The sequence below is a fragment of the Lithobates pipiens genome, unplaced genomic scaffold, assembly GCF_037356315.1.
Source record: "Lithobates pipiens isolate NorthernLeopardFrog02 unplaced genomic scaffold, aLitPip1_a1.2 Scaffold_1, whole genome shotgun sequence".
Lineage (NCBI taxonomy): Eukaryota > Metazoa > Chordata > Amphibia > Anura > Ranidae > Lithobates > Lithobates pipiens.
Genome location: NW_027507685.1, coordinates 90,964,577 through 91,094,002, shown reverse-complemented (window position 1 = coordinate 91,094,002; position 129,426 = coordinate 90,964,577). Strand labels below are relative to the sequence as shown.

The window sequence follows — 129,426 nt, the reverse complement described above, 5'->3', positions numbered from 1 at the left end:
GTATGTCAGCCAGCTTGTAACACTCAGTTTACTAAAATAAATACCAGGCTTTGGCCGCAACAACCCCGCCCTACATTTGGATACCCCAGAGAAATTGTCACAGACAATGGTGCACAATTCACCAGCCAAGAGCATAGGCGTCCGCAGAAGTTTTTTCAGGGGGGGGCATAATTTTAGGGTCACCCATGCACCGCCCCTTTTCGACAATGTCATGATCACATTATCATGGTCAGAGACTGCAGACATAGTACAGTCCCTAGGATAAGTAATGGATAATGGCCAACAGTCCCTCTTACCAGATCCAGCAAAACTACAGCAGTGAGCCCTCCGGCTGGATGATTGCTCACTCTGGGTTCCCCTGGGGCGACTCTGGTCAGTAGTGTAGCATGTCTGTACCCTGGTAGTGGCTCATTTTTTCTCTCTGGTGGCACTGGGCAGCGTTTCTCTCTCTGGTGGCACTGGGCAGTGTGTCTCTCGGGCAGGAAGCTGGGCGGGGAACCTGGTGAGAGCCGCCGTCTCTTGTCCCTGACAGGAGAAAGGGGGGGGGCAAGTGGGGGAAATATTTGATAGCCCGCAGCACGCCTTTCTCCTGTCACAGTGACACTGATTTCTCTGCTGGACTGAGCAAGGAAAAGAGCCCGAAGTCACACTACACTGATGGGGGGCTTGACAGCATCTTGATGGTGTTACCCCACTGGTGGATGGCACCCTGATAGCGATGCAACTGTGCTGAATTTAAGATCTGATCCCTGATTCTGGGGGGGGCACTTGACCCCCTTGCCCCTACCTGCGGACGCCCATGGCCAGGAGTTTCAGCGTTTCTTGACTGCCCACAACATTAAGTACAAGTTGACCGCACCTTACCGCCCAGCTACAAATGGTCAAGCAGAGCGGTTTGTGCAGACTTTTAAATGCTATTTCAAAGCTACAGTGGCTACAAGTAAACAACAGCCCCTGTCACCCCAGCAGCTGGACTCCTTCCTTTCTGCTTACAGAAACACACCATATGCAACCACCGGGAAAACTCCAGCAGAACTCCTTCTGGGTCGGCAGACATGGACTGTTTTGGACATGCTCCGCCCTCAAACAGTCCAGGAACATGTACTGCAGTCCCAAGACAAGATGGTCAAACACCATGAGATCCCCCAATTCACAGCCCAGCAAAAGGTATGGGCCCGATCTTATGGGGCTTCCAACACCCGTTGGCTTCCTGCTGTCATTGCAGAGACTTTGGGACCCAAGATGTATAGGGTCTGCCTGGAAGATGGTTCCATTTGCAGAAGGCATGAGGACCAACTGCGTCCTAGTTTTCAACTGCATGAATTCCTGACACCGGCTGAACCACCAGTGTTGCAAGGAACTGCTCCCAGCGGATCAGAATGCATGGGAACTGATGATTGGGGGGACTCTGAAATTTTGAACTCAGCTGAACAGAGCCCTCCAACCCTGGTCCGGAGGTTGGTTCACCCACTGAGCTGGGGGATCCCTTCCGATCCTGAGTCGATGGGTGCCCGCCCTCAGCGACACTGTCGCCCTCCTGACCGGTTTCAGCTTCAAGACCGGTTACGAGACTTTCGACGGGGCCGCCGAAAGTGATCTAATGACATTGTATCGCCGCAACTGTCCCTGGATGCAGGAAAAGTCCTGTGCATCTCCTGTGTTTGGAGGACTGTTATTGGACAGTTATTAGTTAATGTTTTGTGCCTTTTCTCGTTTTGTTGTTGTTGTTTTTTTATTTGTTTTTTAGGGATGGATGGAAGGTGTTATACCTGAAGGGTTCCACATGTACTGCCACTTTAAGGCTGGCTCCACCCAGGAGTGATGCCAAGGGTCAAGGGGTATAGTAGCCATCTTAGAGAACATGTAAGCAGCATAATAAGATGTACTGTCCTGAGATGCATGTTGCAGTGTACAGTGAGTACTGAAATAAACATCCATTGTTCCAGACCAGAGTCTTGTGTCTCTCACAACTCATAGGATATAACAAATATAAGGGGGCCATTCTCCACTGACCACCTATATAAGGGGTCACTTTTCCACTGGTCACCTTTATGGGGGGGGCCTTCTCCACTGACCTCCAATATACGGGATCACTTCTCCACTGCCCACCAATAAAGGGCTTGAAGTTTTTGCAAGAACCTACATGAACTCAAAAGGCAAAGCTACAAGAAACCAGGGCTCAAGTCTTACGGGAACGCATGGGAACGGAGTTCCTGTATTTTTCCACAACAGGAACTCAGTTCCCATTAGCAGCCGTGTCCTGCAAGACTTTGAAGTATGCGAGCTGTGTGGCAGGTGCTACACCAGCAGCTGCCGACACAGCTCGCAATGCCAGTAGGGGGCCACATGACAGCTTCCACTTCGATCTACCTGTCAATCACAGCTAGCTGATGGGTAGATCAGGTCCCTGCTGCTAAGAGATTGTATGTAGTCAGACCTCTCGTGATGTGCTCCTCCCGCCGGCCCCTCCTGATTTTCTGTCTCCTCATTTCCCCCCCAGTCTCCTGAATATTTGCTCTGTGTGTCCCGCTGGATCCCCCCCTCCTCTATCTTCAGTGCCATATGATGAGAGAACCAGAGGAGGAGCACAGCTATTCTGCTCACAGGACATGCAGGGAGAGAGGTGAGCTGAGGGAGGAACATCAGTTTGGGGTGGTAAGCTGAGCACAATACCTGGCAAAGTTTAATGCCAGGAGGGAAGTTTATGTGTAAATATGTGAAGGGTTGGAATAGTAACGAGTGTGTGTTGGAGCCCTGCAGAGTTTGCAGCCCCCCAAACTAACATACATCCCTAAGCAGGAACACTGTCTCCCCAAGCATTCTTTCTAGATAATGCGCAGTTCATTTATCATTTATCATTTATGTGGTGTAAACTCACCACATAAACACTCTATATACAAAATAACATTCCCCAATAAAGATCAGAACATGATGTTCACATTTGCATGGAAGCACAACTGAATGAATGCTGATTATTCAGAGAATTACCGTATTTATGTTTATTGAGGATTGTTTTTTTAACCACTTTCAGACCAGACCACTTTTTGCGATTCGGCACTGTGTCGCTTTAACTGACAATTGCGCGGTCGTGCGACGTGGCTCCCAAACAAAATTGATGTCCTTTTTTTCCCACAAATAGAGCTTTCTTTTGGTGGTATTTGATCACCCCTGCAGTTTTTATTTTTTGCGCTATAAACAAAAATAGAGCGACAATTTTGAAAAAAACACATTATTTTTTACTTTTTGTTATAATAAATATCCCCCAAAAATATATAAAAAAACATTTTTTCCCTCAGTTTAGGCCGATACGTATTCTTCTACATATTTTTGGTAAAAAAATCGCAATAAGCGATTATTGATTGGTTTGCGCAAAAGTTATAGCGTTTACAAAATAGGGATAGTTTTATAGCATTTTTATTAATAATTTTTTATTATTTTTTTTTTACTAGTAACGGCGGCGATCTGCGATTTTTATTGTGACTGCAACATTGTGGGGGACCCATCGGACATTTTTGACACATTTTTGGGACCATTGTCATTTATACAGTAATCACTGCTATATAAATGCAGTGATTCCTGTGTAAATGACACTGGCAGTGAAAGGGTTAACCAGTGGGTGGCAGTGTAGGGGTTAAGTGTTCCTAGGGGTGTGTTACTAACTGTGGGGGGGTTGGGCTTTCATTTAGTGTACACTGATCTCTGCTCCAATCACATGACAGCAGACAATTCGATCATCTAAAGTTTCTATTAGGATGAACCTGGAGCACACCTCTGGCAGGCTTTCCATTTGGACACAAAATGCTGCTTAAATCAGCAGAATACAAGAGGAAGAATCAGGTTCACCTCCCTGGGAGGGGCCCCTGAGAAGTATACGTGACCCAGAAATCCATATGTTATACTGTGCAGTGACAGGACACACAGCAGTCTCTATACAGTGCCTTGAAAAAGTATTCATACCCCACTGGCAAGAGGATGTGCAGAATTTTTTAATTGTTTTAAGGGAAACAAATGAAAAATAAAATCATACTCCTTGACATTTTCCACAGTTTGTCATGTTACAACCAAAAAACATAAATGTATTTTATTGGGATTTTATGTGATAGATCAACACAAAGTGGTACATAATTGTGAAGTGGAAGGAAAATGATAAATGTTTTTTTTTTTTTTAACAAATAAATATGTGAAAAAGTGTGTGTGTGTGTGTGTCGCATTTGTATTCAGCCCCCTTTACTCTGATACCCCAAACTAAAATCTAGAGGAACCAATTGCCTTCAGAAGTCACCTAATTAGTAAACAGAGTCCACCTGTGTGTAATTTAATCTCAGTATAAATGCAGCTGTTCTGTGAAGCCCTCAGAGGTTTATTAGAGAACCTTACATAGTTACATAATAGGTGAGGTTGAAAAAAGACACAAGTCCATCAAGTCCAACCTATGTGTGTGATTATATGTCAGTATTACATCGTATATCCCTGTATGTTGCGGTCGTTAAGGTGCTTATCTGATAGTTTCTTGAAACTATCAATACCCCTCACTGAGACCACCGCCTGCAGAAGGGAATTCCACATCCTTGTCACTCTTACAGTAAAGAACCCTCTACGTAGTTTAAGGTTAAACCTCTTTTCTTCTAATTTTAATGAGTGGCCACAAGTCTTGTTAAACTCCCTTTTGCGAAAAAGTTTAATGCCGCATACTGACGACCGGACTTTTCGACAGCAAAGGTCTGACGGAACTAATCCGTCAGACAATTCGATCATGTGTGGGCTTCATCGGACCTTTTCTGATGAAAAATCTGACGGAATTTAGAACTAGAACATGTTTCAAATCTTTCCGCCGAAACTCCGCCGGAACCAGTTCCTATTGAGCAAACCGTTCGTCTGTTTGCAGGTCCTATGGACCAACAATGACGCAAGGGCATCTATTGGCTACTGGCTATTGAACTTCCTTTTTCTAGTCCCGTCGTATGTCATCACGTTAAACGATCAGACTCTGGTGTGATCATGTGTAGGCAAGTCCGTTTCAGCTGAACTCTGTCGGAACTCCGTCGAAAAGTCAATCAAAAAGTCTGTCATTCCGACGGAAAGTCCGGTCGTGTGTACGTGGCATTAGTCGTGCACTCCACAAATCTGGCCTTTATGGAAGAGTGGCAAGAAGAAAGCCATTGCTAAAAGAAAGGCATAAGAAGTCCCCTTTGCAGCTTGTGAGAAGCCATGTGGGAGACACAGCAAACATGTGGAAGAAGGTGCTCTGTTCAGATGAGACCAAAATTTAACTTTTTGGCCTAAAAGCAAAACACCGTGTATGGCGGAAAACTAACACTGCACATCACACAGGCAATCAGGTAAATTTTTTACTGACACCTCAAAAAAGTACATACATTTACAGTTTTCAGTGCAAAAATAAATATTTAGGTATAACAAAAGGCATTTACATGAAGGTCAGGTTAATATAACCCAACACAGAGTTCCCCCTTACATCAGAGTTTGCAGGATTCCCCCTTACCCACTGGGCACTTTTACCCCCTTCCTGCCCATATATTTTTAATCAGGTAATTTTTCTCCTTCACTGATGTGCACTGATAATAAACATATAAACAGGACTATGGAGTTTTTAGGCACTGTAACAAACAATTTTTTCATATAAAAATTTAATTTATTAGTAAAAAAGGATTTTTCATACAATGCTTTAAAATGTTTTTTCACAACAGATAGTCGTATCCAACTGTAATACGTATAAATAAACACCCCTGTATCCTAACCAGATTCCATATACAAACTAAAGATATTTATTGATGTAAATACTCCATAGTTGAGTCAGGAGATCCAGCATAGAGGTAGGTCTACAGTAGGGATCCTCAAACTACGGCCCTCCAGCTGTTGCAAAACTACACATCCCATGAGGCATTGTAAAGCTCTGACATTCACAGACATGCCTAGGCATGATAGGAATTGTAGTTCCTGAACAACTGGAGGGCCGTAGTTTGAAGAGCCATGGTCTACAGGATTGGCGGAAGAGTCACAATATTCAAACAGATTGGCTCTAATTTGCACTGATGGGCATTGATAGGCTGCATTGATGGGCACCGATGAGGCAGCACTGAGGATGCACTGATGGACCCTGATGAGGCAGTACTGGTGGGCACTGATAGGAGGCACTAATGGAAACTGATAGGCACTGGTGGGCGGCACTGATAGGTGACACTGATCAGGACACTTTTTAGATTGTAAGCTCTAACGAGCAGGGCCCTCTGATTCCTCTTGTACCAAATTGTAATGTAACTGTAATGTCTGCCCTCATGTTGTAAAGCGCTGCGCAAACTGTTGGCGCTATATAAAACCTGTATAATAATAACAATAATAATAATATCAATGCCCACCTTTCCTTACTGTATTCACTCCCCCCATGCATCAGTGACGCCCCCCCTCTCAGACTGGCTTGGTGGTGCTGTGACTGACCTCCTCTCAGGTTCACTGTGCAGGGCTCAGTCAGACGGTCCTCTCCGGGCTCCAGCTTGGTGATACAGGTATCGTCCACACAAGTCTTCCTCCTCCTCTGACCCCCGTCCTGGTGGCGCTCCCTCTCTTAACTTCTCTCCAGGATCCCGCTCAGAGACTACAGACACAATACAAGAGATGGTAAGAAACTGCAGACATGATACAAAAGATGGTTAGAGACTGAAGACATGATACAAGAGATGGTCAGAGACTGAGGACATGATACAATAGATGGCCAGAAACTGCAGATGTGATACAAAAGATGGTTAGAGACTGGGGACATGATACAAGAGATGGTCATAGACTGAGGACATCATACAAGAGATGGTCAGAGACTGCAGACATGATACAGGGGATGGTCAGAGACTGAGGACATGATACAAGAGATGGTCAGAGAGTGGGGGCATGATACAAGAGATGGTCAGAGACTGCAGACATGATACAGGAGATGGTCAGAGACTGCGGACATGATACAAGAGATGGTCAGAGACTGCAGACATGATACATAAGATGGTCAGAGACTGCAGACATGATACAAGAGATGGTTAGAGAGTGTGGACATGATACAAGATATGGTTAGAGAGTGTGGACATGATACAAGAGATAGTCAGAGACTACAGACATGATACAAGAGATGGTCAGGGATTGCGGACATGATACAAGAGATGGTCAGAGACTGGGGACATGATACAAGAGATGGTTAGAGACTGCGTACATGATACAAGAGATAGTCAGAGACTGGGGACATGATACAAGAGATAGTTAGAGACTGCATACATGATACAAGAGATAGTCAGAGACTGCAGACATAAAACAAGAGATGCTCAGAGACTGGGGACATGATACTAGAGATGGTCAGAGACTGGGGACATGATACATGAGATGGTCAGAGACTGCATACATGATACAAGAGATAGTCAGAGACTGGGGACATGATACAAGAGATAGTTAGAGACTGCATACATAATAGAAGAGATGGTCAGAGACTGGGGACATGATACCAGAGATAGTCAGAGACTGTGGACACGATACAAGAGATGTTTAGAGAATGTGGACATGATAAAAATGATGATCAGAGACTGCAGACATGATACAAGAGATGGTCAGAGAGGACATTTTGGAGGCTGTGTATATAGAAATATTCAGCGAGAGGACATTTTAAAGGCTGTGTATATATTATATTCAGCGAGAGGACATTTTGGAGGCTGTGTATGTATTAATATTCGGTGAGAGGACAATTTAGAGGCTATGGGAGCTATTTACTAAGGCAAATCCACTTTGCACTACAAGTACAAAGTGCACTTGGAAGTACAGTCGCTGTAGATCCGAGGGGGACATGCAAGGAAAATTAAAAAAACTGTATTTTAGCTTGCACATGATTGGATGATAAAATCAGCAGAGCTTCCCCTCATTTCAGATCTACCCCTTGGATCTACAGCGACTGCATTTCCAAGCACACTTTCAGTGCAATTTCAAGTGCACTTTGCACTTGTAGTTTGCACTTGTAGTGCAAAGTGGATTTGCCTTTTGGGAATAATCCCCTTTGCATATAGAAATATTAGGTGAGAGGACATTTTGGAGGCTTTGTATATAGAAATACTCAGTGAGAGGACAATTTGGAGACTGTGTATAGAGAAATATTTAGTGAGAGGACATTTTGGAGGCTGTGTATTTATTATATTCAGTGAGATGACATTTTAGAGGCTGTGTATATATTATATTTGGTGAGAGGACATTTTGAAGGCTCTGTATGTAGAAATATTTGGTGAGAGGACATTTTGGAGGCATTGTATGTAGAAACATTCAGTGATAGGACATTTTGGAGGCTGTGTATATTTTAATATTCGGTGAGAGGACATTTTAGAGGCTGTGTATATAGAAATATTTGGTGAGAGGAAATTCTGGAGGCTGTGTATATAGAAATATTTGGTAAGAGGACATTGTGGAGGCTGTGTATATATTATGTTCAGTGAGAGGACATTTTGAAGGCTGTGTATGTATTAATATTTGGTGAGAGGACATTTTGGAGGCTCTGTATGTAGAAACATTCAGTGAGAGGACATTTTGGAGGCTCTGTATATATTTTAATATTCGGTGAGAGGACATTTTAGAGGCTGTGTATATATTACATTCTGTGAGAGGACATTTTGGAGGATGTGTATGTAGAAACATTCTGTGAGAGGACATTTTGTAGGCTCTGTATTTAGAAACATTCAGTGAGAGGACATTTTGGAGGCTGTGTATGTATGAATGTTCGGTGGGAGGACATTTTAGAGGCAGTGTATATATGTGGGGACAGGACATTTTGGAGGCTCTGTATGTAAAAATATTGAGTGATAGGACATTTTGGAGGATGTGTATGTAGAAATATTCAGTGACAGGACATTTTGGAGGCTCTGTATGTAGAAATATTCAGTGATAGGACATTTTGGAGGCTCTGTATGTAGAAACATTCGGTAAGAGGACATTTTGGAGGCTGTATATGTATGAATGTTCGTGGCAGGACATTTTAGAGGCAGTGTATATATTATATTCGGTGACAGGACATTTTGGAGGATGTGTATGTAGAAACATTCTGTGAGAGGACATTTTTGAGGCTCTGTATTTAGAAACATTCGGTGAGAGGACATTTTGGAGGCTGTGTATGTATGAATGTTCGGTGGGAGAACATTTTAGAGGCAGTGTATATATTATATTTGGTGACAGGACATTTTGGAGGATGTGTATGTAGAAACATTCTGTGAGAGGACATTTTTGAGGCTCTGTGTTTAGAAACATTCGGTGAGAGGACATTTTGGAGACTGTGTATGTATGAATGTTCGGTGGGAGGACATTTTAGAGACAGTGTATATATTTGGTGAAAGGACATTTTGGAGGCTCTGTATGTGTGAATATTTGGTGACAGGACATTTTGGAGGCTGTGTATGTATGAATATTTGGTGACAGGACATTTTGGAGGCTGTGTATGTATGAATATTTGGTAACAGGACATTTTGGAGACTGTGTATGTATGAATGTTCGGTGGGAGGACATTTTAGAGACAGTGTATATATTTGGTGAAAGGACATTTTGGAGGCTCTGAATGTATGAATATTTGGCGACAAGACATTTTGGAGGCTGTGTATGTATGCATATTTGGTGACAGGACATTTTGGAGGCTGTGTATGTACGAATATTTGGTGACAGGACATTTTGGAGGCTGTGTATGTATGAATATTTGGTAACAGGATATTTTGGAGGCTGTATATGTTTGACTATTTGGTAACAGGACATTTTGGAGGCTGTGTATGTATGAATATTGGGTAACAGGACATTTTGGAGGCTGTGTATGTGGTAATGACATAGCAGGAGTTCCTGTGTTACATAAAGGCACCTCGGAGAATGTTGCTGTCAGTGGAGGACACACACACCTCAAAGATGGGGAGGACATTGTGAGGAGGACACTCCGCCCTATATAAGCTCTGTCACCTCAGAGTGAGACTTCATATCTCCTCGGAGTAGTCTGTATCTCCTTACACACAGTCTGTGTCCCCTCATTTCACCTCACAGCACCGGCCTCAGTCATCTCAGGCACGTCGTCCTTTCCTCTCTCGCCTGACACTCAGCCTGACAGAACTTTCCCTCCCTTATTCTCCCGCCATGTCTGAGGCGGATTGCCGCTCTCCTATCGGCCTGGATTGCTGCAGCTGCTGCCTGGACCTCGCCAACCAGGTAGAGCCGGAGGACAACAACAACCCGGCCAGCCCGACCTCCCCCGCCGGCCATTTGCGAGCCCTGAGGGAGCGGCTGGAGGTGCTGGAGGACCCGGACCGGCTGAACCGGATGATGAGGCAGGACTCCCTGGAGCCGGTCCTCCGGGACCCCAACTACCTGCTGGACCAGGGACTGTGCGACGGGACCATCGACCACACCATGCTGTCCATCCTCCTCTTCTTCCACAGGTGGGTCCATCTTCTCCTCCTTCTCCATCTTCTCCTCCTTCATCAACTCCAAACTTTTTTTCTGCCATTTTCAGTGTAGTGTAGACAGGTCCTCTTTACTCACATAGCAATGGCCGAAAGGCCTGGTATCCAATCTGCGGACCCAGGGCCATTTGATGACCCCCACCGCAGTCCAGAAAAGCGAACCAAAAATTGAGTCGGTAAACTAACTGCTTTTATTTTTTATAGTACAGTCACTTTCCGTTTTGTAAGCTGTAAACCTTAAACATCTTAAACACCTGTAAACATCAACGTTTGTGTCAATACGATTTTTCGAAAAGTTTGTTTGGAAAAAAAAATAAAAAATAAAAAAATGTGTGTGTGTGTGTGTGTGTGTGTGTGTGTGTGTGTTTTAAGTGAAATTGATCTGGGGAAAAAAAAAAAAAGACGATGTTTGATGTTGAAGAAGACTATCGGAGGAAAGTTGGGGGGATTCGGAGGAACTTTTCCAATACAACGATTGAGTCATCAAATGTTGAGTTTTATTTTTATTGAATTTTGATGTATGGCTGGGGATACGGTAAGAGGGTGTTCAACCAACATCCCCGTATTAACGTTCTTAGAACAATTCTTAAGCCCCCCTACACACTATCAGATTTTCTGATGAGTTTTTCCTTCATGTTTACCAAAACCATGTAGAGCAGTGATTCTCAATCAGGGTTCCGTGGAAGCCTAGGGTTCCTCCAGAGGTTGCTAGGGGTTACTTCAGCATTGGGCAATTTCTGCCTCTCAGATAAGTTCCCACTGACACCATTAATCTTTTTAGCTATCTGTAAGGAGGTAATTCCTCCCAATGACCACAAGTGTAAGGGCCATTCCTCTCACTGACCATCTAACTAATGTATCATGAGTTGTAGAGTTCTAATTTTTAGCAGTGGTTCCTCGAGACCGGAGAACTATTTCAAGGGTTCCTCTGTGTTGAAAAGGTCGAGAAAGGCTGATGTAGAGGAAGGGCCTGCCTGATTGCATACAAATTGAAACTCCTAAGGTTTGACCTCGTATTATATGGTTTTGGTAAATCTGAAGGGAAAAACTCAGCAGAAAAACGGATAGTGTGTATGGGGCTTTAGAATAGTCGAATGTTGTTCGAAAAGTACTTCAAGATTTTCAGCCGGCCACAGACACTTGGAAAAAATCGAAATGATCTTCACCATATCAGAGAATTTCCACCCTAGTGATTCTCAACCAGGGTTCCTCCAGAGGTTGTTAGGGGTTCCTTCAACATTGGCCCATTTCTGCCTCTCGAATAAGTTCCCACTTACACCATTGATCCTTTTTAGCTATCTGTAAGGAGGTAATTCTTCCCAATGACCACAAATGTAAGGACCATTCTTCCCACTGACCATCATGCTAATGTATCATGAGTTGTAGATTTCTAATTTTTAGCAGGGTTTCCTCCGAGACCTATTTCAAGGGTTCCTCTGTGTTGAAAGGGTTGAGAAAGGCTGTTTTCCTGTGTTTTTAGCTTTAAATAATCTTTTTTTTTTTTTTTTGATCCAGGTAAAACTTTATGCACGTTATACTTTTAACAATTTTGTTGTTTTTTTGTCAATTGACTTGCCTACTCATGTTTAGAACATTGTTCATTCCAATAAGATTTTCCAAGATGACCATTCCTTTTTCTTTCCCATGGAGAATTGGCTACCGATAGTTGAATTGAGCACTCTAACCATTATAAAATCGATTGATTTGTTCGGTTCTCTCAAATTTTTGTTCGATATTCTAAGGAACCGATCTGTGAATTCCCAGTCGGGGGCCTATCAATCATGTATAGTCAATGGCTACACATTCTGCCCATCTAATAAGTGATATGTAAATACCAGCAATGGACAGTCAGCAGCGCCTGCCGCCACCGATTACACAGTGGTTACATGTCAGCCTTGAATGGCCACTGGCATCCTAGCACCTAAGGCACTTGGCAGTCGGGGCCTATCAATCGTGTATAGCACCTATCAATGAGCGCCTAGAGGTGATTAAGTTCGCATTGTGTGCTATACAAGTATTTCATTCATTCATTCATTCATTCATAGTCAGCGGCTACACATTCTGCCCATGTAAGGAGTGATATGTAAATACCAGCGATGTGCAGTCATAATCGCCTGCCGCCACCGATTACACAGGATTGATGTTTACAGGTCAGCCTAAATGCCCGCCGGCATCCTAGAACCTAAAGCGCTTGGTGGTCTGGGCCTAGCAGTCATGTATAGTCAGCAGCTACATATTGTTGATACATAGGTTTGTTCCGAGGGGTGCTGAGACCTGTCCTTCATGCAGGTTCTCTTTGTGCCGATGAAGGTGGATGCAGGAGCATCGGCTACGCGGACACAGATGCATGTAACCGCATATCAAAATGCGATAGGTGGGTAGGATCGAGTGCATGGATCCGAATGTTCGCTGTCTGCTTGCAGATCTGTGTACCCACTCCTGCCTGCAGTCAAATTGTGACATTATTATTAATAATAATAATTTACTATTAATAATAATAATCATGATAATAACAATAAAAATAATGAATAATAATTAAATACTAATAATATTAATAATAATGTTATTATTAATTCCATGCGACCATTGTTGTTGTTGTTATTATTATTAATAATAATAATAATATTTAATTTATTTATTATTATTAGTTTCTTATTCATTATTTTATGATTATTATGATTATTTTTATTGTTGTTGTTATTATTCATTATAATTATTCATTCATCATTAATAATGAATAAAGAATAATAACAATATTAATAATAAAATATTATTATTATTATTATTCATGGTTTGTTGTTGTTATTATCATTATTATTATTATTATTATTATTCTTTTATTGTTGTGGTTTATCAATGAATAATAGTATTTGTAATAATATGAATTATAATAATCATAATAAAATAATGAATATTCAAGTGGTTGTAAAGGCTGAATTTTTTTTTTTTTTTACCTTCATGCAAAACCTGTGACTGTGTTGCTCTCCCCACAGTCCCCCCAATACTCACCTGAGCCAACCTCTCGATCCTGCGATGTGCACTAGAGTCTCGGCTGTCTTTGGCTGCCGTTGGCTACCACTTGCTGTTAATCACATCCAGTGGGCCAACGGGGAGAGAGGGGTGGCAGGGCCTATGTCTTATGGATGCATAGAGCAGGGCTCGGAAGCGAGCACGCACCAGTGCCCACATAGCAAGCGGCTTGCTATTGGGGCCACTGATCAAGGGGAAGGAACCAGGAGTGCCAGTGGGGGGCCCCGAAAAGAAGAGAAACGGGGCTGCTCTGTGCAAAAGCATTACACAGAGCAGGTATCACATGAAACCTTAACCCCCTTGGAGCCGACCGCACACAAATATGCAGCCCCTCGGTGCCTGGTCCTTGGCGCAGAGGGGGCGCATATTTGCGCAAATTGCTGTCCAAACAGCCGTGCCGAGAGCAGGTGCACTGCTCCCGACACAGTTACCGGCGCCTAACCAAAAGTTTTAGGATCGTGACAGTCAATCCTGGCTAAACCATGACAGCCAATCCCGGCCATCACATGCTCTTAAGCCCCACCCTGCCTCCTGGTGTAATAAACCTCCTAAGGGGCCGGGAGGTTGAAAAGGTTAATATCACTTTAATAAAAAATAATGGTATTAATTGTTATTATTATTCATGATTTATTATTATTAGTTACTTATTATACTTTTATTACTATTATTTATTATTATTATCATTAGTAGTAGAAATATTCATTATTTAATAATATTATTATTATTATTCATTACTTACTATTATTATTATACATAGTTGCATAGTAAGGTTGAATAAAGACACCAGTCCATCCAGTTCAACCTGAGTGAGTGTCTACAATTGTCCCTATCCCTGTACATTGCACACTCACATCGGTCCCTACCCTCAAGGATCCAACAAAACACGGTCCCCATTTATATACTAGGGCCAATTTGGGACAGAAGCCAATTAACCTACCTGCATGTCTTTGGAGTGTTGGAGGAAACCGAAGTACCCGGAGGAAACCCACGCAGGCACAGGGAGAACATGCAAACTCCAGTCATGTAGGGATTCAAACCAGGGACCCTTTTTACTGCTAGGTGAGGGTGCTAACCACTACACCACTGTGCCGCCCTAATTATCATTAATATCATTCATTACTTATTGTTATTCAATACTTACTATTATTTATTATTATTATGATTATCATTAGTAGTAGAAATATTCATTATTTATTAATAATAATAATAATAATAATAATATTATTATTATTATTCCTTGCTTATTATTTATTACTTACTATTATTATTATCATCATTAATATTATTCATTACTTATTATTTATTATTATTATGATTATCATTTGTAGTAGAAATATTCATTATTTAATATTATTATTCATTACTTACTATTATCATTATTAAAATTCATTACTTATTGTTATTCAATACTTATTATTATTATGATTATTATTATTATTAGTAGAAGTATAAATTATTAATATTTATTATTAGTAGTATAAGTATTTATTTTATTATTCAGGATTTATATAGCGCCAACAGTTTGTGCAGCTCTTTACAATGTACAGGGAGACACTACATAAGAGGGCCTTGCTCATAAGAGCTTACAATCTAAAAGTCTGTGCAGCCGCTTACGTTTGCATTCACCTGGGACAGACACAATAACAAAGAAAGTCCATGCACAGGATGGGTGTTACGGCCTGTCTGAACGCAGCTTTACGTGTCCGCCAATAGGATCCATGTACGCTGTACCACTTGTATTGCATGTAAACGCACACAAACGTTACATACGTACAGAGAACTAATAGCACAGAATTTTGCTGCCAGTGTTGTCAAATATTCCCCCAGCTTTATATATCTCTATCTTTATCTCTATCAGCAGCTGGTCAGCTTTTATATGTTAGCAAATATAACAAACGATCATGACAACTGATGTCTGCCGGTTCTGACCCTTCGAAGAAGAAAACGTCTACAGCTGTTAGGCGCATCCCCCCCCGCCTGCGAATGGCTGTTCGGATAAGAACAGTGTCTTCGGGACATGTTTTAGAAACAGAGCGACAGTGTGATATAGGATAAGACTGCGTTCATGTTAAGCAATCGATCAAAAAAAAGTAATCTATGTTGTGGAGAGGACACGCTGTCTCCATACGTGTCGTGTAGAGGAGGTAATCCTCCGTGTGTGATGAGGGATCATAAGATCAAAGCGGGATTAACAGACGACGGCGACTTTGTCAGGTTGTGCCGATCCTTCCTATCGCAGGTTCACTATGCAGGAGCCAGAACATCCAGAAGCTAAAGTGCAACTGCTGAGGGTCCCTTAACCTGGGGTCCATGGGAGGGTTTCAGGAGGGGTCCCTGAGGGTCAGCTAAAAATCAAATAAATAAATAAACATTTACAATCACTATACAGACCCCACTCTGGAGGAGGGGGTCCATAGCTTTCATCAGAGGCGGTCCATGACTCAAAAAGGTGAAGGACCACTGTGCTAACGATTTTTTCCTCATAGGTGGAGTTTGGTAGGTGGAGTCACCCTCTGGTTTCTAACATCACCCCGGGGGGGGGGGGGGGGGGGTGGTTGTGGCAATGAGCCGGTGTTGTAAAATTTCCTGCGACTCATGAAAACGGCTCACCCCGTCACTTCCGGTGTGGCTCCGTCACTGAAACAGCTGACGGCGGGCCTTTACCGCGCATGCGCCAATTCCCTGATATTAACAGCGCATGCGCAGGATATTTTATTTTAGCGGTGGAGAATTTTTTTTGACTCAAGTGGGTGGAGACTTGCGGGTGGGCGAAAACTTGTTCACTGGTCAACAAAAATTATGGCTTCAAGCTGTCATTAGCGCATGCGCGGGATATTTGTTCCCCGGTCGACAAAAATTATGGACTCAAGCGGGCGAAGACTTACTTGGAGGGAGAGATAGAGCGGAGCTTGGAGAGGGGGCAGGGCCCCGTACATAGCACTGACTACATATACAGTACATTGTTCTGTTAAAAATATGCCTCACTGTGCCAAAAAAAAGCCACCTCACTGTGCCCCACAAACACCGCCTCACTGTGCCCAGAAATCACTGCCTCACTGTGCCCCGCAAACGCTGCCTCATTGTGCCCAGAAATCGCCACCTCACTGCACCCAAAAAATGCAGTCTCACTGCGCCCAGAAATCGCCGCCTCACTGCGCCCAAAAAATGCAGTCTCACTGCGCCCAGAAATCGCCGCCTCACTGCGCCCAGAAATCGCCGCCCCCACTGCGCCCAAAAATGCCACCTCACTGTGCCCAGCAAACGCCGCCTCACTGCGCCCAAAAAAAATGCCGCCTCACCGTGCCCAGCGAACACCGCCTCACCGTGCCCAGCGAACACCGCCTCACCGTGCCCAGCGAACACCGCCTCACCGCGCCCAGCGAACACCGCCTCACCGCGCCCAGCGAACGCCGCCTCACCGTGCCCAGCAAACGCTGGCTTACCGTGCCCATCAAACGCAACCACTGTGCCCATAAATTGCCGCCACTGTGCTATCAAACACAGCCACTGTACCCATCAATTGCTGCCAGATTGTCAAGCTGTAGCTGTGCTCCCTGGGAAAATGCTGATCACCCATCTGTGCTGCTGGAGGGAGCCCAGACGGGCATAAATGAGGGACCTGCATGTCATGGTAAGTGAGACCATCCCATATCCCACTCCATCTTTCCCGAGAACAGGGACCCCCTTCCAACCCCCCCCCCCCCCCCCCCCCCAGGAGAGGGAACCCCTTCCCCCCCTCTGAGGACAGGGAAACCTTCTCCCCCTGGGGACAGGGGCCCCCTTCTCTCCTGGGGACAGGGGCCCCTTTCTCTCCTGGGGACAGGGATCCCATCTCCCCTGGGAACGGGGACTTCATTTCACCTAGGGACCCCATCTGCCCTAGGGATCAGGACCTCACCTCCCCTAAAGAACAGGAACCTGATCACCCTGTGTGTGCCAACCTCACTGCCCTGCCTGCCATGTGTCCTGTGTGAGGGCCCTCCTGTGACAGTTCTTATAAGGACTTCACCCCACTGTGTGATTCCCCCCCCCCTACATGACTGATCCCTCTGTGTCCAAAACTTACACGGGGAACCCCTCTGTTTGCTCCCCCTACATGTCTGCATACTCTGACCACCACCTGTACCATTTCCACATCCACTGACTGCCTCCTGTATCCTGTGCACCTGTTCCAACCACCTCTTGTACCACGTCTGCAGCCTCTAGCCACCTCCTGTGTCCTGTCTGCAATCTCGATCTCTTGTCTTTTAACGTGTCTGCAGTCTCTTAGGGGGAGTCTGGAGAGGAATCAAGAGTGAGAGCACCGCCAGGATTGGGATTACGCGAGGAGTCAGATGTGTATGGACTGTGGAGAAGAGACTATAGAATAAAAACCAGAACCACCAACCTGGAGCCGTCTAACTGAGCCCTACACGCTGCACTAGAGAGGAGGTCAGTGACAAGAGGGCACTGATATAAAGGTTTCCCATCATCTCAGTAACACCCCCCCCCCCCCCCCCCCCCCCCTAGTGTATTCACTCTGCGGAAGGTGGTCTCTGGTCACCAGAGTTCCCCCCCCCCCCCCCCCCCCACATAACATTTCCCGGCATTCCCCTTTACATCAGAGTCCGCAGGATTCTTCCCCAAGGCATAGGAAAATGCTACAGAGCATGATCTAAGGAGCAACTCTGATGTAAGGAGTGCTCTGGTCACCAGAGACCACCTTATATCAGAGTCCACTGCATTCCCATTTACATCAGAGTTCCCACTTACATCAGGGTCTGCAGCATTGCCCTTTGCATCAGGGTTCGCAGAGTTCCCCCCTGTTAGATTAGAAGGGATGGAGGCCCAGAGACATGTCCAGAGTACACAGAGGATACATGGGATAGTACATGGGATAGATTAGAAGGGATGGAGGCCCAGGGACATGTCTAGAGTACACAGAGGATACAGGGGATAGATTAGAAGGGATGTGGGGTGAAGTCCTTATAAGAGCTGTCACAGGAGGGCCCTCACACAGAACACATGGCAGGCAGGGCAGTGAGGTTGGCGCACACAGGGTGATCAGGTTCCTGTTCTTAGGGGAGGTGGGGTCCTGATCCCCAGGGCAGATGGGGTCCCTAGGTGAAATGAAGTCCCCGTTCCCAGGGGAGATGGAGTTCCTGTCCCCAAGAGAGAAGGGGGCCCCTGTCCCCAAGAGAGAAGGGGGCCCCTGTCCCCAAGAGAGAAGGGGGCCCCTGTCCCCAGGAGAGAAGGGTTTCCTGTTCTCAGTGAGGCGGTGTTCGCTGGGCACAGTGAGGCGTTTGGGCACAGTGAGGCGTTTGGGCACAGTGAGGCGTTTGTTGGGCACAGTGAGGTGGCGTTTGCTGGGCACAGTGAGGCGTTTGCTGGGCACAGTGAGGCGTTTGTTGGGCACAGTGAGGTGGCGTTTGCTGGGCACAGTGAGGGGCATTTTTTGGGCACAGTGAGGCGTTTGCTGGGCACAGTGAGGCGGCATTTTTTGGGCACAGTGAGGCGTTTGCTGGGCACAGTGAGGCGGCATTTTTTGGGCACAGTGAGGCGCTTGCTGGGAGCAGTGGGGCGGCATTTTTGGGCGCAGTGAGGCGTTTGCTGGGCGCAGTGAGGTGGCAATTTTTGGGCGCAGTGAGGTGACGTTTGCTGGGCGCAGTGAGGCGGCGATTTCTGGGCGCAGTGAGGCGGCATTTGCTGGGCACAGTGAGACTGCATCTTTTGGGCGCAGTGAGGCGGCGATTTCTGGGCATAGTGAGGCGGTATTTTTTGGGCGCAGTGAGGTGGCGATTTCTGGGCACGAGGCGGCGTTTGCGGGGCACAGTGAGGTGGCATTATCTGGGCGCAGTGAGGTGGCGATTTCTGGGCACAGTGAGGCGGCATTTGTGGGGCACAGTGAGGTGGCATTTTTTTGGCACAGTGGGCGTATTTATTGGCAGGTCAATGTACTGTAAATGTAGTCAGTGCTATGCACGGGGCCCCGCCCCCTCTCCAAGCTCCGCCCCCCTCTCCAAGCTCCGCTCTATCTCTCCCTCCCAGCCAGTCTCCGCCCGCTTGAGTCCATAATTTTTGTCGACCGGTAAACAAATATCCCGCGCATGCGCTAATAACAGCTTGAAGCCATAATTTTTCTTGACCAGTGAACAAAATCGTGGGGTGGGCGGGGCTGCTGCTGACGTTCTAACCATCTGTTCAGCTCCGCCCGCTCACCCGCAAGTCTCCGCCCACTTGAGTCTAAAATTTTTCTCCACCACTAAAATAAATATCCTGCGCATGCGCTGTTAATATCAGAGAATTGGCGCATGTGCGGTAAAGGCCCGCCGTCAGCTGTTTCAGTGACGGAGCCGCACCGGAAGTGACGGGGTGAGCTGTTTTCATGAATCGCAGGAAATTTTACAACACCGGCCCTGCTGAAATTCCTGGCTTTTTTTCCTAGCCACTGTGAAATGTTGGGTTTTTGTCAACCGAGTTTTGCAGCTACAGTCTGAACTTTTTAGGAAAGGAGCCATGAGGTGGAACTTTCACACAGAAGTCTATCTCGTCTGCTCCATCCATCCTAGCAGAGTTGGAACATTCTAGGAAAAGTTTTTGTTGTGGGGCCCTCTTAGGCGAGAGTGCGATAAAGAGACTGCCACTTCTGCTGCCTCCCGGGAAGTCCATATCATACGTCTCAGGATGCAGTCTTATTAACCACGTCCAGACTGGCGCACGCCGATATACGTTGGCAAAGTATCACGGCTGCGCAAAACACCATACACGTGCGTCGCTGCATCATCTGCAGGCTAGCGGGTGCACGCACGTGCCCACTGGTCCGATGTCCGCCGGTGGTCCGCGATCCTGGCACGGAGCGGCAAAACGGAAAGATGCCTATGTAAACAAGGCATTTCACTGTTCTGCCTAGCAACATGACAGGGATCTACTGCTCCCAGTGATCTGTCATGTTCTAGTGAGCCCACCCCCCCCCCACAGTTAGAACACGCTGAGGGAACACATTTAACCCCTTGATCGCCCCCTAGTGTTTAACCCCTTCCCTGCCAGTGACATTTACGCAGTAATCAGTGTATTTTTATAGCACGGTATAAATGTCAATGGTCCCAAAATAGTGTCAAGTGTTCCAATCTATCCGCCGCAATGTCGCAGTCGTGATAAAAATCGCCACCATTACTAATAAAAAAACAATTAATAATAAAAATGGCAAAAATCTATCCCCTATTTTGTAGACACTATAACTTTTGCGCAAACAAATCAATATATATACTTAATGCGATTTTTTTTTTTTTTTTTTTTTTTTTTTTTTTTTACCAAAAATATGTAGAAGAATACGTATCGGCCTAAACTGGAAGAATTTTTTTTTTTTTTAAATAAATACTGCTTTTTTTTTTTTTTTTTAAATGTCACTCCTTTTTTTTTGTTTTTTGTTTTTGTATATAGTGCAAAAAAAAAACGCACAGGTAATCAAAAATCACCAAAACAAAGCTCTATTTGTGGGGAAAAAGGGACGTCCATTTTGTTTGGGTACAGCGTCGTACGACCGCGCAATTGTCAGTTAAAGCGACGCAGTGCCTTATCACAAAAAATTGCTCTGGTCAGGAAACTGGTAAATCCTTCTGGGGCTGAAGTGGTTAAGAGAAGCAAGAGTGTTGCAAGACTTACATTGGTGATCAGTGGGAAGAATGCCCCTTACATTGGAGGTCAGTGGGAAGAATGCCCCTTACATTGGAGGTCAGTGGGAAGAATGCCCCTTACATTGGAGGCCAGTGGGAAGAATGCCCCTTACATTGGAGGCCAGTGGGAAGAATGCCCCTTACATTGGAGGCCAGTGGGAAGAATGCCCCTTACATTGGAGGCCAGTGGGAAGAATGCCCCTTACATTGGAGGCCAGTGGGAAGAATGCCCCTTACATTGGAGGTCAGTGGGAAGGAGGAGGAGGACACACCCAAAGAGCTCTCTGTGAGAACCAACCATTTTTCAAGCCTGGGCCTTGCCTGTTAGCTCGGCCCAGGAATAATGCCTGATCCTGGGGGAGGCCCTGAGAGGGATCCCCCTGATGACACGGGGCCCAGTGAGGAGGTGGAGGATCTGTCTGTAGGTCTGGGCCCTGGTGTGGATGCCAGTGTCTTCAGCCAGAAGGTTGTCAATCGCTTTAAGGCGATTGGAAGAGCAGAGGAGAAGCTTAATGTTTTGAAAGCGGAGCATAAAAACTTCAAAGCCAATTACTTCCAGGCCTGGAGTAAAAATCGCACAGCCATGAAGTCTGAGTTACAGGATTTGGAGGAAAAAGTAAAGCAGCAAACTTTATTGTTGGAAAAACTAAAAGAAAAAAGTGGAGCATTTAAAGAAAAATTTAACAATGAGAGGAGATTTGTCAGCCAGTCCTCAGCGTGTTCTGTGGATCAGCCTCAGGATATGGATGACCCGGGTCCATCTGCCTCTGCTCCTCTCCCCCCATGTAAGGCCTTGGAATCTCCAGCGGCAACCAGCCAGGGGGTTGAGAGTGAGCATGGCACCCTGACCTTCATCCAGCGGATGGAGTCACCCCTGAGAGGAGACACGTTTACCATTTCTGATGATCCATCAGAGGTTCCTGAGCATGTGCAGAAAAATCAACCAGGGAATGAAGATGGACCTGCACCAAACACCCTGAACAGGGATGTTGCTGCACCTGCATGTGCTGAGACCTGTAGTTCCTCTATCAAATTTGCTGCGTGTGTTTCACACAGTATGGCCGGCACCTGCAATGTCATTTCCTCACCTGAGCCTCTCTATGTTCCAGCAGAGCTGATTGATACTGGTGGGGGAGGGGGTCAGAATACTGCACCATGTGCAGTGTAAGCCATGGATGTGTCAGTCCAGCCTGCACTGTCCTTTGCAGAAAGTCCTGTCCTGATGGAAGAGAACAGGCCAGCTGAAGATTCCACCTGCACAGCAGTGGGAATTGACACTGTTGGGAAGACTGCAGGACATGTGAATATACCAGTATTAACAATGACAGTCATGATAAAACAATGAATGTGGTGGGTGGAGATGAAGGGGTTAATACTGCTGGGAAAAATAAAAATGAAATTTCTCTCTCTGCTCAGAGGAAAGACTAATTGATTGTGCAGACCAAATCTGTACAATCTATATCTGCTAGAAATGTGTCAGATGGTTCAAAACAAACAAATGTCTCTTCTGCTGGGAGGAATATGGGGAGTTATGCGTCAGTTTTGGGGGGGTCACACCAAGGAGGGTGGAGGGAATTTTGTAAATATTAGTGGTCACAATTTGGGGAGGTTTGGTGGTGGAATGGGTAGTTTCATAGTTTCATAGTTTCATAGTTAGTTAGGTTGAATAAAGACACCAGTCCATCCAGTTCAACCTGAGTGAGTGTCTACAATTGTCCCTTTCCCTGTACATTGCTACACCCAAATTGGTCCCTATCCTCAAGGAATCCAAGGTCCCCGTTCATACACTAGGGCCAATTTTGGACAGAATCCAGAAGCCAATTAACCTACTTGCATGTCTTTGGATTGTGGGTACAGGAGGAGGAATGTGGTTCAGTTAAAGTGGGAGGGGGAGGGGACCCCACCAGTGAGGGGGAGGGTGTCTGAGTTGGTTTTGGAAATGGGGTTTAAAGCCTTGGATATATTTGCTTTGATTTGCCCAGTGGGCAGTTATGAGTTTGATTTGTCCTTTGTAAAACCTGAGGGTCTGGATTTATTCTGGGAACGATATAGGAGGTGCAAGGGCCTTCCGCAGTGGAGTGGTTTGGTGCCAAAGGTGATTTCCAGGCAGCTTGTGATAAAATCGGTGACGATCCTGGTGCGCAATGAATCCATACCAGAGGCTGATTTAATAGTATGGCTACGCCGTTATGGTGAGGTCCTCCCTCCTCTGCTGAAGGTCCTGGATGAACATGGGATATGGACAGGGGCCTAGACTGTGTCACTAAAACTGGGGGTGCTGGGCAATGTAGTTCAACACCTTCCCTGTTCAGCCTTTCTGGGGGGGAGATCGGCTGACTATATTCTGCCAGGGTCAGCCCAAAGTCTGTAATAAATGTGGTGAAAAAGGCCATTTTGCATCTACCTGCACCCGTAAGAAGTGTTCGCTATGCCAGGATCTGGACCATTTGGCTAAAGATTGTACCGAAATTCGGTGCAATTTGTGCCAAAAGCTTGGTCATCCTTCTAGCCAGTGCCCAGAGGCATTACATAACTTGCCAGGATTGGAGGCTGAGCTGCAGAGGCTAGATAAGGAGGATGAGGCCGCTGAAACTGTTGTTGTCCCTCCTGTGTCTGTTCCATCTGTCGCTTCGGATTCTGTTTCCCCTGGTAATGTGGTCCCTGAGTCTGTCCCTCCTGTGTCTGTTCCATCTGTTTCAGATTCTGTGTCCTCTAGTAATGTGGTCCCTAAGTCTGTCCCTCCTGTGGTGGTCCCTGGCCCTGCTGTACGTAGATCCTCCAGACTAGCGGAGGCTGCTGGGGGGGGGGGGGCAGGTTTAGTGGATCTTCCACTCAGCCTCCAGTCCCTGTCCCTCAGCAGCGCAAACATGGTCAGGGGAATGTGGGGGTGCTGGATGGGGGTGGGGCTGATGGAAGGGTGTCCATATCCCATGTCTCACCCTCTGTTGAGGGGGATTCAGATGATGAGGGGTGGGAGAAGTTTAGGAGGAAGAAAAAGAAGAGGAAGACAAAGTGGTAATTTCTTCCCCAGAGTCGGACCCAGGAGGGGTTCCTCTTGGTAATACTTTTTCAGTTTTGTCAGGTGATGGGATGTCTGATATATCCTTCTCTTTATCATCCATGGATGAGGGGGAGTCGCATAGTTTGAAGAGAGCTGTTTCTGGTGATGAGTGTGGCAAAGGTTAAGAAACGACTACCCCAATCACCCTGATGGCAGTTCCCACTCCGATAAAGGTGGTGACCATTAATGTCGCCAGCATTAAATCTGCAAGAGCTCGTGATATTGCCTTATTTTTGCTCAGCGAGTTTGATGCCGAGATTTTATTTTTGCAAGAGACCTGGCTCAATACTTTGGCCGATGTCCATCTAGCAAAAAGGGAGTGGAGATGCGGTCCCTCCTTTTGCTCTCTTGTGGCTGAGCCCTGCAGCGGAGTTGCGGTCCTTTTTAAAACTGATATGGTAACGTGCTGGCGGGTAATTGAGGTAGAGATTGGGAGATGCGTGGTCTTGGATGTCTCTGTTAGGGGACAGGACCTGCGTCTGATTAATATCTATGGATTGCAGTCAAAATGGGGCAGGAAATGCCTCCTCACAGAGATCAAGCCCTTCCTTTTTACGTCCCAGCAGGTTGTCTTTGGAGGTGATTTTAACACCATAATTAGGCCTGAAGACAGGAGAGGCTCCATAGACAGGCTGGGTTACGATAGCGTTTTTCTTAGAGATATGGTGAGACAAGCAGGCCTGGTAGATGTGCATATTAAGCACTGCCCTGGCAGCATGGGAATCACATTTCAGAGAGGGAATAATCAGAGTAGGATAGATATTATTATTATTTTTTTTTTAAAGGAGAACTCTGCTTTCTTGGCTCCTGAGTTGAGGGCGGTGGAGTTCTCTGACCACTGTATGCTGTCTGTGACTCTGAATGCCTCGGACACTCCACCCAGGGGAAGGGGTACCTGGAAACTGAATTTGGGTCTCCTGGAAGATGTAGAGGTAAGACAATCCTTTGAGGATTTTTTTTCAGGCACAGGTTTCTATTCTCGACTTTTGCAGCAGTAAGTCAGAGTGGTGGGAACTTGTGAAACAAAGGGCGATTGGACTTTTCAAGGCCATAAGTAAGAAGAAGCAGCTTGGTATGTACATTGCCTACCAGCATTTGCGGAGGAAGCTTGATCGTCTTGTCTCAAATAGAGGAGATCCAGGGGAGATCTCTGAGGGGAAGTTTCTTCTTAGAAAGTGTCAATACGACCGGCATGCCTCCTTGGTTCTGGAGAGGGTTTATGGAAAATATCACTCGCCTGATCCTTAACAGAACTGTAAGCAAGGCATAGCAGTTAAGACGGTCATAGGCCTTAGGGATAGTACGGGTTCCCTGGTGAAGTCCAGATCAGGGATCCTGGAGATCTTCAGATCATATTACGCAGACCTTCTGGGAAGAAAGGACCTTTGTCGGGACAAGATGGAAAGCTTTCTGGATTCTACTCCAGGATTGGGAAGTGGTACATTGTATTTGCTGGATTTGACAGAACCAATTTCAGTGGATGAGGTAGTTCATGCTATAGAGAAGCTGGCTACCAAAAAATTGCCTGGGCCAGATGGGTTGAATTCTACAAGTGTTTTAAGTCCATTCCGGCTCCCTTTTTAGCAGAGGTTTATAACAGCGGTCTAGAAGAGGGTTCGCTCCCTCCCTCCATGAGGCAATCCACTGTGATTCTTCTGTCAAAAGGTAAAGACCCCTCAATGATTGAGAACTGGCGCCCCATCAGTCTTCTCAATGTTGATAGAAAGATCTTGGCGGAGATTCTTTTTTGGCGCTTGTCGTCAGTGGCAGGCGATTTGTTGTCCAGTCATTAGCACTGTTCGGTCCAAGGTAGAAGTACCTTTTCAGTGGTTTTAGCTGTCCGGGAGGCTTTGGAGCGATGCAGGGCTGCTGGATGGAGAAAGTACTTGCTGGCATTGGATCAGGCTAAGGCTTTTGATAGTCAATCACGAGTACCTGTTTTTGCTACTTGGTAGATACGGCCTGCAGGGGAAGTTTATAGATTGTCTGAAGACATTATATAGAGGGGCTGAGAGCTTCCCACTGGTTAATGGTTGGATTGGACGGCCTTTTGAGGTTGGCTCTGGCGTGCGCCAGGGATGTCCTCTGAGCCCCCTGTTATATGCATTCGCAATTGACCCCTTAATAAGAAGGCTAGAGAGTGGATCTTTGTGCGGGGTGCCTTTGGGCATTGCTGATGTGCCGCCTTTGGAGGTCGTGGCCTATGCCGATGATGTGTCTGTTATTGTCTCTGGAACGGTGGAGGCGCAGGAGGTGGTCTCTATGATAGTAGTACACGGAGGCTTCTGGTTCTAAAGTCAACCATGAAAAGAGTGACGTTTTCTGGATGGGTGAGGAGGGTGAAAAGCTTCGAACTTCCGGATTCCTTCCCAGAGCCCCAGCAGGAAATTAAAGTGTTGGGCATAAAATTTGGTCCTGGTGACTATGGTCATCGAAATTGGGAAAGCAGGTTGGTGTGTGCCAATGCCAAAGTAGCAAGCTGGAAGAAATGGAAGCTTTCCTTGAGGGAGAGGGTTGACTTGATCAAAACGTAACTGGTCCCAATTTTTTTTTATGTCAGCTTCGTCTGTATCTTGCCAGTATCTCTCTATGCAAGGGTGTACAACTGTTTTTTCCAACTGTTATGGGGAAGTAGGCTGAACCTGATCAAATGCAATGTAACTTACCTGTCTAGGCGGGAGGGTGGCCTAGGAATGGTCAACCCAATAGTTTTCTTTTCTCTGCTGTTTTTAAAGTACAATCTTGGTAACATGCTAGCAGAGAACCCACCGGGATGGGTGGGTATTTTTCAATCTTGTTTTAGGCCTTTTCTGCGATGCTGGGAAGATGGCGGGCCAGTGAAAAGTCTGAGAGTCCGACATGGCAAGCTCTCGGCTTATGTTGCCCCGTGTCTGAAAATACTTTGGCAGTGGCAGGTGACAGTGGAGGATATCAAGTCCCTCCCTAGGAAGCTTCTGGAGAAGAGGATTTTGGGCTCTGCTTTCAGTGTGCCTTAAGGGATTGCCCAGGCTCTGTAATGAGGGAAGGGTTGCGTTTAATCAATTTAGAAAGAATCCCCTTGAAGTTTAGGGATCAAGTCTGGCTCGCTTTCCATGGAAGGCTCTATGGGAGAGGGAACTTGAAGCATCGCCCTGTGGATGATCGGGATTGTCCTAGAGTGGAGTGTGTTGGTAAAGTGGAGTCTATGGACCACTTTTTGCTCCAGTGTCCCTTTAACATAGAGGTGTATAAAAGGGTGGGGAGGGCTCTAGGAATCTCCTTTTTCTATCGCATGAGTTATGCGGAGTGGGTGTATGGGGCATTCCCGACTCACTGGGATTTTGATTTGGATACACTGTTTTTAGTTAGTATAGTTGTCCGTTACTTCACATGGAATGCACGGTGCCAGATGACCCTGCGGAAGAAAGTCCTCTCTGTTGAGGTGGTGGTGCACCATATTCTTGGTGAGGTTGGGAAAATTTGCGGTCTTGAGAAGGGCAGGGAGCCTCGGGCAGTCTGGATAAGGGCGTGGAGGAATATCAGACCTGCCTTTGGTGAACTGCCCATCTCTGAGTGAGGAGCTCTTTTCTTTTTCTGTTTCTTACACTCCCTTAGCTTTTGTTGGCTAGTATCTTCTTCTTTTTAAAGAAGGGCTGCATGCATGATGGGTGCGGGATTGTTTCTTAACCTCACAAGTTTGATGTCTGGTCTAATGGTGTGAGTTGTAATAGGATTTTATGTTTTTGCTGTAAAGTATTTTTTTGTTTTGAGAGCAGATTTGCTATATTTTCATTTATGTAAATATGTATATTTATATATAGTGATTTTATGCTTATTGATTGCAAGACTTTTAATAAAGAAAAATTGGGAAGAATGTTCCTTACATTGGAGGTCAGTGGGAAGAATGTTCCTTACATTGGTGATCAGTGGGAAGAATGTTCCTTACATTGGTGATCAGTGGGAAGAATGTTCCTTACATTGGTGATCAGTGGGAAGAATGTTCCTTACATTGGTGATCAGTGGGAAGAATGTTCCTTACATTGGTGATCAGTGGGAAGAATGTTCCTTACATTGGTGATCAGTGGGAAGAATGTTCCTTACATTGGTGATCAGTGGGAAGAATGTTCCTTACATTGGTAATGAATGGGAAGAATGCATTTTACATTGGTGGTCAGTGGGAAGAATGCTCCTTACTTACCATTCAAGGAACCTTGGTTGATAAGGTGGTGTTAGAACATTGGATCAGAGCTTTCAATAAACCTTCTGTCTGAAGTACTTTAATGAATATAATGAGGTCCGCCCTTCCTGAACATGAACTCTACATGACGTAGTCACTGGACATAACCATTGTTACCACTGATAACATGCTGTTACTGATTCCTTCCAGGATAATAATTACTGACATTTGTATGTGACTAGCAAACTAGTAAAATGACTACAAATGCTGTTATTTTTTTAAATGAAATATGCAATAGAGAAAAAAAATTGTGAGTGCACCCTGAACAAATCATAAAAGTAGCACATTTTTACCCTAAAATGAACACAATTTTTTATTTATTTGTTTTACGAGGGGTTCGCTTGTTGAGGAATTGAATATATTCATTAAAAGAGGAACTCCCACTTTTGTTGAGAAAAACAATTCCTCTGTTGGGTGATCTTTGTACATTGCAAGGATATTGACAAACCTTGCAGATTCCAAACTTTTGTTATCCTGAAGAAATAGCGTTTTTTTTACTGAACACTCCTCCAGAAATGTCACGTCCTGCTTGTGTAGTAATGCAATGTACAGAGATCACCCAGAGGGGGATGTTTTTTTTTTTTTTTCATTTTATTCATACATACCTAGCTGGATGCAGCATCATTGGTCGGGTGCTGCATCTGTTCCCCAGCCCCTCTGGGGACACTGAGAACCGAGAGACATAATTGTTAGTTATATATATATATATATATATGTCAGCAGCCAGTAAGAAAAAGAACTAGATAAAGATAAATAAAAAATATAAAGTGGATTTTTACAGTTTTCACAGCTGCTATCTAAGAATTGATTGATTTATATTATTATTATTATTATTTTTTTTTTTTTAAACAGACCTCAGGCTAAAAGAAAAATAAGTGGAGTTACTTGTTAACCACTACAATACAGGGCACATTCGCCTCCTTCCTTCCCAGCCCAATTTTCAGCTTTCATCACTCTCGCACTTTCAATGATAATTGCGCAGTCATGCTACACTGTACCCAAATTAAATTTTTATAATTTTGTTCGCACAAATAGAGCTGTATTTTGGTGGTATTTATTCACGACTTTTTTATTTTGTGCGATATAAGCGCAAAAAAAGCAGAAATTTGGAAAAAACAATATTTTCTTTTTTCCATTTTAAAAGAAATCCAATAAAATCAATTTTTGTCATAAATTTAAGCCAAAATTCTGCTACATGTTTTTGGTAAAAAAAAAAATTCCGTTAAGTGTATAATAATTGGTTTGTGTGATCATGGACATATGTACGCAAATGATCATGTACATATGTGTGCAGATAATCATTGGAACATGTGATTTTAGTGGGACATACAGTGCCTTGCGAAAGTATTCGGCCCCCTTGAACTTTTCAACCTTTTGCCACATTTTAGGCTTCAAACATAAAGATATAAAATTTAAATTTTTTGTGAAGAATCACCAATAAGTGGGACACAATTGTGAAGTGGAACGAAATCTATTGGATTTTTGAAACTTTTTTTTAACTAATAAAAAAATGAAAAGTGGGGCGTGCAAAATTATTCGGCCCCCTTGCGTTAATACTTTGTAGAGCCACCTTTTGCTGCAATTACAGCTGCAAGTCGCTTGGGGTATGTCTCTATCAGTTTTGCACATCGAGAGACTGAAATTCTTGCCCATTTTTCCTTGCAAAACCGCTCGAGCTCAGTGAGGTTGGATGGAGAGCGTTTGTGAACAGCAGTTTTCAGCTCTTTCCACAGATTCTCGATTTGGATTTAGGTCTGGACTTTGACTTGGCCATTCAAACACCTGGATACGTTTATTTGTGAAACATTCCTTTGTAGATTTTGCTGTATGTTTGGGATCATTGTCTTGTTGGAAGATAAATCTCCGCCCCAGTTTCAGGTCTTTTGCAGACTCCAACAGGTTTTCATCCAGAATGGTCCTGTATTTGGCTGCATCCATCTTCCCCTCAATTTTAACCATCTTCCCTGTCCCTGCTGAGGAAAAGCATGCCCAAACCATGATGCTGCCACCACCATGTTTGACAGTGGGGATGGTGTGTTGAGGGTGATGAGCTGTGTTGCTTTTACGCCAAACATATCGTTTTGCATTGTGGGCAAAAAGTTTGATTTTGGTTTCATCTGACCAGAGCACCTTCTTCCACATGTTTGGTGTGTCTCCCAGGTGGCTTGTGGCAAACTTTAGACAAGACTTTTTATGGATATCTTTGAGAAATAGCTTTCTTCTTGCCACTCTTCCATAAAGGCCAGATTTGTGCAGTGTACGATTGATTGTTGTCCTATGGACAGACTCTCCCACCTCAGCTGTAGTTCTCTGCAGTTCATCCAGAGTGATCATGGGCCTCTTGGCTGCATCTCTGATCAGTCTTCTCCTTGTCTGAGCTGAAAGTTTAGAGGGACGGCCAGGTCTTGGTAGATTTGCAGTGGTCTGATACTCTTTCCATTTCAAAATGATCGCTTGCACAGTGCTCCTTGGGATGTTTAAAGCTTGGGAAATCTTTTTGTATCCAAATCCGGCTTTAAACTTCTCCAACAGTATTACGGACCTGCCTGGTGTGTTCCTTGGTCTTCATGATGCTCTCTGCACTTTCAACAGAACCTTGAGACTATCACAGAGCAGGTGCATTTATACAGAGACTTGATTACACAAAGGTGGATTCTATTTATCACCATCAGTCATTTAGGACAACATTGGATCATTCAGAGATCCTCGCTGAACTTCTGGAGTGAGTTTGCTGCACTAAAAAGTAAAGGGGCTGAATAATTTTGCACGCACCACTTTTCAGTTTTTTTATTTGCTAAAAAAGTTTAAAATATCCAATAGATTTTGTTCCACTTCACAATTGTGTCCCACTTGTTGGTGATTCTTCACAAAAAATTAAAATTTTATATCTTTATGTTTGAAGCCTGAAATGTGGCAAAAGGTTGAAAAGTTCAAGGGGGCCGAATACTTTCGCAAGACACTGTATGTGGGGGACATGTATTTTTATTATTTGGGGACATGTGTTTTGGGGACATATGTGGGGACGTGTGTATTACACTAGACTAGTGATCAGTGAGTAAAAAGCTGTAAAAACAGCTCCTACTCACTGATCACTAGCCGGCTGCAGCGATCTGCTCTTCTCTCCTCAGCGATGACTTCCGTGTGAGGAGAAGAGAGCCGATTGCCTAGCAACCGGCTGTTTGTTTACATCACATGACGGCCGTGATTGGACATGGCCGTCATGTGATCAGGAGGGCCAATCACAGAGCCCTCCTGCCGATCCGAGATGCGCCGTGTCCGGGTGACACGAGCGCATCGGGATAGCGCCGCTGCGCGGGCATGATCCCCCTCCTTCTGAAGGACGTTCCTGAACGTCCAGTCAGAAGGAAGCGGCTCCCACCCGGCCGTATATGTACATTGGCCGGGTGGGAAGTGGTTAATAACAGTGATTAGGTTTATATCTCATCATGTCTTCGTGTGTGTAAGTAATAATGTAGTAGTGTATTTATAATACAGAGTAATTGTTTTAATCCTCCTATATAACTGTTTATATAACAATTTCTAGCTATTAAAAATAACCTCAGCGTTTAGTTTGGAGTTGCTGTTATCGCCGTGTTTATTAGTTCACGCAGTGAGGGACTGGCCTAATCAAGACGCTTAATAGCCAATGTGTAAATACTTGCTATACAAGGCTGCATTGTGACCTACCTTGGCTCGGCCACCCCTGCGCTAATCTCTGGGTTTGAGAAAACAAGCCATCTCCGATAGGCTTGGAATGCACACTGCGTGTTCCAGCCTCTTAAACCTCGGCACAATAATAATACTGGAATAAGGGACAATAACGGTACGACTCCTTGTTTTGGGTGTTGGTGTGATGTCTGAAAAGCAGTCAGTACATCGCCGATGTCTTTGCGGTTAGAAGTTAGCATTTTATGGCAGAAGATGTATGGCCTGTATATACTAATACCAAATACACCATGTTAATGATACATTTAATTTCATTCAATTTCAAGTATATTTATAGTTCTGTATGGGGTTTTTTTTTTTTTCCAAGAATAGAGGTGACTCTCCCCTGAGTCAACCCCTTGCCGGGCTGGACTAGGACAAAAATTTGGTCCTGGACTTCCTCCAGATCGGCCCACTTTACAGTATATGAACTATATGCAAAGTAAAAACATTCCACTGTAAGTATAAACCACTTTTTTTTTTTTTTTTTTAACTATTTAGAGAAAAATATGCATTTCAACATTACAGACACCTTTAGAATGACATATGTAAGTTGTATAAAAGGTATTGGGCATAGGACAGAACATATATATGTCCTCCTCCCAAGTTTTACAACATTTATTTTTCTGTATGAAAATGTGTTAACTGAAAATATACTTTAACTCCATCCTCACTCACCTCTTTTATCATTTCACTTATTCTCCTCCTGTATTTTTCTCCTCTTTCCTTCTCCCATCACTGCGTGAGGGGGCGCTAACGTCATGCAAGAATGTTGCCACAGCCTCATTGGCTGGAATTTCATAAATCAACATTGCTAGACAGCCATTGGCTTTAGAAAGTTTGGAGTCCTCGGTTTATACAAGTAGATCCAACAAATGAGATTCTAATATACCTATACATGAGGTAATTTGATTTCTCAAAAGAGAAGTGGGGGTGGTAACTTATCTACTTGATGTAGCATTGGTCCGACGCTGCAGCTATCCCCCCGCGACCAGCAAGCCCGAGAACTGAGCGATCACATGACTGCTGATTGCTCAGTTCTCGGGTCCGCTCTGACTGTCAGTCACCGCTGTCTGCTCTGCCCTCCAAGCGGGCAATGGAGCGCTGGGCAGGAGTAACGGTGGGGGCGGCTGGCTCAGGCTCTCAGCCAGTTGCTGATCAGGAAGCAGGGGCTTATCCTGACATTATTGTCAGGATGTTCTCAGAGGCTGGAGCAGGTCTAGAATGCCAGCTGACAGTGGACTTTAGCCCGCTGTCAGCCGATTCTGGGTCACAGGGGTGCAGAAATAAGTGCACTCCTGTGACCCACGTGAGAAGTACGGAAAAACAAACTTTGGCAATACTTCTCTTTTAATATAACTAAATGGCTACATTTAATATGAAAAAATAAATAAAAATTTGGAAATATAAATGCTTGAAATCTCCTGATCCAGCAAAGGACAACAGAAGCATTTAGCTGAGTAGACTGTGGGATGTGTTCACCTCCTTATCAACAATACTTGCTGTTTGAGAGATCACAGATGCTTATCAGTGTTTTCAATAGACAAGTTCCCAAATTCACATGTTGACGGATCCTCTCCTCCATCATCAATAGAAACTACTGTGCATATTCTGGACCCTGCGGAAGTTAAAGTTGTTACAGTTGGGCAGAAGTTTTTTTTTTTTTATTTTATTTTTTTTATCTATTTTTTTTGGAAACCCCGCATTTAAAGGGGTTGTCTTTTTGTCATCCTCACTTTCTTGGGAACATCTTGTGAATTATTCATTTTCCCAGTAACTGTCATAAATGGCATTATCCTCAGTCATTCAATCATGCCGATGCCATAAAAAGCATTTGTTTATTTATACTACGAAAAAAGCTGTCAATAAGACCCCTTTCACACCACACCGCCCATTGCATTGGCGGTAAAACGCCGCTATTATTAGCGGCGTTTTACCGCCGGATTTGCGGCGCATTTCAGCCGCTAGCGCGAAAGGGTTAAAACCGCCGGCAATACGCCGCAATAGCGGTGTTTTGCCGGCGGCATTACAGCGCTGCCCCATTGATTTCAATGGGGAGCAGCGGTGGAGGAGCGGTAAACACACCGCTCCTTCACCGCTCCAAAGAAGCTGCTGGCAGGACTTTTTTCTGACGTCCTGCCAGCAGACTACACACAATGGTGCAGCTTCTTTAGGGCGGATTGCAAAACACCCTGGTGTGAAAGGGGTGTAATTGTTCAGTTATACTTCTATCCCACCCCCCCCATTTTTTTTTATTTTTTTTTTATTTATTTTTTATATTTAACCCTTTTGCTACCAGAGCTGTTTTGTTTTTTGTTTTTTTTGTATTTTTTTTTACACACGTTTAAAAAATAATTTTAGGCCTGAAGACCCCCAAACATCATACATTTTCTGAAGGCAGACACCCCAGAGCAGGGATAATGCAATTAGTGGACCTCCCGCTGTTGCAAAACTACAAGTCCCATCATGTTTTTGCCTCTGGGTGCCATGCTTGTGGCTGTCAGTCTTGCTATGCCTCATGGGACTTGTAGTTCTGCAACAGAGGGAGGTCCGCTAATTGCATATCCCTGCTAGAGAATAAAATGGTGGTAGTTCCTATTTTTAACATCACTTGATACTGCCGCAAAGGTCTAGGAAACACAAAATATCAGTAAAAAAAAAAAAACACACTGAAGTGAATCTTAGGGCAAACAAACACAATGAATTACCCAAAAAAAAAAAAAAAAAAAAAAAAATAATATATATATATATATATATATATATATATATATATATATATATATATATATATATATATATATATATATATATATATATATATAAAGATGAGGTTGCGCCGACCAGGGGCGGACTGACAACCCATGGGGCCCCTGGGCAATAGGAGATTAGGGGGCCCCCAGGCAATCAGAGATTTTGGGGCTACACAGTATACAAACACACAGTATACAATCACACAGTATACACAGACATGTTCTATTGGCTGAGAAGGTACTGGAGAGGTGGGGCATTTTTAGACCAATCTCGGGATTTTTAGACCAAAAGGATGTCGGTAAGGGAGATTTCAGAGACAGATGTAAAAAAAAAAAAAACACAGATTTTTACATACTGTCCTGGTTTTACTGAAGTTGGCAACCCTGATGGGGCCCCTTAGTGGCCCCGAGCCCTCAAGCAGTGGCCGAATGGTCAGTCCGCCCCTGGCGCTGACTAAATAGATACCCAACATGTCAAACCTTAACCTCTTGGCACCGAGCGCATGGAGATATGCAGCCTCTCGGGGTCCAGGCCTGGGGGCCCAGCGGCCGCATATTTGCATGCATCAGCGTCGACAGTGCTGTGCCGAGAGTGCGCACCCTGCAGACTTTTCCGATCATGTGACCGCTGCGTTAGCTGCAACTTGGACTGGAGTGAAAGTCGCTTTCCTGGCCAAATAACTCCGGTCCAATCACTGCCCATGTTAGGCCTGAGGAAGGAGCGTGCCTATTCGTCCATCCGCTTCAGCACCCGGAAGTGATGTCATTCCCCTGGTTGTTGGCGTGCGGTCCACCAACCGGAAGTGTCAGCAGTGTATGTTCCAGCTTCCTCTACTGAATACCACCATCCTCCAGTTCACAGAATGAATCCATTCCGTGGATGTTTGGCAGTTTCTTGTTTACAAGCCTATTGCTAGTGTACTTTTGTGAGTACCAAATTTTAAGTTTTTATAAGCACTCTTTTAATAGTGCACTTAGTGACGCCTCTGTTTGCATTTTCAAGCTATTGGCTACTGGCTATTGAACTTACTTTTTCTAGTCCTGTCGTACGTGTTGTACATCACTGCGTTCTTGACGGTCGGACTTTGATGTGACCACGTGTATGCAAGACAGTTTCAGTAGAACTCTGTCGGAATTCCGTTGGAGAAATCTTCAGAGTTTATTCTGACGGAATAACCGCTCGAGTGTACACTGGATTAGAAGAAAACCTGTTAGAGTCTGCAAGAGACTTGAGACTGGGGCGGAGGTTCACCTTCCAGCAGGACAACGACCCTAAACATACAGCCAGAGCTACAATGGAGTGGTTTAGATCAAAGCATATTCATGTGTTAGAATGGACCAGTCACAGTCCAGACCTAAATCCAACTGAGAATCTGTGGCAAGACTTGAAACTTACTGTTCACAGAGGCTCTCCATCCAATCTGACAGAGCTTGAGATGTTTTGCAAAGAAGAATGGACAAAAATGTCTAGATGTGCAAAGCTGGTAGAGACGCCCCCAAAAAGACTTGCAGCTGTAAGTGCATAGAATGGCGGTTCTACAAAGTATTGACTCAGGGGGGCTCCATACAAATGCATGCCACACTTTTCACATGTTTATTTGTAAAAAAAATTTGAAAACCATTTATAATTTTCCTTCCACTTCACAATTATGTGTCACTTTGTGTTGGTCTATCACAGGGGTCTCCAAACTACGGTCCTCCAGTTGTTCAGGAACTACAATTCCCATCATGCCTAGTCATGTCTGTAAGGGCCAGTTCACACCATAGAAACACAGTCCAGATGCTTTTTTGCATGCGCCTTTTTGATGCGTTACAGTTAGTTTTTGATGCAGTCCAGTGCATTCCCCCCTCCCCTTTTTTTTTTTTTTCTTAACCTTAAGTGCTAGTTCACACCAGACGCAGTTCTGTGTGCTTTTTTACTGCACAAACTGTGCCTGCAGTTTTAGGCTGGATTCACACCTGTGCATTTTTAGTGCTTTTTGCATTCTGCAGATTTGCACTACAGAATGCGTTCCATAAGAAACCATGGTAAATGGACTGCAGTGCAAATCTGCAAAATGCAAAAAATACTAAGATGTGAATCCAGCCTTAATAAGAACATGGGTGTTCCAGTGCGTTTTTGGTGCATTTCAGTGTTTTCCGGTGTGTTCCCCTGAGATTTTGATGCTTTTTACAGTGTTCCAGTGCAGGAAAAATGCAGCATGTTCTACTTTTTTTTTTTTTTTTTTTTTCTGGAACTGTAACGCACTGGAACTGCAAGCACTGGTGTGAACTATGCAATTGAAAACCTTTATAACCTACTTTCTATGCATTTTTGGTGCAGAAAAAAAATGCACTGGACTGCATGTGGTGTGAACTGGCCCTAAGGGCCAGTTCACACCAGATGCAGTTCCGTGCAGTTCTGTTTTTTGTGCACCAATACCGTCAGTTCCGGTCAGTTTCTGCACCAGAAACTGACTGGTGTGAACTAGAGCCATTGGAATACATGGAAAACACTGTGCATGCATTTTTAGTGCAGAAAAAAAGCGCACGGAACTGAACGGAAATGCATCTGGTGTGAACTGGCCCTAAATGTCAGTTTTACAATGCCTCATGGGGCGTGTAGTTCCGCAACAGCTGGAGGGCCGTAGTTTGGAGATCCCTGGTCTAGCACATAAAATACATTATTTATTTTTTTGGTTGTAACGTGACAATGTGGAAAATTTCAAGAGGTATGAATACTTTTTCAAGGCATTGTATAAGAGTATTAAAATCAAACCGATTTTAGATTTTTCATGTTTCCCTTAAAACAATTGAAAATCCTGCACATCCTCTTTTAAAGAGGAAGGAAAGGCTATTTATTCTTTTTATTTTATTTTTTATTTTATTTTATTTTAGTTTCCACATCAAGAAGGATTTTTTTTCTATGAAGATAGATTAAAAGCAATGTTAGTGAACAAGATTTTAATATTTAAATTTTGGAAAACTTGAGTATAGAAGGAATTTAAAAATAAAATAATTTATGGGAAAAAAAATAGCACAATGATGCGAAAGCGAGAAGGAGACAGCTATGCCGCGTACAAATGATCGGAAATTTTGGTTGGAAAAAGCTGGTTTTCCTGAATGAATTCCGACGGTATTTCGCTCAAGCTGTCTTGCATACACACGGTCACACCAAATTTGCAGCGATGTACAGCACGTACGACGGGACTAGAAAAGGGAAGTTCAGTACCCAGTAGCCAATAGCTTCCGTCTCGTAGTTGAATCTGAGCATGCTTGAGTTTTTGCGTGTCGGGATTGCATACACACAAGCGCATTTTCGGATAGGAACTTTTTCCGACCAAAAAATTGAGAACCTGCTCTCAATCTTTTGCTGGCCGAAAAGTCTGATGGAGCATACACGCAATCGCATTTTCTGACCAAAAGCTCTAATCGGTCTTTGGCAGAATTTCCGATCGTGTGTTAATGAATTAACATTAATGAATGTAAAGTTGAATAAGTCTCTCAAACAGTATTAGCTGTTGTATCTGAAGCCCTAAAGTGACTCTGTTGCCCAAAACATTTGCCCCCTACAAAAGAAGACACTGGTCTACCCTTGTCACTTCTTTACTTTGTTCAAGTTTCATAGTTAGGTTGAAAAAAGACACCAGTCCATCCAGTTTAACCTGAGTGAGTGTCTACAATTGTCACTATCCCTGTACATTGCACACTCACATTGGTCCCTACCCTCAAGAAGTCCACAATCCAAAGTCCCCATTCATATACTAGGGCCAATTTTGGACAGAAGCCAATTAACCTACCTGCATGTCTTTGTATTGTGGAAGGAAACCAGAGTACCCGGAGGAAACCCATGCAGGCACAGGGAGAACATGCAAACTCCAGGCAGGTAGTGTCGTGGTTGGGATTTGAATCAGCGACCTTCTTACTGCTAGGTGAGAGTGCTAACCACTACACCGATGTGCTGCCCAAATGTGATGTGATGTCTCTGTCAGAATCTTTACCATTATGCCCTGTACACACGGTCGGAAATTCAGATGGAAAAAGTCTGATCGGATTATGTTGTCGGAAAATCCGATCGTGTGTGGGCTCTATCTGACTTTTTCCATCAGAATTTCCAACGTAAAAAGTTTGAGAGCAGAATATAAAATATAAAATTTTCCAACATCAAAATCCAATCTGACTTTTTCCGATTGTGTGCAGAGAATTCCGACGTGCCACACATGCTCAGAAAAATTTGGAGACAAAAGCTACTGGCCTCTACGCAGTCCCGTCGTACGTTTTGTACGTCACCTCGTTCCATGCAATCGGATTTTCCAACAACTTTGTGCGCCTGTGTGTATGCAACACAAGTTTCAGCCAAAATCTGTCGAAAAAAATCAGACAGATTTTGTGGTCGGAATGTCCAACCGTGTGTATGGGGCATTAGACTCTTCTGTAACTATTGAATACCTGAGTCCTCTTTTGCAGGCTGTGGTTCCATCCTCCCACCCTGTGTCCAGAAGTGATGTAGGGGGTTGGGGGATGAAACTATTGTGTGCGGCTGGGGGACACCAGCATCTGACACTCCCGGAACTGTCAAATGCTAAAGATTCTATGGGGATTGCAGCACTGAAGCAGAGTAAAGCCCTCCATAGATGGACTTGGCCAGTTCAGGAGGGGACTGGCTGAGATTTGATCCATCTATGGGCAGGCTGATTGCACCCAAGTTGATCCATTGGTCGACTTGGGTACAACCAACCTGTTGGATTTTTAGCATGCGATAACTGCTGGCGGCAATGGATGGCTAGCAGCAATCATTTTATCCTGCCAGCCTGGAAGGCTGCCCCCCCCTAAAATGGCAATGCGGGAGGCATCCTACCATCAACACTGACTGTGTTGCTGAGGGAATAGAGCAATTTTCTTTCCTTCCACCCTGAGGTGACAGGTTGCACCCCCAACCAAACTGGCCAAGGTGACAGGCTGCACCCACCAACATAAACCCCCACCAGGTGACAGGCTGCACTGACCTAACACCCACTTACCTCCCCCCCTGGTCTGTGGAGGGGTTTGTCTTCCGTGGTCCCTGGTGCCAGGGATGTTGGGGACTACTGCTTTAGACCACGAGTTTGCTCATAAGCTGCAAAGTTTGGACCAAGCCAATTCAGCTCAGTGCATACAGTACCTTTTTAGCGCTGATCAGGGGCGAAAGCACCCGCACCCCCATGAAACCCCCCCCCCCCCCCATTCAGAATTGCTATGTGGACAAGCCTTAAAAAGGGCACAGAGTTTGTATTTTTAGAGCTGGGGTTGCTATTCAGAAGATCTTGTTTTGTGTTATTAGGCACCCAGATAATCTGTGGTTTATTACTGCACATTTTTTTACACTTTGACCTGAACAAGCTTTATTATCAAGATCGTTTGTCCTTGACCTTGGCAGTAATGTGTTGTTGATTATCAGGCTTGTCTCATTCTAATATTCATATTACTCCCATGTTTTATTTAAATGCATGGTTATGTGTACATATTATATGTAGTGCACCCCCTAAGGAGCCGCTGGTGGAAGTGCTTCCTTTTCCCCAGTAGCCAGGCACACTGCATTTTATCCACTGTCTCTGGCTCAAATAGAACAGTCTAGGGGTGCCTTTTTTATGATTTATTGAAAAATTGAACTTGGAGGGGATAGAGAGAGCATGGGATATGCCAAATTGTGTCACTAAACTCTTTGAGGACTCTTCTCTGTCTTGAAGCTGCACAACAAAAGTCCCACATGACTCTGCTGCTAAGAGGTGACTATTGCCGCGTACACACGACAGGACTTAAGTCCGGCAGACTTTTGACGGAGTTCTGACGGAGTTCCGACAGAATTCTGACGGACTTTTCGAATGAGCGGACTTGGCCACACACAATCACACCAAACTCTGATAGATTCGAACGTGATGACGTACGACTGGACTCGAATAAGGAAGTTCATAGCCAGTAGCCAATAGCTGCCCTAGCGTCGGTTTTAGTACGTCGGAATAGCACACACACGAGTGAATTTTTCGGTAGGAACTGGGTCCGGCAGAGTTCTGGCGGAAAAATTTGAAGCATGTTCCATTTCTAAAGTCTGTCAGACTTTTGCGAATCAAAAGTCCGTTGCAGCCCACACACGATCGAATAGTCTGCCGGAATCATTCCGTCAGACTTTGGATGTTGAAAAGTCCGCTCGTGTGTACGGGGCTTATGTCTTCCTTCAGGAAATTAAGAGCTTCATATAGTTACTATGGTCGTTTACTGAGGATGCCACAGGTTTAGCGTTTTCCTCCTTCCGATATCCACTGGGTACTATTCAGTGATGGAGACTCTCACTACCACAGTACAGCTGGACACTTTCCCTCCCCCAACTTCCTCCTGGTATTTTCCAGTGAGCTTCTCCAGACGCAGACTGAATCCAGGACCAGATTTGGCAAATAGACCCCCAGCTTAAGCACCAGCTGGGACCTTGATGTCTTGAATGGCACCTCCAACAATCCTGCACAGGGATCCCTTCTAGAAGGTCTGGACGCATGAACTCCTCCATCCTGCTTTAAGCTTCAGAATATTTATTGGCTCCAAAATAAACTGAAAATAAGGTGTTACAACCCAATGGAAAAAGGAGAGCTGCTGGGTGCGGAAAGGCAGTGGCACAGCTGCAATTACACTCATAAAAAATAGATAATCCATTTGTTTCAAACCATTCTTATTCACATACCTAATTCGTACTTTAACCACTTCAGCCCCGGACCAATTGTCAGCCTAAGGACCAGAGGTCTTTTTACAATTTCGCACTGCACTGCTTTAACTGGTAATTGCGCGATCATGCAATGTTGTACCCAAACGAAATTTGCGTCCTTTTCTTCCCACAAATAGAGCTTTCTTATGATGGTATTTGAATGCCTCTGCGATTTTTATTTTTTGCGATATAAATGGAAAAAGACCGAAAATTTTGAGAAAAAAAAATATCTTCTACTTTTTGTTATAAGAAAAATCAAATAAAAACTCAAATTTATTCATCCACATGTCTTTAGTAAAAAAAAATGTCAATAAGCGTATATTTATTGGTTTGCGCAAAAGTTATAGCGTCTACAAACATTTTTCTGTAATTTACACAGCTTTTAATTTATGACTGCCTATCTAATTTCTTGAGGTGCTAAAATGGCAGGGCAGTACAAACCCCCCCCCCCAAATGACCCCATTTTGGAAAGTAGACACCCCAAGGAAATTGCTGAGGGGCATGTTGAGCCCATTGAATGTTTGTTTTCTTTTTTTTTGTCCCAAGTGATTGAATAATGACACAAAAAAAAAGTTTACAAAAAGTTGTCACTAAATTATATATTGCTCACACATGCCATAGTTATATGTGGAATTGCACCCCAAAATATATTCTGCTGCTTCTCCTGAGTACAAGGATACCACATATGTGGGACTTTTTGGGAGTCTAGCTGCGTACAGCACCCCGAAATCCAATCACTGCCTTCAGGGTTTCTAAGGGTGCAAATTTTTGATTTCACTCCTCACTACCTATCAGTTTCGAAGGCCGTAAAATGCCAAAATAGCACAAACCCCCCCCCCCCAAATGACCCCATTTTGGAAAGTAGACACCCCAAGCTATTTACTGAGAAGCATGTTGAGTCCATGAAATATTTAATATTTTGCCACAAGTTGCAGGAATATTACAATTTTTTTTTTTTTTTTTTTTGCACAAAGTTGTCACTAAATGATATATTGCTCACACATGCTATGGGCATAAGTCAAATTACACCCCAAAATAAATTCTGCTGCTTCTCCCGAGTACGGGGATACCACATGTGGGGGACCTTTTGGGAGCCTAGCCACGTACAGGACCCCGAAAACCAAGCACTGCCTTCCGGATTTAAATATAAAACGTTACCGAAAAAAACTGTTAGCGATCGCAGGGATCAGGCCTGACTCTGCGATCGCTGCAGTTATGTGTTTAGTGTTTTGTAAGTGACAGTGATTGATCGATACTGCACTTGGGTGGGCTGGGCGGAGGGGCAAAACGCAGGTGCTAGCAGGTATCTGGGCTGATCCTGCTAACAATGTGTTTTTTTTGGAACCCTAGACTGCTGGGGACGCTAGTATAGATCTGATCAGATATTGATCTGTTCAGATTCTATACCACTACGGGAGGTTTATGCTTTGCGCGTGGGTGTTAGCGGTACAGGCACTAACCTAGAGCTGCCTAGGGCGACGCAGACCCTGACCCTAAAACCTAATTGATATCACCCGCCGGGTGATCAGGGGGTTAAACCATTATTGGGTAATAAATGGTGGGTGCCCTGATGCTATAAAAAGCAAACTAACTAACCAGAGTCACCCGTAACACTTATACGGTGATCGCTGGTGAAAGGGTCAACTAGGGGCAAAAGGGGGTTCAAATTTTTATTCGGTAGTATATGGGGGTCCCTGGCGCTGTATAAAAACCTGACGGGGAACCTAAATAACTAACTGGCTAACCAGCGTCACCAGTGACACTTATACGGTGATCGCTGGTTAAAGGGTTAACTAGGGGCAATCAGGGGGTTAAAACCATTATTGGGTAGTATATGGGGGTACCTAGCGCTATAAAAACCTGGCGGTGAACCTAAAAAAAATAACTAGCTACCTAGCGACTCTAGTGACACTAATGCAGCGATCAGAAAAATGATCGCTTAGTGACACTGGCAAAAGGGGATGAAAGGGTTAACTAGGGGCAATCAGGGGGTTAAAACCATTATTGGGTAGTATATCGGGGTACCTTGCGCTATAAAAACCTGGCGGTGAACCTAAAAAAATAACTAGCTACTTCGCTGCACCAGTGACACTAATGCAGCGATCAGAAAAACGATTGCTTAGTGACACTGGCAAAAGGGGGTGAAAGGGTTAACTCTTAAGAGCACTCAGGGGGTTAAACCTTTATTGGGGTGTGGTAGGGGGCTACCCTGGACCTAACACTAACTGCCCTGACACTTTTTACTGTCACAACTGACACTGAATGCAGTGATCAGTATATAAATGATCACTGCAATCAGTGACACTGTGACTGGGAGGGGGGCGATCGGGGGGGGGGGGGGGGGTTTGTGTGCCTATGTGTGCCTACATGTTAGTGTAGTGTTTGGTGCACTTACTTTCAGTGTTCTCCTCGTAGTCCGGTCAAAAAGACTGCCCCGAGGAGAATGACATCACTTACTATACACAGCGGGGGGAAGATTCTCATTCGCCAGGAGCGATCGAGAGGGGATGGCCAGAAACCAACGGCCATCCCCTCATCCCGGATCGCTCCTGAAGTGAAACGGACCGCTGCATCCAGCGGGAGGGGGTCCGATCGGACCCCCCACCCACTGGAAGGCAAACAGGTACGTGCTTGTGCCTGTACATGCCATTCTGATGATGTACATTGGCATGCGTCGGTCCTTAAGTGGTTAAGAAATTACGCCAACTGTTCTCCAAATTTATTTAGAATGCTACCTGCCCCAAAATACGGTATGAAACATTATCCCGTCCTAGGGTTGGGGGGGGGGGGCAGAGCCCCAGACGCCTCCCTATACCATAAAGCAGCAGTGCTCACTCGCATACTAGATTGGTTCCACTACTCTTCCACCAAGCTTTGGGTTCAGTTGTAAAGTTATATGAACCCAATAGAACTCTCCGCTCTCCCGTGGACCTTGCCCATGGTCCGGGGGGGGGGGGGGGGGACCCCGGCCTCCAGCTATGTGTGTATCAAAATTCGGACCATGGCAAAAAGAAGACCATAGGAGACTTGCCCAAGTCCTTCGGGCAGACCCCACTTTAAGGACAGATACCCCTACCAGTCTGACCTCCCGACATCCCATGCAGTGGCTTCAGAGACAACAGACTAACTTCTACATCCGGACTTTCCCATCCATTCCAGACATCCTTGCTGAACCGACAGGATTTGAGGAACTGATCTTGCAGGCTGAACCTCCAACACGTGTGGTATCTCAACTTTACTCCCTCTTGCTCAATATCTCCTCCCCTGACCTCCCTCCGTTTACGGTGGCCTGGGAGACAGAACTACAACACTCTATCTCTCCTATTGACTGGCGAAAAATGTTTTATCCTGACGCACAAAATATCCCTCGCCACTAAGACCCAGGAAAAGGGATTCAAACTGTTAATGAGATGGTATAGATGCCCATCGACTATAAACCATTTCAACCCGGAAGTACCAGATACCTGCTGGCGGTGTCTTAGCTCCCAGGGTACCATGCTCCACATATGGTGGGAATGCCCTCCTGTGCAAGGGTATTGGCGACAGATATTCAAACTTTACTGCAAGCTTATGGCGACCGCTATACACCCCTCACCTGAGGTGGCTCTCTTATCTATACTCCCTGGTACATTCAAATCCATCAAAAAAAATATATTACAACACTTCCTGGCGGCGGCCAGGGTAGTGATTCCCCGTCATTGGAGATCGGCAGTCATGTCTTTCCTGGGGGATTGGGCTACGGAAGTGGACCGCATAAGGGACCTGGAACGTCTGTTGGCAGAGGAATGTGGTAAAAACGAACAGTTTACTCTCACCTGGACCTCAAGGACTGTGTTCCGATACTCTTCTGAGTTTATCTCCTGGGCTGAACATGGCCTGGACGACGTTGCCCTGGGACCATGATAGTGGTCCTTGTCCCCTATCTCTATGCCCCCTCTTTTATGCCCCTGATCCTTTTTTTCCTTTCTCTATTTCCATACACCCCTAGAAATCCATCTAATCAATGTACCATGGCTTTCGACTATCTATTGTTACTGACTCGATGTAAGAACCCTATGTAATATTTTTCATACAGATTTTTATATAATTTCGTCTGATGCTCTGTTCCCCTTGGCGGAACTGAGGATGAAGGGTACTTTAGCTTATATGCTTTATTTATTTGTTTTGTTTTATTTATTTATTTTTTCCCCAAACAAGGATTGCTTTCAATCCTTTTATCTGTAACATGGACATGTTTTTGTTCTGACACACACGATGCATATTGTTGGTGTACCTTGTCATTGTTTGTAATGTTTAACTTTTCTTTCTCAACTTTTCTAGTGAATAAAATAAGATTGAATTAAAAAGAGATAATCCGCAACTCCTTGCTTCACTCTTAAAAATCTTCAAAATGTATTTATTCTCCATAAAGGACACAATGTCCAGACAGTAGATGTTAATGCGTTTTCAGCCTTGTGGGCCTTGTTCACAAACACCAAGGTCTAGACCCAGGAACTCCTGACCTCTGCCTCAGACTATTGCTGGGCTCTCCAGCCAAATCCTGAGTACATCTCCCAAGGAATTGGCTATATCACCATAAATATTCAGACTGCTTCTCTCAGGCTTCCCCCCCACTATAATTCTAGAATCCTTTAGAATACAGGGGGTAGTAATCAAAGCAGCAGCCCGTGAGACACTGAGCAGGTCAGAACAGTCAACACCTGCTCCACTGATGACAGAGGAGCTAAACTAAATGTACCTATCAACCTGCACTAAGGGTGCTACAAATATACATATAGTAACTACACAAAACCATGTATAAACGGGCTAAAGCTAGCTTTGTCAACCCTTTTTACCCCTGAGGAATCCTTGAAATCATGTTTAAATCTTGAGGAACCCCTGCTTAAACCAATTCATTGGGGTCAGTGAGAAAATACCCCTTACATTGTTGGCCAGAAAGAAGAATGCTCCTTACATTGGTGGCCAAAATGAAGAATGCTACTTACATTGGTGGCTAAAGGCAGAATGCCCCTTACATTGGTGGCCAAAAGAAGAATGCCCCTTACATTGGTGGCCAAATAGAAGAATGCCCCTTTTGCAGTAGTTGTCAGAATGCCACCCTTGGTATCACAACGCTAACTCGGCCATTGGCTGTGGAACTATGCAGGCACCATCAAATGGGAGATCAAATAGTCACAGCTCAAGGAGCCGGTAACAACCTCCGGAGGAGCCATAAAGTTCCACAGAAGCCTGGTTGAGAATGGCTGGATTTGAGAGAGGCAACTGCTCTATCCAATAAGGGTGTACTCCTACTAGGCACAGTTGCTTTGTACCATGTCTGAGCATGATAGTCCCTCCTGCACACTTCTTTTGCTGGCCTGTGATAACATTGTGTCCTGTGCTGATATCATCACCATTGCCTCACATGGACACATAGCAAGCTCAAGTCCAACTTGACCATGCCCGAACCCACCTCTTCAAGTGGGCCAGGGATTCTTGGTATGTAGAACGGATCCTGAGCACAGTTTGGAGCAAATAGACTAGTCAAATGAACTGGACTTTGGGGTTCAAACATACTTGGGCACAGTACGGATTACCTAGTTGTGAGTACGCCATTACAAGCCAAGGGTCATCACTAGCATCTGTTTACACGTCACACTGATCTACATCCATTGTCTATGCAAGCCTTGCATGCCTAAAGGGAAAGTACATTCTTAGCCCATGCTCCTTTTTAAAAGAGTAGAACATGTAGAACTGTAGAAAACTGTTTTGAAGGAAATCCATGGTCAAAGTTACACTCATATGTGCATGTAAACGTTTTCAACGTGTGCATACAGTGTAGTAGTGCTGCAGTGTGATTATGTTATGCTGTTCCTCTCTCTAAATGACAATCTTCCAGCCTGCTTGGAAACAACAGATTCTATCTGCCAAAATTCCATTGAAAAAAATAAATGAAAAAAATAAACGTAAAAAGCAATCTTTCAGTTGTGTGCGCGTGTGCCAGTATACAGAAGCATGGCAGATTTTCCTGCTGCGTGCATCTGTTATGATTCACTTGGCTTGCCACACAGTGGGGTTGCAGGCTAGGGGAGGCACATTTAACAGCTTATGCTCTCACCACTTCGTGAGCTCAATGCCTCACAGGAGGATATGCTCCAAAGAGTGAACTTCGGGTATAGTAATGGCCACAGAACCATTAGTGAAACCTAAAACTGTCTTTGACTTTATATTTTTGGAGATTGTAATAAATATGACTGTAGATGGTCAATCTTGTTTTGTAGGGTCACAACAGTTACCAGGGAGCTGATATACAAATCTGTATAGGAAACAAAAGCATAAAATTGTGAAGCAAGCATGTAAACTTTAAAAGTCCACACCAAGAATTACTTTTTATTAAATGTCTGCACCAGGTGTGTCACACGATTTCATCACAAGCCGCATCAGCATTTATCCAGGATTTTTTGCTTACAGAGTAGGTGCAGGAACTCCCTCCCCCCCCCCCCCCCCCCCCCGAACTGCATCAGACAGTGGGTGTGGCCAAATTGCAGTGGGGGGATCTTAACCACTTTCAGACCGGACCATTTTGCTGGTAAATGACCAGAGGTCTTTTTACACTTTGGCACTGCGCTGCTTTAACTGGTAATTGCGCGGTCATGCAATGTTGTACCCAAACAAAATTTGCGTCCTTTTCTTCCCACAAATAGAGCTTTCTTTTGATGGTATTTGATTGCCTCTGCGATTTTTATTTTTTGCGATATAAACGTAAAAAGACCGCAAATTTTGAAAAAAAATGATATTTTCTACTTTTTGTTATTAGAAAAATCCAATAAACTCAATTTTAGTCATACATTTAGGCCAAAATGTATTCAGCCACATGTCTTTGGTAAAAAAAAAGTCAATAATTGTATATTTATTGGTTTGCGCAAAAGTTGTCACATCTACAAACTAAGGTACGTTTTCTGGAATTTACGCAGCTTTTAGTTTACGACTGCCTATCTCATTTCTTGAGGTGCTAAAATGGCAGGGCAGTACAAAACCCCCCCAAATGACCCCATTTTGGAAAGTAGACCCCCTAAGGAAATTGATAAGAGGCATGTTGAGCCCATTGAATATTTTATTTTTTTGCCTCAAGCGATTGAATAATGACAAAAAAAAATTTTTTTTTTTTTTTACACAAAGTTGTCACTAAATGATATATTGCTCACACATGCTATGGGCGTATGTGAAATGACACCCCAAAATAAATTCTGCTGCTTCTCCTGAGTATGGGGATACCACATATGTGGGACTTTTTGGGAGCCTAGCCGCGTACGGGGCCCCGAAAACCAAGCACCGCCTTCAGGCTTTCTAAGGGCGTAAATTTTTGAGTTCACTTCTCACTACCTATTACAGTTTTGAAGGCCATAAAATGCCAAGATGGCACAAAACCCCCACAAATGACCCCATTTTAGAAAGTAGACACCCCAAGCTATTTGCTGAGAGGCATGTTGAGTCCATGGAATATTTTATATTTTGCCACAAGTTGCGGGAAAATTACAAACTTTTTTTTTTTTTTTTTTTTTTCACAAAGTTGTCACTAAATGATATATTGCTCACGCATGCCATGGGCATATGTGAAATGACACCCCAAAATAAATTCTGCTGCTTCTCCTGAGTATGGGGATACCACATATGTGGGACTTTTTGGGAGCCTAGCCGCGTACGGGGCCCCGAAAACCAAGCACCGCCTTCAGGCTTTCTAAGGGCGTTACAGTTTTGAAGGCCATAAAATGCCAAGATGGCACAAACCCCCCCCCCCCCCCAATGACCCCATTTTGGAAAGTAGACACCCCTAAATTTAGGGGTACACTAGTGAGACTAGGTAATAAATGGCGGGTGCCCTGAAACTATAAAAAAATAACTAACCAACCAGCGTCACCTGTAACAGTTATATGGTGATCACTGGTGAAAGGGTTAACTAGGGGGCAATCAGGGGGCTTTATGCGGTAGTATATGGGGGTCCCTGGCGCTATAAAAAGCTGCGGCGAACATAAATACCTACCTGCCTAACTAGCGTCACCTGTGACACTAATACGGCGATCAGAAAAATGATCGCTTATTAGGCTGGGTTCACACTGGAGCGATGCGGAAACGCCGCAAATCCGCGGCGGGTTCCCGCATCGCATGCCTCCCGGCGGCAGTTCACACTGCCCTATGCGAACTGCTGGGAGTGTCAGTGAAATGTTACTGACACCCCCAGATCAGTTCGCATATCGCAGTGCGATCTGCAAACTCGGATCGCATGGTGTGAACACCCATGCGATCCGATTCTGCTGCGGGCCAAAAAAAGGGTCCCGTGCGAATTTGCGGCGGGTGTGGCGGGTGTGGCGGGTGCGGCGGGTGCGGCGAATGGCTGAACTCGAATCGCACAGAGATCGGATGTGATTTGCACTGCAGTGCGGTGCGAATCACATTCGTTCTCATAAACCGCTGCAATGTGAACCCAGCCTTAGTGACACTGGCGACGGGGGGTGATCACGGGGTTAAACCTTTATTGGGGGGGTTAGGGGGGTACATTAGAACTAAAGGGGGCTAACTCTAACTGCCCTAACAGTTATTACAGTCACAAATGACACCAATGCAAACAAAAAAAAAAAAAAAAATGACATTGGTGTCACTGTGACTGGGGGGCAGGGGTAATTGGGGGGGTGATCGGGGGGTAAAGGGGGGGTGTGAGTGTGCCTGGCATGTTCTACTGTGTGTGTAGAGTGTTGGTGCAACTTACTGATCCGCTCTCCTCCGTGTCGGAACGAAAAATACCGACACGGAGGAGAGAATACATCACTTCCTCTCCTGTGTTTACATTACAGGAGAGGAAGTGATGTCACCGGGGATTTCTATTCGTCGGGAGCGATCGCGAGGGGGTGGCCATGAATGAATGGCCGTCCCCTCGTCCGGGATCGCTCCCGTACGAATACCGACCGCCGCAGGCACCGGGCGGGGGCCCGATCGGGCCCCCGACCCGCGGGAGGCAAGGGACGTACATGTATGTCCTTATGCCTGCCCGTGCCATTGTACCGACGTACATCGGCGTGCGGCGGTCGGCAACTGGTTAAAGGGGCAATAAATACAAGGAATGCTTTATGTGCAAAGTTCAGGGCTGCGTTATGTAGGGTTCAGGGGTGTTCTATGTACAGTGTGCATTTTCAAGGGTGCACTACTTACAGAGGGCAGAGTTCAGAGGTGTGCCATGTGCAGAGTTCAGGGGTGCGCTACACAAGTGCAGGGTTCAGGGGTGTTCTATGTACAGTGTGCAGTTTCAGGGGCGTGCTACATACAGAGTGCAAAGTTCAGGTGTGCTGTGTACAGAGTGCAAGTTGAGCGGTGCAGGCTGCAGCGCTGAGCTGTGCGCTACGTACAGAGTGCAGAGTTCAGGCGTGCGCTACGTACAGAGTTCAAGGGTGCGCTACGTGCAGAGTGCAGAGTTCAGTGGTGCGCTACGTGCAGAGTGCAGAGTTCAGGGGTGCGCTACGTGCAGAGTTCAGGGGTGCGCTACGTGCAGAGTTCAGGGGTGCGCTACGTGCAGAGTTCAGGGGTGCGCTACGTACAGCGTGCGGGGTTCCCGTTTGGAAGCTGACCAATAACTGAGTGATCAGCAGTCACGTGATTGCTCAGTTCCTTGTCTTAGAGCCAACGTGGATCATCTGCTGCATACGGAACTACAAGTGCGCAATGATGTCACGTGTTTCGTCATAAATTACGTCTTCGTTGTTGTGTTCTTAAACCTATACTGTGCTTTAAAGTGGTAGTAAAATCCTTTTCCTTGATTTATACCAACAGGTAAGCTTATAATAAGGCTCACCCGAAGGTACAGTAAATATCACAGTTTAGGAGATCTTTACTTTAGCAGTGGCAGTGATGTTACCAGCACAACATGCACACATGGGCACTTTGTGCAATATTAAGAAAAGCAATGATGAGTCGGGTCTATAATAAACCAGCTTCTTGAAGCATATTCAGATTGTGATCATGACTTGTAAATTGGATATTGAAAACTTCAAAATATAAATGCAGTAGCAAACAAATCTATAGCCCGCTGAAATGTGTATATATAATGCATGCCTAGGTATACAGAATGAAGGGTTGCATTTGCCTGCAGCAAAAAGATGTTGTCTTGGAATGTGCAGAACGTTATTCAGAATATGTTGTTCGGCAAGTATAATTCTGTTTGTCGTCATTCCAGGAGCTCAGACCGGCCTGTCTGCTTGACATTTAAATAGATGTGAGCAGACTGGAACACCCGCCACCTACTTATCTCTGGTAGGGAAAGTTGGCAGGTACACCCAACCCCCCCCCCCCCCTCCCCTCCCCATGACTAACATGATTGCATCCTATTTTTATATACAACTGGACTTTCCACAGCAAAGGTCCAATGGAACGAATCCGTCGGACAATTCGATCATATGTGGGCTTCATCTGACCTTTGCTGTCCAAAAATCTGACGGACTTTAGAAATAGAAAATTTTTCGCATTTTTTTGTCCGGAACTCCGCAGGACCCAGTTCCTATTGAGAAATCCGTTCGTCTGCATGCTAGTCCAAAGGACAAAAAAACGACGCTAGGGCAGCTATTGGCTACTGGCTATGAACTTCCTTATTTGAGTCCAGTCGTACGTCATCACGGTCGAATCCGTCAGACTTTGGTGTGATTGTGTGTGGCCAAGAGTAAGAGAAATTGTTGTTTTGTGCGTTGCGCTGCTGGATTATATATGTCCTGGATGGGGGGAGTGAGGAAGGAAAAAAAGAGAGGGGGGGGGGGAAAGGGTTTGGGGAAAAAAACAGCTGAAGTTGGTAAGTTGGCGTGGCGGATTTAGGGATGTCAAGTCTGCTTATCACAGAGTTTTGCAATCCTTGCTGTATATGTCAGTGAATGCAGCAAAAGTAATGGATAGCTGGCAGGATCACAAATTATAGTCCACAGTTACTGGTTGTGGAAGATAGTCATAGAAAGGGGAGGATTTCTTTAGCACAGGCAGGAAGGCAGCATGTTCAAGGGTAGAAGGTACCTTGTAAAAGACATATAAACAGAAGAAAAAACAGCGCCAATCTAAGTGCAGTATTGTTGAATCAAAGACATTTAATTTGTGAAGTTATGCACTCACACTCTACCAGAAAGTTTCAGGCACATCTATCTAGCTGAGGCTGATACACAACCAGAGTATGTGGGTCGCACCGGGACGAGAGATACAGCCGAACGAGTTACCGCTTCTCCTCGGGAGCCCTGCGATGTCCTCTAGATACATGATGTGCCTGAAACTTTCTGGTAGAGTGTGAGTGCATAACTTCACAAATTAAATGTCTTTGATTCAACAATACTGCACTTAGATTGGCGCTGTTTTTTCTTCTGTTTGTGTGTGGCCAAGACCGTTCGTTCGGAAAGTCCGTCGGAACTCCACCGAAAGTCCGTCGGGAAGACCGTTGGACCTAGTCCTTCAAAGTCCGGTCGTTGGTACACGGCATTAGTTTTCTTAATTGAGACAAGTGCACACTATAGAGGGATATGCTTTGTTCATATTTCATGTCTGAGGTTTACAACCACTTTAACGATTACAGAACTACATCAATCTGTGTCTTTTACGTCTGCCTGGAGTCCGGTGTTCTGTCAAAAACTGTCCAGCCATCGGATAGTGTCCGCCCCGTACTGCACAGTCGCAGAGCTTGCACAGTACGGAGGACAAGGAGACTCCGAAAGTCTCAGAAGAAGAACGGAGCCTGCGCACTGAGTCCAGGTGCAAGCCCCACCATCCAAGTGGACATACGGTAGCACATAGTAACAGGGACCCTCGTGGGCTCGCTTCGCTCACCGCGCTTTGGGCACGGCCTCTCTTCGCTCAGCTATTTTTTATTCTAACTCTACGTCCACTTGTAAAAATTAGGTATGGCCTCATAAAGTAATAAATTAGGAATTAAATTTTCATGATGCACCATCATCCCAATTATATATGGAATAAATATTTGGAAATTCTGGTCTCCGGCCAGAAACATCAAAAAAGAATGCGAGCAAGGGGACTATTGCGGTGCACATTAAACATTTATATACATTGAAAAGACAAGGGAGAAAAAATATATAACATAAAATTTAATCATTTATTGAAAACATTTCGCAGTGCAACATAGCAATAACTCATGGGGAAGGTGTAGTATTTCAACTAGTTTTCGCTTTTCAGCTTCTTCAGGAAATACAAGCATCTAGAGATATATACATAAGTCACAATTAGATCAATAAAAACTGTGTGAAGTAATCTTCGATAATGACATAGAGAAAAATGGAGAAGAGAGCAATTATACAATGCATATCAAATTTTAGCAGGGTCTTACCCAGACGCCTTAGCCCCAGGGTAGCTCAGACATGTCTTTGCAATGTATATAAATGTTTAATGTGCACCACAATAGTCCCTTTGCTCGCATTCTTTTTTGATGTTTCTGGCCGGAGACCAGAATTTCCAAATATTTATTCCATCTACATCCACTTGGATGGTGGGGCTTGAACCTGGACTCAGTGCGCAGGCTCCGTTCTTCTGAGAAAAAAACAAAATCCCAACACGTCATATGTTGCAGCTTAGGCCCCGTTTGCACGGGGCACTGGTCAAGGGGGAGACACCAGGAGCACCGGGGAGTGACCCGAAAAGAGGAGGATTAAGGCTGCTCTATGCAAAACAATTACACAGACCAGTCAAGTATAAGGCCTCATTCAGACAAGGCGGATCCGCTTGCATGGAGTCCGCCTCTGTCCGACGGCTCAACAGGAGATCTCTCCAATGATCTCCACTGAGCGGGCGGATGACAGGTCCCTCTCTGCTCTGAGCAGACTGTGCTACTAATGTAATGTTCTTTGTACTAGAAACTACTTTGTATATCGTTTTGGCACAACTGGCATTTAAATATTTTACATTTACATTACATTGCCAATAATTTATGCAGTTGCTTTTTATACTGTGCATTCACAGCAGTCCCTGCCCTCAGGGTCGGTTCACATGCGATCTGGGTGCAGTGCGATTTCAGCCCATTCATTTGAATGAGCTGAAATCACGCTGGACCTCGGCAAAAGTACTGCATGCGCACTTTAAATAAACCTCATACTTCTGTACCATGCGATCCGCTGCACTGCATTTGCGACCTGTATTTGGGGTGTCAGCATTGCAGTGAAACCTGCTGCAGATCGCAAGTGCAGTGCGATCTGCAGACCCCTGGTGTCTCACATTTGAAACAGAGAAAGGGGCACTGAATGTCCCTTTATCTGCAGCCTCCGCTGCACTGGACAATAAATAAATAGGAAGTTCTCTGAGGCTTCTTGTTCATTCACAAACTGAAGCATAGTAAACACAGTTTACCAAGTTTCATTTATGAATAGACACAGGCTCACTGTGTTCATTAAGGAAAGGAAGGGGTTGGTAAATCTGACATATATTACTGACCCCCCCCCCCCCCCCCTCTATCTACCTGCAGTGTGGCAGGGAAAAGGGTCTAACAGGGGTGAAAGGATGTGCATAGGGGCACAATTCCAGGAACCGATCCCCCTACAAGGCAGCTGGAGGGAGAAAGAGGAGTTGAAGCCAGCAGTGCTGCAGAGGGATCCACAGGTGTCAGCAACATGTCAGTACAACTGTCCCTCCTGTTCGAAAGGGTGACCAAGCCCCCCTTTTGAACTGATGGGGCCCAGGCCTTATACAGTAGAGCAGACTTACCAGCGGCCCTGAATATGCTGAACCTACCAGCATGTAAACTGTGGACTTCAGTGCCGCAGGACAGAATTGTACCCCTCTTTTATTCAGAGGTCAATATGGAAAAGATGCAGAAACCTGATCCCATACACAGAGACATACACAGACATACCGATCGTTCACTGTATAAAGTAAATAAAGCTGCACTAAAAAAAAAAAATTATATAAGTTTTGAAATAAAAAGTAAATATAGTCCAAAAAACATAATGGTTATGTAAGAACTTCCAACACGACAGGAGCCTGTGTGTTGCACAATATCAATCCAAATGTGCACCAGTAGATTAATCTTGTAATAAACACCACTACGAGACAGTGCACCTCCACCACACAGAGTGCGTGCTTACCAGAAGGCAAGCTCTTGTGAGCCTGTGGCTATAAACCCAGCCAGGGCCTCTGTCCGGAGGAGTGTTGATAAAACAAATCACAGATGGTTGGTAAGAAGAGTCTTGGGCAAGGTACCAAGCGACCAGGGAGACTCAATCATCAGCCAGTTAAGGGAGTAGATCAAGCGTTGCCCAAAAATGTAAACAGGCTCACCATAGTGTAAAACATTCCATATGAAGTTTATTACAGATAAAAATTGCACTTACAGAAATGCGTTACATGACGTTGACCCTCCCGACGTGCATTTCGTCACAATTTGTTGTGCCGGGGAACGGGCGACGCACTGAGTCATCGTGCTATATACTGAACCAGAAGGACCACGCCTCAGCCTGAGTCTTGGGAGGCGGGCCCAAGCCTCCAAAGAGGAGGTTTGGAAACATATATTGAGAGTTGTAAAACTTTATTCAAAGTTTCGAAGGGACCAATTGCAGGCCACATTGAAAGATTGAAAATTTAGGAGGTACAGAGAAACTTAAAAAGGTGATAAAATGCCAATATTATGCAGCAATTACAAAAAAATAAAAAAACAATAGGAGAAAATTTGTTTTAAAAAATAAGGGAGCGATTCGATTACCTAAATTACCTAGAGAAAAAAATCTCATTTGATAAATAGTGTTCGCCAGGCCTTTGTGGTGGAAATTACATATGAAATATGCACCGATTGCGGTTCACACCAAACAGTTCACTGTGTTCATTCAGGAAGGAAGGGGTCAGTAAATATGACATATTTACATCTTCCAATGCCCCCCCCCTCTCTTCATCCTAAAACAATCCCAGTTGCTGGTGGAATAGGAGGGGGGGGGGGGAAGCCAGCAGCACTGCGGGGGGAAAGGGGCAAACAGGGGTGACTGGAAAGCAGTGCGATGGGGGCACAAATACAAAAAACAGGGCAGCTGGAGGGAGAACGAGGAGTAAAAGCCGGTAGCCCTGCAGGGGGATCCACAAGAGTCATCAGTAAGGCAGTATAACTGGCCCTCCTGCTCTGGAGATGGCCAGGCCCCCCATTTTGAACTGATGGGGCCCAGCAGGCCCGGTACAATAGGGCCAGCTGTACTGCCTTAGCAATGGCCCTGAATATACTGTACTTACCTGCATGTCAACTGAGAACCCCAGTGCCGTAAGGCAGAAATGTAGCCACTGCGTTACAGTGCACGTCAAACCTCCCGACGTGCGTTTTGTCCCAATCTGGCGTAGTCTCTGGGAACGGGTGACACACGGAGTCATCGCGCTATATAATGAACCAGAAGGACCACGCTTCGATCTGATTCTTGGTAGGCGGGGCCCAAGCCTCCAAAGAGAAGGTTTGGGAACATATTGAGAGTTGTAAAAACTTTATTCAAAGTTACAAAGGGACACACTGAAAGACTGAAAATTTAGGAGGTACAGAGAAACTTAAAAACCCCAGTGCCGCAAGGCAAAATTGTAGCCATCTTTTATTCAGAGTTCAATATAGAACAGATACAGAAACCTGATCCATACACGCAGACATACGCAGACATACTAATTACATAATGAGGTTGCAGAGATCAGTTTGAGTGACGGGAGATGACAGCCGGCTCTCTAGATAATCCTTTTGTGCTGTAAGGCACAATGATACACAATGATACAAAATGCTTCCTACACAAGACATGTTGTACTAAAATAAGAAAACTCAGGTGAGGTGTCTTTGTGAACTGGCGTGGATGAATGTTCACATGTACACCGAGAAGTCATCATTCTTATGCCTGACATACAACACAGAGAGGGGGGGAAAGAGGATCTGTTAGGACAGGATCAGTCTGTGTTGTGTTATTGTGTCTGAGCTCCTCCTCATATTACAGCCACGGTGCATACCCGCATATTAGCTTTCAGCACCTCATAAATCTTGTTTTGCAGACAGCGCCGCACCTCCTGTATATGTTATGGTTGTGAAGAGACGATACCAAAGAGGCATGTTGCTGGATTCCACCATAGACACAGCCCGAATGCGGTAGCTCCTGTGCATGTTCTTGTGGAGTAACTTTGTAGCGACGCCGATTAATGCTGCGACTGTACACTGAGCGGCATGTGCATTTTATTGGGCCTCGTGCACACTGGGTGTTTTAGCTCCTGTGCATGGGATTCCAGAGTTTTTGCAGGGGGCGTGGAAGGCACAGGTGCACCATCCAGCCCCACAGCCAGCAGCTTGCAAAAGTCTATGGGAGTTTGAAGCTGCTGCAGCTGGATCGTGCCCCGAGTGGTGCTAACGTTTAGGCCCCATTCACACCTTAGCATTTTGTAGCTTGAAGCCTGAACCTACAAAACGCTGGAGCGGAAAAAAAAATCTATTTATTCTCTATGGAGATGGTTCACATCTCCACACCAAAACGCCTGAAGCCAGAATCTCCAAAACGCCTGAAGCTCAAACAAGATCTGGAACTTTTTTTGTTAGGCAGATTTTGGCGTTTTTCTGCTTTTTTACATGGATGACCCTTTGAAATGCACAAAATTGCGGCAAAACGTGCCAAAAAACGCTGTAAAAATCACAGTAAAATCTTGTGACTTCTGCCTTAAAACGCTAGGCTCAGGTGTGAATGGGCCCTTAAGCCCCGTACACACGAGCGGACTTTTCGACATCCAAACTCCGACGGACCGAGTCCGTCAGACTATCCGATCGTGTGTGGGCTGCAACGGACTTTAGCTTCGCCAAAGTCTGACGGACTTTAGAAATGAAGCATGCTTCAAATTTTCCCGACGGAACTCCGCCGGACCCGGTCCCCTTCGAAAAATTCGCTCGTGTGTGTGCTACTCCGACGGACTAAAACCGACGCTAGGGCAGCTATTGGCTACTGTCTATGAACTTCCTACGTCGAATCCAGTCGTACGTCATCACGTTCGACTCCGTCGGAGTTTGGTGTGATGGTGTGTGGTCAAGTCCGTTCGGTCGAAAAGTCCGCCAGAACTCCGTCGGAACTCCGTCGGAACTCCGGCGGAACTCCTTTGGAGGTCTGTCAGACTTAATCCCTCTCGTGTGTACGGGGCATTAGGGCAGTATGTGCTCAGGGACAAATGGCAGGAAGGTAGACTGGAACAGGGCTGGAGTGTGCCCCTCCACCCATACCAAAATGCCTGAATCTCATGCACAGGAGGCTAGGGGGTATAATTCCTGCCTTTTCGGCCAAAAGGGGTAGCAGTTGGGGGGGGGGGGGCAGTAAAAGCGAGGCTTTACCATCCCACAAACACTAGTAGGAATGAGCCCAAAAAAGGTTAAAGGCCCAGTTAACCCTCTTCTGGGGTCCCCCAACAGAGCTCCTGGCCCCTCCCGCCGAGTACTCAGCCCCCCCCCCAGAGCAAACCGCTTGCAATGGGGGGCACCCAAGAAGGCTCACTGCCCAGCTGCTGCTCTACATGTCCATTCACACAAACAGTAGGGTAACTATACCGGAACAGCTTAATGCTGCGACTGTACACTGAGCTACATGTGCATTTTTTTGGGCCTCATACACACTGGGTGTTTAGCACCTGTGCTTTAGATTCCAGAGTTTTTGCAGGGGGCAGAAGGCACAGGTGCGCCGTCCAGCTAGAAGGGGTAGCAATTGGGGGGCAGGCGGCAAAAGTGTGGCTTTACAATCCCAAAAACACTAGTAGAAATTAGCCCAAAATGCTTCTGGCCCCTCCATCCTGTTGAGTTCCCCCAGAGCAAGCAGTACCTGCTGAGTACCCCCAGAGCAAAGGGTACCCAAGTCGGCTTGCCCCAGCACCTGCTGCTCTGCATGTGCATTCACACACACTGCCAGGGTTTGGCCCCATCGCCTCTCTCTTCATTGGCTCACTGGCTGCGATGGACAGCCAATGGTTCCCACTGCTGTCTCAGCCAGTGAGAAGGGAGAGTCTGAAGAGAGCCAAAAAAAAAAAGGGCACTAACTATGGCTGGTTAAAGATGGAGAAAAGCTGCACACCAACAGATCCAAGTGTACATAATTCGAGAAGCAGCTTCGGCCCCTACACTGACGCATTTCACCCCCAAACATTGTCGTAGAGCTATGGCTGGTTGCTAAACATTCGGCTCTTTAGGGCACCACTGAGATTAAAAGATCATCTTAAAATGTATGACTGAAGTGCATAAAGTTTCCCTGTAATGCCCCATACACACAATCAGAAATTCCGTCAGAAAAAACTTGGATGGAATATCGCTTCAGCTTGGCTTGCATACACACGGTCACACAAAGGTTCTCTGAGCTTTCAACCGTCAAGAACACGGTGACGTACAACACTATGACGAGCCAAGAAAATGAAGTTCAATCCTTCTGAGCATGCGACGATTTGTTTCCGAGCATAGGTGATTTTTTGCGCGTCCAAATTGCATACAGACGGACGTATTTTCGGATAGGAACTTTTTCCGACCGAAAAATAGAGAACCTGCTCTCAATCTTTTGCTGGCTGGAATTCTACCAGCAAAAGTCAGATGGAGCGTACACATGGTCAGAATTTCTGACCAAAAGCTCTCATCCGACTTTTGCTGGCAGAATTTCTGATCGTGTGTATGGGGCATATGGCTTGGTGCACACTACTGCATGCATAGTCTCATCTCGTGGAAAAGAAATCCCTGTTTTCCAAAAACGCGTTGCACCAAAACGGTACAAACAAATGCGTGTGCTTAAATATACAGTACGTGGAGGGGTGCTATTAACAATTAATGCCCCCCCCCCCCCCCCGTGTTTTTCTCTTTGTGTTGGCTGATCAAAAAAAAAAAATCCATCTCTGGCCAGCTTCAGATCATCTTTCATATTGAAAAGAGCTTGTCGTTACCATCCAGCTTGTGATACAGCTATACCCCTATCTGTACAGACTTGCTACCACCAGGAAGGCTTTATGTTTCTTTTTTTTTTTTTTTTTTGATCGCTAAAGAATTATGTTGTTTTCCAACAACAGCTTTGTATCTGACATAGCTGTTCAAAAATAACGTGATCTTCAGTGTCTCGAGAGTGCGATGAACCGTCACAAATTTTGGTGTCAGTAAACAGGTGTGTCTGCCTTTTTCAAGTAATGTGAGCCGTGCTTTTCACACTTGAAAAGTTCAGCATATAAGATGCACATGGGGGAGCTTATGTTTCGTGTGAAAAAAATTATTTTAACTAAGAATGGGAGATGAGACCAATTGTGTTTATCATCTGTTATTCTTAAGTTTTCACAAACGTCTTAAAAACAACATGCATTGTAGTTACCGTCTATGTGCCGAATACTTGACAATTTTGTCATAATGATAATTTGTTTTGTAGGAAGAAGTATTCTGGGCTAATGCATACATGCAGATCTGTTTTTAAAAACCATCTCCACCCGTCCGTCTGTATTTTTTAATTTTTTTTATTTTTAGAAGATCCACAATTAGCATGCAAAAAAATTGAAAAATTTACCACTTCACCTCTGAAAGATTTACCCCTTCATTGACCAGGCCATTTTTTGCTATACACAGCACTGTGCTATTTTAACTGACAATTTGCGCGGTCATGCAACACTGTGCACAAATGAAATTGATATCAGTTTTTTTTTTCCCCACAAATAGAGCTTTCTTTTGATGGTATTTGATCACTTCTGCGTTTTTTTTTTTTTTTTTTTTTGCGATATTCACGAAAAAAGACCAAAAATTTTGTTGCCATATGAGGTCAATGATATCATGGGATATCCCCGCCCCTTTATGTCACTCCCACCAAATCGGTACCCAATCAGCTGTGGCCAGGGCATTCCCAGCACTATAACCACAACGTCATTGGCCAAATATATAGCCATATGACCATTTGAGGTCAATGATTTCATAAGCATCCTCGCCCCTTTTTTATGTCACTCCCACCAAATCGTACCCAATCAGCTGCTGCCAGGGCATTCCCAGCACTATCATCACAACGTCATTGGCCAAATATATATTAGATTGTAAGCTCTTCTGAGCATGGCCCTCTTAATCCTCTTGTATTTTATTGTATTGTAACTATCTCCCTTTTATACTGTAAAGCGATGCGTAAACTGTTGACGCTATATAAATCCTGAATAATAATAATAATAATATAGCCATGTGACCATATGAGGTCAATGATGTCATGAGCACCCCATCCCTTTTTTATGTCACTCAAACCAAATCGGTACCCAATCAGCTGCGGCCAGGGCATTGCCAGCACTATCCCCACAATGCCATTGGCCAATATATAGCCATGTGACCATATGAGGTCAATGATGTCATGAGCATCCCTGCCCCTTTGTTTATGTCACTCCCACCAAATCGGTACCCAATCAGCTGTGGCCAGGGCATTTCCAGCACTATCCCCACACTGTCATTAAGTCAATATTGCCATGTTAGGTCAATGACGTCATGCGCTTTGGTGGTGCGTCACTGCCACCAAATCGGCAACCAATCAGCTGCCGCCAAGGCATTCCCAGCACTGTCTCCACAATGTCATTGACTAAATTTGGCCATGTGACCATATGTGGTCAATAATGTCACGAACATCCCCACCCCTTTTATGTGTGGCTGCCGGGATTACCATAGTTGCAGCATATTGGGCACTGATTTGGCTGGAGTGATAGCTTTTTTCATTACTAATGTCTCCTGGGATATGCAATGAGAACATCCCAGGAGCATTACTATCCACCATTCATAGAGCAATATGGAGAGAGATGGCGCCAGATCTAGCAGTGAAGTGTACACCTGAAGAAGGACCCCACCTAAAGTAAACAGAAGAGGAGAGGAGGAGACTGGGGACTACAGCGTCATGTGACCACGGCTTTAGGGAACATACATTATGCCATTTTCTTTTTTTCAACCACAGGTCGAAGAAAATAAATTCAGTTGACCCCCCCCCCCCCCATCAACACAGTCAGTGTTGATGGAGGAATCCCTCCCGCAGGGCTATTCTGGCAGAGGGAGCCAGCAGCATACAATGATCACTGCTGCCGGTGTTCTGGCAGATAGTGTCCTGCCATCATATAGTGTCGGCCCCGCACTGCGCAGTACAGAGCAGAAGAAGCTTCGGAAAAACTCTGAAGATAAACGGCGCCTACGCTGTGAGTGGAGGTGGTAGCCCCACCATCCAAGCGGACATAGGGCTGGGAAAATTAGAGAGCCCCTCGCGGGCTCGCCACACTTCGGGCTCGGCCTCGTTGCGCTCGGCTCTTTTATATTCCAACTCATGTCCACTTGGATGGTGGGGCTAGAAACCGGACTCACGGCGCAGGCGCCGTTCATCTTTGGGTATTTTCGGAATCTGTGTGTGCTGTGTACTGCGCATGCGCAGTACACAGCGGACACTATCCGATGGGGGACTGTATATGATAGGACACCGGCCATAGCCAGCAGCAGTAATCGTAGGAAAAATAAACAGGCTAGTTGCACTGAAGTCTATCGATGGGTCGACTTGTCTACAACCAGCCTGCACCTAGATGGACTGAAAAAAAACAATAAAAGAAGTCTTATTTACTTTCTTGACTTTACACGCTGGAAAAATGAAACCCAATTGTTGCAGATTGTTTGGAAAACAGAGCATCAGATGTTTTGCCCTATCCAACAGCAAATCTGCCATCATCCCACCACTTAGGGGAAAGAAAGGCAGCTGTGCTTCAAAAATGTGAAATTTAACTCATTGTGAACCCTACAGAAGCCAAAGAAATTCCTGAAGCATGTATGTGTAGCGGCATGTAGGGAGCAGCACGTCAGATTCCTACACCCACATGACACGGAATATACTTGAGAACACAAGATCACTACATAAAAACAAAACAGATCATTCTGTAACAGCCTGTTTTTATTGTTTAGAGCTTTTCACTGGACGTAGACTGTGGGGGATATTAGAGAATGCCTTCACTATGTGTGGTCTGGTGTAAATTTGTTTTTTGGCTCATAGGTTTTTTCCTTGTATATGTTACATTCTCTGCCTACATCAAAATTTTTGTTGTCTACACCAGCCTTTCTAAACCTTTTCAACACAGAGAAACACTTGAAATAACTTTCAATTACTATACCTACAACTCATGATACATTAGTGTGATCAAATGCTCCATACACTTGTGATCATTGGGAAAAATTACCCCCTTACAGATAGCTGAAAAGATCAATGTGTTAGTGTGCACTTATCTGAGAGGCAGAGATTGCTCAAGGAACCCCTAGCAACCTCTGAAGGAACACTAGGGTCCCATAGAACCCTTAGCAGCCTCTGGAGGAACCCTAGGATTCCATGGAACCCATAGCAACCTCTGGAGGAGCCCATAGCAACCTCGGGAGGAACTCTGGGATTCCATGGAACCCAAAGCAATCTCTGGAGGAACCCATAGCAACCTCTGAAGGAACCCCAGGGTTCCATGAAACCCATAGCAACCTCTAGGGGAAATCTAGGGTTCCATGAAACACAAAGCAATCTCTGGAGGGATCCTTACGGTTCCATGGAACCCATACAAGCCTCTGGAGGATCCCTAGGGTTCCATGGAACCCATAGCAACCGCTGGAGGAACACCAGGGTTCCATGAAACCCATAGCAACCTCTGAAGGAACCCTAGCATGGAACCCTTAGCAACCTCTGGAAGAGACATAGCATGCCATGAAACCCTGGTGGAGAAGCCCTGATCTACACAGCAGATTTGAAGAGTATTTTTTAAGCTTTTAGTGAGTGATAGGAGAGATCTATCTCATCGCTTGGTGCGATTGATTGTGGTTTCAGTGAGTGAGTTAAGCTGGAAATACACATGTAGAATATCAAACAGAAATTGGTTTGAAAAATTATTTGGAAAATTTGTACAAAAGTTCAATTGTTGTTCAAGATTTTTTTTTTTGCTAGCTTTTTTTGTCCATACTTTTCTTCTGGGTCACAGGAGTTCACTTATTTTTGCAATTATGTCACCCAGATTCAACCGACAAGTGGGCTAAAGGCCCAATGTCACGGAGCAGATCCAGGCTCTGGAAGAATCCCGCCTTTGGCCCAGGTTCACACTTGAACGCAGTGCGGGAAAACCACCAGTTTCCTTGCACCGCGTTCAAAACGCAACTCCCCTACGATCGGCTGCTAGTGTCAGTGCAATGTTAACACCCCGGACGCAAGTCGCAAATTCAGTGCGTTTGCCTGCATCGGAACACTTGGTACAGAAGGACCATGCAATCCAATTGCATTTTGTTTTAAAAAGTAGTTCATGTACTTCTTTGATGCAATGTGATTTGAATCCATTCAAAATGAACAGAATGGCATATGAATTGCACAGGGATCCTGTGCGAATCATAATGTGAACCTATCCTTAAGGTTGGGATCTATCTAGACCAGCTGCTGCTTTAGCTTCTCGGTGCGGAGCTGAGAGCCTGAGCCAGCTGCTTCCACCCCCTTCATGTTCTACACATGAGAACCCTGCCAAACAATTTAAGTCCCTGACCCTTTTTCAAAAACACGCTGCACCGAACTGCATTGTGCTGTAGCACCATGTGGTTCGGAGTGTGCAAAAAATCCACATATTAGTATATGCTTGGGGGGTGCCATTGACAATCAATTGCACCGCTATGCATCTACTAGGGCCGCGAGTTTGTGTACGTGTCGGTAAAGGTTGTGATTTTTACCCACGTTCTCGGCGCACACAAGGTGTTATCCTAGCCTAAAGTCTAAATGCAGAGATAACATTTAGCAGTGTCAGTTTACATTGGATAAAGTGTATCTGAAGGTAAAACTTGTTTTTTTTTTTTTATATGTGGAAGGGCTAAACACTCTATGAAGTTTTATTAACACTGTCTTCCTCCCCATTGGGGGGGATTGAACCTCTTTATTTGTCTTGGTGACCACTGACACAGAAAATGAAAGGAAAGGCAACATTTTATAGTTGTTTTTGTTTTTTAGAGCAAGAGGTGAGCATTTGGTTGCTTACTGGAGGAGGTTGGAAACCATACACATGGAACTCCAGAATGGAGGTGTCCATATGATCTCTGTGTGTAGCTGGTTTGGTTCTGGTGGCCATTTTGGCCCTCCCTTTGGGAAAAGGGGAGATTTGTTTTTAGAAACTGATTGATACGTATAACTATATCATACATCGCAGAAACCCAAAATGGACCTAGTTCGAAACGTGTTGGGTTAGTCCCAGCTGTGGAATATGTAAAAGGAACACTATGTACAACGTATCTTGTAGATCAGGGGTAGGCAACCTGGGGCCCTCCAGCTGTTGAAGAACTTCAAGTCCCATCATGCCTCTGGGAGTAAATGTAACTGCCAGCCTTGCAATGCCTCATGGGAAATGTAGTTTCACAACAGCTGGAGGACCCCAGGTCGCCTATCCCTGTTGTAGATGATCCCTCACGGGACAACTTGGGTATACTCTATGATGTAAAAAAATGAAAGTTGTCTTGATGTACAAATTTTAACCATTTTGCGGTTTTCTTTTAACCGCTTGACCTCCCGAAGGTTTTACCCTCTTCATGACCAGGTTATTTTTTATTTATTTTTTCTATGCAGCACTGCGCTACTGGCAATTGCGTGGTCATGCAACGCTGTACCTAAATGAAATTGATAAAAAAAAATTCACACAAATGGAACTTTCTGTTGATCGTATTTGAACATCACTGGGTTTTTTATTTTTTATTATATAAACCAAAAAATAAACAAAAAAAAGCTGAAAATTTTGAAAATATATTTTCTGCTCATAAAAAAAATTGAATTCCTTTTATATATGTTGGCCACAATGTATTCTGCTACATGTCTCTGGTAAAAAAAAATCCTAATAAGTGTATATTGGTTTGTGTGAAAGTTATAGCTTCTACAATCTATGGGGTATATATTAGAAAATGGACAGTGCTACCCATCATACAACTCTAATGCCCCGTACATACGATTGGAAATTCTGCCAGCAAAAGCCCGATGAGAGCTTTTGGCTGCAAAATGCAATGGTGTGTATGCTATGCATCGGAATTTTGCTGGCAGAATTTCAGCCAGCAAATGATTGAGGGCAGGTTCTCAATTTTTCGGTCGGAAAAAGTTCCGATTGGAAATTCTGATCGTCTGTACAAATTCCGACTCGCAAAATTCCTACGCATGTTCGGAAACAATTCAGTGCATGCTCGGAAGCATTGAACTTCATTTTCTCGGCTCATCTTAGTGTTGTACATCACGCGTTCTTGGCGGTCGAAAGTTCAGAGAACTTTTGTGTGACCGTGTGTATGCAAGCCAAGCTTGTGCGGAATCCCTGTCGGAATTCCGTCGGAAAACCATCAGAGCTTTTTCCAACCAAAATTTCAATCCCGTGTATGCGGCATAAGACCCCTTTCACACTGGGGCGGTTTTCAGGCACTTTGGCGCTAGAAATAGCCTCTGCAAAGAGCCCAAAAACTGCCTGCCTCCCATTCGATCCAGTGTGTCTTTTCACATTGGGCGAGGTGCGCTTACGAGAGATTCCAAAAAATCCTGCAAGCAGCATCTTTGGGGCGGGTTGGGAGAGCGCCGTATTTAGCACTCCCAAAATGCCCCTGCCCATTGGAAAGTGTGGACTATCGCTTTTAAGGCGCCTTAAAAGCGTTTTGAAACGCTGCAAAACTGAAATTTTTAACACTTTTTTGGGTGGGTAAAACTGCCCTGCTAGTGTCCGTAAAAGCCACCTAAACAGCACCAAAGCACCGCTAAAACGAGTAGTACTTTAGAGCTAACTGGCAGCCCAATAGTGTACTCACAACCCCTTTAAAATATCAAAAAAATCTCATATATCATCATGCTTAAAAGTGTCAGGTTCAAAACAAATATACAATAAGCGCAATCCAAATTACAATCCGAAAAGCGGCACAAAATCGCTACCTAAACAGTGCGAAAGCGCCGCTTAAACAGCGCCAAAGCACAGCTGAAACGAGCAACGCTTTAGCGCTAACTGGCAGCACTTTCAGTGTGAAAGCAGCCCAATACTGTACTTGGAACCCCTTTTAACCACTTCAGTTCCTTAGGGCGTCATATGACGTCCTTGACTTTGTGTAGGGATATCTGAATGTCTGCATCTACAGGCATCATTCAAATATCATTCTTTCCAGCCGGCTAATATGTGCACGATAAGAACGATCATAGCGGCAGTTCCGCCGCTTGATCGTTCTTATAGGTTACTCCTGCCGCCATCCGGTGCTTCTCCAAGCTCTCCCGTGCCATTGGGAGTCCGGAGAAAGAATCGGCCGGCGCCAGATGAAGACGATAGAGATTTCCGGTGACCAGACGGTCACCAGTCGTCTCTATGACCCGGGGGCGACGTTGACGTCACGCCTGGGTTCCTGAAAGTAAACAAGGCCGTCAGCATGAATTTTTTCTCAATCTCATGCTTTCCAGCCTAGAGGAGAGATGCGGGGTCTTATAGACCCCGCATTTCTCCATAAAGAGGACCTGTCGCAATAGATTCCTATTACAAGGGATGTTTACATTCCTTGTAATAGGAATAAAAGTGATCAAAAAAAAAAAAAAGTAAAAATAAATAAATGAAGTAAAAAAAAAAAATGTAAAAGGCCCCTGTCACCGATAGCACGTGTTCAGAAGCGTAAGTCCTGCCCACATATGTAAACGCCGTTCAGACCACACATGTGAGGTATCGCCACATGCGTTAGAGCGTGTGCAATAATTCTAGCACTAGACCTCCTCTGTAACTCTAAACTGGTAACCTGTAAAAAATTTCAAAGCGTCTCCTATGGAGATTAAGTACCAATGTTTGGCGCCATTCCATGAGTGTGCACAATTTTAAAGTGTGACATGTTGGGTATCTATTTACTCGGTGTAACATCATCTTTCGCATTATACAAAAAAATTGGGCTAACTTTACTGTTTTGTTGTTTTTTTAAATTAATTTAACTTTTTTTTTCCAAGAAAAAGGCATTTGAAAAATGATTGCGCAAATACCGTGCAAGATAAAAAGTTGCAGTGACCGTGATTTTATTCCCTAGGGTGTCTGCTAAAAAACATATATAATGTTTGGGGGTTCTGAGTAATTTTCTAGCAAAAAAAAATATGATTTTTTTGCATGTAGGAGAGAAGTGCCAGAATAGGCCCGGTATCAAAGTGGTTAAAACATAAAAAAATCTCAAATGTCATCATGCGTAAAAGTGACAGAAATATACATTGTATACAAATATACAATAAATGCAATCCAAATGACAATTCATATAATTTGAAATGTAATTTGTATTGCGTGTATTGTACATGAGATATATGGGATGTTTTTATATTTTAGAGGGGTTGTAGGGTACTTTCACACTGAGGCGGGCCGGAATTAGCGGTAAAGCGCTGCTTGTTTTAGCGCCGCTTTACTGCTGTCATGGCGGCTCTTTTTGGGCAGTAGCGGGCGCTTTTAACCCCCAAGAACAAAAACTACACTTATAGGAGAATAAATGAGTGGATAATTTTCATATAAGGATATTTACACATTTACTAAAGTCACCCCAGACCCCAGGACATTGTTTCTGAGAGTCTGCGAAAAAAGATGAAATAAGTTTTAGAAAGTATATATATATGCCATGAAATACAGCGCAGCGGTTTCCAAATGCCAATGCTGCTTATAAATAGATTCCATTTGCTAGTTCGGTGCCTCCTGCTGCCTTTCAAAGGTTAATATGTTATTCTGGAAAGTTACAGGAGCTCCGCCAGTACTTAGAAGGGGATCCTTAGTTGACTTTTCTGATGGAGTACAGCAGTGTGCAACACGGGAGGGGGGAGAACAGATCAGCGGCACAGAAAACCAGAATAGCGGTTCAGATGGGGATGAGGGACAAGGACAGGATATGGGCTGGGCACAGCAGGACAGGTAAATAGTACTGCAGCGGGAAATTGATACTGCAGCAGGACACAAACAATGGCGAAACAAAGATAAAGAATAGCAACATAAAACAACTGCAGGCAGCAGTGCAAACATGTTTAGTACATGCATCCCATAACCCAGACTATTTTTAACCCTTAGTGTTATTTAAGGACCAAAAATAAATACAAATGCAGCGTACAGTGTAGATTTCTGGAGCAACGCGTGATTATTTTCAAGTTGATGTAAACCCAACAGGCTCGGTATGAAAACGCTCGCTCTCCAGCTTTCAGCATTTTTTATGGTATAGTTTTTTTCATGGGCCCGTGCACAAAATTTAGTAAAGATCAGTGAACTCGCGCTACGCTCAGATCCATTAAAAAAAAAAAAAAAGACCATTTGCGTTAAAGTTCCAATACCGTATTTTATGTCCGATGCATGTAATAATGTTTGTGATAAGGTTTATGTTCATTCAGTGCAAATGCACTCTATTGGAGCCACCTGAATCCTGGCAACAGAAGCACACAAGGCTACAAAAGCCATCTGCATCCTAGCAACAGCAGGACACTAGGCAACAGAAGCTGCTTGCATCATAGCAACCAAAGGACACTTGGCGACAGAAGCTGCCTGCAGCCTAGTTACAGAAGGACATTAGGCGATCGAATCCACTTGTTGCCTAGCAACAGAAGGACACTAGGCGATAGAAGCTGCCTGCATCCTAGCAACAGAAGGCTACTAGGCGACAGAAGCTGCCTGCATCCTAGCAACAGAAGGACACTAGGTGACAGAAGTTGCCTGCACTCTAGCAACAATATTTCACTAAGCAACAAAAGATTCCTGCATCCTATCAACAATAGGACAGTAGGCGACAAAAGATGCCTGCATCCCTTCAACAATAGGACGCTAAGTGACAAAAGATGACAGCATCCTAGCAACAATCGGACACTAGGTGACAAAAGACTTCTGAAGCCTAGCAACAGAAGCACACTAGGTGGCAGAAGTTGTCTACATCCTAGCAACAATAGGACATGAGGCAACAAAAGATGCCTGCATCCTATCAACAATAGGACACTAAGCGACAAAAGACGTCAGCATCCTAGCAACAATCGGACACTAAGGGACAAAAGAATTCTGAAACCTAGCAAAAGGACACTAGGTGACAGAAGTTGCCTATATCCTAGCAAAAATAGGGCATGAGGCGGCAAAAGATGCCTGCATTCTAGCAATAATAGGACACTAGGTGACAGACACCTGCAACCTAGCACTTGAAGGACACTAGATGACAGAAGTTGCCTGCATCCTAGCAACAGAAGGTCACTGAGCAGCAGAAGCACTTTTTGTGCAGGATCTCGCTGCCAGCAAAATCTTGCATATTAGTTGCTATATTTTCCTCTGGCTCTGTGCATCCCAGAATAATGCCCAGGTCCCAACCATGAAGTTGATTGATCTATATTTCATTTACTACACAAGCATCACATTTACATAAAAATGAATACGCCGTTTTAAATTTTTAGCAATCGCAAACCATTTTTTGGGGGTAAAAAAATCAAATGCTTTCACAAGTGCTTTCCCCAAAAAGCTCTGAGAAATAAAAAATATATTTATACAAATCTGCTACCAAATTGAAGCCGTATTGGTTCCAAACAAAATGATCTTACGTTGGGGTGGACTACAAACGCTTAATGCATAATGTGTGGAACCAAGATATCTGCCAAAAGAGAAATAAAAAAAAAAACGCTCTGGGACTCAGAGACATTAAGGGAGAAAAGGCCTGGAGGCTCAAGTGGTTAAAATACAGATATTTCAGTACACCTGCATGTATGGAGGCAGCAGGTGAAAGAAAGGGAGAATTAAACGTTAAAATAGATTGTGTGCTTATACATTCTGGGCTCAGGTATGAACCTCGAGGGGAGAGTTGAGCTTTGACGCGCACTACGTATGAACCCGGACTTCCACAGTTTTTATGTTGAGAATCACTGTGCAAACAAAACAAAGTTTGAGTAAGGCCCCATTCACATAGTGATTTTTTTAATTTTTTTTTGCGCGTCACGCATTGGGCATAGTGCATCACACATTGATTTCAATCGGCTGCCCTACATGTGAGAAATGCAGCAAAGCAACCCATGGAGCGTTTTGCCGTATTCCTGTTTGCATGGGTTTTAATGCTTTTTATGTAAGGGTTCCAATTAATGGAAAACGCAAGTGCAGCCTAGCAACAGAACACTAGGCGTCAGAAGCTGCCTGCATCCTAGCAACAATGGAACACTAATGCCGAGTACACACGATTGGAAATTTCACCAGAAAAGTCCGATGAGAGCTTTTGGTCGAAAAATGCGACCGTGTGTATGCTCCATCAGACTTTTGCTGGCGGAATTCCCGCCAGAAAAAGATTGAGAGTAGGTTTTCTATTTTTCGGTCGGAAAAAGATTCCGATCGTCTGTGCCAATTCCGACACGCAAAATTTTTACGCATGCTTGGAAACAATTCGACGCATGCTCGGAAGCATAAAACGTAATTTGCTCTGCTCGTCGTAGTGTTGTAAGTCACCACATACAACATTCTTGATGGTTGAAAGTTCAGAGAACTTTTGTGTGAACTTGTGTATGCAAGCCAAGCTTGAGCGGAATTCCTCGGAAAAACCATCCAAGATTTTTCTGACGGAAAATCCGCACGTGTACCCGACATTAGTGGAAAAAGCCGCCTGCATCTTAGCAACAATAGAATACTAGGCGACAAGTCATCTGCATCCTAACAACAGAAGCACATTAGGCGACAAAAGCCATCTGCAACTTGGCAACAGAAAGACATTAGGCGACAGACTCTGCCTGCATCCTAGCAACAATAGGACAGTAGGTGACGAAAGCCACCTGCATTCTTGCAACAATAGGACACTAGGGTACAAAAGCCGCCTGCATCCTTACAACAGAAGGACATTAGGAAACAGAACATACCTGCATCCTAGAAACAATATGACATTAGGAGACAGAAGTCGCTTGCATCCTAGCAACAATAGGACACTAGAAAACAAAAGATGCCTGCATCCCAGGACCAGAAGGATACAAGGCAGGAGAAGTTGCCTGCACCCTAGCAACAGAAGGATAATAGGTAGAAGTTGCCTGTGTCCTAACAGCAGGAGGACACTAGGTGACAGCAACAGCCTGCATCCTAGCAACCGAAGGACATTAGGCATCAGAAGCCGCTTGCATCCTAGCAACATTAGGACACTAGTTGAGAAAAGCCACCTGCATCCTAGCAACAGTAGGAAACTAGGGGACAAAAGCCGCCTGCATCCTAACAGAAGGATATTAGGCGACGGAAGCCACCTGCATCCTAGAAACAATAGGACCCTAGGAGACAAGGCGCCTGTGTCCCAGCAACAGAAGGACACTAGGCAGCAGAAGTTGCCTGCGTCCCAGCAACAGAAGGACACTAGGCAGCAGAAGTTGCCTGCATCCCAGCAACAGAAGGACACTAGGCAGCAGAAGTTGCCTGCATCCCAGCAACAGAAGGACACTAGGCAGCAGAAGTTGCCTGCATCCCAGCAACAGAAGGACACTAGGCAGCAGAAGTTGCCTGCATCCCAGCAACAGAAGGACACTAGGCAGCAGAAGTTGCCTGCATCCCAGCAACAGAAGGACACTAGGCAGCAGAAGTTGCCTGCATCCCAGCAACAGAAGGACACTAGGCAGCAGAAGTTGCCTGCATCCCAGCAACAGAAGGACACTAGGCAGCAGAAGTTGCCTGCATCCCAGCAACAGAAGGACACTAGGCAGCAGAAGTTGCCTGCATCCCAGCAACAGAAGGACACTAAGCAGCAGAAGTTGCCTGCATCCCAGCAACAGAAAGACACTAGGTGACAGAAGCCCCCTGCATCCTAGCAACAGTAGGAAACTAGGGGACAAAAGCCGCCTGCATCCTTACAACAGAAGGACATTAGGCGAAGGAAGCCACCTGCATCCTAGAAACAATAGGGCCCTAGGAGACAAGACGCCTGCATCCCAGCAACAGAAGGACACTAGGCAGCAGAAGCTGCCTGCATCCCAGCAACAGAAGGACACTAGGTGACAGAAGCCGTCTGTATTCTAGCAACAGAAGGGCGCTAAGCACCAGAAGCACTTTGTATGCAGGATTTCGCTGCCAACAAACTCCTGCCTATTGGTTGATGTATTTTCATCATTCTGGAAATGCACAGATGTGAATGAAGCTTAAAGAAGCCCTTTATATAAATAGTTTGAAAGGCTCTTTGCATTGCCAGCATGCTGAACACACTGTTTTATCATGCCGGCAACTGAGTTTTTGCATGCAGTTAGCTGGGGAGGGGGGGAAGCATTGCATTGCATGTTTTATACACATCATGCTGCTTACTTTTTTGATTTGAAGTGCGCAAAGTGACACTTCATGCATGTCTCCACGCAGTATTGGCTTGCAGTGCCTTTGAGTGCATTGCGATAAAGAGCTTCATGTCTGCATTTTACCGCACCTCCTAGCTGCATGGCAGTGGGCCCCAGAAGTGACCTGCATCGATCCAGTGCGGAAAAAACACAGGGTCAGCACGCTATATTTACCTCGGGTATGACAGTGGATATCGTGAAATGAATACAGACGTTTCCCTTTGCTGAATCGGTCTTCATCAGAAAGTTATCACACGGAAACCTCTCCCTCTGCGAAGTCTGACATGAATGCTGAGATCATTCTTCTCTTAGACAGACTTGGCAGAAAATCAGACTTTGCATGAGAAGTTATATAACTGTTAAAAAACAAAACAAAAAACGGTAACTTCCAACAAGCAGTTTTCATCATTCAATGACAGTTACTGAATGTAGTGCAGATCAATGATGTTTAGATTGCAGCAACCAATCAGATCATCTGTCACAGATAAAGATAAAGTACACAGAAACATGTCTTTCGAGGTGGCGTAGCACCAAAAACCTGCAGGGTTTAAGTTTTTGCAGCGTCATCACCTGCCGAATACGACATGCTGTTTCATTTTTGCTGCAGCACAGCATCGCGGTACAGCCCTAAATGGCTGCATATCTGCGTTTTTTGTATACGTTGTAGGGCAGACTGTACGCTCCTATGGCTCCTGGGTGCAGGAAAGCTCCAGGGGTTTTGTGTGGTACGTACAACCATCCACTTGTATAGGAGGCTGAACTTGCCACATACAGCTCCCCGGGCACAGTAGTAACCCCCAACTCTGCTGATCCCCCCCCCCCACTCAAAGTAACCCTCAGCCCTGCTGATCCCCCGCTCAGTAGTAACCCCCAACTCTACTGATCCCCCACTCAGTAGTAACCCCCAACTCTGCTGATCCCCCACTCAGTAGTTACCCCCAACTCTGCTGATCCCCCCACTCAGTACAGTTATAACCCCCAGCCCTGCTGATCCCCCGCTCAGTGGTAACTTCCAGCTCTGCTGATCCCCCACTTAGTAGTATCCCCCAGCTCTGCCAATCCCTCACTCTGTAGTAACCCTCTGCTGACCCCCCACCCACTCAGTAGTAACCCCCAGCTCAGCTGACCCCCCCCCCCAACTCACTAGTAACCCCCAGCTTTGCTGATCCTCTGCTCAGAAGTAATCCCCAGCTCTGCTAATTCCCAGGGCAGCACAGTGGTGTAGTGGTTAGCACTTTCACCTAGCAGCAAAAAAGGGTCACTGGTTTGAATGCCGACCAAGTCACCATCTGCCTGGAGTTTGCATGTTCTCCCTGTGCCTGCGTGGGTTTCCTCTCGCACTCTGAAGACATGCTGGTAGGTTAATCAGATCCTGTCTAAATTGGCCCTAGCATATGTATTAATGTGAGTTAGGGACCTTAGGTTGTAAGCTCCTTGAGGGTAGGGTCTGATGTGAATGTAAAATGTACAGGAGGTCCCCGGGTTACGAACCCATTAAGGACTTTCCTCCTGTTTGTAATCCGGAAATGTTCATAAATCGGCCGCGCATGCGCAGAACAACAGTTACGGACATTTTGATGTTCCGTCAAATGCCATAAGGTGCATGCGCACCAAATTATGGACATTTGACATTCTCCGAGGCTCAGTCTGGTCGCGCATGCGCAGAACGACAATTCTGGACGTTTCAGCTGTTCCATTGAATGCCATTTGGCACATGCGTGACAAATTACAGACATTTCCAACATTTTCTGAGGCTCAGTCTGCCCGCACATGCGCAGAACGGCAGAGGGTCCCCGCGGCGTCCTGTTCGTAAGTAGGAGTGGTTCGTAAGTCGGGCGTTCGTAAGTCGGGGACCCCCTGTACAGTGGTGTGAAAAAGTGTTTGCCCCCTTCCTCATTTCCTGTTCCTTTGCATGTTTGTCACACTTAAGTGTTTCGGAACATCAAACCAATTTAAACAATAGTCAAGGACAACACAAGTAAACACAAAATGCAATTTGTAAATGAAGGTGTTTATTATTAAAGGTGAAAAAAAATCCAAACCATCATGGCCCTGTGTGAAAAAGTGATTGCCCCCTAAACCTAATAACTGGTTGGGCCACCCTTAGCAGCAACAACTGCAACCAAGCGTTTGCGATAACGTGCAATGAGGCTTTTACAGCGTCCTGGAGGAATTTTGGCCCACTCATCTTTGCAGAATTGTCCTAATTCAGTTACATTAGAGGGTTTTCGAGCATGAACGGCATTTTTAAGGTCATACCACAACATCTCAATAGGATTCAGGTCAGGACTTTGGCTAGGCCACTCCAAAGTCTTCATTTTGTTTTTCTTCAGCCATTCGGTGGTGGACTTGCTGGTGTGTTTAGGATCATTGTCCTGCTGCAGAACCCAAGTTCGTTTCAGCTTGAGTACACGAACAGATGGTCGGACATTCTCCTTCAGGATCTCTTGGTAGACAGCAGAATTCATAGTTCCTTTTATCACGGCAAGTCTTCCAGGTCCTGAAGCAGCAAAACAGCCCCAGACCATCACACTACCACCACCATATTTTACTGTTGGTATAATGTTCTTTTTATGAAATGCAGTGTTCCTTCTACGCCAGATATACTTGGACACACACCTTCCAAAGAGTTCCACTTTTGTCTCATCGGTCCACAGAATGTTGTCCCAAAAGTCTTGGGGATCATCAAGATGTGTTGTGGAGAAATTGAGACGAGCTTTAATGTTCTTTTTGCTCAGCAGTGGTTTTCTCCTTGGAACTCTGCCATGCAGGCCATTTTTGCCCAGTCTTTTCCTGATGGTGGAGGCATGAACGCTGACCTTAACTGAGGCAAGTGAGGCCTGCAGTTCCTTGGACGTTGTTGTGGGGTCTTTTGTGACCTCTTGGATGAGTCGTCGCTGCGCTCTTGGGGTAATTTTGGGCGGCCGGCCACTCCTGGGAAGGTTCACCACTGTTCCATGTCTTCGCCATTTGTGGATAATGGCTCTCACTGTGGTTCGCTGGATTCCCAAAGCTTTGGAAATGGCTTTATAACCCTTTCCAGACTGATAGATCTCAATTACTTTCTTTCTCAATTGTTCTTGAATTTCTTTGGGTCTCGGCATGATGTGTAGCTTTTAAGGATCTTCTGGTGGACCTTACTGTGTCAAGCAGCTCCTATTTAAGTGATGCCTTGATTGTGAACAGGTGTGGCAATAATCAGGCCTGGGTGTGGCTAGAAAAATTGAACTCAGGTGTGGACAACCACAGTTATAGTATGTTTTAACAAGGGGGGCAATCACTTTTTCACACAGGCCATGATGGTTTGGATTTTTTTTCACCTTTAATAATAAACACCTTCATTTACAAATTGCATTTTGTGTTTACTTGTGTTGTCCTTGACTATTGTTTAAATTGGTTTGATGTTCCGAAACACTTAAGTGTGACAAACATCCAAAGGAACAGGAAATGAGGAAGGGGGCAAACACTTTTTCACACCACTGTATATGTAAAGCGCTTTTTAAATTGACGGCACTATATAATTACCTAAAATAAAATAATAAAAATAAATTCCCCACTCAGTAGTAACCCCCAGCTCTTCTGATCCCCCCACTCAGTAGTAACCCCCAGCTCTTCTGATCCCCCACTCAGTAGTAACCCCCAGCTCTTCTGATCCCCCCACTCAGTAGTAACCCCCAGCTCTTCTGATCCCCCACTCAGTAGTAACCGCCAGCTCTTCTGATCCCCCACTCAGTAGTAACCCCCAGCTCTTCTGATCCCCCCACTCAGTAGTAACCCCCAGCTCTTCTGATCCCCCACTCAGTAGTAACCGCCAGCTCTTCTGATCCCCCACTCAGTAGTTACCCCCAGCTCTTCTAATTCCCTACTCAGTAGTTACCCCCAGCTCTGCTGATCCTCCTCTCCAGTCCCTTCTCACCTCCTGCCATTTTGCTCCCACGCAGCTCACCACGTATGACATCTGCTAGTTTCTCCTGCTCTGGTCTCCCAGCTCTGCTGATCCTCTGCCGCTCAGTCCTCGCTCACCTTCCGCTATAGCACACCACGTGTGCTGTCTGCTAGTTGCTCCGCTCCAGTCCGGACCCCACTCACCTTCCTGTTGCTCGACACTCATTTAATTTTGGGAGAGGCGCTTTGATTGGCATTCAGAGTGCTTTCAAATAAGCGTGCCCAGTGCCGCATCTTGAAGCATGTCCTAAAGCTTCAACAAAATTGTCCCCTCTGATCCCTCCTGTATTGAGTTGTATTGTAACTCTACTGTCTGCCCTCATGTTGTAGAGGGTGGAAGTTTGCTAAGTGAACACAATATCATGGCAAAAAAGAAAAAGAAAATGAAAAACAATACCTGTAAAAAGGTATAAATTACATACTATAAAAATAAGTATTCAGCCAAGAAGGAACCAGCCTAACTAATCCTTGTTATTGTTGAGCTGTTGTTGCCAGACTCCTATTTCAACCTTTATCCGCCTCTTCACATGTTGTTCTGCCCCGGCTTCTTCACGCTTAAGGAGGCAATAAATGGCATAAAACGTTGTAAATAAAATCATGAACACATAAAGCACAGCCTGAAAGCCTTTTGGAAATTTACCTCCTGTGGTATCCATTTGTTTTTATATCATTTAAACCATTTTGCATACAAAGAAGAAAAACTACACAACATAGATGAAAAATAATAAAACAATTATTGTCGAAAGATAGAACAATACAGGCCAAGCTGTCGCAGTATACGGTGCATATATGTGCCACATTGTAATATGAGTATATGTGGCAGGCCACACTTATACTTAAGGGGTAACTCCACTTTCATGGGAAAAAAATAGCAAATAAAAAAATAATAATAATATAGCGTATACAATTACTACACAAGTCATATTGTAATTGAACGTTATTAAAAAAAAATCCTTTTCAATCTGCAGCCGCTGTAATTTTCTGTAAAAATGCAATATGGCCGCCTGGAGACGTTCCGTACACAGATGGGTATACAGAGCGCCCCCTAGAAATGTCATTTCCTGCTGGTGTGATTGGCTCACTAATTTTACCAGAAGTCTGCACTAAGATGGATGTCAGGCGTTTGGCATCCCCTGCAGAAAAAATGTCTTTTTTTTTTTTTTTTTTCCCATTTCTTTTTTTGGTGAGATACTCGCAAAGGGAAATCATGTTGAAAGGGATGCAGACGCTGACACTTTGCTCAGAGCCCTGCAGGTGCAGCAGCTGATTGATCATTATAAAGACACTCCCGTACAGATTCACTGTGCACATGGACAAACAGCTATTCCTTCAGAAAAACAAAAAGGGAAGGGATCTGCAGAAAAGTTTGTTAAAATCCCTGCAATGTTCATAGATCACTCAAACATACAGCTGCTTCTTCAGAACAACGAAAACAAAAAAATTAAATACAAATAAATAAATAAGGGGGGGAAAAAAACGCAACAATTATATAAAAATAAACAATAAAAGTAATCCCTGCAATGTACATAGATCACTCAGACAAACATTCAGCTGCTTCTTCAGAACAACGGAAATAAATAAATAAAATGCAATAATTAAATAAAAATAGATGACCCAGACAAACATACAGCTTCTTCTTCAGAACAATAAAAAAATGCAATAATTATATAAAAATAAATAATAAATGCAATGCCTGCAATGTATATAGATCACCCAGAAAAACATACAGCTGCTTATTCAGAACAATGAGAAAAAGAAACAAAGTGCAATAATTATATAAAAATAAATAATAATAATTGCAATCCCTGCAATGTACATAGATCACCCAGACAAACATACAGCTGCTTCTTCAGAACAACGAAAAATAAGTAAATAAATAATTAAAATGCAATAATGAAATAAAAATAAATAATAAATGCAATCCCTGCAATGTGGGGGGGTGCAATAATTCTGTAAAAAAATAAATAAGGTAATCCCTGCAATGTACATTGATCACTCAGACAAACATACAGCTACTTCTTCAGAACAATGAAAAATAAGTAAATAAATAAAATGCAATAATGAAATAAAAATAAATAATAAATGCAGTCCCTGCAATGTGGGGGGGGGGGTGCAATAATTCTATAAAAATAATGTAATCCCTGCAATGTACATAGATCACTCAGACAAACGTACAGCTGCTTCTTCAGAACAACGAAAAATAAGTAAATATAAATAAATAAAATGTAATAGTGAAATAAAAATAAATAATAAATGCAATCCCTGCAATGTACATAGATCACCCAGACAAACATACAGCTGCCTCTTCAGAGCAACGAGAAAAAATAAATAAATAAATAGAATGCAATAGTTGAATAAAAAATAAATAATAATCAATTATAAATACAATACAATACATAAATCATAAATATATAATAAATAAAATAACCCTAATCCTAATATTAAGCCCTAACCTAACCAAATAAATAAAAATAGTAAATCAATAAAAGAAATAACTACATTTTCCCATAACCTTTAACCCCTAACACACACACACACGTGTGTGTGTGTGTGTGTGTGTGTGTGTGTGTGTGTGTGTGTGTGTGTGTGTGTGTGTATGTGTATGTATATATATATATATATATATATATATATATATATAAAATTTGTAAAAGCTAATAAATAATAAAGCAGATTAAAATGCTCAAAAACATAGCAACAAATAATGAAACAGATGATTGGCTAACAAACAAAAAAAATGCCAAAGCTTAAAAACGCTGTACAAAAACACTTAAACACATGCATACAAATGCTTCCCCCAAAAAACACAAAAAAAAAAAATGCAACATTCAAGTGTGAGTGGATTTAGTTGTGTGTGTGTTTTTTTTTTTTTTTTTGCTTTCTTGTTTTGTGTTGTCTTGTTACTGTATGTAGGCTTGTGAAGAGACAGAGAGAAAGAGGGGGGCCCTTGGACAAGGGTTGTTCTTGTCTAGGGCGTAGCTGGGATGCCAGACGTTAAGAACTGGGAGTACTGCCAGGGGTTTTTATCAAAGCAAGCAGATCAACTGGCAGCTAGAGATGGGAGCGTGCCAAGCTGTCCATTTCTTTATCTCTTATATTATTTTTCTTGATGTGAAATGCTAGAACAGCTCGCTGTTTTTTTTATCCTGCTATAAAAACTCGTCATTTTAGTTATAATTTTATTTTCAGTTCCTCCTATATCCCCCGTATTGTCATGTGATAAGTGTGGTAGAGCTGACTCATGGTGTGCTTAAAAGATTCACAGTCAGTAAAGTTATCACCGCATCACACCAGGCTGTGCTGTGCAATGTAAAACAAGGCAAAAAAAAAAAATTGCTGTGTATGGGGAGCATGTTTCACCAACATGCAGCATTGGTTTGTGCTGCAATAAAATTGCACATGCATTATTTTATTGGAGCGCAACGCAATGTGCTGCAGCTCATAGAGTCAATGCAGCAATACATGACCAGTGCATGTCAGTGCATGCCCACACCACATGGCAGCACACATGCTCCACAAGCTGAACATTGCCATATATGGTATGTGGTGAACTAGCCCTTAATTTAAACATTATTCATGCAGTTTTATGTAGTGGTGCGCCAAAATAAAAATTCTGTATCGAAACCAAAAATTCAGGATGCACTTGACTGAAAACAAAAAAAAAGTAAATTTTAATTAACGTGGCTGATGTTTTTGCATTGAAGTCAATAGGAGGCGTTCTTGCATTTGAAGTCAGTGGGATTTTTTTTTTTTTTGCATTGAAGCAATAGTGGGCGTTTTTGCGTTAAAGTCAATGGCACATGGTTTTGCATTGAAGTCAATAGGATGCAGTTTTGCACTGAAGTCAGTGGGGGTGTTTTTTTGCATTGAAGTCAATGAGATGTGATTTTGCATTGAAATCAATAGGGGGCGTTTTTGCATTGAATTCAACTGGATGTGAATTTGCATTGCAGGGGACATTTTTTTTTTTTGCATTGAAGTCAATGGGACATTCCTAATTTTATTGTTCCTTTTCATACTTGATTTCTCGCATAGATGAACCTTAAAGTGGATCTTCACTGTATCTGAGTACCACAAACAAAGATTCATTCATTTTCCCCCATCCACCTATGGTCTCCATGCTTTATTTTGTTGAGAAATCAAGTTAAACCTTTACACCCCCCCCCCCCTCTCAGCATTTCTGGCCGTGGCCATCTTGAGTAAGGGCAAATGATTCATGTAGCAATTAATTTCCTGGAAACCATCTGCCCCTATATCAGGCACGGAAGCCGGAGTGTGTGCTTAGCTGAGAAAACCCCTCCTCCCTTCTTGAAGGCTCTTCTTTGGTCCCTCGCTGGTACTCTCTGCTCCTCCCTTGGCCAAACTGCTGGTTATAAGCTGAACAGTGGAGCCTTGAGTGGAGTGTGAATAAGTATTGCTTTTTGACTGCTGGGTTGCATTTTTAGGTTCTTTTGGGGCTTTTCCTTGTAGCTTTTTAATACCCTTTTCTGACACTTTTTAAATAGTTTATTTTTTTTTCTTTACTTCCTTCAGCCTACTAATTAAGGGGAGTGGTTAATTGGGCACAGGTGCTTGAGGTCTACATAACTTTGTGTAGAACTCATTGTGAGCCTGCTCATCTTGAGTCTGTGGGAACTCTGTCTAAGAGGAACTGGTCAAAGTGGTGAGTTAAAAACCAGAGTTAAAAACCAGAGGTTATAACAGGGGCCATATTACCTGTGTAGTGTGAGTACCTGAGTATTGTCTGAGTAGTGTGTGTATCGTTAGAACTTGTGTATTGTGCGTGCACGCTGATCTGTGAGTACCTGTGTACTGTCTTGTTGAGTATTAGTGTCAGGAAGCTAGTTGTTAGGTAATTTGGACTGGGTATAATCTCTAATCCTCATTAAATTAATAGGTACGATGACTGGCGGGTGTGGAGAGGCGACTCGGTGTACATCTTGCGGCATGTATGCGTTCCTTGATCATCTGATTGAGGGTGAATACTGCTGTGCAAAATATAAGCACATTGTTTCCCTGGAAGCCCAGGTTCTGAATCTGGGGAAGCAACTGTCAGCACTGAGAGGACTCTCCACCCTAAATGAGAGCCAGGAATGTACACGGCAGGTGCAGGCGGGGGCCAGCACAGAGGTGGGTGGACACAGAGGTGCAGGCACTAGCAGAGAGTAGATGGGTGACAGTCAGGAAGGGTAGAGGGGCAAGTGCCAAGGAGGCTGATCCAGGGCTGGAGCATCCCAATAAGTACACTCCATTGAGTGACATTGGTGATCCCAGTCAGGGACCAGCACTGCTGGAGCTGAGGGATTCTCCTAGAGGCCAGGGGAAGAACTCCACCGGGGGGGGGGGGGGGGGGGCGAAGGGAAAGGAAAGACAGATTCTGGTGGTAGGGACACTCAATTCTTAGGAGGACATAGAGGCCAATCTGTAACAACAACCTGAAGTGCCAAACTGTATGTTGTCTGCTGGGCGCTCGGGTTCGGCACATCACTGATCTGGTGGACAGATTACTGGGAGGGTCTGGGGAAGACCCAGCTGTCATGGTGCACGTTGGCACCAATGACAAAGTCAGAGGCAGATGGAGTGTCCTAAAGAATGATTTTAGGGACTTGGGAGCTAAATTGAGGAAAAGGACCTCCAAGGTAGTATTCTCAGGAATACTACCGGTACATCGAGCCACACCAGAAAGGAAGAGGGAGATTAGGGAAGTAAACAAGTGGCTCAAGAGCTGGTGTAGTAAGGAGGGGGTTTGGGTTCCTGGAGGACTGGGACGACTTCTCAGTCAATAACCGGTACTATAAGTAAGGGCTTACCTAGATTGGAGTCCATGTTGCAGAGATGTAGGCTCACCCTTGCAAATAAACACAGCCCACAGTAACAAACAGATAAGCTACCTGGGCTGTGAATCTGTGCACGGGGGCTTGACAGGAATTTGCCAAAGGATTGTCCAGGTAAAGCCGTAGTCAGGGATTCCAGAAGACAGAATAAACGATATACAAGCCAGGGTCGGTAGCCGGGGTCAGTCTTGGAACTCAGGAACTCAGGAACTCAGGAACCTTTGGCAACAAGAGACAATGAACTGACAAAGCCCTCAGAGTGAGGCAGTGTTTTATACCCTAGCTGATTAGGTAACCTGCCACAGCTGATCCAAGAGTGAAAGGTACAAACAGAATTGCCCACAGTACTAATGCAAAACTAGACATGGCTGGAAAGCAGGCAGAATAGAACTGAGGTGTGGCTCAGAGGTAAGGTAACGGGAACAACTACTGGCAGTCATGAGTTCAATACCACCCAGAGCCACTTGAGGCGTGACTACACCTGGCTGTCCAAAATACACGGTAGGGACCGTGACAGTTCCCTCCCCTTAGGAATGCCCTCAGAGCATGGAACATCCTATTTCTTTTGGGCTTTCTTAGTTTTAGAAGTTCCAGTTGGGTAGACTTTCGTCGCTCGCAAGGCTCTTTCGAAAGTCTTCAGGTCCTGCTTACGGACTATGGTGCCATTTGAGGCATACGTACAGTCAGGAGATAGCGGGGTCACCGGCACAGGAACTTCAAGCGGGGTCACCGGCACAGGAACTTCAAGCGGGGTCACCGGCACAGGAACTTCAAGCGGGGACACCGGCACAGGAACTTCAAGCGGGGACACCGGCACTTCAACAGGAGAAACAGGCACCGACACTTCGAGCTGGATAGCAGGCAGAGATTCAGGGACAGCAGGAAGGATCCTAGAAGTACCCACTTGGAGAACCTTAGACCGAGGTGGGCGAATTGGACAGAGAGATATAAGATGCCCTCTCCCCCCACAGTAAAAACAAAGACCACAGTCTCTCCTCCGCTCTCTTTCACCTTGGGATAGCTTGAGCCGGATGGCCCCTATCTCCATGGGTTCTACGTCTCCCAGGGAAGGTGTGCGTGTGACCTTAGGAGCGTCTAGGCTTTGTGGGGTAAGGACTTCAGCTTCATGACTTGGAACATACTGTGATGGCATGGAGTCGTATCTGTACCGGGTACTTCTGTCCTTGGATTCCCGCAGGCCACGTGAGCAAAGAGTAGACTTGGGAACTCTGGTCTTAGAAACACGAATGTAAGAATCCAGAGCAAACATGAATGCCTCCCAGCTATCCAAGACTGGACTCCTTTCCTGTAAAAGCTGATGAGCCCATGTTTTGCATTGTCCAGTGAGCAGGTTGATGGAAGCACGAATCTTAATAAAGTCAGTGGCATAGGTCCTAGGCTTAAGGGCAAACAACAGCTCACAATCCATCTTAAAACAAAAGAAGGATGCACGATTACCATCAAACTTCTCAGGCATCAAAACAAACGGTTCTGGACATGCAGGTTCCAGGGTTGGGTGTACTGTGCCTCTAAACAAACGGACTTCTTGCTGCAGCTCAGCAATGGTCTGGCCCAAGCTGGAGATTTGTAGAGCAAGGGAGGTGAGCATCCTGTACATCTCTGCGGACTCCCTGTTGGTCAGTTCATTAAGTAAGGGCTTACCTAGATTGGAGTCCATGTTGCAGAGATGTAGGCTCACCCTTGCAAATAAACACAGCCCACAGTAACAAACAGATAAGCTACCTGGGCTGTGAATCTGTGCACGGGGGCTTGACAGGAATTTGCCAAAGGATTGTCCAGGTAAAGCCGTAGTCAGGGATTCCAGAAGACAGAATAAACGATATACAAGCCAGGGTCGGTAGCCGGGGTCAGTCTTGGAACTCAGGAACTCAGGAACCTTTGGCAACAAGAGACAATGAACTGACAAAGCCCTCAGAGTGAGGCAGTGTTTTATACCCTAGCTGATTAGGTAACCTGCCACAGCTGATCCAAGAGTGAAAGGTACAAACAGAATTGCCCACAGTACTAATGCAAAACTAGACATGGCTGGAAAGCAGGCAGAATAGAACTGAGGTGTGGCTCAGAGGTAAGGTAACGGGAACAACTACTGGCAGTCATGAGTTCAATACCACCCAGAGCCACTTGAGGCGTGACTACACCTGGCTGTCCAAAATACACGGTAGGGACCGTGACACTATAGAAGGGACGAACTGCACTAAAATGAGGAGGGTGCAGATCAGCTGGGATTAAGGATGGCCAAAAAGTCAGAGGGGTTTTTAAACTAGGCAATGGGGGGGAGGGTCCAGAGATGGAGATAGTCAGCGTGGAGCATATTCCAGAGGGTAATATTAGGGGCATTAGTGGTAGGGTAACCAAAGCACATAAACCCAAGGTAAATATAGTAGCAAGTCCTAGTTGTAATCTTGGAACACCCAAGAGGATAGTATGTGACCAGTCAAAATATATTAATGCATTAAAATGTTTGTTCACCAATGCCAGAAGTCTGCCAAGCAAAATAGGTGAGTTGGAAGCTCTGGTGCATCAGGAGAGCTATGATGTAATCGGTATTGCTGAAACTTGGCTTCATTCCTCACATGATTGGGCTATTAATATTCCTGGCTATGCACTCTTTCGGAAAGACAGAGTAAAAAGGAAAGGTGGAGGGGTCTGTCTGTATGTGAGAAGTGATCTCAAAGCGAGTGAGAAAGAGGACCTGGTGGACGGAGAGTTTGATGAGTCTGAAGCATTATGGGTGGAACTGCATTCAGATGCGCGTAGTTCAAAGTTAATCATTGGAGTTTGTTATAGACCACCAAATGTTAATGAGGAGGCAGAGACTCAGCTCCTTGCACAGATAGAAAGGGCTGCAAGGGCTGGGACAGTGATAATAATGGGGGATTTTAACTACCCAGAAATTGACTAGGGTAATGGCACTGCTGGGACAGTTAAAGGGCAAGAATTTATAAACCTATTACAGCACAATTTTATGGTCCAGTTTATTGAGGCCCCAACTAGGAATGATGCTCTGTTGGACCTGGTAATCTCAAACCATGCAGAATGTATTACTAATGTTCAGATAAAGGAACACCTGGGTAGCAGTGACCATAACATGATTTCATTTGATGTTAGCTGTAAGCAAAAATCGCATTCGGGAAAGATAAAAACACTTAAATTCAAGAGAGCAAATTTTCCCAGGATGAGGGCTGCTCTCCAGGACCTAGACTGGGAGAGAATATTGGCATCAATTGGCACAGAACAGAAATGGGAATTCTTCAAAAAGACTGTTTGTGATCTCACGTCAAAGTATATTCCCATGGGCAATAGGTTTAAAAGGCTAAAAATAAAACTGATGTGGCTCATGGCCAAAGTTAAAAAAAAGCTATAAACTATATAAAAAAAGAGCTTTTAAAAAATATAAAAACGAAGGAACGCTAGTGTCATTTAAATGTTACAAAGAATATAACAGAATATGTAAAAAGGAAATCAAGGATGCAAAAATTCAAAATGAAAGACATATTGCAAAAGATAGTAGGACAAACCCCCAAAAATTCTTCAAATATATTAATAGTAAAAAGGTCAAGTCTGAGCATGTAGGCCCTTTACAAAATAATCTGGAGTGGGTGACTGGGGACAAAGAGGAGGCTAACTTATTAAATACTTTCTTCAGCTCTGTGTATACAAATGAGCATGAGGGAGCTCATTTCCATAATGGGGGTGGTAGTGACACAGCCCCAAATCCACAATGGCTCAAAAGTGATATAGTCCAGAAATATTTGGACAGAATAAAGGTGGATAAATCATCGGGACCCACGGATCCTAAAAGAATTGAGCTCTGTAATTTCAAAGCCATTGTATCTAATTTTTAGGGACTCATTAATGACAGGAATAGTACCACTGGATTGGCGCAGGGCCAATGTGGTGCCTATATTTAAAAATGGAACAAAGTCTTTACCAAGTAACTATAGACCTGTTAGTTTAGTTGGGAAGATACTGGAGGGATTAATAAAAGACCACATAGACGAGTTCTTGCAGAAAAAATTAATTATTTTAAGCAACAGACAGCATTGATTCATGAAAGACAGAAGTTGTCAGACAAACCTGATTTATTTTTATGAGGTGGTAAATAAAACCTTGGACAGAGGGGTGTCGGTGGATGTGGTATACTTGGATTTTGCAAAAGCGTTCGATACAGTTCCACACACACAGCTCATGTGTAAGGTAAAGTCTACAGGTTTGGAAATATCAATTTGTAAATGGATAGAAAACTGGCTAAAATACAGAATTCAGAGTAGTGGTTAATGATTCTTACTCTGAATGGTCTAAGGTTATCAGTGGTGTACCCCAAGGTTCAGTGCTGGGACCCTTACTTTTTAATATCTTTATAAATGATATTGGGTCTGGGATCAAAAGGAACATTTCCGTCTTTGCAGATGACCCCAAGCTATGTAGTGGAATAACGTCCTTACAGGATGTCTCCAATTTACAAGCTGACCTCCATGCTCTGTCTAATTGGGAGACTATGTGGCAGATGAGATTTAATGTTGAGAAATGTAAAGTTATGCACTTGGGGGCTAAGAATATGCATGCATGCATCATACATGCTAGGGGAATACAACTGGGGGAATCCATAGTAGAGAAGGATCTGGGGGTTTTGGTAGATCATAAGCTCAATAATAGCATGCAATGCCAAGCTGCAGTTTCCAAAGGGAGCAAAGTCCTTTCTTGTATTAAGAGAGGTATGGACTCCAGGGAGAGAGAGATATCATATTGCCCCTGTTCAAATCATTAGTAAGACCTCATCTGGAATGTGCAGTTCAGTTTTGGGCACCAGTTCTCAAAAAGGATATCGGGGAACTGGAGACAGTGCAGAGAAGGGCAACCAAACTGATAAGAGGCATGGAGGAACTCGGCTATGAGGAAAGATTAGAGGAACTGAATTCACTCTTGATAAGAGGAGAATAAGGGGGGAAATGATCAACATGTACAAATGTATAAGGGGTTCGATTAGTGAACTTGGTGTTGAGTTATTCACTTTACAGTCAACAAAGAGGACAAGGGGGCACTCTTTATGTCTAGAGGAAAAGAGATTTCATCTCCAAATAAGGAAAGGTTTCTTCACAGTAAGAGCTGTGAAAATGTGGAATAGACTCCCTGCAGAGGTGGTTCTGGCTAGCTCAGTGGTTCTTGCTTTAAGAAGGGCCTGGATTATTTCATAAGTGTACATAATATAACTGGGTACTAACATTTATAGGTAAAGTTGATCCAGGGAAAATCCTCTCGGGGGATCAGGAAGGGATTTTTTCCCCTGCTTTAGCAAATTGGATCATGCTCTGCTGTTTTTTTTTTTTTTGCCTTCCTCTGGATGAACTGTGGGTATGGGATTGTATGATGTTATTATTATTTTTTTTTGTGGTTGAACTGGATGGGCTTGTGTCTTTTTTCAACCTGACTAACTATGTAACTCCTGTTCTCTGGTCCCCCCGCTGGTACTCTCAGCCCCTCCTTTTCTTTGGCCCCCGCTGGTATTCTTGGCCCCTCCTCTTCTCTGGTCCCCCGCTGGTACTTTCAACCTCCTCCTTTTCTTTGATCCCCTGCTGGTTCTCTTGGCCCCTCCTCTTCTTTGATCCCCACTGGTACTCTCCGCCCCTCCTCTTCTCTGGTCCCCTTCTGGTACTCTCGGCCCCTCCTCTTCTTTGGCCCCTGCTGGTATTCTTGGCCCCTCCTCTTCTTTGGTCCCCTGCTGGTACTGTTGGCCCCTCCTCTTCTTTGGTCCCCCGCTGGTACTCTCGGCCCCTCCTCTTATTTGGTCCCCCGCTGGTACTCTCGGCCCCTCCTCTTATTTGGTCCCCCGCTGTTACTCTCGGCCCCTCCTCTTATTTGGTCCCCCGCTGGTACTCTTGGCCCCTCCTCTTATTTGGTCCCCCTCTGGTACTCTCGGCCCCTCCTCTTCTTTGGTCCCCCGCTGGTACTCTCTTCTCCTCCTCCTCTTTGATCCCCTGTTGGTACTGTTGGCCCCTCCTCTTCTTTGTTCCCCCGCTGGTACTGTTGGCCCCTCCTCTTCTTTGGTCCCCGCTGGTACTCTCGGCCCCTCCTCTTCTTTGGTCCCCCGCTGGTACTCTCGGCCCCTCCTCTTCTTTGGTCCCCCGCTGGTACTCTCGGCCCCTCCTCTTATTTGGTCCCCCGCTGTTACTCTCGGCCCCTCCTCTTATTTGGTCCCCCGCTGGTACTCTTGGCCCCTCCTCTTATTTGGTCCCCCTCTGGTACTCTCGGCCCCTCCTCTTCTTTGGTCCCCCGCTGGTACTCTCTTCTCCTCCTCCTCTTTGATCCCCTGTTGGTACTGTTGGCCCCTCCTCTTCTTTGTTCCCCCGCTGGTACTGTTGGCCCCTCCTCTTCTTTGGTCCCCGCTGGTACTCTCGGCCCCTCCTCTTCTTTGGTCCCCCGCTGGTACTCTCGGCCCCTCCTCTTCTTTGGTCCCCCGCTGGTACTGTTGGCCCCTCCTCTTCTTTGGTCCCCCGCTGGTACTCTCGGCCCCTCCTCTTCTTTGGTCCCCCGCTGGTACTCTTGGCCCCTCCTCTTCTTTGGTCCCCCGCTGGTACTCTTGGCCCCTCCTCTTCTTTGGTCCCCCGCTGGTACTCTTGGCCCCTCCTCTTCTTTGGTCCCCCGCTGCTACTCTCGGCCCCTCCTCTTCTTTGGTCCCCTGCTGCTACTCTCGGCCCCTCCTCTTATTTGGTCCCTCGCTGGCACTCTTGGCTCCTCCTCTTCTTTGGTCTCCTGCTGGTACTCTCGGCTCCTCCTCTTCGTTGGTCCCCCGCTACTATCGGCTCCTCCTCTTCTTTGATCCCCTGTTGGTACTGTTGGCCCCTCCTCTTCTTTGTTCCCCCGCTGGTACTCTCGGCCCCTCCTTTTCTTTGGTCCCCCGCTGGTACTCTCGGCCCCTCCTCTTCTTTGGTCCCCCGCTGCTACTCTCGGCCCCTCCTCTTCTTTGGTCCCCCGCTGCTACTCTCGGTCCCCCGCTGGTACTCTCGGCCCCTCCTCTTCCTTGGTCCCTCGCTGGTACTCTCGGCCCCTCCTCTTCCTTGGTCCCTCGCTGGTACTCTCCGGCCCTCCTCTTCTTTGGTCCCCCGCTGGTACTCTCGGCTCCTCCTCTTCTTTGATCCCCGTTGGTAATCTCAGCTCCTCCTCTTCTTTGATACCCTGCTGGTACTGTTGGCCCCTCCTCTTCTTTGGTCCCCCGCTGGTACTCTCAGCCCCTCCTATTCTTTGGCCCCCCACTGCTACTCTCGGCCCCTCCTCTTTTGTCCCCGCTGCTACTCTCGGCCCTCCTCTTCTTTGGTCCCCCGCTTGTACTCTCGGCCCCTCCTCTTCTTTGGTCCCCCGCTGGTACTCTCGGCCCCTCCTCTTCTTTGGTCCCCCGCTGGTACTCTCGGCCCCTCCTCTTCTTTGGTCCCCCGCTGGTACTCTCGGCCCCTCCTCTTCCTTGGTCCCTCGCTGGTACTCTCGGCCCCTCCTCTTCCTTGGTCCCTCGCTGGTACTCTCCGGCCCTCCTCTTCTTTGGTCCCCCGCTGGTACTCTCGGCTGCTCCTCTTCTTTGATCCCCGTTGGTAATCTCAGCTCCTCCTCTTCTTTGATACCCTGCTGGTACTGTTGGCCCCTCCTCTTCTTTGGTCCCCCGCTGCTACTCTCGGCCCCTCCTCTTTTGTCCCCGCTGCTACTCTCGGCCCTCCTCTTCTTTGGTCCCCCGCTGGTACTCTCGGCCCCTCCTCTTCTTTGGTCCCCCGCTGCTACTCTCGGCCCCTCCTCTTCTTTGGTCCCCCGCTGCTACTCTCGGCCCCTCCTCTTCTTTGGTCCCCCGCTGCTACTCTCGGCCCCTCCTCTTTTGTCCCCGCTGCTACTCTCGGCCCTCCTCTTCTTTGGTCCCCCGCTGGTACTCTCGGCCCCTCCTCTTCTTTGGTCCCCCGCTGCTACTCTCGGCCCCTCCTCTTCTTTGGTCCCCCGCTGCTACTCTCGGCCCCTCCTCTTCTTTGGTCCCTCGCTGGTACTCTCAGCCCCTCCTCTTCCTTGGTCCCCCGCTGCTACTCTCGGCCCCTCCTCTTCTTTGGTCCCCCGCTGGTACTCTCGGCCCCTCCTCTTCCTTGGTCCCTCGCTGGTACTCTCAGCCCCTCCTCTTCCTTGGTCCCCTGCTGGTACTCTCGGCTCCTCCTCTTCTTTTAACCCCCGCTGGTAATCTCAGCTCCTCCTCTTCTTTGATCCCCTGCTGGTACTGTTGGCCCCTCCTCTTTTTTGGTCCCCCACTGGTACTCTCGGCCCCTCTTCTTCTTTGGTCCCCCGCTGGTACTCTCGGCCCCTCCTCTTCTCTGGTCCCCCCGCTGGTACTCTCAGCCCCTCCTCTTCCTTGGTCCCCCGCTGCTACTCTCGGCCCCTCCTCTTCTTTGGTCCCCCGCTGGTACTCTCGGCCCCTCCTCTTCCTTGGTCCCTCGCTGGTACTCTCAGCCCCTCCTCTTCCTTGGTCCCCTGCTGGTACTCTCGGCTCCTCCTCTTCTTTTAACCCCCGCTGGTAATCTCAGCTCCTCCTCTTCTTTGATCCCCTGCTGGTACTGTTGGCCCCTCCTCTTTTTTGGTCCCCCACTGGTACTCTCGGCCCCTCTTCTTCTTTGGTCCCCCGCTGGTACTCTCGGCCCCTCCTCTTCTCTGGTCCCCCCGCTGGTACTCTCGGCCCCTCCTCTTCTCTGGTCCCCTGCTGGTACTCTCGGCCCCTCCTCTTCTCTGGTCCCCCCACTGGTACTTTTGACCCCTCCTTTTCTTTGGTCCCCACTGGTACTTTCGACCCCTCCTTTTCTTTGGTCCCCGCTGGTACTCTCGGCCCCTCCTCTTCTTTGGTCCCCCGCTGGTACTCTCTGCCCCTCCTCTTCTTTGGTCCCCCGCAGGTACTCACCGCCCCTCTTCTGTGTCTGCCACCATAGGAAGCTGCATACTATGGGGGGAAAGACACGCAGTCTCACTTCCGAACCGGGCTATGTGCAACCATAGACGCATGCAGTGCACTCAGCCCAGCTCTCTGCTCACAGGATTTGATTGACGGCAGCAGCCAAAAAAATAAAATAAAAGAATCCCCCCCTTCAGGTATTTAAAGCTGTGTAGTGAGCTGTAAATAGCCCAGGCTCACAAACGTCTTCCTGTTTCCTGACATTGTGTAACAATACATTGGCCTCAATGAATAGCGAGGCTTGAATGTCACTCTTTTGTGTGTGTATATATGTGTGTATATATATGTATATATATGTATATATGTATATATATATATATATATATGTATATATATATGTGTATATATATATATATATATATATATATATATATATATAATATACACACAAAGAAACAACTAACAACACAAAACATGGTATAATTGCCGGGGTTCACACAGGAGCGACCCGACTTACGGAGTAACTATGCAAGGCGATCTTCTCACGACTTCGGCGGCTTGAAAAATGACTTCTGTTTAGTCAATGCAAGTCATCCCCAGGCAGTACAGGAACCTTTTTCTAAGTCGGAGCTTAGAAATCCCCCGCAGCTTAATCTTCAAAACATACCTCGTCAGAAGGTACTTTTTAGGAGCATTCTAATTGGCTGGCACCATCACATGGGCGGTATAATTTATGAATTAAAAAAAAAAAGCCTTTGAAAAAAAAAAAAAAGTAAAAAAGACAATTTCTGATTGACACAAAGTATTTGCATAAAAGGTTTCAGGGATGAGCCCCCTGAAAGACTTCTGCTTGCCAACGCACTGGTGCATCAAGAAATTATCCCAAAAATTGGGAAGAGAAGAAATTATCCCCAAAAAAGATCCTTTCCAATTGATACAAGGTACCTGCAGAAAAGGTTTCAGGGAATGCACCCCCTTCAGAGGAAGGGAGTGTGACCTCCGAAACACTTCTGCTTGCCAACGCATTGGTGCATCAAGAAATTATCCCAAAAATTGGGAAGAGAAGAAATTATCTCAAAAAAGATAATTTCCGATTGATACGAAGTTTCTGCAGAAAAGGTTTCAGGGATGAGCCCTCTTCTCCAGAGAAAGGGGATGCGCCCCCTTCTTCAGAGGAATGGGGTGCAACCCCTGAAACACTTCTGCTTGCCAATGCATTGGTGCATCAAGAAATGATCTCAAAAATTGGAAAGAGAAGTACTTATCCCAAAAATTGGGAAGAGAAGACATTAGCTCTAAAAAGATCCTTTCAGATTGATACAAGATATCTGCAGAAAAGGTTTCAGGGGATACGCCCCCTTCTTCAGAGGATGGGGGTGCGACCTCCCAAAAAAGTCTGCTTGCCAACGCATTGGTGCATCAAGAATGATCCCAAAAATTGGAAAGAAGTAATTATCCCAAAAATTGGGAAAAATAAATGATCTCAAAAAAGATCATTTCCGATTGATAAAGTATCTGCAGAAAAGGTTTCAGGGATGCGCCCCCTTCTTCAGAGGAAGGGGGTGCGACCTCCGAAACACTTCTGCTTGCCAACGCATTGGTGCATCAGAAATTATCCCAAAAATTGGATAGAGAAGTAATTATCCCAAAAATTGGGAAAAATAAATTATCTCAATAAAGATCCTTTCAGATTGATACAAAGTATCTGCAGAAAAGGTTTCAGGGATGTGCCCCCTTCTTCAGAGAAAGGAAATGCGACTCCCAAAAAACTTCTGCTAGCCAACGCATTTGTGCATCAAGAAATTATCCCAAAAATGATCCATCTCGAATGATACAAGATATCTGCAGAAAAGGTTTCAGGGGATGCACCCCCGTGCATCCCTTGAAACTCGTCAACTTGCCAATGCATTGGTGCATCAAACAATTATCCCAGGAATTGGGAAGAGAAGAAATTATTCCAAAAAACATCCTTTTCGATTGATACAAGGTATCTGCAGAAAAGGTTGCGGCACTTCTCTGCCAGTAATCCTCCTTTATATAAGGACTTTAGTCTTCCACATTGATAACGACATATCAGGAACAGGGAGAAATTGCACTTTAAGAAGTTCATTGTCAGCAGTAAACAATTAGAGGTCAACATAGTTGGGAGGAAAACATCTCATCTGTCAGCGAGCGTTCCCAGTCTGTAAAAACGTATAGAGAGCCGGCCGTAAATAGAACAGCAGGTTAGATGTCTGGCTATTTGTACAAGTTCAGTATTCCAGAGATTAATACATTGCACAATGCACACAGAGGAGGATGCCTTCATTTTATTATATTATATAACTTTTATAACACACGATGTTTGCCAGGGACTCCCACCGCTTTTCACTATGACTAAAATACCACCAAAAAAAAAAAAATTTGTCACCTTTGTAGCCAGCACACTTTATATACATATTTATTTCTAGAAGACTTATGTTTTAATCCATGAATTATACGAATTGTATATACTTTTTTAATGTATTTTTTTAGATCATTTCTTCTCTTCCCAATTTTTGGGGATCATTTCTTCTCTTTCCAATTTTTGGGATAATTTCTTAATGCACCAATGCGTTGGCAAGCAGAAGTGTTTCAGGGGGGCGCAACCCGTTAGTATGCACCGGGAGCTTTCCGGTACACGGGGGCCACTGCGCACGATAAATAGTATTACCAGGGGCACATATATGCAGCATTAAGGCCCACCTGCCGAGCGGCCACATATATGTGCAGTCGGCGTCAAGGGGTTAAACTAAAAGTGGCCCCCCAGCAAAGGCAACAGTTTTGGTTTCCCATTCCTTTGATTGATTGACAGTGATAAGGAATGCAATGGATTCAGAGACGTTCCCCTATTTATATCTTCTCTGCAGCATGCTGGCAGGGGGCAGGCTTTGCCACTCAGGCTGTGGCTGCTTTCTAAAGAAAATTAACGCTAAGACTATGCACACTTTTGTGTTGATGGGCCTGGAATGCATTTGGCTGAACTGAAAGTTGAATGGGGTTTTGAAGAACAATAATACTTAAAGAGGAAGTAAACCCTGATGAGTTTACTTCCTCTTTCATTCCCTGCAAAGGCAAAGCATAATGGACTACTATGCATCGCATAGTAGTCCATTATGTGTCACTTACATGACACAGGAGCCAGCGAAATCGCCGCTGTCCCCTGTAGTCCGCTGCATCCATCTTCTTGGTGGGGTCTCGCAGCTCCGCCGCTGTCATTCGACGAAGCCGCGATGACGTCACTCCCGCGCATGCGCAAGGGAGCCGACACGCGCGGCAGCTCCGTCGTTGAGAATGCCTCGCTCAGTGCCCCGGCGCGCCGCTGTCTACGGCGCATCCGCCGTAGACAGCGGTGCCTGTTTTCGGGCAAATATCTCCTAAACCATATAGGTTTAGGAGATATTTCTTGGACCTACAGGTAAGCCTTAATCTAGGCTTACCTGTAGGTCAAAGTGGTTTGTAAGGGTTTACAACCACTTTAAAAACTGACTTGTGGCTAACGTCTTCCCTCCCTTCCCTTCACATCTTGTCCATAGCTAGGCCACCCTGATGGACAATATGATGGTAAAGTCTTGGCACTTGGCAAAATAGTTTTGCAGACCCATCTCCTCAATGTTGGCACTTGGTTGTGCCGAGCCCGGTTGTTAATAATACGAAGCTGAACATGGAGCACATGCTTTAAAAAAAAAAGAGTGCCCTGTACAGAAGCTGAATTTTGGTAATGTAATCAAACAACTCGGCTATATTGGATCATTTCACATCTTCTTCTGCCTGGTGCATTTCATTGACTCGAGTCAGAAGCAGCTTTAATTGCATGTTATTGTGTGATCTTGTTTCTCAAACACTCCGTGATTAATTGTTTGGCACACATTTCACTGCAAGCAGATCCAGAGTGGCAGAGTACGGCGTGCTCATATCATATCCAGAGTGTTCACCTGTATTGTCAACATCTTGGCCCAGACACATTCTCATATCGTAGACTGGGCGGTGAGAAGTGGAGTAATAAATAAATAAAAGATCGGTAGGGTGGCCAACAACTCGACTCCTCGTGATGATCTGAAGAATAAAGCCTCATACACACGATCGGACTTTATACAAACTTTCCCGTGGATTCCTGTTCAAAGGGCGTTGCCCATGAACTTGTTAAGCATACATGCGATCAGACTTTTTCAGCCAACTTTCACCAAATCATGTGTTTTTTTTCTGCTCTTTACCGCCACCTTTGGCCAACTTCTGTATTGTTGTCTGATCTTTTGCATTGGTTCTGAGCATGCGTGTTTGTAAATTCCGATGGTTTTCTGTACACATGATCGGACTTATGTTGTCGGAAAGTTTGTCCTTTCACACAGCCAACATTTGTCCAATGAAAACCGAAAAAATTTGTCCAATGGAGCGTACACACGGTCGTATGTTGCCTTAACCACTTGAGATCCGCACTATAGTCAAATGACGGCTACAGCGCGGATCTCAATTTCCGGGACTACGTCTATTGACGTCGTCCCCTTTAAGAGCTCCCGGGAGCGCGCATCGGGGAAAATCTGTGTTGGCCGTGTCCCCTGGACACAGCCAATCACAGATCGCTGTAAACGGCCAATCACAGCGGCCGTTTACAGCGCAATCGCTGCCTCCAATGGGTGATGATCTCAAATGTAAACAAATGAGATCATCACCCATTGCCGAATCTGTCTCCTCACACAGTGATAGCGTGTGAGGAGAGAGATACTGTGAGTTCAAAAAAGTTGAGTGTTTTGTGCCATCTGTGCCCAGATATACCCTGCCAGTGCCCAGATATACCCTGCCAGTGCCCAGATATACCCTGCCAGTGCCCAGATATACCCTACCAGTGCCCAGATCTACCCTGCCAGTGCCCATCTCTACCCCCACCTGTGCACCGCCAGTGCCCATCTGTGCACCGCCAGTGCCAATCGGTGCCCATCTGTGCCGCCTCAGCAGTGACCATCTGTGCCGCCTCAGCAGTGACCATCTGTGCCGCCTCAGCAGTGACCATCTGTGCCGCCTCAGCAGTGCCCATCTGTGCCCATCTGCTGCCTCATCAGTGCACATCTGCAATAAATCTGCACATCTGTGCAATAAATCAGTGCACATCTGTGCCGACCCATCAGTGCCCATCTGTGCCGACTCAGCAGTGCCCATCTGTGCCGACTCAGCAGTGCCCATCTGTGCCGACTCAGCAGTGCCCATCTGTGCCGACTCAGCAGTGCCCATCTGCCGCCTCAGCAGTGCCCATCTGCCGCCTCATCAGTGCAAATCCGTGCAATAAATCTGCACATCTGTGCCACCTGAAAAGCGCCCATCTGTGCCACCTCAAAAGCGCCCATCTGTGCCACCTCAAAAGCGCCCATCTGTATAATCAGTGCACATCTGTGCCACCTCATCAGTGCACATCTGTGCCACCTCATCAGTGCTACCATGGCTAAACGAGTCTTTTCCGCTGAGGAGGCGTACCAAATTATTTCCACGGCCGACGAGAGCAACGGGGAGCTCTCCTCTTCAGATTCCTTTTCAGATTCGGATTCTGAAGCCGACGTAAATTATGAGCCAGTCCTCAGCAGTGAAACACTGACTGAATCCGAGGAGGAAGATATCCGGCCCATCAAACAAAGGTGTTCTAGTGAGGCAGTGCCATCCACCAGCACGCAGTGCCGTCCACCAGCACCGCAGTGCCCCGGCAAGAAAGGCCAAGTACCAGTGGGGTGTCATCTCAGCCCCAAAGGGTTAGGAGCCATGCTGGCCTTCCCTATGCCCTTCAGAACCCCTTGTGGCTTCCTCCTAATTCAGGAGAGGCCAATGTTCCCCCCTTTCACCGCCCAGCCAGGAGTCCAGGTGGACACGGAGAATTTTACCCCAATAGATTTTTTTAATTTAATTTTTACGGAGGATATGTTGTCGTCAATTGTGGCCCAGTGCAACCTGTATGCACAACAATTTATTTTTCAAAATCCGACCTCTTATTATGCCCGTCCCTACGAATGGAGAGACGGTGGAGGAGTTCAAGGTTTTTTTTAGGCCTCACATTTAATATGGGACTCAACAAAAAAAATCAATTGCGTACCTACTGGTCAACCCACCCCCTCCACCACTCACCGCTCTTCTCCGCGGTAATGCCCAGAACCAGGTATCAGCTCATCCTGAGGTTCTTACATTTCAGTGACAATTCCCAGTGCCTTCCACGAAATGATCCAAATTATGACCGGCTTTACAAAATTAGACCAATACTGAATTATTTTTCAGAAATATTCCCCAAATTGTTTACCCCGGACCAACACATATGTGTGGATGAGTCCCTTATTAAATTTAGCGGCAGGCTTAGAATGAAGCAATTTATGCCCAGCAAAAGGGCCCGCTATGGGGTGAAGGTCTACAAATTATGCGACCGAGCCACAGGGTACACATATTCATTCATGGTGTACGAAGGGAAGGACACCCAGCTGCAGCCTCCTAATTGTCTGGACTACTTGGGATCCAGCGGAAAAATTGTTTGGGACCTGATATACCCCCTATTGGATAAAGGCTACCACCTGTATGTAGATAACTTCTACACATCTCTGCCCCTGTTCCACAACCTTCAACGGAAGAAGATGCCAGCATGTGGCACCGTAAAAAAGAATCGGAAGGGCTTTCCTCAAAGTCTTGTGAACAAGAAGCTGCGAAAAGGAGAAACCGCAAGTCTGAGAAACAAGGAGGTTCTGGCAGTGAGGTGGAGGGACAGAAGGGATGTATACATGTTATCTTCTATCCACAACGATACCTTCGTGGAAATCCCCAGAAGGAATGGCCCGTAAAGAAACCTAAATGCATTTCCGAATACAATTTGTTCATGGGAGGAGTCGACTTCAACGACCAAATGATGGAACCATATCTTGTCACAAGACGGACATACCATTGGTACAAAAAAGTAGCAATTTATTTTTTTCAATTGGCCATTTATAATTCCTATGTCATTTACCGCAACGCCACCCAAAACCCCAAACGTTTCTTTGGCTACCAGGAGGAAGTTTTCACTGCCCTTATTTTCCCAAACGGCCCACCAGAAAATATCCGATCAGACGTTGTTAGTCGACTCTCCGAGCGCCACTTTCCCGATAAAATCCCCCCCAAACCAACAGGCCAAAGACGTCAAAAAAGATGTAAGGTGTGTACCAGAGCAGGAGTCAGAAGAGACACATCTTATTATTGTGCACAATGTCCTTCCCAACCAGGCCTCTGCATAGGCGACTGTTTTCGGCGTTACCATACTTCAATAAATTTTTTGTGAAGTATAGTAAACATAATCCTCAGTTCCTGCCTTCATACACCTTCACACCCCTTATGCCACTGCCTGCTCTGTAACTGACCCTGGCTTGTTATTTGACCACTCTTATGCCTGCCGATTCTGTACATACCTCTGCCTGATCTGGAACTGACCCTGGACTGTTATTCGACCATGCTTCTGTCTAACGATTCTGTACATATCTCTGCCTGATTTTGGAACTGACCTTGGACTGTTTGACCACGATATTTGCCTGCCTCTTGGACTGATCTTGTATTCTGCAACTGGACTAGTGGGATTCAACACGGGGTCTCACATATGTGAGGGGCTCCAGTATAGTTTTTCTGGAAGAAGAAAACAATTTTCTTTGTTTTCTTATTCCTAGATTAGGGTCTGGAGACTCGGAGGCTTCAAAGAGATTTGGGAGGGAGAAGCCTCTACCCCTATCCCCATTCTGTCCTGAACGAGGCTCTACTTCTGTCTGCTGCCTGTAGGACTTACTGCCATCATGCCGCACTGACCACACCACAAGGACCTGCCTACTACCAGGACCAATATTTTTGGCACTGCTGACATCTCTGCACTGACCCTGGACTGTAATATGGACAGTATCCCTGCCTGCTGCCTGAAAAACTGTGTTCGCTGTTGCTGACCAAGTCCCTGTCTGCTGCCTGGACCAGTGATATCCTCCTGTGGACAACTGCGCTTCTAAAACCACAGGTAATCTTTTCTTTACCCTTTGCTCAGCATAATGTATTTGGGGGTGTAATTCTTGGTATGTGCAGGCTATGTGTCCCTGGAACGCCGACGGTGTTTCTTGCATGTTGCGCCTCTGTATGTGGCCAGGCTGTGTAAACGTCTCACACATGTGGTATTGCCATACTCAGGAAGAGTAGTAGAATGTATTTTGGGGTGTTATTTTTGCTATGTAAATGCTATGCGTTGGAAATATCTTATAAATGGACAACTTTGTGTAAAAAAAAAAAATGTGTTTTCATTTTTTTCCACATTTTCCCAAAACTTCTGGAAAAAAATGAACCATTGAAAAGACTCGTTATGCCTCATAGATTATACGTTGGGGTGTTAGCTTTCCAAAATGGGGTCATTTTCTGGACGTTTCCATTGCCCTGGTGTTCCAGGGCCTTCAAAACTGTAATAGGTGGTTGAGAAATGAAATGTGTAATTTATGCTCCTAGAATGCCTGAAGGTGCTACTTCAAAATTAGGCCTCTGTATGTGGTCAGGCTGTGCGAAAGTCTCACACATGTGGTATCGTTATACTCAGGAGGAGAAGGAGAATGTATTTTGGGGTGTTATTTGTGGTATGCACATTCCGTGTGGGAGAAATAAGCTATTACAATGAAAATTTTGTGGATAAAAAAAAAAAAATCGTAATTTTGCAAAGAATTGTGGGAAAAAATGACAACTTAAAATAACTCACCATGCCTCTTACTAAATACATTGGAATATCTACTTTCCAAAAAGGGGTCATTTGGGGGGCATTTGTACTTTCCTGGCTTGTTAGGGTCTCAAGAATGGAGATAGGCCTTAGTACATCAGATGTGATCTTTTTTTGCAAATCTTTATGATTTGCACCATAGCTTGTAGACTCTATAAATTTCACACAGATCATATAATATGCAAAAATTTGGGTTATTTTTACCAAAGATGTGTAGTAGTATAAATTGTGGCCAAAATTTATGAAGAAAAATTGCTAATTTGCTAAATTTTGTCACAGAAACGAAGAAAAATTCATTTTTTTTCAAAATTTTCGGTCTTTTTTTCATTTATAGCGCAGAAAATAAAAAACCGAGAGGTGATCAAATACCACCAAAAGAAAGCTCTATTGGTGTGAAGAAAAGGGACAAAAAAATCATTTGGTTACAGTGTTGCATGACTGAGTAATTGTCATTCAAAATGTGAGAGCACTGAAAGCTGAAAATTGGTCTGGGACTGAGGGGGGTTTAAGTGCCCAGTAAGCAAGTGGTTAAAGGGGCGTCCTGGCCGCTATTAATTATTTTTTTTAAATCGGCAGCTGACTTTTAATAAGGACATTTGCCTGTCCAGCGAGCCCGCGATGACGGCTGCCCCGAGGCTGATCCGTCCATGGCATTGGCTGCCAGTGCCTCCATCTTAACGAAGGGCAATAGGCAGTGGAGCCTTGCGGCTTCACTGCCAGTTTCCTACCGCGCATGCGCAAGTCGCACGACGCTTTGTGAATGGCCCCATTGTTTTCTGGGACACATACATGTCCCAGAAGGCAATGGGGCCACTCGCCAAAGAGGAGGAAGCACAGTGGGATAGGAAGAGGCAGATTAGGAAGACTGCCTAGAAACAGCAATTTCAAGTAAGTAAAAAAAAAAAAAGAAGAAGAATTTTAATGCCAATTTGTATTTTAGGGTGGCCTTCCACTTTAAAACAGCTAATTTGCATGTTTGTTGTCAAAAAGTCAGATCGTGTGTACGGGCCTTTAGCCTACTTAAACACTCTGTTTATGTTGAGAATGTGCGCAAAAAAAAACACGCTTTCCAGACACACAGAAATGCATTGCCCATTAGCAGACCTGCGTTAGTTCCTTATAAAGTCGAATTTCAGGCTAACCCTAACTAATCTTAAAAACTTTCCCTCCCCTCCCCCCTGACACCTATGCTGACTAAGTGTAAGAAAGGTGCATATATTTACATACTGAGACATCACCCATAGACTCTCATGGCCCATCCCATGTCGGTGCTCCCTCCTCTCCCCTGCAACTGCAGCTGGCTGACACAGGGGAGTGGAATCCTGTCACCAGACCGCAGCGGGGTGAAATTATGTAAGCGTACACATCTTTCTTACACTATTCAGGCTGCTCCAGTCCAGCCACTTGATTCCCTTTGCTGGCCAGCAGCAGCTGCAGGGGAGAGGAGAGGGCACTCAAAAACAGCTAGTGTGGCCTGGAAGAATGACATCGCCCATAGACTACTATGGCCTCCTCTCTCCTGCAGCTGGCTAACACAGGGGATGTAAACCCCCACCACCACCACCTCCTCCTAACGCCTAGGCTTACTAACTAAAGATGCACATACTTACCTATTTTTAGGCTGCTTCAGTCCGGTCACTTGATCCCCTTTGTCAGCCAGTGGCTGCTGCATAGAAGAGGAGAGAGTGGCTGTTAAAAAAAAAAACTGGAAACGGTGACATCACCCATAGAGTACTATGGCCCGTTCTTTGTTAGTGCTCCTTTCTTTCCCCTACCGACTCTCCGATGTAAGGAAGATTGACATTCCTGTTTTGCACACTAATCAATTAATTTAAAGTGCATACTTACTCAGAGTGATGCTGCCGCCTCATCAGTGGCCATTAGTGCAAATTACTTATTTGCAAAATCTCATAATTCTTTTTTTTTTTTCTGGTCTTTTTTCGTTTGCCACCAGGCGTGAGCAATTCATATTGCCCGACACACGCCGGGCATGCAGTTTTGTGCGCTGGGCAGTTAATTTAACAAACTGGCTCCGAACTTTCTTTCTTTTTTTTTTTTTTTTAGCTGGCTCCTAGATTCTAAGAAAATTTGTCGAGCCCTGATTTGAAATACTAAAAGCAGTTTTACGTTTATTTCTTTTGTTTAAACCTTTTGACCCTTCTCTAAGCAAATGCAAATATTTTTCCAGTTTCTGCCAGCAGAGGGCAGATAAAGACAATGCAGAGTTTCATGATCACTGTGGAGCTCAGTTTCCCTGTTATATTTACATCATCAATATTAGGATTTATCAGCAAAATATTTGGCAAAAAAAAGAAATAGACCCCACCCTCGGTGTGTTTTGTAGCACCAGGGCTTTTGATCTCCAAGATTCACTTTATATACCCAATAACAGAGACCCTATTAGTTCCAGTATTTACAAACCACATCCCCAGACCAAACCTGCTAATATCACTAGTGTTATTAGTCTAGGCCAGCCATTCTCAACCAGGGTTTTCAGTGGAACCCTGGGGTTCCTTCAGAGGTTGCTAGGGGTTCCTTGAGCTGTGGCTGATGAACCACCTATTTGATGGTGTCTACAGAGTTCAAGGTTCAGCACCACTTAGCAAAGCCAGCAGCATGACACCAAATATCTTTTTAGCTGTCTTTAAGGGTGGCATTCCGAACACCACTTTAAAAGGGGGACATTCTTCCTATTGACCACCAATGTAAGGAGCATTGTTCCCATTGAGCCCTGGTGATTTGGTTTTAGGAAGGGTTCCTCAAAACATGAAAATTATTTTTGGGGTTCCTCTAGGGTTGAAAAGGTTGAGAAAGCCTGGTCTAGGCGCAGGGCTCTATGGCCCTTCCAGCTGTTGCAAAACTACATATCCCATGAGGCATTGTAAAACTCTTGACATTCACAGACATGACTAGGCATGATGTAGTTTGTAGTTCCTGAACAGCCAGAGGGCTGTCGTTTGGAGACCCCTGGTACTAGGGCAATGGGTGCTCAACCTGGGGCCCTCCAGCGGTTGCAGAACTACAAGTCCCATCATGCCTCTGCCTTTTCTTGTAACTGTCAGCTTTGCAACTCCTCATAGGACTTGTAGTTCTGCAACAGGTGGAGGGTCACAGGTTGAGCATCCATAGGCATTCACAGGCCATGAACTGAATCTCACCAAGTGGGAGGAACGTTTTATCTGCAGCACATTTTGTAAAGTGATGCACATAATCTGGCCACTACTGCAGTGCTGTGTGCCTGCCTATAGGAAGGGGAGCACAGTGGCTGTCAATCTGCTAAATTCTGGGCCTGCTCCTTGGACTTCTACTGAATGTTACTAAAATGGGCAAAAGCAAATGCTGAAATCAAATATGACGACAAAGCCGTCTTTTAGTCCCTCTTTCTCATTGCAGGGGGCAGGTGGAGCATCCAAATGGCGTCACACAACACAGCAAGGTCAGCTTGACAGCAAGACTCCTGCTCATTGCCACTGTCAGTCAGCAAAGCAAGACTTGGTGAAGATCAGGGTGGCAAAGGTGACCTATGAGAAATACAAGCATGCTGTGTGTTGGCACAGCATCCTGGATCTCCAAGCAGCAAACTCAGGGATGCAAATGGACCACTCTAGCATAGATCCGTGCCATTGCTTGGTGTGGTATCATTAATGGAGAAAGAGAGGGGGAAGTGGCAGACTCACTCATTTCAAAGGACAGAACTAAGAATTGAGATATAAGGCAAGCCCTAATGTGTTAATCCTCAAATGAATATGTTTAACCACTTCAGCCCCGGAAGATTTTACACCCCTTCCTGACAAGAGCACTTTTTGCGTTTCGGCACTGCGTCGCTTTAACTAATAATTGTGCGGTCGTGCGACGTTGCACCCAAACAAAATTGATGTTCTTTTTTCCCCACAAATAGAGCTTTCTTTTGGTGGTATTTGATCACCTCTACGGTTTTTATTTTTTGCGCTATAAACAAAAAAAAGAGCATCAATTTTGAAAAAAAAAAAAACTATTTTTTTTTTTTACTTTATTCTATAATAAATATCCCCCAAAAGTATATAAAAAAAACTATTTTTTTCCTCAGTTTAGGTCGATACGTATTCTTCTACATATTTTTGGTTAAAAAAAATCGCAATAAGCGTATATTGATTGGTTTGCGCAAAAGTTAAAGCATCTACAAAATAGGGGATAGATTTATGCCATTTTTATTTTCATTTTTTTTATTATTAGTAATGGCAGCGATCAGTGATTTGTATCGGGACTGCGACATTTTAGCGGGCACATCGGACACTATTGACACTATTTTGGGACCATTGTCACTTAGACAGCGATCAGTGCTATAAAAATGCGAGATCACTGGCAATGACAGAGAACAGTGATCTCTGTCATGTCACAAGGCAGAACGGGGAAATGCCTTGTTTACATAGGCACTTCCCCGTTCTGAGGCTCCGTGACACGGTCGCCGGGAAACCCACGGACATCGAGGCATGGTCACGATGTACACGGCGCTCCTGCTATCCCTGGCTCTTAAAGGGGACATACAGGTACGCCCATTTGCCCACCGCTGCCATTGTGCCGACGTATATCAACGCGCTACGGTCAGCAAGTGGTAAAGATCACTTTTTGGGACCGGTTCACACCATAGAGACACAGTCCAGATGCGTTCCAGATGCTTTTCTGCATGCACGTTTGACGTGTTCCAGTGCGCTTTTGGTGCATTTTTTATACAGTCCAGTGCATTTTTCGCCCTCTTTTCTTAACTTTAAAGAAGGACATGTGTGTTCCAGTGCGTTTAGGTGTGTTCCTGTTTGTTCCAGTGCATTTTTACTGTAAATGCAGCTTGTTCTACTTTTTTTTTTTTTTTTTTTTTTTTTTTTTCTGGAACTGGAAAGCACTGGTGTGTAAACTGTGCCATTGAAAACCATATAACCGACTTTCCATCCGTTTTTGATGCAGAAAAAAACGCACTGGACTGCATGTGACGTGAACTGGCCCTAAAGGTTAATATACACTTTAAACTATATACCTGTTTATTCCACCAGTAACGTACATCAACAGGCATATCCTTTTTGTAGGATGACGATGCTTACTGTATCCAGCTGCGTCGTTGTCACCCTTCACTGTATAATCCTGTGATGGACTGCGAGCAGCCAAACCAACACACAGTGTGCTGACCTACTTTGCTTTACAGACCACAATGAAATGTTCAGCCGCTGTTAGGTCAAGCAAAGGTCAACAGAAAGTCCATACAAAGACAAGAGGATGACATGGCTGCTGTTGGGTCTGAAGGTGGAAGGGGGCCCCCACTGGGGGGCAGAGGAGGTAATTTCAGTGACAATAATCTGTGTGCTTGTACTGATAACAACACATGCCCAGGACTGTCTGATTGCGGTTGGCACTGACCCCGTATGAGCTGTGACACTTCCATTCAAGAAGAACTGACTTCAGATGTGGAGGAGATTTCAGAGCTGTCCTCACCAGTTCCAGGTCCTGTTTACAGGCCATGCTGTGTGGAGTATTTGTTTAGCTTCCTTTTTGTCCTTGGAGCTTCTGGTCATCTCAGCCAGCATTGAAATTTAACCCTGTAATCTCAATGCAGTCTTCCTCAGGCTATACAATTCCCCGAGTGTCTCCTCAACTAAAAACACATTTTTTTTTTTGTAAGGCCTCATTCACATGGGGCGTGCGGGGTGCACGTCCCCGAGATGCAGACGTTATGCACCTGCACGTAGTCAGACTTTACTGACTGTTCTCCTGTCACCCGTTCTTGATTTAAGGCACATTCACACCCTTAAGTAAAGCACATTCGTGTGAAATGCGTCCACTGAGCACCTTTGGATCTCATATATGTCATGTTCCTTTGATTTTATGGATATTCATTTTCTTTGATTTTATTCCTGGATGTGCCGCCACTTCTCTTTGTTTCACCTGCATTCACACCCACATGGTTAGGTAGGGTGAGGGTAGTAGTTGAAACCAGTGAGCAGAGGAGATATATAAAGCCATGCAGTATGCAGCAGCTCTTGATGAAGCGTGGACCCCCTCCCCCCTCAAAACATGTTATACTTACCTGCTCTGTGTAATGGTTTTGCACAGAGCAGATCCAACCCCTCCTCTTCTGGGGTCCACCGCTGGCGCTCTTGCCTCCCCCCCTCCCCCAAGATGCTTGCTATGGGGGGCACTTGTGTAGGCTCACTCTTGAGCCAGTTCTGTCCATACACAAAGGTAACCTCTTGAGTGTCCCCATAGCAAGCCACAGAAGAGGAGCCAGCGAGGAAGGAGTGGAGCACGGGGTCTAGCTATGATCTATGAGGGTTGATTTACTACAGGCAAATAGACTGTGCACTTTAAGTGCAGTTGCACGCTGCAAGAGCAGTCACTCCAGACGCTCCAGTCACTCTGAGTATGATAACCTATTTTCCTTTTAAAAAAGGGTGTTTAAAGTTAATGCACCAGACTGGTGCCCTTTCCATACAACACCTGGGAATACACTTGACTCCGATTAATTGCAAGAATCCCAGCGGGGTTGCACAAGCTAATACATGCGAATGGCCACGAATAGCTGCGAGAATCGGCTTCCATCCAGCAGCTAATCGTCGGGAATCCCCCGCTGGGGTTCTTGCATGTAATACACTTGCATTCGCAGGTGTGAATCTCAACCTTCTCACACCTTTAAATGTTTTTTCTGATGCTCTGGATTTTTTTATTTGCGTGTTCTCAAAACACAGGACATTCCCGTTTGGGTCACTATTCGGGGCCGTAACTGCAGATCTTGTGGCCTCCATTGCAAAATTTTGATGTAGGTCCCCTGGCGACCTCTCTACTGCCATTGGTGGTGATTTACTAAAACTGGAGAGTGCACAATCTGGTGCAGCTGTGCATGGTAGTCAGTCAGCTTCCAGGTTGCATTGTCAAAGCTTAAAGTGGTTGTAAAGCCTCAAGGTTTGCAGTCTATGCATTAAGGTGAAAAATATTCTGTGCTGCAGCACCCACCTGGGGGGGGGATGCGACAAACAAATATTCACTATTCTCACACAACTGGGTGGGTTCAGGGTGCAATTCTGCAATTGAAATCCAATGTGTCCGGCCGCCCTGCTTGTAGATCATTGCATAGTTTGCTGGGATGGGTACATGCCAGTGTGTAGTGGGGGGTCTATCCAGATTTTGTAGATTAGAGACCGGGCACATGGATACGGGGGGGCTGGTGACCCTGGGCCCCTAATGGAGCGGCCGCCACTGCCCCAGACCCTTCCCTTTTCTTGCCGGAGCCCGATCCAGCGATGTGCATGAACACAGCGGCTGGAGCAGCTGTCTCTCTCCTCATTGGACAGATTGATGCCAGCAGGAGCCAATGGCTCCTGCTGCTTGTCAATCAAATCCAGTGATGGGGGGGGGGAGTGACCCAGTCCTGTTTGTGTCAATGGATGCGACAGCGGGACTCAGGAGCGAGCCCGCACGGGTGCCCCCGGGGGAAAGCAGCTTTCCATGTGGGGGGGGGGGCACTCGATGAAGAGGAGGGACCTGGAGCGCCAGTGGGGCACCCCAGAAGGGGAGGATCGGGGCTGCTCTGTGCAAAACGATTGCGCAGAGCAGATGAGTATAAAAAAAAGAAATAAAAAGAGTTTACAGCCCCTTTAATTGAACAAGCTGCACCACGTTTTGCACTCTCTAGTTTTAGTAAATCACCACCAATGGCAGTAGGGAGGTCGCCAGGGGAGCTCCATCAAAACAAGATCTGCAGTTGCATAGTGAGCCAGCAAGTCCCGTGTTTTGAGAACACGTTAATAAAAAAAATTCCAGCGCATCAGAAAAAAACATTTAAAAGGTCTGAGAAGGTTCAGATAATCCTCACAAGATCAGGAACTTCTTATTGTCCCATAGTCCGTATATAACCCATATTCTCAGCCCCAGCAGCAGAAGACCCTGTAGAGGAGAAGAGGACATGCTGTTCCCTCTATTCCTCCCTGCATCTGCTGCTGTGCAGATAGCCGAAAACATCTCAATGGAAATTTTTTGTTGCCGATGTTCATAATAAATGAGAAAGTGCTTGCCATGACAAAGTTTACCTAATCCTTGGATAATATTGAGTCATACTTTGAAAATGAGGTCACATTAGGGAAGACCGCACCTTGCGAACAGCTCTGGCGCGCAAACAAAATGTATCTGGTTTGCTTAAGAAACCACAAAACGCTTTGCCTTCGGTATTGTTTTGGCTATATCCTATCACAGGAGGAACACAGTGTTCTGTCTTCTGAACGAGTGTAAACACAACTTGGTGTTTTGTTGTTTTTTTGTAGAGGAGCGGAGAGGCAAGCAGGGGGAGCCAGGGATTCAGGAGGTGTAGATGGACATCTAGGAATGCTGAACCGGCTGAGAAGGACTTCCCTCTCAAAATGTGTGTATACAGTCTGGGTGTAGGGAGTAATGCAGGATCAGCATTTCTACAAGAGCCATATGTCACTCAAATATTTGTGTCATCATTCTCATATATATATATATATCTCTCATCAATGCTTATATCGTTATAAAAATAGATTTGCACAATGTTCCAGCAGTATGTAAACATATTCGTATCAGTTAGATAAGGTTGTAACTTGTTTGTTGCTCAGCCATGCTAAAAGGATTACATTACCCTGCTTCTAGGGGCCTAAGTAGCAATCACAGGGCTCCCATAGCAAGATTTGTAATGCCCCCCCAGCAGCATGTATTCATGATGCATACCCCAACGGTCATAGTTCATAATCCAAAATTACCAAAATCACACCCCCGGCCCTTTTTGCCCGAAATGGGTCAAAAATGACTAAAATCGCACCCCCGGCCCCTTTAGCTTGAAATGGGTCCAAAATGTTATGTTATACTTACCTGCTCTGTGTAATGGTTTTGCATAGAGCAGCTCTGACCTCTGCTCTTCTGGGGTCCACCGCTGGCGCTCCTGCCCCCCCCCCCCTCCCCTGAGTGCCCACCATAGCAAGCTGCTTGCTATGGGGGGCACTTGTGTGGGCTCACTCCCGCACAAGACAGTCGGTTCTGTTCATACACAAAGGTGTCTGCTTGTGTGTCCCCATAGCAAGCCCCAGAAGAGGAGCCAGTGAGGAAGGAGTGGAGGACGGGGGCAAGTTGTGATCTATGAGGGTTGATTTACTAAGGGCAAACAGACGGTGCACTTTAAAGAGGAAGTAAACCCTGATGGGTTTACTTCCTCTTTCATTCCCTGCAAAGGCAAAGCATAATGGACTACTATGCATCGCATAGTAGTCCATTATGTGTCACTTACCTGACACAGGAGCCAGCGATGTCACCGCTGTCCCCTGTAGTCCGGCGCATCCATCTTTTCGGTGGGGTCTCGCAGCTCCGCCGCTGTTATTCGGCGGAGCCGCGATGACGTCACTCCCGCGCATACGCACGGGAGCCGACACGCGCGGCAGCTCCGTTGTTGGAAATGCCGCGCTCAGTGCGCCTGCGCACCGCTGTCTACGGCGCATGCGCCGTAGACAGCGGTGCCTGTCTTCGGGCAAATATCTCCTAAACCGTATAGGTTTAGGAGATATTTCTTTGACCTACAGGTAAGCCTAGATTAAGGCTTACCTGTAGGTCCAAGTGGTTTGTAAGGGTTTACAACCACTTTAAGTACAGTTGAGCTCTGCAAGAGCAGTCGCTCCAGAGCTTAATAAATGAGGGGAGGCTCTGCCAACACCATCCAATCATATGCAAGCAAAAATGCAATTTTTTAAATTTTCTTTGCATGTGATTGGGAATTCTTTGCAATGTGAGGCTTTACTTCATTTACTAAGCTCTGGGGCAACTGCACTATGCAATTGCAGTTGCTCCAAAGCTTAGTAAATGAGGTAAAGCTTCATTTTGCAAAGAATGCCGAATCACTTGCAAAGAAAATGCATAAAAACTGCATTTTTGCGTGCATACGTTTGGTTGATGTCAGCAGAGCTTCCCCTCATTTACTAAGCTACGGAGAGACTGCTCTTGCAAAGTGCAACTGCACTTAAAGTGCACAGTCTGTTTGCCCTTAGTAAATCAACCCCAGTAGAGCACTACTCGACCTTGTGCCCCACTCCCTCCTCACCGGCTCCTCTTCGGGGGTCCCCTGCCGGCGTTATTTTCCACCCCCATCGAGTGCCCACCATAGCAAGACGCTTGCTATGGTGACACTCAAGCGTGCTTTTCTCCCCAGCCAACTGTGTGTGTGCCCATAGGCAAATAGAGTGCTGCTCAGTCCAGCCTCACTGGCTGTGATTGACAGCAGCGGGAGCCACTCGGTGGCTCCCGCTGCTGCCTATGGGGAGGGGGAGAGAGTGGAGAAAGCTGCTGCTCTTGCATATTTTTGGATCGAGATGGGGCACAGGTAAGAAGATAAGGGGGCTGGGAGGGAGATTAGGCTCAGGTAAGTATAGGTGGGGGCTGGGGGGAGATTGGGCTCAGGTAAGTATAAGCGGAAGCTGGGGAGAGATTAGGCTCAGGTAAGAAGAGAAGGGGGCTGGGGAGAGATTGGGCTCAGGTAAGTAAGAGGGAGCTGGGGGGAGATTGGGCTCAGGTGTGTAAGAGGGAGTTGGGGGGGGGGGGGATTGGGCTCATAAGTATAGGTGGGGGCTTGGGGAAGATTGGGCTCATAAGTATAGGTGGGGGCTTGGTCAGTGGGCAGTAGGAGGAAGAAATGCCAGAGTATGAGTGTCATGGGGGAGGAAACACTATTAGGTACTCTGAAGGTGTCTGGAGGGATGTGAGGGGGGCACTGAGGGGAACTCTGCAGGGCCTCTGGGTGGCTGGTGGGCAAAGTGGGGGTTGTTGGGGGGGGGGGGCTTTGTGGTAGGCTGGGGAGCACGCTACCTGAATGGGTGCACTGCAAGGGGCTGGAGTTCTGCAGCAGGCAAAGGGGCATGTTGGTAAACTAGGGCTCTGTGGGTGGAGGTTTGGGGGGCCCTATGTGGGGGCTTGGCATTCTGCCAAAGGCTACAGAGGGTACTGTGGAGGGCTGAGGGGCTCTGAAGGCAGGCACAGGAGGAGAAGGCCGGCTCTGGTGGAGGAATTGGGGGGCACCGTACTGTAAGGAGCACTACATTGTTAAAGAAGTAGAGAAGCTCTGCACATTGCAGGGGGGCTGGGAGGGAGGGCACTTGCAGGGTACAGTGTGTGAACAGGGGCTGCTTCACCCCATTCCACCTCTACCCTACTGCTCAGAGCTGCTGTCACTGTGGGTGCCCCATGGGAAGTAAAACATTCCCCCTTGCTCTTCACACTGTTTATGTGGTAGGTTATACGGCCGGGAGAGGAAGGACAGCAGCGGGCTTGTTGGAAAATTAGAGTATTTCTTTTTTAGAATACAGTATCCCAGCAGGGTGGATTCCTCTACCAACCTTGCTTGTGCGGATGGAAGGATGAGATATATATATATATTACACACAGTGCACCCGGAAAGTACTCAAGCGTTTCACTTTTTCCACATGTTATGCTACAGCCTTATTCCACAATGGATTGAAGTCATTTTTTTCCTCAAAATTCTACAAACAATCCCCTATAATGACAAAAGAAGTATGTTTGAAATCTTTGAAAATGTATTAAAAATAAAAACAAAAAATCCCATGTACATAAGTATTCACAGCCTTTGCTCAGTACTTTGGTGAAGCTCCTTTTGGCACCAATTACAGCCTCAAGTCTTTTTGAGTATGATGCTACAAGCTTGGCACACCTATTTTTGGGCAGTTTCTCCCTTTCTTCTTTGCAGGACCTCTCAAGCTCCATCTGGTTGGATGGAGAGCGTCTGTGCACAGCCATTTTCAGATCTCTCGAGATGATCAGTCGGGTTCAAGTCTGGGCTCTGGCTGGGCCACTCGAGGACATTCACAGAGTTGTCCCGTAGCCACTCCTTTGTTATCTTTGCTGTGTGCTTAGGGTTGTTGTCCTGTTGGAAGATGAACCTTCGCACCTGTCTGAGGTCCAGAACGCTCTTTAGCAGGTTTTCATCAAGGAGGTCTCTGTACATTTCTGCATTCACCTTTCCCTTCGATCCTGACTAGTCTCCCAGTTCCTGGCACTGAAAAACATCCCCACAGCATGATGCTGCCACCCAATATGCTTTACTGTAGGGATGGTATTGGCCAGGTGATGAGCAGTGCCTGGTTTCCTCCAGACATAACGTTTGCCATTCAGGCCAAAGAGCTCAATCTTTGTTTCATCAGACCAGAGAATTTTGTTTCTCATGGTCTGAGAGTCCTTCAGGTGCCTTTTGGCAAACTCCAGGCTTTCGGTCATGTGCCTTTTACTGACTTCCGTCTGGCCACTGGTCAGGCCTGATTGATGGAGTGCTGCAGAGATGGCTGTTCTTCTGGAAGGTTCTTCTCTCTTCACAGAGAAATGCTGAAGCTCTGGCAGTGTTACCATTGGGTTCCTGATCACCCCCCTGACCAAGGCCCAAGAGAGAGAGAGAGAGAGAGAGAGACTCCAATCAAGTTGTAGAAACATCTCAGGGATGATCAGTGGAAACAGAAGGAACCTGAGCTCATTTCTGAGTGTCATGGCAAAAGGTGTGAATACTTATGTACATAGGATATTTCTGTTTTTTAACGATTTGGAAAGATTTCAAACAAACTTCTTTCACTTTGTCATTATGGGAGATTGTTTGTAGAATTTTGAGGAAAATAATGAATTTAATCCATTTTGGAATAAGGCCGTAACATGTGGAAAAAGTGAAGCACAGTGAATACTTTCCAGATGCTCTGTATATACATTCATACATAAACACCCACCCACACATACATGCATACAGTTATACATTCATATATACACACACACACACACACACACACACACACACACACACACACACACACACACACATTATATATATATATACTGTGTATACATTCATACTCATACACACGTGTATATATACACGTGTGTGTGTGTGTATATATATATATATATATATATATATATACACATACACACACAACATTCACACTGTATATACATTCATATATATATATTACTGTAAATACATATCGTGTGTGTGTGTGTGTGTGTGTACGTATATATATTTTTATCAGAGGTTTTAAAAAAAAATTTTACATGGATGTTAATTTTGGGAGTGAAATCCCAGAGGATGTTCCTTTTGCTTCTTAGTTCTTCTATTGCATGATTTATTTCAGCGCAAACTTGCAAAAATGCATGGGGGGAGGGGGGATATCAGCGAAAGTTACATAATTGCCAATTAAACAACATCCTTGTATCACATGTAGGTTCAGGTCTGTTTTTTATTTAGTTACAGGTTCAGAATAGAACAATCAATGTTGTCTGCGCAGACGGCTTGGACTTATTTTGCAAATATATGTCAGTGTGCTGCAGTGAACTGAGGCTGTTTATTAGTTCTCTGGTTTGGAGTGAAGAAAGGAGGGGGGGGGGAAGAGTTACGACAGCAGCTTATTTGCATGGGAGGGTGACACCATATGATGTCACCAACCACAGCTATATAAGGACCGGCAGCTCTGAAATAGCAGTCAGTCTGTGCCTTGGTTGCATCAGCAATAGAAGTCAAAGAAACACGTCTTAACGTAGTTCATTCAAACACCCGCTACCCTACCGTACAGTTAGATACACCCCAGCTACCTGGAGCTTACATTTTGTAGCTTGTGGAAGCCGAGATATTTTTCCTGCAAAGATGAGTACAGGAATGTGTAAATACCCCATGGAGGTGGCAGTCTACGAACTGCACAATTTTTCCATCTCGTTTTTCTCCTCCCTTCTGGGGGCCGACACCGTCTCCGTTAAACTGGATAACAGGTAAATATTTTTTTATCCCTTTTTCTATGTACATTGGGCTGAGCATCTGATTAGTTTACCTTCATATGTGGCTGCAGAAATAGGGCATCTGTCTGCATACAGGGAACAACACAAAGTCGCCTTTTTGTAATCATTTTTATATAGCCGTCACATTGCAGTCAATTTTTAATTATTTTTTTTATAAAGTATGTCTTTAGCAGCTTGCAATGATCCAAAATCATTTAACAAATGCTGCAAATTTTTAACTGAATGCTAAAAATGTATGCATCTGTTGCAGTGAATAATATTATTATTTTTTATTTTATTATTATTAATATGCAGGAATCTATATGTATTGATGTTAGAATATTTTATTATTATTATTATTATTATTATGCAGGAATCTATATGTACTGATGTTAGAATATTTTATCATCATTATTATTTTATTATTATTATGCAGGAATCTATATGTATTGATGTTAGAATATTTAATTGTTGCGCTATCGCCATTAAAAGTAAGCAGCATAAACCGCAGTATTTATTTATTTATTTTTCTTTGCAACCCAAGGTTACATCACAAATAACCTGTTTACTGATAACGCCGACATGCCCGAGCTTTGTTACAATGCCTTAAACTGGTCGGTTAGATCAGGATTTTCCTGGTTTGGACTGGAACAGCTAGACGCTTCCTCCTCCTTCTTGGAGGTTTGCACCAGCGGCTGCTGCTTTGTCTGTGCTGTCAGGTTCAAAACCCCCTCAGGGGATATGCACTGCATTCTCTTGCCAGAAGAATGCTATAGTCATCCTGTTATATAACTAGTGAGATAGTCAGTCAGTATTTTTTTATTTTTTGCATGCCTATGATGTTTGGAAATTAAAATTAAAATTGCATTAGTAAAATAATGTTTTTTTTTTTTTTTTTTTTTTTACAGTGCTTCAGGAGCAAGCGTGGTGGCGATTGATAACAAAATCGAGCAAGCCATGGTGAGTATTATCTCTGTATATGATTGCTCATATGCATTAATTGTTTTTAAATATGTCTGCGTCTGCCTTATTTTTATTTGCGAGGGACAAGCCTGATCGTTTGCAAATAAATAATATGCAAAATGCAAACAATTTTTTTTTATTATTACAGTAAAACCCACACATAAAAAAAAAAAAAAAAAAAACACTTTTTGCAAAATAATGCACCTATGAAGACGATAATTTGCACTGTGTTCCTTCACTGCAAGTGTCCAGATTGTAGAAATGTGTCTTTTTTTTTTTTATTATAGAGAAGTCCCATGATGATGTTTGAACCCAGAGGCAGTGTGTATTTTACTGTACTGTAATCGGTGCAGAATCTGCACACAAGCAAATATCGGATGCAGAGCTGGCAAGCTAAGGAGCATTTCCAGTGAAGGTCTCCTTGTTTTTCCCAAAAGCCTGCATCCTGTGGCAAAGCTTGTTGCTGAGCAGATTTATTATTATTTTTTTTCCATCAAGGTCCTGAAATCTCATTGGACAGCATGTGACTGCAGTGTGAACTGTGGACCGTCGGTCTAAGGCCTATGGGAAATCCCATTCCTTGGGAGGGAAACTGAGCAGATTTATTTATACATTGAACCTCAAGTCTTCTTTTTTTTTTTTTTTTTTTTGTTCCTTTTAACCCTTTACATTTTTTTTTCAAATTCTTTATTTATACAAATTAGTATCCAACAAATCAGTACAGTTAAGTGTCATATAAGAGAGAGACACAACCCTTTAACATTTATATGCTACAGCCTTAGAATATTAAAGGTCCCTTTTTAGTCTTTTAAATATCAACCGTTATCCACAGTCTGCACATCGTATTATTGGTTTAATTTTTTAATATGTGATTAAAGCTGATTATTGTAATATTCATCTACATTCTATAATTGGTGTTATATTACAGACCTTGCATTCTCCAGAAACTAAGCCCTATATATTAACCCTCCATCCCCTGATCCTAAATTTCTAATTCTATGAAAACAAAAATACACAATTTAGTCCCCAGCATCTGTGCAGGAGCAAACTTTCCTGGGATTTGGCATCCTCAGCTTTCTCAAGAACCCGTGAAAGCACTGACTTGACCTTTGCCTAGATCAGGGTTTCTCAACCAGGGTTACTCTAGAGGTCTTCTAGGGGTCCCTTGCGAGTTTTGGTTTCCTCAGCTTTCTCAGGAACCCATGAAAGCACTGAGTGACTTCACCTTTGCCTAATCTGGGTTCCTCAACAGGTTGCTAGGGGTTCCTTGAGCAGTTTTGGTATCCTCAGCTTTCTCAATAGCCCATAAACGTGCTGAGTGACTTCACCTTTACCTAGGTGGGTTTTATTTTGGCATTTTGCAGCAACTAAGCCCATTTATATTACATTCACAGAAAAGAAAAAAAGGGGAGTGGGCTGCGCTAAAAATTGTGATAAACAATTTAATCTATAAAGTGATACCTTAAGCATAAAAAATGTGAAAAAAAAAAAAGTTGTTGATCTTCCAATACTAAAAAAGGTGCAAGAAACAATTCATTTATAAATACTTTCCCCAGACTAATGAAGGAAAAAATATGCAAAAAATAAATCTATGAATAATTCACCAATATTGCAAAGGAAAATTCTACAAATATACATATAAAAATATGCAAAAAGTTTCTTTCATACACAAATAAACTTAAACCCAAATATCTAGTCAGAACACATGTACCCAAATATGTGTGAACAATAAATACATAAGTGAAAAAAATAAGTGAATAAATCCATCAGCTTAAATCATGATTAGTCCATACAATGGTTTAAAAAGTCCAATAGAAAAAAGTTCCAAAGGAAAAATGATAGTAACTCCCACAGTGAAGAAAGTTGTGAAATGAATACAAAAAAATATAGGTTGTGACCGTCTCCACCACAGTACACACTGCTGCTTACCGGAAGCCAATGGTTCACCGTTACAGAGAACCAAAAAACGCGAATGGCTATCTCCCCCAGCCTGGGTTCTTGGAACAGCGAAATAATGCGATCAGCCTCCCCCAGTTCAGATCAAGCATAGATCCCAAACGTCAGCGTGACAGCTTCCTCTTCGATCTACCTGTCAATCACAGCTAGCTGATGGGTAGATCAGGTCCCCTGCTCCTTCACATAAAATGTAGACTCTTGTCAGTCTTGTATCTTTGAACAGATTTTCCATTTATATTAGCTCTCCACCACCCGATCCTAAATCTCAAGTACTAATACTAACAATACTTACCCTGGTCCCCAGTGATGGTGCAGGCGCAAACTCTCCTGAGATTTGGCATCCTCCTCTTTCTCAGGAACCCATGAGAGCCCTGAATGACTTCGCCTTTGCCTAGGTGAGAGGTTATTTTTGACATTTTTCAGTAACTAAGCCCTATAAATTAGCCCTTCACCCCCGATCCTAAATCTCAAGTCCTAAGAAAACAAAGGTACATCATTTATTCCCCAGCACCCGTGCAGGAACCAAAGGCTCCTGAAATATGGCATCCTCAGCTTTCTCAGGAGCCCATGAGAGCACCTTCACATAGATCAGTATTTCTCAACCAGGGTTCCTCCAGAGGTTGATAGGGGTTACTTTAGCTCTGCCTAGATCAGCGTTTCTCAACAAAGATTCCATGGAAACCAATGGTTTCTCCAGATGTTGAAAATGGGTTCCTTTACGTTTGCCTAGATAAGGGTTTTTCATCCAAGGTTCCAGGGAACCTTAATGTTCCTCCAGAGGTTGATAGGGGTTCCTTTACCTTTTGCCTAAATTAGGGTTTCTAAACCAAGCTTCCATGGAACCCCCTAGGGTTACTCCAGAGGTTACTAGGGGTTACTTTACAATTTTGCATAGGTGAGGCTTTCTAAACCAAGCTTCCATGGCATCCTACGGTTCCTCCAGAGGTTGCTAGGGGTTCTTTTTCCCTCGCCTAGATCAGGGTTTCTAAACCAAGCTTCCATGAAACCCTAGGGTTCCTCCAGAGGATGCTAGGGGTTGCTTTGCCAAGATCAGGATTACTAAACCAAGCTTCCATGGCATCCTACGGTTCCTCCAGTGGTTGCTAGGGGTTCCTTTTTCCCTTGCCTAGATCAGGGTTCTAATCAAAGCTTCCATGGAACCCTAAGGTTCCTCCAGAGGTTGCTAAGGGTTGCTTTACCTTTGCCTAGATCAGGGTTTCTAAACCAAGCTTCCATGGCATCCTACGGTTCCTCCAGAGGTTCCTAGGGGTTCCCCTTTCTCTTGCCTAGATCAGGGTTTCTAAACCAAGATTCCATGGAACCCTAGGGTTCCTCCAGAGGTTTATAATTGCTCAAGGAACCCCTAGCAACCTCTGGAGGAACCCTAGTTGAAAAACCCAGAGCCCCTCAGATAAGGTCCCATTGACACCATTGATTGACCAGAATGTTATTTCAAGGGCTCCTTGATGTGGAAAAGGTTGAGAAAGTCTGGCCTAGTTGAACAGATCATTTTAGTTTTATGTTTAGGCCTTGCAATGTAGGATGCAGGGCTGGGGGCTTCCATGCATGGTTGCTCAATCTGTGGCTCTCCAGCTGTTGCAGAACTACAAGTCCCATCATGCCTCTGCCTATGGGAGTTATGCATGTAACTTTCAGCGGCTTGCAATGCCTCATGGGACTTCTGGTTCCTCTAAGGCTGGAAGGCCACAGGTTGAGCACCATGCTATAGGGCTTAGTTGCAGCAGACTGCAAGGTTCACTTTAGGTTGTGTAACTCCAAAGTAGCACTTGTTGGTAGGGTTTTAATGTCGAAAAGTGAAAAAATTTGTTGCGCTAAAAAGCAAAATCAATCTATATAAAACAAAAATAGCTGCTAACACAAATATTGCTGGAAACAATATATAAAGATATATGAACAATGATATAGCGCTCTATTCAAAACAAACAAAATATATAAAAAAGTTCATAAACAAGAAAATAGTGAATGGCTTCAAAATACGATATCCTCAGATATGATGATCACATCCAAAGGCAGAAGAAGGAATAGTCATAATCCATTTCATACGCAGAGGAGGAGGGGAACCGTCACCAACACCCAAAAACACTGACTCTTACCATAGATGTACAGATAAAAACGCATGTAGTAAATCACCAAGGGGGAGGCAGTTTTCTATGCTGATTTCCCTTCGTCTACAGAAGCGCAATCATCTCAATGGGAGTCGTCCAATGGGAAAAGAGGAATCCTATTTCTGTTTAGTAGGCACTTCACTTCCCAGGAACTGCTTAAATCTCCAGACCAACAATCCTCCCAAAAACCATAGAAAACATAAAACAAAGTGGCCTCATTGCGCAGGTATACTGATAAACCAATAATCTTTTTATTCTCTAAAACCGTAGTTGAACTCACATTTAAGATGAGATATACAGGCATCAAATGACAATCGGCTACAGATGGAAAGAACGAATGAAGACCACTCCTGTGCTCCTTCTGATGTCACCAGGTCCCAAAAAACGGGCGTTTTTTGGGACCTGGTGACATCAGAAGGAGCACAGGAGTGGTCTTCATTCGTTCTTTCCATCTGTAGCCGATTGTCATTTGATGCCTGTATATCTCATCTTAAATGTGAGTTCAACTACGGTTTTAGAGAATAAAAAGATTATTGGTTTATCAGTATACCTGCGCAATGAGGCCACTTTGTTTTATGTTTTCTATGGTTTTTGGGAGGATTGTTGGTCTGGAGATTTAAGCAGTTCCTGGGAAGTGAAGTGCCTACTAAACAGAAATAGGATTCCTCTTTTCCCATTGGACGACTCCCATTGAGATGATTGCGCTTCTGTAGACGAAGGGAAATCAGCATAGAAAACTGCCTCCCCCTTGGTGATTTACTACATGCGTTTTTATCTGTACATCTATGGTAAGAGTCAGTGTTTTTGGGTGTTGGTGACGGTTCCCCTCCTCCTCTGCGTATGAAATGGATTATGACTATTCCTTCTGCCTTTGGATGTGATCATCATATCTGAGGATATCGTATTTTGAAGCCATTCACTATTTTCTTGTTTATGAACTTTTTTATATATTTTTGTTTTGAATAGAGCGCTATATCATTGTTCATATAGGGTTTTAATGTCGTTTTTGGATATTTTAGTCTATGTAGGACTTTTTAAAAGGTTACTGATCTGTTTGGCCATATTAGTGTATCAATTTGACAATTGCATTGTTCACTAATGTCTTTTTTTAATTTGTTCTCTTAGGACTTGGTTAAGAACCATCTAATGTACGCAGTGCGAGAAGAGGTGGAGGTTCTAAAGGAGCAGATCAAAGAGCTAGTGGAGAAAAACTCTCAGCTGGAAAGAGAGAACTGCCTGCTAAAAAACCTAGCCAGCCCAGAACAAATGAAGAGGTTCCAGTCTCGGCTACCTTCTGATGAAATGACGGGAGTGTCAAACCTAGAGTACCTGCATCCATCCCAACCACGCTCAGCAGGATCTGCAGTTTAAGTGGCTCTGTCTGTGGAGTGGGCAGAGCCACTGAACTTTTTCCTAATTGTCTTCTACGATAAAGCGAGAAAAAAAATGTAATTTTTTTTCCTCCTCCCTCTTTAAAGTGTCACCTTGGCCTTGGAGGGTCGTTGACTAGCCTAAAAAAAAAATCTGGCATCCTTGAGTCGGTACCGGGGCTAGAGCAAAGGCTTCCTCACACAAGTATTTTCTTCATCGGTGAGCGAAGCCAAACCTCATGGACTCTTCCCGAGAAAAGAGTGCCAATCAAAAGCGTGCTCCTCCGCTATGGAAGCTGCCTTTCTCGACATCAGGCTTTTTTCTTATTTTTTTTAATTTATTTTTTTAACGCAAAAGAGCCAAGAGCAGTTGCTGAAGAAAGACCATGGACCGCTTTAAGACAGGGTTGGCTAACCAATGGAGTACAAAGCCGGGCCAGAGGTGACGTCTCGGTTTGTTTTTTTGCTACACCATGAACCATGCTTGAAAACAGAATGGGTAACCTTTGGGTGAACAAGAGACTGGTGAAGAGTTGTTGCTACATAGTTTCACAAACACGGAAGAGCTTGATTATGCACCTCATCACTTTGCAATGTGAACCAGTTGGGTTGCGCATTTGTCCTGTTAAGTGCTAGTGGTGGGTTTGCTGGCGCCCTCCACAAATTTAAAGGGCAAGGAAGTGTAGATTTACACTGTTAGTGTTCAGCTTTGGTTTAGCGGTTGCCATAAGTCTCACTGAGTGCTTGAAATATGCTACATGTATCATGGACAATGTTCATCTATGTGTGTTTCAGTCTTTTTTTTTTTTTTTTTTTTTTTAGAGTAGATTCTGTTTCTTGGATTCTCTCTGCTACCGCGTCTCTCCATGCCAGACATGGGCTGACAAAGAGCCTCTCGAAAAACAATGTTCACGCATGACACTTTAAAATCTGGAAAAATGACTAAAGACTGTGGACTTTCCACTGCAATATTAAAGACTTTTCAGGACTTAACATTTTACAATAATAACCTGACGTGGCTCAATAGAATCAGTACCTTCTACTGTTACCGTCACAGATATCTACATTGTACATAGATTGATGGATTATGCAATAAAACATGTTTTTATATTTAGATACAAGCATCCTTCTTTCTTGCAGGTTCAACCTGCCCACGATAACACACAATCAGAGTCGGTGTACTTGTTACAGATCAGCAAGTATCACCCTTTTTGTCCCAGATGTACCTTTAAAAAACAATTTCCTTGGGGAACCCTTAAATTGGAAAAATTCCCCTTAAATTTGTGGCCAGTGGGAAGAATGCTCCTTGCGTTGTTGGTCAGTGGGAAGAATGTTCCTTACAGTGCGGGTCAGTGGGAAGGATGTTCTTTACAGTGGTGGTCAGTGGGAAGAATGCTCCTTACATTGGTGGTCAGTGGGAAGAATGCTCCTTACATTGGTGACCAGTGTAAAGAATGCCCCTTACATTGATGGTCAGTGGGAAGAATGCTCCTCACATTGAAGGTCAGTGGGAAGAATGCCCCTTACATCGGTGATCAGTGTAAAGAATGCTACTTAGTCCTTACATCGGTGATCAGTGTAAGACTGCCCCTTACATTGATGATCAGTGGGAAGAAAGTCCCTAACATTGGTGATCAATGGAAGAATGTTCCTTACATTGGTGATCAGTGGGAAGAATGTTCCTTACATTGGTGATAAGTGGGAAGAATGCTCCTTACATTGAAGGTCAGTGGGAAGAATGCCTCTTACATCGGTGATCAGTGTAAAAAATGCTTCTTACATTGGTGATCACTGTAAAGAATGCCCCTTACATCAGTGATCAGTGTAAAGAATGCTACTTAGTCCTTAAATTGGTGATCATTGTAAAGAATGCCCCTTACATTGGTGATCAGTGGGAAGAAAGTCCCTTACATTGGTGACCCATGGGAAGAATATTCCTTACATTAGTGGTCAGTGGGAAGAATGTTTCTTACATTGGTGGTCAGTGAGAAGAATGCTCCTTACATTGGGGGTCAGTGGGGAGAATTCCCCTTACAGTGGTGATCAGAATATCCCCCCCTCCCCTCTAGACAGGATCATTGGTGTCATGCCGCTAGCTCTGTGAAGTGACGTTGGCCCTGGAACTATGGAGACCCCATCAAATGAGAGGTCAGTCAGCCACAGCTCAGGGAACCCCCATTCACCTCTGGAGGAACGCAGGGGTTCCACAGAACTCTGTTTGAGAATGGCTGTTATAGATGATAGCAATTATTGCCTAATATTTCTGGACATAACACCAGGCTGTGGGGGAATTATAAGTTGAAAAACTGTGAGAAAAGTGGTTGAAGTAAATCTTTTATGACTAAAGTAGGCAGTAATTACACCCCTCCAAAAAGTATCCCCCCCACCTCCCCTTCACTTCCTCTCTAGACACAACAGGAAGTAAGAGGAGATCTATCTAGAGCCCTGGTGCCCAACTTGCAGGCCAAGAGCCGCATGCAGCCCTTTGGTATATGATGCGTGGCCCTCAGACCTCAGCAGTCTGTATTGATTAGAGTAATAGCAATGATCTCTATTAGCCTCATGTAACCTCATCCCAGTTTCGTATTGTCTTCTGAAGCATCTCCCCAACCAACGATGTATCCTGTCCTCATTCTCTGACCTTCATTTCTCTTATTAGTTCTGTGCAGTTTCTGACCGTCTTCTCAAGCATTACCTATTTTCAACAGTTATGTGCCACAGTGCAGCCCTTTGGTGATGTCAGGGGCCACATTTGAGGCCCCCTAAAGCTCATAGATGGACAACCACTCATCTAAAGTAAGGGAAATCCCCCTCAAAATTTTAGATAGTCCCATCACATTTTTTTCCTGACAACAGTCAAGATAAATAGAGACGGTAAATGTACCCAGCGGGGACAAAAGACAGCAACAACAACAACCTGAGACTGAAGTGCCCCTCCACAAATTATTAGGCCAGAAAGAAATGTATTCCAATGGGAAATTGCATGGGAAACTCCATTGCCTTTCAAGGGCCACAACTCACCCCTTCATCAGGGTTCAGGAATAGGAAACAATGTACAGTAATTGGAAAAAAGCCTAACTGATGTCCCTTTAAATAGTTTGTATGGGCCAAGCTGGCCCAAACAAATTGCACTTTATTTTCAAAAGTATTGGGAACCTTAATGTCTTAGTCTGTAGGGGTTCATTATTGAGTTGGCCCACCCTTTAGGTTGAGGAGTGTCTATGGAAATGTTTGACCATTCTTCCAGAATCGCATTTGTGAGGTCAGGCATTGATGTTGGCCGAGAAGGCCTGGCTCACGGCCTATACTCTAATTCATGCCAAAGGTGTTCTATGGGATTGAGGCCAGGACTCTGTGCAGGCCAGTCAAATTTCTCCACCCCAAACTCACTCATCCATGTCTTTATGGACCTTGCTTTGTGCACTGGTGCGGAGTCATGTTGGAACAGGAAGGGGCAATCCCCAAGCTGTTCCCACAAAGTTGGGAGCATGAAATTGTCAAAAATGTCTTGGTATGCTGACGCTTTAATTCTTTTAACTGGAACTAAGGGACCAAGACCAACCCATGAATAACAACCCCACACCATAACCCCCCCCCCTCCACCAAATGATTTGGAGAGGTGGCCCAATACAAGTTTGGGGTGGAGGAACTTGACTGGCCTGACATCAACCTGATAGAACACCTTTTGGGAGGAATTAGAGCGGAGACTATGAGCCAGGCCTTCTCGTCCAACATCAGTGCCTGACCTCACAATTGCGCTTCTGGAAGAATGGTCAAACATTCCCATAGACACACTCCTAAACCTTGTGGACAGCCTTCCCGAGAAGAGTTGAATCTGTTATAGCTGCAAAGGGTGGGCCAACCCAATATTGAACCCTACGGACTAAGACTGGGAGGCCATTACATTTAATGTGTGTGTAAAGGCAGGCATCTTGCCAGGCACGATGTATTAACTCAGCTACATACAGTATACAGCGCTGGCTTTCGGCAGTGAGACAGGAACTTCCTGTTTATCTCCCGCAACAAAACTGGGTCGGGCTGAATGTCCCTCAGCAATTCGTAGGAAGCTTTGCATTCTATGAAATGAATACAAAGCTTCGTCTGATTGGCTATGGTGGGGAGGCAGGTGGATTTTGACATGATCTCCGCCTCTGCCAATCATAGGGACCTTAGTATTCATTACATAGAATGCAAAGCTTCCTGTGAATGGCTGAGCAGCATTGTGTTCTGGGAGTTAAGTGGGAACTTCCCGTCCCACTGCCAAAACACAGAGCTTTATATTTTGTGTATATGAGGCTACATAGAGTTCACACAGCGCTCCCAGTTAGCGCACCTGATGGTTCAGTAAATAGTCCATTTGGGCCCTTTTAGTCGGTTCCCTAGGCCCAAAGGGTGGGAAGGGTTGGCGATCATGTGACCACTGTAATTGGCTGATTGGTGATCACATGATGGGAAGATGGTCCCACAGGCTACCGCGATTATGCGATCACTGGAATTGGCTGGTTGGTGGTCACATGATGGGAAGCCGGTCCCACAGGCTACCGGTAGTTAGTAGGAGCCAAGAGCTGTCCTTGTCGTCTCGGTCTATGTGCTGGGAGCGCACAGTCTACACAGAACTATCCGCTGCCCAGTGACGCATATGTGCAGCATGTGGGCATTAAAGCCCACCCTTTTGCTGGCACATGCGCAGTGACGTGCCATTGACAAGCGTTTTTACATGCATTTGCAGTGTATTTTGTCCAAGCTTGCCTTTCCTTTGAGGTTGCTTCTTTCTTCTTTGGGCTTTTATGTGCAATTTTTGTAAATGTATATACATTTGTGTGCATTTCCAGTGCCAAACAATGGCAGCATGCTGTACTTTTTTGTTCCAGTCTATTCTTCTTCTTTTTTTTTTTTTCTGTTCTATTCTTTTCTTTTATATTCTACTGTATTCTTTTCTATTCAGTTCAAATTTATTCTATTCACAATTAAAATTTTTGGAAAACAGTTATGTAATTATATTCTTTTCTAATGTTTATGCTAGTCTTTTCTATGTTATTATTAGATTTTCTATTCTATTCTCTTCTATTGTATTCAAATATATTCTATTTGAAATTCGAGTTTCAGAAGATGATTCTATTCTATTTTTTATTCTATTCTACTCCATTCTTTTCTATTCTATTCTGTTATTTTCCGTTCTATTCTTTTCTTTTCTATTATATTCCACTGTATTCGTTTTTATTCAATTAAAATGTATTCTATTCACAATTCGAGTTTCGGAAAACAGTTATATTGTTATATCCTTTTCTATTGATTATTTTCTTTTATATTTTATTCTTTGATTTTCTATTCTTTTCTTTTCTGTTTTATTCATATTTATTCCATTTGAAATTAGAGTTTCAGAATATTTTATTCTATTCCTTTTTTTTCTGTTCTATTTTGTTCTATTTTACTGCATTTTTTTCTATTTTTTTATTTTATTCTATCCCTTTATTTTCTATTCTATTTTTTTCTACGCTTTTATTTTCTATTCAATTTATTTATTTATTTTACTTGATTATATTCTATTATTTTATCTTCTATTCTATTATATTTTTTTCTATTCTATACCTTTATTTTCTATTCTATTTTTTTTGCCTCGGAAATTGTAATTTGATTCGAAAACCATTCCAATTCGAAACCTATTTGAATTTCATCCAAAATATTGTTTTCTTATTTTGGATTAGTTTAAATGTGTTACTATTGCAATTCTGAAATGAGTAATTCGGAAACTCGGAAAACACAACCGCGGTGCGGTGTATTTTCATGCATTTGTATGCATTTGTGTGCTTTTCCAAACATTTGCAGCATGCTGTACTTTTTTCTTTTTTTTTTTTTTTTTCACTGCACTGCAATAGCGTGTGAACTATGCCCATTGGATAACCTGGATTCTGGACTGCCTATGAAGTTGGAGCGCAGTCGAAAATTCATCCCATTGCATCCGGTGTGAATGGGCCCTCAATCTTCTTTCTTTTTTTTCAAGTACTCTCGTAGTCGGAGTAATCAGGCGGGCGCATTTTGTTGTGCTTTTGAACAAGTTTGGTTTTCAGACTTGTACTTTTCAACAAGCGGTATAAAAAAAAAAAAAAAGCTGACCACAAGAGCGTCAGCAGATGAACATGGGTGGTGAGCGAGGGAGGAAAATAGTGAAACTCAGATCAGTGACTCCACCCGGGCAATAGAAAGATTGTGTCCTATAGTCTGTTTGTTGTTCCCGTTGCCCTGGTAGCAGGAGGTGACACCCACATCGAGACAGAAAGAAAGCACAAAAAAGGAATGAATGCGATGCTCTGGGCTGCGACCTTTGTGCTGTGCAGAGGCTCAAGAAATTACAAGCTGACATGAATTTCCTGTGATAAAAAAAGTCACTCAATGCACTTTAATCTGAACTCCCCGCCTTGCACAATAGTTCAGGTTCCTTTCCTGGACTCAAATTGCTTACTCTGAGCTTACTGCACACTGTGAGCTTCTCAATTTGTGCATCAGAAACTGCAGCAAGTCAGATAAAGCCCGCCGCATTTCTTGGCTGACTACCACTATCTTGCCCGTTTGTTTGATTTTACTTCTTGGCCTTTTGGATAAGGTCAGGTGTAGTATGTGTTTTTAGCTTAGTTTTTCAGAATGGAGTACCTCCTTTGGCCAGGGAAGCTGCTGTCTAGTATTTGCCCGATTTAATAAGGTGGGGGGGCCCTTTTTCCTCCCGGATTGATTCTAATGCTTTTCTGGTAGGGATGGTGCTGCTCTGGTTGGCCTTTTGGCTAAGATCAAGTATAGTATCTGTTCTTTTTGGGGGAGAGACTGAAGTGCCCTATATGGCAAGGGGGTCGCTGTCTAGTATCCTGCCTGATGTAATAAGGTGGGAGTGGTGGGAGGGCTTTTTTCCTCCCAGGTTGAGTCTTGCCTTTCTGGTCTGGTGTATCAGGCTTTTCCTCAGTTGAAGGCAAAGCTCTCCCAAAGTTCTAATGCCTTCCTGGTAGGGATGGTGCTGCTCTGGTTGGCCTTTTGGCTAAGATCAAGTGTAGTATCTGTTCTGATCAGTTTTTCGGGAGCTAGAGAATGGAGCCCCCTATATGGCAAGGGGGTGCTGTCTAGTATCCGGCCTGATGTAATAAGGTGGGAGGGCCTTTTTTCTCCCAAGTTGATTGTGGCCTTTCTGGTCTGGTGTACCAGACTTTTCCCCAGTTGAAGGCAAGGCTCTCCCAAAGTTCTATTGCTTTTCTGGTAGGGATGGTGCTGCTCTGGTTGGCCTTTTGAATAAGATCAAGTGTAGTATCTGTTCTTATCAGTTTTCGTGAAAGAGAGAATGGAATGCCCTATATGGCATGGAGGGGGGAGGTGGGCATTGTCTAGTATACGGCCTGATGTAATAAGGTGGGAGTGGTGGGAGGGCCTTTTTTCCTCCCAGGTTGATTCTGCCCTGGTGTACCAGATTTTTTCCCCAGTTGAAGGCAAGGTTCTCCCAAAGCTATAATGCCTTCCTGATAGGGATGGTGCTGCACTGGTTGGCTTTTTGGCTAAGATCAAGTGTAGTATCTTCTTATCGGTTTTCGGGAGAGAAGATGGAGTGCCCTATATGGCAATGGATGGGGGGTGCTTTCTAGTATTTGCACGATGTAAGTAGTTGGGAATGGTGTGGCCTGCTTGGTTGATGCTGTTGGTGCACCAGGCTTGTCCTCAGTTGAATTTCTAATGCCTTTCTGGTAGGGATGGTGTTGCTCGGGTCGGCCTTTTGGCTAAGATTAAGTGCAGGTGCAGGAGGGAGAAAGGAGTACCTCCTTTGGCCAGGGGAGGTGCTGTCTAGTATCAGGCCTCATGTAATAAGGTGGGAATGGTAAGAGGGCCCCTTTCTTCTCTGGGTGATTCTGATGGTGCACAAGGTTTGTCTCTGGGCTAAAGGCCATCTTCTCAAGTTCTAATGCCTATCTGTTAGGAAAGGTGCTACTCTGGTCTGGCCAGGCTGA

At 44.7% G+C, this 129,426-nt stretch overlaps 1 protein-coding gene across 4 annotated transcripts; it reads left to right on the top strand.

Annotated features, from left to right (window-relative positions):
• Positions 1–9,879: 9,879 nt before the first annotated feature.
• LOC143946183 (TSC22 domain family protein 3-like) lies at positions 9,880–122,568 on the top strand. 4 transcript variants are annotated; one of them, XM_077465160.1, is made up of 3 exons: positions 9,880–10,433; positions 115,941–115,992; positions 116,494–116,892. In XM_077465160.1, exons 1-3 carry the CDS (start codon positions 10,132–10,134, stop codon positions 116,551–116,553), a joined length of 414 nt encoding a protein of 137 aa, XP_077321286.1. In that variant the 5' UTR covers positions 9,880–10,131; the 3' UTR covers positions 116,554–116,892. The 4 variants fall into 4 exon arrangements, with proteins under 4 accessions (XP_077321286.1, XP_077321287.1, XP_077321283.1 ...); XM_077465161.1 differs by lacking the exon at positions 116,494–116,892 and adding an exon at positions 116,283–116,487; XM_077465157.1 differs by lacking the exon at positions 116,494–116,892 and adding an exon at positions 121,203–122,568 and having other exon boundaries at positions 9,944–10,433.
• Positions 122,569–129,426: the final 6,858 nt, after the last annotated feature.

What these genes read in the sequence shown, in the direction of transcription:
- LOC143946183 (XM_077465157.1), top strand. Translation starts at nt 10,132, where the DNA reads ATGTCTGAGGCGGATTGCCGCTCTCCTATCGGCCTGGATTGCTGCAGC. An exon ending in ATCCTCCTCTTCTTCCACAG is followed by an intron (nt 10,434 to 115,940) that starts GTGGGTCCATCT and finishes TTTTTTTTACAG; the next exon opens with TGCTTCAGGAGCAAGCGTGG. An exon ending in ACAAAATCGAGCAAGCCATG is followed by an intron (nt 115,993 to 121,202) that starts GTGAGTATTATC and finishes TTGTTCTCTTAG; the next exon opens with GACTTGGTTAAGAACCATCT.